The sequence below is a fragment of the Dermacentor andersoni genome, chromosome 3, assembly GCF_023375885.2.
Source record: "Dermacentor andersoni chromosome 3, qqDerAnde1_hic_scaffold, whole genome shotgun sequence".
In the NCBI taxonomy this organism is placed as follows: Eukaryota; Metazoa; Arthropoda; class Arachnida; order Ixodida; family Ixodidae; genus Dermacentor; species Dermacentor andersoni.
The window spans coordinates 91,277,122-91,421,300 of NC_092816.1; the positions used below are offsets into that span (position 1 = coordinate 91,277,122).

General features: G+C 44.6%; 1 protein-coding gene, 2 long non-coding RNA genes and 1 pseudogene across 5 annotated transcripts; 1 reads left to right on the top strand and 3 right to left on the bottom strand.

Moving 5' to 3' along the window:
* Positions 1 to 6,794: 6,794 nt before the first annotated feature.
* On the bottom strand, positions 6,795 to 43,069 carry LOC126542388 (3-alpha-hydroxysteroid sulfotransferase-like). 2 transcript variants are annotated; one of them, XM_072287255.1, is made up of 2 exons: positions 42,851 to 43,069; positions 6,795 to 8,045 (listed from the first exon to the last, which is right to left on the bottom strand). In XM_072287255.1, the coding sequence occupies exons 1-2, from the start codon at positions 42,866 to 42,868 to the stop codon at positions 7,050 to 7,052; spliced, it is 1,014 nt and encodes a 337-aa protein (XP_072143356.1). In that variant the 5' UTR covers positions 42,869 to 43,069; the 3' UTR covers positions 6,795 to 7,049. The 2 variants fall into 2 exon arrangements, with proteins under 2 accessions (XP_072143356.1, XP_072143355.1); XM_072287254.1 differs by lacking the exon at positions 42,851 to 43,069 and adding an exon at positions 41,785 to 41,914.
* Positions 12,875 to 18,249, top strand: LOC129383685 (uncharacterized). Its single transcript, XR_008611563.2, has 3 exons — positions 12,875 to 13,324; positions 14,087 to 14,200; positions 16,564 to 18,249. It is a non-coding gene; the product is annotated as an uncharacterized lncRNA (long non-coding RNA).
* Positions 25,684 to 36,850, bottom strand: LOC126527693 (uncharacterized). Of its 2 annotated transcripts, XR_008611565.2 has the most exons (4): positions 34,238 to 36,850; positions 33,390 to 33,478; positions 30,808 to 30,993; positions 25,684 to 25,791 (listed from the first exon to the last, which is right to left on the bottom strand). It is a non-coding gene; the product is annotated as an uncharacterized lncRNA (long non-coding RNA). The 2 variants fall into 2 exon arrangements; XR_007598810.3 differs by having other exon boundaries at positions 33,390 to 36,842.
* An 8,187-nt stretch (positions 43,070 to 51,256) lies between the features above and the next one.
* Positions 51,257 to 52,228, bottom strand: LOC126527700 (uncharacterized; annotated as a pseudogene).
* Positions 52,229 to 144,179: the final 91,951 nt, after the last annotated feature.

A 144,179-nucleotide genomic window follows, 5' to 3' on the forward strand; every position in this document is an offset into this window, starting at 1 on the left:
CTAATAAACTGCAATGTTTCCCGCTTGCAGTTCTAAAGGAAAAATAAATAGTTTTGGACGCATATTTAAAGGCGTTTTAACTGATATTTGCTGTTTCATTCATAACAACGTTATTTTAGTGTTTCGTTCATAACAACGAGTGGGCCCCCAGCATCCAAGCTGGAGGCCCACTCCAGCGTCCAAGACGTATGAAATTATTTCATCTACTAATACACATCACATCAGCTTGACCACATTGTATGTGAGGTCTAAATCTACAATGAATAATTTCAAGCAGCCTCTATATTTACAATCTCAACCGCCCTCCCGCTTTTCTAAATTATTTAACGACCCTTTCTTCCGTTTTCCCCCTGGTTTCGCGTGTCATTACTGTGGCATCCGAGCAGACTGAGGAGTTTACAGCACACAATTTAGCCGACAATTACGGCAAGCGAGCGCAACTTTGTTGTAGCTTATAAAACAATAAACCACAACTTAATACCTGTACCGTGTAATTTTGACCTATTGGTCCACGTGTAAAGCGCTCGGACATCATTGTAAAATAGCACATGACATTAAATCGCTCTTGATTTTCTCATTTCAATTGCCTATATTTGGGGCGGAGTTCAATGTGAAGACTTCGTAGAGGTGCAACAAGTCTGCCATACGTTTGTATGATGGGCACAATGCAATCAGGCTTCAGAAGATGGGCATTAAAGTTGGTAGTTTCGCCTGAAGGGTGAAACATCGACGGCGATATTAAAGGTAAGCGTTTCGGGGCTCCAAAAGAGGGGACAGCTGCGTCCGCACAGAAAGCCGTGGTCTGTTCGCGTCTTACAGGGGAACACGGGCGGCACGGACATGTCTCTGATAATGACGGGCCTGACCCCAGCCCTGTTGGTCGCGTTGTCCTAGATTAAAGACATCCCTTCGCGTGGAGCGAACGGCTGCCGATCTGGTCAATCTCTGCTGTGAATACCGAAGGTCTCGCTCCGACCGCTCCAGAAGTACCTTGTTTACCGAATCCGTGGACACGTCACGTTCTTGGAGAGTTCATGCAACAAGAAAAGGAGCCATGATACCCGGGATCGTGTATACGATCTACTACTTTTTTTTAAATGCTTGATTCGGGTAACGTGAAATGCGCGATATGGGAAGATGTAGGCAAATCTATCCGAAGCAAGGAAGAGGCCGTTTGAAATTGAGAGACTCCACATTCTGAGTAAAGTAGTCCAATACTGAAGGTATGGACAAAAAAGATGGACAGAAAATTGAGGTGTTTTTTGGTCTATCTGGGGCGCCTTCTTCCTTGAAATACCTACAGGTTCCAATGAGTGAGTGTGAATTATTTTTGACGACTACACAGAAGAGTTATAAAGTAAGAGTGAAACGTGCAGAAAGTAAATGGCGTGAATGTAGCGCAAAGCAACGTCATGGGAAAGAATATGTGTGTGCTTAGCGCGATGATATGCATGCCTAGGCGGTCACTACCAACTGAACATGATTGCTTGAATAGAGTATACATGGAGAACTCACGCATTCGTGAGCATTCGCGCCATGAACCTAGACCAATTCGCACCAAATCACTGTCACCATTCCTTCCAGAGAGCACAATTCTGGAATGAATGATTCTATTATACCTTATGCTACTTTTTACATATTTTAGACATTTAGAGTAATTTAATGCTTCCTCATGGTTTTTGATGCAACCCCCTCACTCGGGAGTACATGCCTAGCTTGGGGTTCATCATCGCCATCGTCAAAGTAAGACGTGGATCGGTGGCAACAGGGAGAAGCCATTTTTTACTCTCGATCACTGCTAGTGACTGGTATCTCGGTCAATGCCACGGACGAAGTTGCGCCATTAGCGAATGTCCAAGCAACGGACTTTGCTTCGTCGTCATTGCTTTAATTTGAGATCAAACCTTCTCGAGGCATTTACTGCCAGAGCAAATGCGGCTCGTGCGGCTACTGCGGCAATAGCTCCCTTCTTCGGCAAGCAAACTTCCTCCTGCTCTTCACAGTTCGTACCCAGGCCTAGCATTGAGTGAAATCTGCAAAGGTATACGACGATGGCAGTTCAAGTCGGGAACAAGCATGGACGGAGACCCTAGGCGATGGCATTGCACCGACCAGACTCGCCATGAAGAAGGGGATGGACAAGCCTGCCGAGCCGGAAGCGTGCCCGCCCTAGACACACGGGCGAAGAGGCAGCCGGCTACTACCGACGATGGGGCTAGACATTCGCAAGAGGCGCACACTGCCATGCGGTTACGTGCGAGATCCAGTAAGGGCTCGGTCTCAAGAAAAACGAGGACCAGATCGGCGAATGCGGAACCGGCTTACGCGTTCACTCCCGCTACTTCTGCGAAGTCGAGAAATTATCAGACGCACAGCCAGCCGACAATGATATTGACGTGCCGTCACCCATGTAATGGGCTCCCACACCATCTTGCCCAGTTTTAGCTCGAACAAGAGATAGGAACCTCCACTCCGAGAACTGCCCACTCTGATTTTGCTATTACTCCGAAGCGTCGACATCACTCGTGGAATCTCCTCATGAAACGGCACTGGACATGCCAGGAAGGAGCCCTGGTAGATCGCGGCACCCGTCCTGTAACGGTCGTGGTGATCGAAGACATTCAGGCAACCGCCGTAGAAGGTCCACCACAGCTTCGGAAACTAGCCGAGGCAGGAAGCTGGGTGGAAACGAAGGCCGCCGCCCTTTCGAGGACATGTCCTCTACCACGAGAGTGAGCATCAAGCGTGGCGGGCAACGGCACCGCCCCGTCCGTGGCAATCTGTCGTCAAGCCGCAGAGGAAAGTGTGCCAAGGCAAGGAAGGCGGCAAGCAGCTCCTGGTCGACATTTCAGCAAAGCATGGAGACGGGTGCTGCCAGTGCTATGAATGATACATTATACATTGCTAACTGATTAAAAGTGACAAAATACAGGTTTTAACTTTATTGTACAGCATAAAGCTCTTTTCGTTCGAGCGATGCAACTGTTATGGTAATGTTCTTTGCGACAATCTTCACACCTTGTACAGATCACAATATAAATTTTGTTGACATCACTTCACATGTTCGTTGCTCCAGCCAAACCCACTCCGAGTCTCTGGAGGTCACGTATGTGCCATAGACAGCGTGACACCATGACGGCGACGCCGTCGACAGCACGAATTCGCCTCATGAATGCGTATAATTTTTGTCAAAAAGAAAGGATCTTCTATATGCTGGCAACCGTAGTACAGCATTTCTTGACTCTTAGCCATGAAGCGGAACAACAACGCTTGATGCCCGATAGCAGCTACAGGAGTGTAAGGAACATCGCACCCATTCGCGGGAAGCGCAACAGCGACGCTTTGATTCCAGGCAGTGAGGAGCTTGAGGGGCATAAATGTGTAAAGCACGACGAATTTGGACATAGAATGACTTACAACACGTTTCGAGTCAAAACACAGTTTCTCACAATTGTGCCAAATAAACATCAACCTCCACAGAAACAGACTGGAGAACCTGACAGGCAGAAGTTCCTTGAGTGCATCAGCTGCAGTAATGGCATGAAGCCCGTGTGAACGCGTCCTATGTCCCCAGCTAAACTGCAATTGCCGATTCCGAATGTTGACGTCGCCGGCAACGCGTAACGTAAAAAAGATTACGGCAGAATTCACCTCCCGATGATTTCGGATGCTAAATTCATTACCATTCGAGCAAGGTGACGAAACCCGGCATTTCTGAGGTCACATTCTGTTAAACTATGTAGTGGTAACTCAGAGACTGCTACTTTATCGGCAATTTTCAACATACTTTTGTACTGTCCTTCTTTGCTATGGCACTCGCTTGCCAAGGTCACCCGTTAGATCGTGGCAAGAGGACTACATTACGACGACGCCGTGGAAACACTGCAATGACGAAAAATAAATGACGCCAAACGAAAGACAAAGGCGGTATAACAGCAGCTGCATGACGGCAATGGGATGACGTGTCTGAAGTGAAGACAATTGTACAAAGATAACATAAGGATGGCAGACTGACGACATTGGTATTATGGCGAAAACGTTTAACGACGATGGCCAGCCACGAGGGCATGACGAGAGCAACATGTCAAAGTCAGATTGAGAGCCAGTGAACAACTCCAGTGGAATCACGAGGACGGTATGCCAACGAATTAATGTCGACGATGACATGACAACCGTATGAGGACTACGGGATAAGGCTAGTGTATGGTGATCATGGCGTGACGATGGCGTATCAGGAAGCCTGTATGACGGCGATGGCGTGATGACGGCAGCATGGCGAGAGTCGAGTGACGAAGCAGGAGTCACAATGACGGCTGGATCACGACGACATAGCGACGACGGTATGACAATGGATGCATGGTAGTGATAAAACAGGTCGTAGTGAGGGACTCCGGAAATTTTCACCACCTGTGTTCTTTAGCGTGTGCCTAAATCTAACTACACGGGTGCTTTCGCATTGCGCTTCTATCGAAATGCGCTCGCCGTGGGCGGGACTCGATCCTGCGACCTCATGCTTAGCAGCCGAACAACATAGCAAATACTTTAGGCATTAAGCAGCCACAGCAGGTATTTTAATCTTGGCCGGCTCATGTACACTACAGAAGATACGATAAACATTAGGTTGTTGTTACTGAGGAACGGCGGTGTCCCCGTTTAAAAACGAAGAGAAGATGCGAAAGGCTAAGCCAGAGAATGCAGAGCGGAGATGCGAATCGCTCATTTCATTAGCCGCTTTCAACAAATGGTTCCGTGTTAAAAAACTGGTGACGACGCCTTCCAAAAAAAAAAAAAAAAGAACGTTACGCAATCACCCATGCATTGCACGGAATCGGTTGTTGCTCTGCCTATCGATGGGACTGAAATGCGACCTGCGGCGTATGACGTAGGGTGTACGCTCGCCTCAGCTATCTGCATGTTCACTGTACAACCTGGCGTATTTGAGCATTAAAGGCTTTCGACAGGGCATCCAAGCTCGTTTTCAGTGCGTATCGCTTCGTGGTAATACGCGTTGTTATGAAAGCGGCATATTGGCGATGCGCTCCATTTCGTAGGCAAGTTTGTTGATCATCTGCGGCAAACACTTGGCGCATAAGGAGACAATGTCGTCCCAGACAACCGCGAAGTCGGACACATATGTCTACTATAATTTTCCGACGAGGCCGATATCGCCCTGTGACCAACAGAGGGCCAGTGCCGTCAGCAGCTTCACAGAGGGAGTGGCATGGTGGCAACGCTGGCATGACGACGACGACGAACGCACGAGCAGTGGCTCGAGCGCGTTGGCGCGGTTACGCCGAGGGACGATGACGCTGAACACAGGCGTTACAGGAATGGGCGCCCAAGAGTTGCAGCCTAAAATTGGTAGAGCATAAAAAATAAAATTCATGTCTTAACCTCCAAAACCAGGCCTGATTATGAGGCACACCGTAGTAAGGGTCTCCAGGATAAGCTTGTCCACGTAGGGATGTTTAACGTGCAGCCGATGCACGGTGCACGGGCGTTCTTGCATTTCGCCCCCCCCCCCCCCCCTATAAATGCGGTAACCGCGGCCGGAATTTGATCCTGCGACCTCGTCTTTAGCAGAGCAACGTCAAATCCAGCAACCATGGTGGGCGCTTCATCATTGCAGCCCAACATACGTGTCTTTCTTACACTTCGTAATGCTCGAATAGGTTAGTAGACTTGATGCGTTAACTACCGCGTACAGAAAATGCAGTTGTGGACTTGAGTGATTTTATTACTAACCTAGTATAAACGCTCGCATTGCCAGATCTCTGGTATTATTGCCGTGGGGTTCAGGGCTCAACTCCTCAAGAATGCACGTTGCCATGGCGGTCAAGCGTAATGTTAGATACATCCAAATTCTTAGCAAAGTGTTGCTCAATACGGCCATGACACAAAAAGGAAAATTCTACAGGTCTCGCACACTGTGAGAATTCGCGTTGCTCGAAGAATTTTGTAGATAGCAGGCTATTCAGCATCGTTTCGGTTTGCCATGCCATTAATCTGATATGGCATGCGTGCATGTCATGCTTTCAATCATGTCAAGCCCCTTTCACGACATTACATGTTATTCATGCCATGGTGTGCACGTAGTGCATTGTATATCCTTATACATAGTGCACTCAGTGCAGTGATTAGGAGAGGAAATGCTTGAGCTGAACAGAAGGCAATCGCTTGAATGGACGAACTTGTGTCCTAATATGGCAGTGGTGACAGCAACAGGAGCAGTTGTCGGTCGGCGGGTCAGACTGCTGGTGCTCGCAGCCATGCTCTGTTTACACATGGCAGTGAAAATGTTTGTTACCAGGGTGTCTAGCTAGAAAAGCTGACAAGCCGATAACTTAATTCTCTTGACATCTCACGAGACGCATAGCTATGCGCATGCAACGAATTTATCCAGTGCCACGAACGATAAGGTCGTGCGTGCGCGGTTTTCCATAAAGAAGTAGCAAACGAACGACATCACGTAGCAGGTGTTCAATTAAGGAAAAGGCCATGACGGCATATGACCAGCAACACATACCTGGTGGAACAAGCTAGTAGACAACTTGGGTAATTGAATCGGTGTTAGAGTTTAGATAAATAGAATCAAAGCTTCTGAACTAAAAAGAAACACTGGTTCCCAGTAAAATAACACGGCATGGTAACTCGTAATTTTTTTCGATAAGATATGTCAACTCTCACTCAATACGCACGTTGGAACTCTTCATTGCTGCTAAGACCTGGATAATTCATATGTCGCGACTTCTCGGCTGCGTACCTTTGGTATCTTATCTGAACTTACTGAGCGATTATATTGGTGATGTTTTGTTTTATTAGGAATACCACGATATTGTACAGCATTTCGCTAAAATTTAAAATCGTTTAAACGAGGCCTTCTCTCTATAATGGCCTACTCAGGATTTAGCCGCAAGGCGGTTACTTCGAACGCAATAAAATGAAAGAAAAAGATAAAAAAGCTGATGAGGACTTATTTTTTTCCGAAAGAAAACCGGAACTATGAATGCCGCAACATCAGCAGGTTTCTTCGGCCAGCTCTACAACTTTCAGGTTGTGCTTTTCGAGAATGCAATGGCCTCTTCGCGAATGTCTTTCCAAAGATCAATGAATGCTGCGTTGTCACCTTCCTCTTCTATCTTCTTCTCCAAACGAGCCAGTAGCTCTGACGTGAAGTGCTCTTTCCAGCCACCCACCTTGGCTGTTCTCACCATGGCGTATTTGCTCTTGTCTCCTTCGTACCCGTGAGAGCATGACAGCGTGTTCCTCTCGAACATTTCCTTGAATGCCGGGTTATCGGTTGTGCCGAAATCTAGTATTATTATTTTGCGCATAAATTCAGGCTTCGACCACTCCAATATTTTTGCCAGAAGCTCGGCGTCTTCCTTCAAGGCTCGGTAGTAGCGCTCCCCCAGGAACCGCGCCAAGCTCAGTACCAGCCCTCTGGTGTCCCTCTTGAGGTCCTCGTAAGTGATGAACAGCACGTTCGGTTCGTTTCTCAGGTTGTAGCCCGACGAGACGTGATCGAAGTAGCTTCCGTAGCCCAGGTCGGTCTCCAGAAAGGCGTCCACGAACTCCTCGAAGGTGGCACCTTGAAACTGCCAGACGCTGACCTCGTTCATCATGTGGTAGAAGGAGACGCAGATGTCCCACGGGTTTCGGGCGATGTAAATGTACTTGGCCTCCTTGCTCATGGTCTCCTTGTTCAGAGGAAGATGCGAGTAGAACAGTCTCATTGGGAGACTGGGTTTCCAATCGTCGTGCTTCATGTACTCTAATGCATGAGTGTGACTGGTGAACTCTTCATACGACTCCACCAGTTTCCCTCCCTTTAGGATGAGTTGGACGAGGAATTGTACCCAGTGAGTTCCGCTTTTGGGATACGTGCTCGTTATGACGTCATTCAGCATGGGTCTGAACAGGTGGAACTCGCGGAAGATGTCCGGATCCAGCCAAGCACATCTTGGCACCCCGTCGACCACTCTGTGGAAAGGCCTGCGTGGTGCTTTGCCTTCTGGCCGCGTGTGCGTGGAGAATTCATCAGTCTGAAAGAGATGAGTTAATAGTATTAATGAAAGGAACATCAAAAAGCATGCTTAGGTAATCCAAGAACATTACCTGAAAATTGATATGGAATCCCACTAAGAGTTATACTCATGTGCTTATGGCTTCTAAATGTTGCCCACTGCTACATTTTTTACATCAGGAGAGCATTCATTAAGCAGACCTTCTTGAGCTAACTTATTCTCTTACGATGCGTGTCATCGTGGCTACGTAGCTCTTGTGATTGCCGTGCAGTTAAGTATCGAATCCCCTGATTCCTGCATAACACAAGGGTATTCCTTAGCGGCACCAAATTGTTTAAACATTGCCTATGGCAGATAGTACAATTTTAACCGTTTGTCTGAATTTGCGACGATCCGCCCGGGTTCCTTAACGAGGGAGGACTCCAGGCACCCTACGTGGTGCCCCCGCAGCACCCTCCGCAGCGTGGTGGCGATGAACGATGACGACCGACCACCGAGAAGCTGTGCTCGTCGGTTTTTATTTTGTGCGGTGACCAATGTTGCCCACACAGCCAGGCAGAACACAGAGCCTGGTGGGCCAACCAGGAATATGCCCAACTGGGCGTCACCTGCTTGTTACACCCCTTACCCCCAGTTTGTTCGTTAAATACAAGAAAACGTGGAAGCTCAAAGCATAAGGCTCTCCCGCCGTCCCAGCCAAGTCAAGGGTGCCTGTTATCCAGGCGAGTAACGGTGCAGTGGCCTCTACGGTCGAGTACTCCGCCTGGGCGCCGCTGTTGACGGACCGGGTGTTGTAACAACAGGGGCTGCCTGAAGCTGCCTGGATCCGTCCGGAGAATGCGCAGTGGCCGGCGTTGAGAGATGCTGGACTTTACACCGGCCCAACAGATGCTGCACCACGAGCAACGCTTGTCGTCTCCGAGGAGGGCGTTGCTTCGGTGGAAACGACTGGTGTTGCCGCTTTCCTCCTGCGAGCTGGACTTCTGAAGCCGCAATTGAGGGTGACAGCCAGGTCCAAGGCCAGGCTAGTATGGTCGGAGTGTCTGTGCCACGTGGCCCTGTCTGGTATGCGGACGAGCAGCCATGAGAAGCTGGCAGGGTGGGCCAAGACGGAAGTTCCTGGCGAAGACTGGAGCCCCCGAATATGGCAAAGGGCCGGGACGGCACCCTCAGGCAGCAGCCAGCTTCTACCCCTTATGAAAATGGATTTAGAGTTCCTTTAGAACTCCTAATGAGTTCCTATGGAGTCAAAAGGGACTCTATAGGAACTCGCGATCTATAGAGTCGTCTGCATAGAATCTCTATAAGAAGTCTATAGAAACCTGTCTATAGAAACAAGTCATTTCACACACAATAGATGTGCAATAGAGGGTGTATTGACGTTCTATGTACTGAATTCTATAAAGTAATTTTTATAGAATGTCTTTAAAACTTCTAACGCGACCTGTCTATAGAATGGCTCTCCATTCGTTCTCTATAAATGTTCTATAGAGAGTGTATTGATATCATATGTACTAAATTCTATAAAATAATGTCTCTAGAAAGTTTTTAACACTTCTAATGCGGCTTGTCTATAGACTGACTCTCCATTCATGCTCTATAAGCGGTCTATAGAGGGTTTATTGTCATCATATGTACAATATTCTATAAAATAATGTCTGTAGAAAGTTTTTAACACTTCTAATGCGGCTTGTCTATAGACTGACTCTCCATTCACCCTCCATAAATGTTCTATAGAGGGCGTATTGACATCTTATGTACCAAATTCTACAGAAAATTTTTATAGAACGTTTTCAGAAACGTTCTATAGAGGTCGTATTGACATCTTATGTGCCAAATCCTATAGAAAAATGTTTATAGAACCTTTTCAGAAATTCTAATGAGGCCTGTCTATAGAATGGCTCTACATCCACCATAAAAGTTCTATAGAGGTCGTATTGACATGTTATGTACCAAATTCTATAGAGAAATTTATAGAACGTTTTCAGAACTTCTAATGCGGCCTGTCTCTAGACTGGCTCTCCACTCCCGTTCTAAAAATATGCCATCATATGACATATGTACTGAGTTCTATAAAGGAACGTTTATAGGACACTAAAGAAGCTAAAGTGCGGCCTGTCTAAGAACGGTTCTATATTTTCACTCTATAAACAGTACCCAGTATGCAGTGCATCGCCGGATTATGGGTCCAGTGCCGCGCGCTGGTCAGGCGCGGCGTAGTGAGAGGCGCTGGTTACAGGTGCGAAAAACAGCTCTAGCGCGTTAAATACGCGGTGCCTGGACACCGTATTTATTTTTTGAATACAGAAAGCAACAGGGAACGTTTTAGTGCAATAAAAAATGAAGAAAAAACCGTAAAAATAATAATGCTCTGACCAGGATTCGATCGCCGTACCTGCAAATCTCCAGCCCGGCTCATTACCGCTACGCCACGCCAGCAGACAGATATGAGCGGATAATTTAGCATACCAAAATCGAGAAGCAGTTTTAGTTTCGCAGAGAGAAGTCTTGCATAGACGTGGTATATGCGCTGTCGCCCAGCATCTAAAACTCACGCCTGTACCACAAAGAAAAATTTGCTCTCCGTATTCAATAGCGTGCTCGGAAGTTCCACAACATCGACTTTCAATTGCGATTGGTATTTTAACTTCGAAAAAAGTCCTAAATGAACCACCAACCTCGGACGCTGCATGAATGGGCTGTTACTGCCGCTTTCGATAGCCGTTTCTCGTTCTTCACTCGAGGGATATGCTACGTTTTCTTAGTTCAGAGATGCCTTTCAATCTACACGTCCGTCTAGTCATATATATTCGTCAGAGAAGCGCGGGCTAGTGCTGGGAACCTTCGGCGACAGCTAGCACATATATATATACCTGCCTTTATGACGCGTCACATCGGTGCTCCTCACTTCTTGTGCTGGCACTGTAGACATGAAAAAATTACTTATTTAAAAGCACCGATGCGAAATCTGAAATATAGAGTGATTTATCCTTGTTAGACTTCTTTATTCTTGAGTTTAGACGCGCCGATAGCGTGCAGACGGACTCGGCGGATACGATATGCCTAAGCTTCGATGGGGACCGATCTCGGCGCGGGTAGCTGGCGAAAGCTAAAATGTGTGTATTTGGGCCTCAGAACTCTCTTTAGTACAATAGGGAAAATGGAAGCGCATGAATCGCCTCAGCTTTGTTATCGGTGCGATAATATCAAGCAGCGGTAGGTTTCGAACTCGGGGTCCGTTCGAGCGCGTACGTCGACTTCTGGATTTCATGTCCACTCCACAACACTGCGACAATGGCGATAACTCCCAGTCACACGTTACGTGTGAACTACTAAAAAAGCGGCGTCCTCTGCGTTTGCTTGGTTTCGTTCAATAATTTAGCTATCCGCCCTGTCAAAAGGGAAAATGCAAAAAACGAAACTGATCTTCAGTGTCAGATGTGCAGGAATAAACAAGGCAGCTCACGCACCTTTATTCCATGCTGCGACACGACATAGTTCTATGACCCCAAGATATAGCGTTATTTAGGACAAGAGACTAGTATCAAGTGATGAAATTGTATAAAGCATTTAATATTCAGCAGCGCTCGTCCTTGCGTACTGGAGCCAGCGCGGCACAAACACAACCAGCGCAGTTTCCAATGTGAAGCAGCGCCTGTACGGCACAAACCAGTGCGCCCCAGCGTCATGGCAGTGGAACCACCGTCTCTTCCAGTGTGACCCAGCTCTTACCCAGCGTTCTCACTGGTCTCCAGTGAGTCCCAGCGAGCGCCAGAGTACCCAGTGCGATCCAGTGCCAAAAAAAAAAAAAAAAAAAAAAACGCGCTGGTTTCACACTGGGAGGCACTGGAAGACGCTGGTTCTTGCAATCGGCATTTCAGAGGTTTTTTACTATCAAGCAAGAGCATCGTTAAAAAGACACTCATTGACGAAGGCGAACATCACACTAATCGAAATTAGGAAAATCAAACAAATATAAAGGAAGCGCGCATTGTGGTTTCTATCGCATATGCAGGTAAATCACAAAGATGTATACCAAGAAGCAAAACTGCGCGTTAGCAGCCGCGTCATATCTATTTGCTGACATGCAGTGACTGCAGCACTTGGGGCGGGAACACATCGAACGCCGCCGCACATTTCTGGCACACAATACTCAAATGCAACAAATGCACGCTGCAGAAACGCAGTTTTTTTTTTTCTAGGAATCTTCATGGGTCTCACAATGCACAGAGAAGGCACGGACCACATGAGCGCGATCCGCGCACAATAAGCACATCGCCACGAAAGCAAGATACGGAACACATAAGCGTAACCTGTGCCTCACGGGAAAAATTAAAAATCATCGTATATTTCTTGCTGTGCGACGGACACAAGCGCACGGAAACATCACACACTGCACATGTGTACCTCCGAGGTTGTGTCGACAATATCTGGGCTACATTTAAACGACAGCAGGAAGTTACTTCAATGAGAAACGAAGTGGGGGCGCAGGTAGTGCAGGTAACGGCTGCGCATAAAGTCAGTAAAGGCTTTAAGGCCAGTGACCGAGGTGCCGAGGTTGAAATCGTTAAAATCACACCCCAACGATAGCTTACTCAGACTAAATTGTTCAGATCTTGAAGGCCATGCTTTTTGCTGACTGCATGCGGCATAAGTGATTCAAAAGCAAGAATACTGCATGTAATCTATTTCTGCCCTAAACTATAGCACACAATATGAGCATGTCAATGTTTCTTCTTGTCTCGCAACATATGTATGTAGTTCGGCCCAAAATGGCACAAGATCTGCTGTAGTGGATGTTATTGTAGGAATCACGGAGGCCACAACAGCCGCACTATTATACAGGCGGCGCTGGCGGCGCCGGTATTTTCGTATTCTACGCGACCGGCAGAATACGAAGGTACGGCGTGTTGTTATTTCTCCGTCTTCAACGGTTGTTGTGCGAGCTGCTTCGATGTGTTTGTTTGATCGTGTGCTATTAGGTTTACAGTAATGAAATGAGACGTAGTTCGCGAGCACGAAAGTGCCAGAAGATGGCTTGAGTCTCGCTGTAAACACGTCGTATGCGTGGCGCGCCAGCTAAATGTGGACCAACGATTTTCATGCCGTGGAGTGCGTTCCCTTTGTCTCCGCTGGTTGTCGTGGAAAGTTTGGTGGACGGCGCAAAGGAGTAATGTGTATTATTAGCGTGCCTCAGCTCGTCCACTACCCAGCGGCTTGTATGCTGCAAGTAACATCGCAGACGCATCACTGGAAACTTGGAGAGCGCCTTTCGACCTCGCCGTACTGTTGAAACGGTAAGCAATCGTGCTCGCCAACTACACGTGCGTTCATGCGTGTTGTGTGTGCTTCCCGTGTGTGTATAGAGTGCCTTGCGAATGTAGCAAGTGGAACACCCACGACAACAGTGAACCCTGTGGTGATACTTGCTACGCACTGGTTGTAAGAATTGTGTACGCAACTCTATTGCCACAGTGCGGAATTGATAATCCTCATAAGCGTTTGCTTCCGCTGAGAAAAGTTTCGGAAATCGTGTTCACCTTGTGCAGCTGTGCGTGAGCTCCCGCTTGTCTGCTAAAGTTGCATAGTCACGGCCCGTCTACCTCTTCATCGATTCTTTTTTCAATGACGTTTCCTCTCTTATAAATGCTTCGACGTTGTGCACAATCTCTTCTTACGAGTTTTTTGGTTAACGAACAGTTCTAGGGAAAAAAAATGTCAGCCAATCACAGCTTGCTACTAGTACAGCTTTATTTCCAAGACAAGATGTGTTGACATAACTGACTTAACTAAACATGACAGGGGAAAGTTGCCTATACTAAGTAATGGAAAAAAAACATTAAGATTAGATTGTAATCTGCTGCTGCGGCGCGTCCAAAATTTTATTTGATGTAGAGGTCCCTATTATCATGACATTCCATGATTTCAAGTATTTGCTCTCTTTCCAAATTAGTGCAGACATTGTTTTCATGACTCTTTTAGGTGCTCATTGCATGTTTTCACGATATCACAGCTTTATTGTGCCACTGCTATACGCTAACATAGAACTCATTTTGTAGTGGCGACGCCGTGACCCACAACATAAACTACAAGATCGAGGAGCCCCCAGAAATGCAGACCCTGTGGATGTATGGCTGCAGCAGCATGGCGTGTGATCTGGATGGTTATGTCAGGTGTGTATGAAATGTACGTGTTCCACAAAGTGAGCTTGGTGTCATTCATGGTGAAGTTTATCAACACATTACTTAATGCAGCTTACTAAAGAGACTAAATATTTATGCAACTTCATTGAACTCGCTACCTATTTGTCTGCATAGCCATTATGGCCACATTACTGTGTTCTGTATAAAACTATAACTAACCTTTCCTGATGTTTAGTATTTCTTTTCCGTAAGTTGCTTACCTGCAAGTTATATAATTTTTGCATTGTACGTAGTATATTTGACTTCTTATTGTGGTTTTATTCTTTGAAAACTATTTCCTATGCTGTACCCCTTATTTGCATAATCTTTTCTGCTTATGCTACAATCTCGTGCAGTTTTCTGTGCATGTAGGAATTCGAAGTGTAGTGGGCTAAGTATGTCACAGTTCTAAGCACGTAGTGTGCACACCATTGTTTATCATTGATATCTTTACAGTTACTTCTCTGTTCGCATAGTAACAGCCACTGCAAAATACATATTTGATGAGCTTTAAATTTTTGAAAATTAATATGAAGGTCAGTATTTACTATGCTGCATTTACTTCAGTAGTACATAGGCACAGACTGATATGGATCCCTTGTGACCTACACAGGATGCCTTTTTTTGTTTTTTGCATTAAAAATGGGGGCTCACCCACATGTCTTACTATATATGTGGTATGCCTCATCGATTTCACTCGTCAATTTTTACAGTGGATGAAAACAGATGAACGATTGTAATCCAACATGAAGCCCCGTTGTAGAAATCTACGGCCAAGTTGGACGACCATACTGGTCTTTTGAATGAAATATGGTGATCTCTTATACACATAAGATACCAGCCAGTTTGCCCTATGTACGCTTGACCACATGTGAAAGGGATACGGTACACTGCCTGTGACACACACGACAAATTTGGTGGTATCTTTCACTGAGCAAGCCTCCCTTGCCTGCTTGCCTTTCTCAATTCTCTTGCACACTGCTGTGCATATAGGCACACTGACAAGAAAGGCTTGCTTAGGTACCACTAAATTTGTCTTGTGTCTGTCAGGGGTAGTGTAGTCTATTCTTGTGATCGTGTATATTTGGTCAAATGTACATGCAGCAGATTGGCCGGTGCCTCAACACGTGCCTAAGACAGCACCATAATTCACTCCCCGGACCAGTATGTTCACCCCACTTCACCATGCACCGATGGGACTGGGGCTGCGCGCCAGATTTAGACTGTTCATCTGTTTTGTTCAGCTACGGCAACCAATTGACCTACAAAATCGCTGAGGAATGCCACATAGGAAGACTGGGTCACAATCTGTTTACTGAATTGTCCGAAACTTTCGTAGTAACAAATTTGTTTGTTGCAACTAGATTTAGGCACATTATTTTTTGTCAAATCTTCTGCTTGACCTATAGAGCAGTTATGCAATCAATTTTCAAAGTTACATAATCAATATAATTTTTGTTTTCTGTTTTTCACATGCTATGTTGCAAGAAGGACCCTTTTTAATTAAAACTGAATTAACTTTTCAATTGCAATTGGGAAGTCTTATCATTGCGTTTAGGATACATATCAGTGTACATACCCGTACTAGATTAGAAACTATTTGTTTCAATAACTCAAAAAGCACGAACATACTGTGTCCATTGTATCTGACAGTGACACTGTGACTGTGTTCCAAATAGCACAAATTGGCAGTTATCCATCATAATTTGCGAAAACAACTTAAAACATTGTTGGTCCCCATACAATGGATACTCACATGCATCATCATGATTGCCCAAGCTCCATGTAAGAAATTTATTATTGGCATATTAAGCATAGTACATACCAACTATGGCTAACAACGGATGGAATATTTTGTCTACCTCTCAACAATAGAAGCCATTAGGTCATTCCCTTCTTTTCAAAAAATTTGTTTCCTATGCATAGTGTGACGTCTGTATAGGACTCTTAGCTCATGGGTGTTCCTGCTTGCTTATGTTATAAATGGGAATGTGTTGTCATTGCAAGATGAGATTAATGTGTGACTAGGCTGTTGTCGTTTGGAGATACTTTTTGTCATCAGCAATTATATTCTAGTGCCAGGCACATTGGCCCAGTGCTGATGTCACAAAATCTTGGGAAAGTAAAAATATTCTCAAAAGTGATTCTCAAAAGAACCCCCGCTGTTTGGCTGAGTGGTAGGGAGGTGGGGCGTTCTGCCACTTTTCTGTTATAATTTTTTCTGAAATACTAAAATGAAACTTAGCATAATGCTACAACTATATAGATATTTGTGGCATGTTTGTGCCTGCTAATACGTTATGGCTGAATGTTCATTACACCTTTTGAAAATTAATTTCAATTGTACTTTCCAGGCTCCACCGTTGCCGATTACTAGACGGACCAAATGAAGCCAAAAACTAGCCTTTCCTGGCTCTTTTCCTGGGAAGTGAATTAGCAGGTGATCATGTAAGAATGAACTTGCAACATGTGAGCAGTGGCCAAAGCTTCATACAGGTCATGCTGGTGGTGGAATGATAAGACAAACCGCAATATTTATTTGTTTACTTATTCACTTAATATTTATTCATATCTCATGAATACTGTGCAGTTTTCCAGCAAGGAATCAGGTAAAATAAAGAAATATCATTGCATCAAAGTAAACATGTTATCTGAAAAAGCATAATTCACGTAGCACAGTACCATGATGAAACATTTGTAGACAACTAGTCTGCTTTTGATACGAATTCATGAAAACTGCTAATTTTGAAGGAACAGAGCAGTAGGGTTAACAAATCTTACTCATAACTAAAAAAATGAGATACCATATGCTGCTCTAATATACAATCACTAATTTATGAGTAGATGCGCAAAACTCTCAAACATTGCAACAATTTCATGTAAGCTGCAAATTCATATATAAAATTTGATGACTTTAGACATCGCAGATGGAGTCTGCAGAACTGTGATATCTCTTTCTGGCACAGAGACGTGGATTACTAAGCTTCGTCTTGTTATTTTTCTTAAACCTACCAAATAGTTCTTCCTGCAACAAGTAGAATTCTCAAATGCCACAAACTTACTTCAAATTAGTGCTGTGGTTGTCTCAAAAGTATTTATGTATTTTGGATGTATTTGAGTAGGAAAATTTACAGAATTAACGAACTTGTGCTAGTTCTTTTTTTTTTAATTTACAGTTGCAAACTGAGTAAGTTCTTTTCCTTCAAGTTTTGCTATTTTCAGCAAATTTTAATAAGTGATGGTGTTAATGTAAAAACTATGAGTTAAACATTTTTAAATGTATCAACCTCATCAAATTTGGTTCCATAGCTGCCGAGAAAAACGATTTTACTGTTCATGTGCATTAAATAGGAGCTCCCGAGCTAAATCTCTTCTTTAGTCATTGCGTGTGTCGGTCTGGTTTGTATTTCTCACCCTAATTTTAGAATATTGGCTCTGATGTCAAAATTGTTTCCCTTACAACGAAATACAAGCTTTTAAACTTTGTACGATATATGGTGTACTGCTCTATAAAAACCACTGTTAGCCACATTTTTGCAGGGCCTGCCAGTGCTAATTTTACACATACACAGACTAAAATGCTGTGTGGTTTCGGTATATGGTGTACTTATCTGTGAAAGCCAGCCACTATTTGCCACATTTTTGCAGGGACTGACAGTGTTATTTTTGCACTGAAACAGACTAAAATGCTGTGTCGTTTCGTCAGGCTGACACAACATTGCAGTGCACATTCATATCAGTCTATTCTCAGGCTTTAGTATCCAACCATTTAATGTGCACTGCTGGAACAGGCACTCATTTAGTAGTTTTAATGGTATGGTTTCTTGTCCTAGTCAAGCCTGTTATTGCCAGGCGTCAACTGTAATCAAGTCTGCCACTGACTTTTTTACTTCATATTTCATGTGTTCGCACCACCAGCTTGACCTGAGAAGCATGTTAGCAGCTACAGTTTGTGTGTTGCAAGTTCTAGTCTGAAGCGTGTATGTCACATATATGAAGCATGTATCTAGTCTGAAGTGCAATAAACATTTCAAACTGAATACTTTGTGGTTGTAGCACCAATTATTTTGCCACTGCATTTACTGTAGTCCTTATTGCCTACAGTAGCACTTTGGTAAATTGCTAGTACCTTACACACATCGGCCTAGCTTTTATAGGCATTTGCTTGTAGGAACTCGAAAGTAACTGCATAGAAATATTCTATAGAAATTTGCCTTTAGCATCTCTAAAGCGACTCGATAGAAATATTCTATAGAAATGTGTCTTTAGCATATCTAAAGAAACTCGATAGAAATATTCTATAAAAATTTGTCTTTAGCATCTCTAAAGGAACTCGATAGAAGTATTCTATAAAAATTTGTCTTTAGCATCTCTAAAGAAACTCTATAGAAATATTCTATAGAAATTTGTCTTTAGCATCTCTAAAGGAACTCAATAGAAGTATTCTATAGAAATTTGTCTTTAGCATCTGTAAAGAAACTCGATAGAAATATTCTATAGAAATTTGTCTTTAGCATGTCTAAAGCAACTCGATAGAAGCATTCTATAGAAATGTGTCTTTAGAGTTCCTATAAGAATGCGGTGGCCAAATAACTTTTGGAACTCTATAGGAAAATTCTATAGGCAATCAAAATAAACACAATAGAGTTCTATAGAGAAAATTCAAAAGACTTCCTAAAAAAACGCATTAAAAATTTTTGTAAGGGCTGCTTCAGCTGCTTCAGGAGCGCTGTGTATCGAAGCTCCAGTTGCAAGATGTCCAAAGGTGTTTTGACCATCCGACCCAGCAGGGGTTTACATAGGGCAGAGTCAGTGACATCGTGGGTCGCCGTCCGGTATTGAAACAGCACCCGGGCAACCTGCGTCCGGAAATCCCCAGACTGACTCTTCCTGAGCTTGTCTTTGATGGTCTGCACCACACACTCGGCTGCACCGTTTGAAGCAAGGTAGTACGGCGGAGCCGTCATCCAGCGGATTCTGTTCGTCATCCAGGACAGGGACTCTTTGCTGGCGAAACAACGACCATTGTACGATATGATCATTATAATCATCATCATCAGCCTGGTTACGCCCACTGCAGGGCCAAGGCCTCTCCCATACTTCTCCAACTACCCCGGTCATGTACTAATTGTGGCCATGTTGTCCCTGCAAACTTCTTAATTTCATCCGCCCACCTAACTTTCTGCCGCCCCCTACTACGCTTCCCTTCCCTTCGAATCCATTCCGGAACTCTTAATGACCATCAGTTATCTTCCCTCCTCATTACGTGTCCTGCCCATGCCAATTTCTTTTTCTTGATTTCAACTAAGATATCATTCACTCGCGTTTGTTCCCTCAACCAATCTGCTCTTTTCTTATCCCTTAACGTTACACCTATCATTATTTTTTCCATAGCTCGTTGCGTCGTCCTCAATTTAAGTAGAACCCTTCTCGTAAGCCTCCAGGTTTCTGCCCCGTACGTGAGTACTGGTAAGACACAGCTGTTATAAACTTTTTTCTTGAGGGATAATGGCAACCTGATGTTCCTGATCTGAGAATGCCTGCCAAACGCACCCCAGCCCATTCTTATTCTTCTGATTATTTCAGTGTCATGATCGGGATCCGCAGTCACTACCTGTCCTAAGTAGATGTATTTCCTTACCACTTCCAGCGCCTCACTACCTATCGTAAACTGCTGTTCTGTTCCGAGATTGTTAAACATTACTTTAGTTTTCTGCAGATTAATTTTTAGACCCACCCTTCGGCTTTGCCTCTCCAGGTCAGTGAGCATGCATTGGAGTTGGTCCCCTGAGTTACTAAGCAAGGCAACATCATCAGCGAATCGCAAGTTACTAAGGTATTCTCAATTAACTTTTGTCCCTAATTCTTCCCAATCCAGGTCTCTGAATACCTCCTGTAAACACGCTGTGAATAGCATTGGAGATATCGTATCTCGCTGCCTGACGCCTTTCTTTATTGGGATTTTGTTGCTTTCTTTATGGAGGACTACGGTGGCTGTGAAGCCGCTATAGATATTTTTCAGTATTTTTACATACGGCTCGTCTACAGCCTGATTCCGTAATGCCTCCATGACTGCTGAAGTTTCGACTGAATCAAACGCTTTCTCGTAATCAATGAAAGCTATATATAAAGGTTGGTTATATTCCGCACATTTTTCTATGACCTGAATGATAGTGTGAATATGGTCTATTGTTGAGTAGCCTTTACGGAATCCTGCCTGGTCCTTTGGGCCAGGATATGATGACGTCCGACAAACTCTGGGCGGCGAAGACCTGTCGCAGCGCCGCGATAGTCGCGCCTGCTGAAGAAGTGGTGGCAGGTATAACTTCCATTCACTTCGAAAAGGCATCCACCGCCACCAGGAAGTAATGTCCTTTGAAGGGCTCCCCAAAATCCACCTGCAGGTGGGACCAGGGTCTCGGTGGCAACGGCGAAGGGATGATTTCCACATGGCGTGAGGACCGCTGATGCTCCGGGCAGACTTGGCAGCCCTGCACCATGTGGGTGATGTCTAGGTGCAGGCCAGGCAACCAAACGTGGGACCGATCCACAACCTTAGTTTTGTTCAACGTTATGATGACCCGCGAGCAGCAACTATAGGACCCTGGACCGGAGACTTTGTGGGATCACCACCATGGAACGCCACAGTAGGCAGCCCTGCTGCAGGCTCAGCTCGGCGGCCTTATGTCTAAAGGCCCGCTGAACCTATTTCTCCCTGCGGGTCACCGCCTTGACCACCTGATAGAGGAATGGGTCTTGGGTGGTCGCCGGCGATCTGCAGATCTGGAGAGTACCTCCGGGTACGCGTACTCCAGCACGTACACTTCAGGAGGTTCTGAAACTGCAGCAGGTACCTCGGACAGGGACAGGTAGCTCAGGCCGTCAGCAGGTCCCAGGCTGGCTGGTTTCCCGGGCGGTCAACCAGCGAGTAACTGTAGGCTACCAGCCTCAAGGCCCAGCGTACCACTCGAAATGATGTCTGCACGGAAACTGCCTTATGAGGCCCCAGCAACCCAACAGCGGCTTGTGTTCCGTGACCACCTCGAACTTTCAACCCCACAGGTAATGGTGGAAGCGTTCGACCCCGAACATGAGGGCTAGGCCTTCGTTGTCCTGCTGGCTGTAGCGTTGCTCTGCAGCGTGAAGCCGACTAGAAGCAAATGACACAGGGCGTTCATGGCCATCCTTGTTCCGGTGTGCCAGGACGGCTACCACACCATACGGCGAAGAATCTACGGTCAGAAGGACGGGCTTGTCCGGATAAATTAGCAGCACAGGAGCCTTGGTGATTAGCTCCTTGCAGCGCTGGATGGGCCGGTCCTGCTCCTTCTTCCCGACCTATTGCTGGCCATATTGAAGCCGAAGATGGAGCGATTGTAGGTGGTCCGACAGGTTCGGCAGGAAACTCCTTTAGAAGTTGATGAGCAAGAAGTAGCTCTGAAGTTCCTTCTTGTTCTGGGCCTTAGGCACTTTGAGCACAGCAACAACTTCGCGGGGGGCCGGGACAACGCTGACCTGGGAAATGACATGTCCCCGGTTCTCAACACTGAGGCCCAGGAAAACGCACTTTTCAAACTTGAGATCGGTGTCCTGCAGTCGTGCCAGGACGTTGTGCAGGTTCGGCAGGTGGTTCCCGTTATCGCTACCATTAACCAGGATGTCGCCCCAATACACCAACACGCTCCTCATGCCGCTGAAGAAGCTGTTCGTCTCCCTCTGAAAAATGGCCGTCTCTGAGGCCACGCCAAACGGTAAGCGCGTTCACTGGAAGAGAGCTGAAGATGTCGATATTGTGACATACTTCCTGGAGGCATCCTGAAGCACCAGCTGCTGGTTAGCGTCTGTAGGTTCGGGCTTCGTGAGCTTTGGTCCAACAAACAACGCTGACCAGAGATCTTCAATCCGGGGCAGCAAGATACTTCTCGACGGTAGCGACGGGGTTTATGGTAACCCTTCAAATTCCCGCACATTTTGACACTACTGTCTGGCTTGAGGACTGGCAGAATGGGAGCTGTCCATTGAGACGTCTTGGGGGGCACCAGGATGCCCTCTCGCTGTAACCGTTGCCGCTTCTGGGTGACCCCGTCCTTCAGAGCGAACGGCAATCGTTGAGATTTGAAAAAAAGAACGACGCCGGGCTCTCTTAGGTAGATAGATGCCAGACGTCGTTCCGGCAACTGTGCCTACCCTAGCTGGAACAAGGACTTTAACTTGGTCAGGTGACTGGGCGTGTCTTTCTACACATGCGGGCTGGCTTCCTTGTATTCCGGCAGACGAACGCCCAGTGCATGAATCGAGCTTCAGCGCAGCAGCATCGGCGACGACCCCTGTGAAGTAAAGGGGAAGTATTGCCTCCCTGTCGCCAAAGCGAACGCTGACCTGGGCTTGCCCATGGACCTGGGTGTAGCCGCGCCGCATCACGCCGGAAACCTCGACAGACACCCGGGGAAGGTAGGCTTCAACAGTTTTCCGGCCATGACTGACACACTGGCTCCTGTGTCCAGCTCCATGGAAAGGGGTGCGCGCAGACTTCAATGGTCAGCATGTACGGCAGTACAGACGACAGAACAAGGTCTGTGTGCCACACGTCCAAAATCGGTGGTTCCTCGGCAACGACATGGAGCCTGGCCGCAGATGAACTTAAGCTTGCTGCCGCACGTCTCCGCCGCGTACCTTTGCGACGGCTAGCCTGGTCACCGGCTTGTGAGGAACTTCGACTTGAACCAGGCCACTGTCCGCTGTTCGTCCGCCACCCTCAGCATGCCCGTGCCAGGTGCTCAGTTTTCGGGCACGTGAAGCATTGTGCTTGAGAGAACGGCCAGTGTGAGGAGGAGTGAGGACCACCGCAGCGACTGGAAGTACTGCCCTTTGTCAGCAGCTTGTTGACCGCCGCTTCCTCCAGTGTCCTTAGCGACAGCTTTGATCGACAGTCTTGCCTTAAAGGCGTCGTCCAGCGAGAGGTCGGGGAGCTCCAGTAACATCTGCATGCCGGGGTTAGTGATGCCGCGGACGAAACGGTCCCAGAACATCGAGTCCAGCTTGTAACCGAAGACGCAGGCACTCGCTAAGCCTCAACGAACTGCGCAAGAGTCTCTCGTTCCCGGCGGCTCCACTTTTTGAAGCCGAAACGCTCCATTTATGTGGACGGTGCGGGGCTGAAATGCAAGCGCAGTATGGTAAGCACCTCACTCAGCGTCTTAGCGTGCGGTGCGGTTGGCTTGAGAAGGTCGAGCAAGAGACTGAAGACGCGGGTCCCGAAGCTGGCAAGGAAATATCGCACTATTTAGCTTCGGGTGTGTCGTTTCCCCGAAAGAACATGTGGACTTTCTCCTCGTAGACTGGCCCGGCGGACCCATCTCCCTTGAACGGCTCGAGGCTTCCGTGCAGAGGCATGGCGGCAGCAACGGGGGGCGGTGTTTCGACGCTCGTGACGGTGTGGGATGATGCGTGGGTACTTGTCGCCAGTGTCACGTTCCGCCCAATTTCGTGAACGAGGGAGGACTCGAGGCACCCTGCATTAGACAGACTCTCGGAAGCGTCATGGTGATGAACGATGACTGATCGCCAAGCAACTGTACTCATCGGTGTTTATTTGGTACTGTGACCAATGTTGCCCACCGAGCCTGGCGGGCCAGCGAGGATTATGCCCGAGGGAGGTCGCATCTTTGTTACAGAATTACTAGACGAGGCGGCCATTAGTTCTACAAAAAGTCAGAATGATCAATTGAATAAGTAACCTAATTACGCTAATTAACTTCTAATTGTCTATTTACGCCAGTTTACGAACAGACGCTGAGTTTGTACGGCTTATCCACATGGAATAAGTTCTACGGACAGCACCATTTCTGAGATAATAATTTTAAAAGTGTCCGTCGAAATGTATTGGTGTTCCAGTTCCTTTAGTCTTCAATGCATAAAACAGCGGTTTCTCAAAAACGAACTGATCAATAATGGACTAATCGCAGCACTACATTTGAGGGGCTCCTGTGTCATCAGTCAGCGACGCACCCGGCCTCCCCGAAAGTTCATTGTCATGCAAGTCTTCGCAGCCTTTGCAAACTCGCAACACCACCACCTCACACTTCTCAAGGCGGCACACCTTTCCCCTTATGTGGGCTGCATTTCGCTGTGGATCTCAATGGCCGTTCATCCTTTGCTTCATATAAAACGAATTACACTTCGTTGCTCGTGCGCTTTGGACGTGCGAAGCCCAACGGTGATCTACTACTACTGACAGCAGCGCCGTGCCGCGGGGCTACCAGCAAATAAGGCCGGGCCGGTACAAGAAAGGTCCACTGCTGGGAATGAATATGCTGATTTCGCATTTACAGCCGTAACTTGTGTAAAAAGATAGGGGAAGATACTTTGTGATTAACCCTCGCAAATAAGGATTGTTGACGCTGGTGAAACAGGCGTGTTAATGTTCCTATTGATTTCAGTGTTTCAAGTATACCGCGAGACTTTGCTTTGATATAGAGGATAAAAAGAATACAAGGAAATCTAACATGTGTAAGTCCACCTTCGACATTGCCTGTGTTCCTTTGTCGCTAACCTGTACTCTGTGACCAAAGGTAAAGCGTGCAAACACGGACACAAGAGAACCAGAAAACACAAACGCCGGCTATCAACTGAAGGGCGCGCTGTGGCGGAAAAGAAAGTGGACACACAGCTTATCTGCAACTGTTTATATGCATGCACAGAAAGGTTTTCTGACTACTTTCTCTTCTTTTGCGTCCGCGTCTGCACGCCTTACCTTCTGTCACGATGAATGGCTGTCAACTACACTGTAAAAATTTCTCCTCGTTTTACAGCAAATCTGCTCGTAATGTGTGACAGAACGCTGTTCCGCAAAATAAAGAATGGTCATTTACGTAGAATGGACAGCCGTAAAAAAGAGACCGTAATACGAAATACGAGTGCTTTCGTATCTAAAACAGAAGACTCTGTACGCTGAATCTGTACTAAAACCATTAAAGTAGAGGTGCTTCTCGTATTCGGAAAACGGAACACAGTGTATGCTGAATCTGTACTATATCCGTTAAAGTACAGGTCCTTCCCGTGTTTCGTCTTGCAGAGCATATGCATTGTTTGAAGAATGTATCATCAGGGACAAGACTGCCCAGGACGCGCGAGCGTCGACCAAATTTTATTGGTGTGCTATCTGCTGCGATCAGCCACGCTAACATCTGCGTTCGGAATGTGCATACGTGGCCCACTGTTTCCAGCGGTCTTGAACGCAGAGATGCAGTTTGGTCGACACTCGCACTTCCAGGGTCGTTTTGTTCACGATAGTACATATCCTTGAACGCAAACGTCATGAAGGCAGCTCAGAGCCAAAGCAGCAGGTCACAATTGAGAAAGTTGTTATGCCAACAGACTGACATAGCTGAAAAAAGCCATGTAACCTTGCACTTTGTGATATGAATGCATTGCGCAGCATATATACAAAAAAGCGCAAAATTTCAGTCCTCATGTTGTATAGATCATAGAAGCAACTTTATTTTCTTCAATCACTTGGCTTCCACTCTTTCCTGGTGAAAGTTGCTCTTGAACCCCAGCACCTTGCAAGAATAACCTTGCCGCTGTTAGGAGAAACAAACAATATTCGTGAATTTCCATCCTAAAGGAAGTGGCAAAAAAGTATAATCACAGAACACAACAAAGCAGTAACTTCTGTGTTAGAAAAACACGTATGTAGACCAGGATTGTTGGAACAAGGAATGTTGCTGTAGCCAACATTTCAACAAATGTGTTTGTCAACAGGGTGGCAAATGTTTTCCTTGGCAGCGTTTTTCGTGCATAGCTCGCTGGCCCTTACACTCATTGCGGGAGGAGAAGCTGGTGCACATAATTGGTCAAGAGAAGCCAAAGTGATAAAGAGATGAAGGCAGGAAGGGTGTGCTTAGCAGTGGTGATCGTTGTGCAGCGGATAGGGGCACTGCTGCCAGTTTTTGCAAAAAGTAGGGATAGCCAAAACAGAAAACGATGTAAACATGTAAGAAATCATTAATCAAGTTATCTTAGTCTTCCCAGAAGTCAAAATAGGAATTAAGATAAGCGGTTTGCACATTTGGAGAAAAGCAACGAGGAATTAGGGAAAATAAATTTTGTGTCAAGATGCGTCTAGTTAAGACCTGCGTAAATGATAAATGAAGGCACATTATGAGTACACATTTTAATAATACTAGACCAAATATTAGATAATAAAGACATCAAATTTGAACTGGGTATGACCATAAGACAGTAAAGAACAGCCTGTGAAAAAAATGGGATGAGCAATATAATAACGAGGTGCAAGATTGCGAAAAATTGAGCGCTGTTTATATTCATGCTGCTCTTGACGGCTCCAAGTTTCTGTCTTGCTGTGGAACCTTTGTCTTAGTTACACAAGGAAATTGGTCATTTTTTAAACGAGTTTCAGTTCAAATGCTGTTCAAAGCTTTAGCGCTAATATAATGGAAGGAAATGTTATGAACTGTTACCCTGGGTGGGCATTCACTAAGCAATAATAGCCACAGGTGTAAGCTCAAAATTTTGTGGTTAAATGGACCTTAGCTCCTGGCAAACCATTAGCTGGTCATTTTTTCAACACTGATGTCTACACATTACACATGTTGGCAGTAGTGCTAACAAACTACGTTATACTTGTTGCCACAATCAAAGTGAAGTTTGGTAACAATGAGTGAAAGAAACAGCGTTCCGCATTACCGACTCAAGGCATCAGGAAAAGTTCTTAAAATTATTGTACCTCCCCACCGTGACATACAATTATACATCACACTGACTCTTACGGTGTCTATCATGCTTCTATAACACTAGGCATCAATGAGGAGAATTAGGGTATCAGAGGGCACAATTCTTTTTCTTATAACATCAAATTCGCTTAACATTAATGCTACATTCCAACTGACAAAGAAACAGCCGGTTTCTGAGGTGGCGACCAATGCATACGAAAGGTCATGACATTTTTGCCGCAGAACGTTGCCGATAAGGTATTAAGTGCACAAGTGCACTCTTTCATGCAAAATGACAAACCTGCAGTCAAAGCTTGTGCAGACGTGCCAACCTTAGAGTTTGAAAAACGTCAAATGGGAAGGCAAGGACTGCTAAATTTGTTGAAGATTACTAAAAATTATTTGATTATTCATTATGTTTACGGTTCGTTAAAGATTCGCAGACTGTACTCTACAGGTGCTGCAAGCAGCCAGCCTGCTTTTACAGTGGTAGCAACAATTATCTTTCGCGCAGACAAGAAGAAATGCTTTTGAAGTTTATGCAAGAGAATGTCCTACAAATTACACCCCACCTCAGATTCTAATCAGGTAGAGGAGGAGGAGGAAAACATTATTTTCTTGTGGAGGATGCATACTCCAGAGTCGAAGAAGCTACAGTACCCTAAGCATTGCTGTTGCCAATGCATCTGCACTAGCAGTTACAATTGCTTTTCCACAAGCTGTAGTTAGTGCAAGCTGCTGCCACTTTACTGGTAGGGCAAGTTAAAACTGTCTTATGAATTTATTTGATATAACACAATTGGAATGCAATATTCTCCAAATAAGTGAAGTGCTATGTGCCATCCCATACAATGAAACACCTTTGAAGAACGTGAATTGCCATCTTGGCCGTGACAAGGTGTAGAGTGTGTTCTTTGTAAACTAGTGCACCTGTATAGCCCAAAGCTGTGAAGACTGCATTTAGTATGGGTTGTTAAGGTTCCTAATTTAAACTGCACACTATAGAAATCTCCATGCAGTCTTGAAAAATGCAAAACCCCCCGTTGTGTTGTTAATTGGTAATGACACGTAGGGCCATAGCATGTACACTATGATCTTCATTCCCAAACAATCAAAGCAAATGGGACCACCCTAAGTGTTATATGTTTTCTGTCTCACATTTTCTGTCAAAAACTGTTAGTCTGGTATGCTGCGGTTGGCAGACAAACTGATTTCTGTTGCAATATAATGTATTAAGTACTGTGATCTCAGTTTTTTCCCTGCTGTTGAAGCTTCATCAGATCTTACAGTAAAAAAAAATGAGGAATAAGTACAACATCTACGCAACCCTCATTACGCGTTTAGTAGTCTGAATTATAAAGGGTCACAAATTTAGATAGGAAGTCAGAGTTTATTCCTCTGAAGGAATGGCATCGTGTGAATGATTCTTGCATTTGGTGCTATATCTATTTTTATTTGTTTCAGTTTGAATGCGTATGCATTGTCAGCGATATCGCTTGACATGTTTTAGATTGACTGTTTTCCCAACTTAGGCAAATTCCTATTCGCAAATAATCTTGTCGATGATACCAAGAACTTGCTTAGCAGGAGTATATCTTTAATATTTGCAAGATACGAGGCTCTTGAATGCATGTCTAAGCCGGGGTGCATGCCGCCATCTAATGTCATAAGCAAGTTTCAGGAAATCATCTACAAGGTTTCATATGATGAACGTAAATTCGCTTGTACGGAAGAAAGAGGGAACTTAAACAGGTGAACTATGCAGCATAAGAATGATGTCAGCTAAAAGCAAGCATCAAGAAGTACTGTATCAGGAAGCACTGGCGCTCGACACACATAGACTATCAAACAAGAATTTTTGGGAAGATTTAAAATTATGGTAGTGGAATGAAATGTGTCTTCCATCTTAATCTATAACTACATCTTAACCTATATAATCTGAATCTATACTATATCTTAACTCTTTGATTATTTATTTTACTACCAATAACTTCACCAGAAACGTTCATAATCATTACCCTATCTACGCCAATTCATCCTGTCCAATATTCAAACCTTCATAAGCTGCTTTTTTCACTGCTAATACTCCGCGGGAAATGGGTTTCCATATGAAGACCATACCATCTACTTATTTCCCGTTTTTGATAAATGATCAGGGAAGAATTACACTTAAACTGCATTGAGCCTGAGCAAGTTCAATGTTTGAAGCTGTGGAATAGTTTTCCCTTTCCCATCTTTGACCCACCTGGTTAGCTAAGTAGGTAGGAAAGTTGCAGGAGAAAGATGGTGCCACCGAATTATACTTATGCCCCAGGAGACCGTTTCACAATCACTGGAGGAACTGCTTTTGGTCTTGGCTTCTGCAGTCAACTGCTGCGGCCTCGGCATATTTCTTGGCGGCCATGGCCATGTCTAAGAAACCTTGTCGGCACAGGTTGCATAAGAAAGGATAATTTTCTGAGCTAAACCTTTTTCTGAACAGAACCCATTTAAGTTGTATTCCTAGCTTTGCGACACAAAACTGCCGTGTGACCAGCTACTCAACGCACTTTAATTGGATTCCCTGGCTTCTTTCTTGGAAAGACTATTATGTAGCACAGAATGAGCAACAGAAAGCTGTATCAGGAGGCTTTCATGTTGACCTACAATGTTCTCATTGACACTTTTGATCTAAATATTTGAGAAGTTTAATGGCTAATTAGGAGTAATTATATAATTAGGCAGAATGCAAAAAATAACCTGAGTGCCTCCAAGCGACGGCAAACAACATTACCTCGTACTCTCTAGTTACATGACATTTAAATATTTCTAAATATTGGTGCATGATAGTTGGGACACCCTGTAGATCAAAACCAACATTACAATTTTCATAATCATGTCGTGCGTGTTACTGGTGGCTATGGCTGCTTCAAAATGATCCTTTCAGTAAGGTGTGATGGGTTTTGAAGTCAAATGTTTTGTAGCAAGGGCAAGCAACCTAGAAAATCAAGCAAAATGTCAAGTTGTATTCACTCTTCCGATGTTTAAGAAGCGCTAGAAAAATAAAACGGGACACAACAGCTAAAGAACAGTGCAAAATTCGAGAATCTCAAATGAAGAAGAAAACAATTTTTGAAAATGCAGCAGAAAGTCACCAGCTCATGTGGAGTACGCCCTTGCTATATACTCCAAGTGAAGAAGTTGCTACCCCATTGCTTGGGCACCATATGAAAGTAACAATAAACAACCTTCAGCAGAATATTAACACCACTAAATGAGTTGGGCACCACTGAATGAGAAAGGTGTTGCCTCGAATATTCTCGAATTGAAATCCTCAGCAACTTGTTCTGGCGTTTAATGTGTTGAGCTCATTCTGTACTCTCAAAAGTTGGCTCTCTGATGGCAAGCTCGCAGCCACAATTTCTCTAAACGCAACATCAGCTTAAGTCTCAAGAAAGGCCTGGCCGGCAGATGAAGTGGATAATGCATTGTAAACATCATGAACACTTTTACATGTTAACCAGTGGGGTCACTCACGCAGCAATGAAATTATGTGATGCAGACACATGATATACTGAAGCTAGTTTCGTTAAGTGTTTCACCCTTCCAAGGCTTCTTCTCCAGTTGTAAAAGCTGTATCCACTACACAGATAAACGACAAAAAGTAACTTCAACATGCTAACAATACGTTTGCCATTTGCAAGAAACCAGCAGCCTTTTTGGCTCCTAGCTTGGCTCGTTCAAATCTACCATGCCACAGTACTTGCTTTGCCCAGCACCAGCCACTTTAATATGCAATGTTTTGCCTTTATGCACTGCTTGAGATGCAATGTTTTTAAATGCAGTACAACAGGCAGGTATTTTAAGGGGAGAAATGCCACAGACCCGTGCAGATGAAGTGCTGCTGCAAAGTTGTGAAGCGCTAACTTCTGGGAGAAGGTTGGCTTCAGTTGAGGGGGTTCGATGTGTTATTCTCTCCCTGTAGTAAAGATCAGTGGTGTGGACCCTTTTATACTGGCTTTGCTTTCTGGTCGGAACCTTAGCAACAGCTCACACCTTCCTTTTTTGAACCTGCAACATGTGCAGAGAAAGTCACATCATTCTGCTTTGAGGCCATGGCTTTATTTTTCTAAGCGAACCACCTACACATTCTATCAAATCATTGAAAAAATACAGTTGGCACATTTTTGCTACTGTATATAGACAAGCTACTTGCTAGACGTGCGAAGCATGTTACCAGCTCTGACAGAATGCGACAATCGAAGCATACACTGGAAAGCTACACTACAATTTAAACTTAAGTAAAACTGCATGAGCATACAGTATGGTTAGTGTACCAGCCCTGTGTCAAGTAAAAGTTAATTTTCAATTGTTTATGGTGTATTCCTACTTTTGCTGAGCCATCAAACTGCATGATCAATGCTCCAAGTGTACACATTCTTGGCTTTTGGTTACCTATGTGATTCGTTTTCTACTTACACAAAAAGTAATGGCACTGCAATAAGAAAAATTATTAGAAAAGAAATGCCGTGATAATCTTCCACATTTTCTGAGGACAGGAGCAATGACCAATAGCACGTGGCTGAAGCTATATAAATTTTCAGTTTTAAAACACCTTAATTGTTTAGCTAGTAATGAAGAGGTACGCTGTGCACCTCTGAACTGCCAATTCAATCTTTGTACTTGAGACTGCACTGAGACTGCTGCCTTGTACAGTTCGGCAGTTCGGCTTTGGTTTTATGCTATACAGAATTGTTTATGTACTAGTAGCTTACTTTGCGATAAAATTGGACTTGGAGCACTGCTCATATGCGCATAAATAATGCAACTGAAAATATAACAAGAGGAGCATTATGGGTCTCTTAGAAAAAGAACATATATATTGCGATTATAATGTCATGTGATGTCACAATGAAACAGAAAACAACGTATAGAAGTTGATGGCGCTTCCATGCCACGAAGGTTATTGGACAGGCAGTGCTTCAGAAGTGCCCGCGACACAGTCAAGCAAGGCGAAGCCGTGTTTCTTAGTGTGTGTTTGAACACAGCTCCAGAAGCAGGAGCGATTCCGTGTATTGCTTCTCAGTGGTTTAGCTCACCGCAGTTTGAAGTGCCAGAAAATATATAGAGAAAACTGCATTATAGTCTTCTGCGAACAAGAACATATTGGGAAGTACATTCAGAGACCAGAAACTATCGAAAAAAATCTTCCATATATTCATGCAAATTGGTGAGCTGCATGACGTGTTTCAAATGATAAATTTTCATGATGCACCACTGTGCAGGGCTTTGGAGACAAAGTCAAATACATTTAGTGCGGATATCACACTATCATGGTACGAAATAATGATAATCTCCAACAATATAAAAGGTGTTGCCTAAACGTAACGACAGAATTTGACATTATTCAATCAGAGGCCTGAAAATTTTAGCATGCGGTGGCACCACTTGGTTAAACAATAGCGATGTAATGTCTGTGCATACAAAGATTACCCATGCATTCCTGCCATTGTTCAAAAGAAATCAATTTTCCCACAAGATCACAACTAAAGCACAAATTGTTTACAGTTATCCTAACAGAAACAAACCTCATTTGAACTTCAGTGTATACGACCTCTCTTGATGCCAGCCTCTTACAATGCTAAAGCTTGCTGTATGCTTTACAGAGAAATTATCGTCGTATGACTTTGTAGCGGCGCGGCGATGGAGCTGCGCACCACCCCCGCAGCCATAAACAACTCCGCGGGGCGTCGCGCGAGCCTCCCCTAAGCGGACCTTCGCGAGTGTTGGACACCAGGCACACGGACACATGATCCGACTCACTGTGCCGAACGTTGTGCGCGAGCTCCCTTTTCTTACTACTTTGTATACTGCTTTCCTTTCGCACTAGGTCCGCGCACCGCACTTCTCTATGCTCCTTTTCCCTCTTTTCTCCTCTCTCTCTCTCTCTATAAAGCCCTCGCCACTTCCGGCGCGCGCCCGCTCAATTCTCTTTGGACAGAAAAAACTAGACCTTGTTACCGAAAAGACGTGTGTCCGTCTCGTTTACCACGGCTCTACAACTTAACTCCAAAGCTATTCAGCCCTGCAGCAGTGTAGAACAGGATTACAAAGGCCCCATTTCATTCGTAACAGCTTAATTGATTTGCTTGCACAACTTATCAAGTGCAAATTAAAATTACTTTTCCCTGTTCAGCATTTTTGCCTGCTGGATCGCAATCGAATGACATTGTATATATATATATATATATATATATATATATATATATATATATATTTCAGATAACGTAATTCGGCCTATATATCAACACCTTCGCATACTGCCACAGCTGCACTCTGACAGATGTGTTGCAATAATGCAGTGGTGCTTGTCCACTAGCACTTCAATGTCACTAACAGTGATTACCTATGCAGCTAAGTAGATGGTAATGATGCAAGTAGCAAAAAGCTGAAAAAAAAACACTTACTTTGAGAGCAACAACACTGCAATAACTTTACAGAGATGGACCCATTGCAGGCAGCAGACCTCTTCTCAGCTCCAGCAGGACAACAGCAACTAGTTTTTCAATAAAAGAAAATGATTAATTAGTAATGATAAGTTACCTAGTTCCTGCTAAGTAACAATACAATCTGATTTCCATGAATATATACTCTCTGCTTTAGTAATACAACTGAATTATTCTCAATATACAGTCTATGATGATTGCATTCGCTTCTCTTGTAGGTCCACATTTTTCTGCAACTGATACATTTACAGCTTGCTTACTGAGACGAATGCCTTGACTGCCCCGACATCATTCGGAGCAAAACGTCTTGCTGCACCACAAGCACTTGTACCAACGAAACACAGCAGAGCAGCCAGAGCACAGAACTCTTTTTGTCGCTACAATAAAAACATGCATGCAAGCAAGAAAGTTACGATCACACGTAGTGAACCACTGGTATTATTTTGAACGTTCAGTTCTGTATTCAAACAGAAGTTTTTGCCGTATCGGATAAAGTGTGCTCTCAAGCTGCTACAAGCGTCAATAGAAATGGGCAACTGAATGCGGTTTTATTCTACACTTTCAACGCAATTGAGGAAAACGGTATACGTGTCACACCGAAAATTGCGATCGCCATCGAGCCGATTGCGCTACCATTGAAATCGATCTGAAAAGACAGGTGATCCTTTTCCTGATTCGTGCGTCATTTTCGCCCCGAAGACGCCGCTCACTGGCCTTTTGAAACAATAGTTCTGTTTGCGACGCCAGCTTACCACGCATTATTTTAACACGTAAGTTAAGCAAACACAATAAAATTAAAATGGACTTACCTCATCAGCAAATTACGAGCGTGCGTAGTCTCTTGAACATCTATTGAGAGCAGGCTACCGGGTGTCCAAGTGCATACGTACACACGAACACAGGGCAACTTCTTCGATGCCACAGCGTGCAGAGTTTTGTAGATGAAGTGAAACACATTCAATGCAAATATCCCCTCGTTGTGGCGGCACATAACGAGTACACAAGCGTACACCACACAGCGAAAAAGTCAGAACTTTGCCAATTCGACCATGCCGAGATTCAAGCAGCCTAATAATGCATCGCTTCTGTTCTTCACTCCCGACGCGTTAATCTATCTTCCGTACGGCCTTGCTCCACTAACTTGAATATAAATCAAACCATACTGTAATCTAACCATTTTTACAACATGAAAGGGTAAAAGCCGGCTGACTACACATGTGCAGCTTTGTCTACCACTCCTTAGATCGGAAGCGCAGCGCACGCTGCCCCCTGGGGCCGCATTCTGTGAGCACGCAGAACAAAACAGAATCAGTTTGCTTTTCGCACTTGTGCTCTAGTTGCTGGAACAGTAAAATAATTGTTTGACAAATAACTGAATATTACAAGAGAAGAACGCTTTCTCTCCCACAAGGTAGTGCATTTTATACAAAGAGATAGCGAATACAAGAAGAAGAAAGGCAGGGAGGTTAGCACGCCTCAGTGTTGCAATGAAGTACGTAGTAGTGCACTGCGATGAGTCAATAACCTCTAGTATGGCGCTAATTTGGGCTGGTTGGTGCATGTAATGAACGGGTAAATAATGAGTCTTGTCATAACATTTACATATGAATAAAGCACATGGAAGAAATGGTATTAGACGCTAGCTTAAAAAGAAATAAATCTCGAATCGTGAGACCTACTCGGCACTGGTCGTTCTTTTTTTCCTTCTTTTCTTTTTGAGAGTACACACAGTACTGGCACGGTACTAGGTCCTTCATCTTCAGCCAGCTTCCCGTAGTTTGCACATGTGTCGGTTTGTGCATGCTCGCGATCTTTATTCTGCCATACGAGAACGTGCGCGTACACCGGTGTTGTTTCAAGATGAAGCGCCAAATGTCAACGCAAGAATTGACAACGCATGAACAGCGAAGATTATGTGCAATCGCTAGATGTCAATGAACACACAGTTTAGAATTAAAAAAAACAAGAACAGCGCGACACAGCACGAGCGAGTAAATATGAGCACGTGACAGAGCGCTGACCAGCAACCAAATGCTTTATTTTCAGAAGCAGCATATAAATACATCATTGAACGCAACATGAAGGGCATAACTATGCTGCTGCTGCAAATAAAGCGTTTGGTTGCTAGTCAGCCCTCTGCACTGCGCTCTTTACGCGCTCGTCCAACGTAGCCCTTTTATGTCGCACTAACCAGCCTCTTTGAACACACTGCTAATGAATAGACAGTGACTTGCAGATATGAGATATTTCGAAAATATCGTGATAATTAATTAAACCAACTACAATATAGTCCAGCAAAGCCCTTTTACGATTGAGTTAATTGCTTCCCGCATTCGAAAATTTTATCTGGCCACTGTACTTGCATCTATAGGCCGCCACTTCCCATCGGGGCCATTTGTTGCTAAATGTAAACGCAGTTATGGTAATTGTACCGCGCCCTGCGTTTCAGTACTGGTTTATAGTGTGCACAACTTTTGGCGTAGAGCACCAATGTCATTCCCAGTGCACCAGCACCTCAGTGCCGCAAGCTTGTTTATATTGGCACTTATGGCCACGGCTATTCGTTCACTTAAACATATATACTGTACAAACTGCAAATCACTTAATTTGAGACCACTGTAAACACACGCATATATTTGCGCATAGATCAGCGTTATACAAGGCCCGTATGGGCGGCAAACTGCAACCGGAACGGAGGGCGCGTATAAATATTAATACCATCTGTTATTGCAGCTTTTGGTAGAAGGCTGGCTCACACATTTTGTACGTATTTTCATAATGTGTACAGCTCGCGTGTTCAATAAAATATTGTTAGATTAAACTTTGTGAGTACAATCACTCATTCCGACAGCGTGTATAGTTTTCCTCGCAAAAGTACAGATGTTCGCATAACAAAAATACGGAATTCTGTCTATTTCGTGCAAAACAGCGTAGCCACCGTATTACTACAGTGAAATGTTCGCAAAATTTGACACAGTGAGCACCCTGTTTATATTCACGGAATATTTGCGGTATTTTTGAAATACGGCATGCTTTCCGCATTTTTACCTGCACTTCCTCTGTAGAATGACGGAAATCCTCCGCATAGTGATGGAATTATTTACAGTGCAGTATAACTTCATTTGATTCTGTTCTCTGTTAGACGCTACGGAGTACAGCACGTCTAGCCGTGATGTTCCATAGACGAGCCTTCGTCGCCAGAACTATTAAATTTAGAACAATTCAAGCTGTTCTTAAACTAAAAGGTAAGTGAAGGAGGCGTCGCACTCAGAGGTGATGCCAGCTATACCTTCTCTTCTAGTAATGCCAGCAAAAAAGAAGACGAAATGAAAATTTGTGCAGTAGGAAATAAAACATCTAAACCTGTAATATTCCGAGTAAAGTACCTACAGACGAAGGACGAAGTGACTAAGGGAAGCAGCGGCACTAGACTTTACCCACTGTCCAGTGGCGTAGCCAGAAATTTCGTTCGGGGGGGGGGGGGGGGGGCTCAAGTTGCAACTCGGCCTCCTCCTTAAGAGGAAGCTTTAGCTCCGGTGCTGCGATCTAAATACATGTAGAAGAAGAATTTGTTTTTCTCGGCAACCGCTGCACCAAATTTGAAGATCTTTGTTGCATTTAAAAGAAAAACCTAGATTCTATTCGCTGCTGGTTTCTAATTCTTCATTTACGTTGTCAATTCATTATTAAAAATTGGCCAAAATCGCACATTTGCAGAAAACGAAACTATCACGTTTAGAACTATGTAACTCATAACACCATAGACGAGCTTATTGAAGCGCAGCGTATTAGCCAATACGAACGACTCGCCAATTCCACCACGGCAAGACACATTCTAGGCACCCTAGGAATAACCTACACCACCCAATTCGGACCAAAAGTACCCATCCCTCCAAACATTCGTGCTCAACTAGTTATCCCACCCATACCTCACAATATGCACCCTGAGCACAATCCGGAGCGACGTGCAGAACGAGCTAAACGACTACAAAAGCGCTGCGACCAAGCCGCTGACGTAACCTACGTGGACGCAGCAGAATACCCCAACCAAAACGCCATGGCGGTCGTCGCAGTCGCGGGTTCGCTGTACCGCCTCGCCGCGGCCGCATCAATATTCACCACACAACCCGAAGTAGGAGAAGAAACGGCCATCGCTTTGGCCTACGCGGCTACCAGTGCAGACTGCATCATAAGCGATTCAAAAACGGCCATTCGTAACTACACAAGAGGACTGATAGCACCCCAAGCACAGAAGATTCTCTTTGGCACTCCTCCCTCAAGGCAACGCCGCGTGCAGATCATCTGGGCTTCTGGTCACTCGGGTCTGGCTGGAAACGAAGCCGCCCACGATGCCACCCGAGCTCTCGCACACCGGGCGCATCATCCTTCTCCTGCGTCTTCCGATCCCGACCAGCCCTCTGTTCTGCATCGTGGTCACGTGCGGGACCGAATGGTCACGTTGAGAGAAATTCTCCTGCACTACCGCAGGGAGCGGTTACGCTACCCCCCAGCACACAAAACACTGAATAAGTCACAATCTACCACTTGGCGACTCCTTCAGACACGAACTTTTCCGAACCCCGTGCTTTACAACCGCATGTACCCCGATGCATACTCTCCACTCTGCAAAGCGTGCGAGGCCCGCGCTGACCTCGATCATATTATCTGGCAATGCCCCAAAGCCTCACCCACCAACACCTCCCGCACTAACACACGCATAACTACGGCCGAGCAGTGGGAGACATTGCTGCTCAGCTTGGACCCAGAGGAGCAGCTCTGGGCCGTCCGGATGGCCGAAGACGCCGCCAGAAAGCAAGGACTGGCCGCCGTCTGAGGAAGGGGGGGATTGGGGGTTAGTCTCCCGACCCCCGCCACCCCTGAACCCCATCAAGGACATAACAAAGTTTTATCTCTCTCTCAACAATGAAAAATGATATATTTCTGTGAGTTTCATCTGATAGTACATCTACAGCGGATAAAATTGATATGTTACACATTAATCTCAAAAAATTTAGTATCATAAAAATACGGCTTTTGCAGTACCCTTGTACACAGTAACCAATTCACGTAAGATACAAGCTGACATACTAAACTTCTCCGCTTTGCTGTTTACAGAACCGCAATATCAGTCCTTGATGCAGAGCTATTAGATTGTAAACGTTGTGCTTTTGTTTTTTTCGAACTTTCGAATTTTACTCAATATTTTAAACAATATTCAGGCCCTCAATCGAAATTCCGCTTCCAACAGACACTAGAATTTAACTTTCTCGCTTAAATGCAACAAATTTCATTCATAGCGATCCAGGAGTTATCTCAGAAAAGCGTTTCTGCTTTTTACATGTATTTGAATAGGCAGCGTAGGAGTTGGGCCCGAGCTAAAGCTTCCTTTTAAACAATTTGTCGAGGGATTAAATACATGAACAATAATTGCATTGCCATTGACAAAGATGCTGCAAACGAATTATTGAACGCTACGCACTGTGAAAACAAGCAAGATATGTATTTTTTAATAACAGAACATACTCGTATGTGCCAAAAATTTTGCCCAAAATGACTGATATCAATGCTCCCACGTTTTCTGCCTATTTAATAAGTAAAGAATACATCACGCGAACTTTAGAATTACACCAGTTCGAAACTAGCCAAGCAGTGAATATCGTTGATATAAAACATGTAAAGGCCATGAAATGAACAAGTTGAGGACAAATATGTTAACGTCATTTTTTTATATCTTTGTCATTCAAGAACCGTGTTTACATTCTTGTACATATGCAATGGCCAGTGAAAAATCTCAATGATGCTGTCATTTGTTCCAATGTATTACGCAGTAGCAGCTGCCACCGGTCATGTATCGTGAGTAATTGCACCGAAATTATAGTCGCAACAGAGAGCACGTATACAAAGCAGTTCTGCAAAATGTACTAGGGCGAGTCAAATGAAAGTGAGCCAATGCGAATATATGACAAACGAGGTACTTTATTTAAAAGTAGTCTCCATGAGCATATAGACGTTTGTCCCATAGACTAACGAGTCGCGTGATTCCCGTCTTATCAAACTCCTTGGGTTGCTGCTTCAAAAAGTCTGTAGCTGACTCTTTCACGCCATTGTCCTACACGAATCTGGTTCCCTTGAGCTGTTTTTTCGGTTGCCCCAAAATGTGGATGTCGCCAGGCGACAGGTCTGAGCTGCATGGCGGATGTTACAGCGTTTCGCACTTGAACTTTACCCACTTTTGTATTAACCACATCAGCGAGGTGGGAATATGCATTGTCGTAGAGCAAGATGACACCATTACTCAATTTTCCACGTCATTTGTTCTTGATTGCGACACGCAGCCATGCCGGCGTTTCACAATATCGGAAACAATTGATAGTCTCTCAAGATTCAGCAAATTCTATCAGTAATGGCCCCTGACGACCGAAAAAAAAAAAAGTCAACACCTTCGCGGCGGGAATGACGGCCTTTGCTTTCTTTGGGCGTGGTGCATTCGAATGTTTCCACTGTAAGTTTTGCCGTCGTGTGTCAGGCTCGTAGCAGTGGCACCATGGTTCGTCCCCGATCACAATGCAGAAAAGAAGTTGTCACCCTCATTGTGATACCAGATCAGATAAGTCAAGGCAGTGCCGAAATTCTCCGTCTTCTGGTAGTGGTTCAAAACCTTGGGGATACGTTGCGCACACAAGAGCCGATAACCGAAATTTTCATGAATTATGGCGTGAACCGAACCGTGATTGATGTTCACACGCTCTGCAAGTTCATCGATGCTTACCCTCGGTTGTCTGATCAGCTCATCTACCTTTGGGATTTTGTTGGTGGTGATTGCACAATGGCTTTGGCCCGGTCTTGGATCGTCTTTGCAACTTTCACGTCCTTCTTTGAACCCTTTGCTCCTACACTTCACAGTGGACAATGAAATGCAATGTTCAACGTACACGGCAGCCATACGGCGACTAATTTCTTTTTGGGAAATACCTTCAGCTGTCAAAAACTGCACGGCAACACGCTGTTCAACTTTTGGAGTGTCATTTATGTCTCGCAACCATGCTCAACCCAGTGTATGAGAGCATTAGAGAACCTTTATCCTCACACCTGCGTGTCACTTTTGTAAATGAGAGTTGCCTCTCTGCTTCGTGCATGCCTCGCAGATAATGAACCGAACGATTATTGCGCGGAGTGGGTAGGCTCACTTTCAGTTGATTTGCCCTCGTACATTAGAAATGCGAAGATACAATGGGATATACAAATGCGAAGATACAGCTTGATGAAGGGCAAAAACGCGTCAGTGCAAACAAAGTTCAATGCACGTATACACAAAACCTCGCAACAAGATATTTAAATATACGTATGAGTATCCAATAAATCTATGTATCAAAGAAAAAGTCACTGTATTTAGTGCGTCAAACAAGGCAAATAAACATGTTGCGCAATCACAGATTCACAGAATCCTATATCTCGCCCCCATTCCATCCGCTCCCCCCGATGTATCGCGTGCGATGCGCTTGCTCCCCGCTTTTCTCCTTTGCGCACACAAGACTGTGTCACCATCGTCGGCTCACCGATTCACCTCCCCCCCCCCCACCCCCGCTCCCATCCCTTACGCTTTCACTCGTACATACTGCATGCGGCGCTCGGTCACGATGTTATCGCCCTTGGTCTTTATATGAAACATGAAGGCGACGGCAGGAATGTGCCTGGCGTGTCCATATAGTTGGTATCAGAACAATATAATAAGAGTATCTGGCAACTGAAGCGCCCCTGGCCCATTACCTTCCGCAAAAGAAGAAGTAACAAAATCGAACTTTCACCATACGACAATTCGCTGCGCCGCAACAATGCATTGTTTCCCTCTTGCGGGGCGGGGGCGCCGAAATGAAGAAACGCAACGGAAAGTATGTTGGCTGCAATCAAATGCCTACTTTGGGCACCTAATGTGGCTACCGAAGGAATATCGAAGGAAATGTGAGACGCTTCGTCCACCGAGAACCATACGCATACTGCTCGGCATCCTACATCGGCGAGACAAGACTTAACGGAGAGGCTGCGCTCAAGCGAACGCGGTGCGATCCATCGAGTCCCCAAAGTGATGGCGGGGAGCGACCATGGTTTCTTTTTCTAGTCTGCTAGCCACTAAGCGCCCAAAACTCTGCCAGGTGAAAATCCACTCGGCCATAGCAAACCGAACGCGCACCGAAGTGCGAAGCGCGGTGGTCGGGGCAACATGAGAAAAACGTATGCGCTCTGGCTGGCTCTGGCAGCTCGCGGGTAGGGTAACGAGGACAAAAAAAAAAAAAATTGAAGAGGCTCAATGTGTTCGCGCAAATAAAAGTCAAAGCAGAAAAAATAATAACGTAGTTACCTTGGCTGGTTTAGTGTCTTGACATGATTGCTTTGGCGTAGGCGAAAAAAAAAAAAATGTTGGGACTTTTTTATGTGACATGACGGCACAAATGATCCACCACAACGCTTCGTCTCATCGGACCTCCCTGCATGTTTTGTCAACTTGTCTGATACTGTGTTTATAATGTTTATAACAGCATTAAACCCACAAAGTTCCGCAATTGACAATCTAAAGCACAACTTTGGAAATGTCAATGCACCATGCACACCAAAAGTTTGTTAGATTTACACCTATAAAGTTTTGGAATTGCTGCGTTGCATGCGCTCCGTAGATTCCGCAGCCTCTGCGAGGTGCCGCGGCGAGCCCGTTCGCCATCAAAACGCCCTTGAAACTTTGAGCTCGGGTGGGGCTGATTGCGCCGACTTCCGGTACAATGGCGTTGCCGCGAAATCCAGCCCGACTTCGCAATTTTCGCGGAGAAATGTCTTTTCGAACGTGAAAAAGACATTCTAGACAAAATCGAGAATGATTTTCGACGCAGGGGGTTGCTTTGGTTGGCGGTGTATGGACAGCACTAAAAAATTTCGGGGGGGGGGGGGGGGGGCTGAAGCCCCATAAGCCCTCCCCCTGGCTACGCCCCTGCCACTGTCGTCACTTTATATCACTTCGTATTGTAAATGACTAAATTTCATTGTTTTGTGCGAATGTTTGAATTCCTTTATGCATCGAGGTCTTTTTACCGATTGTGTCTTGTCATAAACTGCACCATATGCCGCCCTCATGTTATGCCTCTTCGTAGGACTGTGATGCCTTTCTAAATCAACTAAAATAAAGATTGAACGTGCGCTAGCTTTTTCCTTTTTTAGTACTCCTTAGTTGCAACGTGGATTATTCTCCTGCTGGTTTGTCAAGATTTCGGTTCTTAAAAAGAAATTTAAATGTTTTCTTTATGCATGCTTCGTAGAAACTACAAATCCATACGTTGCCTAAAATAAAAGGTACAAATTAAACCTGGCGGGGATTCAAAACCCCATGACGTGCACGTACGTTGCTCCAAATTGCGCACCCAGCCTCAAGTACTTACCCCTTCATTTCCGGCCATCGCCAAGGCAGTCAACAGAGTCCAGTCCACTCAGTGTAAAGTACCACAGCGCGCAAATTCCCTATATATAGGTGCGCTATCACAAATATTATGCAAGCTTCACGAGTAAAGCGACGGAGGTGAGCTTATCGAACAATGTTCTCCGCAGGGTTCCGAACGCCTTTGACGCGACTGCCGCCTCGCCCACCGTGCGAGGTTTTAGGTTTTAGTGTCTAGACGATAACGTGGAAGCACGTGATGTTTATTCAAGTGGCGAGTGAACGCGCAACAAAACGTGACTCATTTATCGCGTTGACGCGCTCACGCATGCGCAGACGGTGCGGCATGGCTCGTACGCGTCGAAACGCGGCGTGATCATAGCGTGATTTCGGGGAACAGTTCCGCTCTGTTATCGAGCGCTTCGGTTGACTCGCGTCGGCTCGCCTAGCTACGCAGCTACGGCGCGAAACGTTCAACTCTCGGTGAAGCAGATTTATATCATGCAAGAACGTGGTTCTTCTTTCCTTTTTACGCTGCTCTAACAGCTATAAAAATATTGCAATTACGTTTATATAAATTGAAGCATTTTGAAACACTGTCGATAAAAAAGTACGAAGCGGTGCCTACCAAGGCGTCTGTGAGTGAACCCAGTGAGCGCGCGCAGTCGCGCGTCTTTGTGGATGCAAACCGCCATTACTCGCGAGGCGCGGCAGGCGCTAGGCGTGCGGACGCGAGCTTACGCGCGTTTGCAAGCGTACGTGTGGTCTCGGCTAGAAACACTACAACGATGTATGTTTTCCGACAAATGAATTCGGACATTTATAAGTGATAACGATTAAATCGTGTGTCAGTTTGCCGGCACCGATATCAACACTACCTTTGCCTGTACGGAGCCTGCCTCCCGAGATTCATGACATGTCACGAAGCGGAAGCGCACAATGCTTGCCTGCGTGTGAGCGTCGTCGTCTGCTATTGGAGGTCGCAATGTGTTGGATCCGGCGGAAGTGCCCTTGAACCAGAAGTAGGGTGGCTAGAATTACCCTACCAGAAGGGCCGAGCGCATAATCCGGGACCCAGCGACCTGCCACCATCTTCCCCGAGCTGCCAAAACGCGTTTGCGTGCATGTAGCGTATGTGAGTTACGGGGTGTTACGTGTGCAAGTATGTCTGTGCCCGCAATATCGAAGTACAAAACAACATCGGGGAGTGACTGCGTCATATATGGATGTGCAAATAACTAGCTAAAAAGAAGCAGATTGGAGTGCACCGTTTGCGACGAACACGATGTAGGTGGAGAGCTGTGTCGCTCTGGCATATTCAGCCGGCACCACTTTCCGTCAGCCACAACAAACGCCCAGCTTCGGCACAGATGCATTAGTGCGGTGCACAGGAAGAATTACGTGCCAAGCGTGAATGCTCGAGTATGTATTTCTTTTAACAGCTCGGTGCGACAGGCTCGCTGCCGCGCTACACTTGCGAGGACACTGGCACCCGGTAACTGCAGTATGGGCTTATGCAGGTGTGCTCGGACCATATTTCATCGGCAAGCGGCCAACTGAGCAGAAACATGTGCAAATGCTTCGTCTTGGCTACGCTACCTTTCCAAAATTTTTATAGAAAGTCTATAGACAGAATATAAACATTTGTCTATGAAGTCTATAGACATTTCTTTAGACTAGTCTATAGACAGTCTATGGACATATGGCCATACACTTTTTAGACTAGTCTATAAAAAGTCTGAGTCTAAAGACTGTCTATATACTGTCTATAGATTAGCGAAAATTCTTTTGTAGACAAGTGTCTGCAGCATGTCTATAGACAAGTGTATAGGCTTATAGATAGAACTTTTGTGGACTGAAGTCTATAGAAAGTCTATAGACAAATGTCTAAAGACTATGTATAGGCTATGCCTATAGACCATTCTATAGACTTATGGCCATACACTTTTGTAGACTAGCTATAGAAAGTCTGAGTCTATAGACTGTCTATAGATTAATTAAAATTCACGTTTGTAGACAAATGTCCAGAGAATGTTTATAGACAAAAGTGTATAGGGTTATTCAGTTCTATTTTTGTAGACTGAAGTCTATAGAATATATGTAGACTATCTGTAGAATTTATCTAGACATTTTACACACTTCAGTCTACAAAAGTAGAACTATATATACAGTTCTGCTTTTGTAGATTGAAGTCTATGGAATGTCTATACACAAACGTCTATCATAGTCTATAGACATTCTATACACTTCAGTCTACAAAAACAGAACTTTATAATACGATACACTTTTTTCTATGACATTCTGCAGGTATTTGTCAACAAACATGAATTTTCATTAATCTATAGACAGTCTATAGATGCAGACATTTTATAGACAAGTCTACAAAGAGTGTATAAGGCCATAACTTTATAGCTATCGGCTACCTACAAGTTAGTTTACATTTTTGTTTACATGTGGTAGCAAAAAATTTTGAATATATTTATGCATGTGCACCTGCTGCTTTTCATCTGCACTTATGCATTAACGTTTGTAGATTAGTAATGCTCCTGAACCAGCTCTACTTTGATATATGTTGCATAAACAGAAAGAATTTAGCTCTGAATCATGCAGTGCAAGAAATAAAACAAATGCACCGCCAATGAATTAACTGTTTTTATTGCACGATATACTGGATGAATTCTTTAAAATGCATGTCTTATGCTAATATGGAGACAGACTATATATTTACACTACTTCCCCTTGGCAAGCATGGTCGCCAGGCTGGCCTTGACCTTTGTGTCATTAGTTCCAAAGGTACTGCAGGTGTATGCTGCAAATCAGCAATATGAGGCAAAAATAACAAGTGTGTATTCTTTGTATGTTCATGAAGCAGCTTAATATATTTGCTCAAACCATCTAAGTCAATACTTAATACGGTTTAACTATGACTAAGGGCTGCTTGTCAGTACAAATCAGTACCTTTATACAATGTTTTATTTTATGGCATGGTAAACAAATAAACCGTCAGAACTGCTGCTCGTGCCAGCAACAGTATGTTCCCTTTCATGACAAGTTCATATATGATGCATTAATGCACTAATCCAAAATGATATCTATATTTATTGCTGAAACGTTACCAAGTTGGACTGTCTTTACATTTTTTTAGCTGGTAGTTAAGTATGCCCGTGCAGAGGTATATGCTGAGAAGACGTGACTGGAGTATTTACAGTATCATGCCAAAGATTGTAACTTATATTGCTTAATACACATTTAAATGTCTTTTTCATACTCTTAAATGAATGGGTCATTGGCCATAACTTCAATAGAAGGCAGATGGATTGAGTGTATTGATATGGTCACTTAGTTTCTTACGGGTAATGAGGCCTCTTGGGCATGCTAACAGGTTTCCAAGTTAGGTATACCACATGAGCACCCGAAATACCACACGAGCAGATTGTGTCATGGCACGACAGATATGCACCTCCTAGGAAACAGAACTGATAGTATAGTTCGAATGAATTCTATCACAGTAAATTATTTAAGGTGCTTTCAAAGATGAAAACTTTTCTAGGGTTTCGGGGTTCAGAAATTTTAGTTAAAGCAAAAAAGAAAAAAAAAAACAAATTGAGTAAGAAATGCCTTGTCAGTATGCTCGACATTCTTTTTTTTTTCAATAAATGGAACCAATCTCCCTCAACTTTTTATGAAGTGAAACATTTTAAGAATATATTTAACAAAAAGATTTTCTGGAAACGTTGTATGACATATAACAAGACAACATACCTATGTGGGCATTTTAAAATTTCCCGATCTCTTTCCAGGCATTCCCTGGCTGTTTTCATGAAAATTTTCTGGCAATCTATGACACCTGCAACTTAAGTGCCCTAAAAAAAATCTGGTTTAATGCTTGCCAAGTACTGCCAGTCCATAATATTTAGATAAAACCAATAACACGTCAGTCACTTGACATGCAATATTAGATTCAACCGACTTGAATCCCTTGTTTAATAAAGCTGAGAAGGGCTTGGGCAAGTTCGTAATTTTTGATGGCCACACGAGTGCAGCACGGAAGGCAAAGACACAGAGTCACACACGTAAAGCAAATGCAACAATGTGAGGGAAAACTATCCTATGAGTTATCTTTACGGTTCAAAAGTAGTTTTCTATATAGTTTGCTCTCATCGCTTATGCCTCTATATATATATACGTACCACTGTAAACGGAAATGAGCCGAAATGGGCATTTTAAGGGATGTGACCTCCCTTGAGACTACGTGCCTGAAAACCGTGCGCCCTTACAGTGGTGCAGAAATGTTCAGCGTCCTCCATTTCACTCCCTCGCAAAATGGGGATGAAAGAAGGAGAAAGAACCTCAATTCTACATCCTTTTTAAGAGGGAGTTTAGAAGATAGAGGCCTCCCTTTAGTGTAAACGGAGTTCTCTGTTTCTTATTGTATGCGTTATTTTATTTTATTATACACATCTGTGAGAAGGAGACGAGAAAGGAGAGATATATTGTCCAAGTGGTTCTTTTTCTTTCTTTTTATTTCTGCAAATTTATACATTCCCAGAGTGAAAGCCAGCTTATTTAGGGCTATATAATCGACGATTTGTTCGCGTCGTCGACCACAATGTCCTGTCGCGCTTCCAGAACCCCCGGTCGGCACCTGACGACCTGACTTCGGAAGCGGGACCATGCAAAACTTCGACGGCTTCGGCCGCAGTATGTCCTCGCTTCTGTTCGTTTTCCCATCAACTAAAAGTGAAACTGAAGGCAAAGCCCGCGAAGCGCCACTGTCGTCGGCGCCGGTGACGGCACCTGTATTGCTCTTTAGTTCTGCGTGTGTGTCTGTGTGCGTTCTTACGAGATAATTACGGTGGCCGTCGGAGAGTGTTTCGTGTAATGTGGAACCTCACAAGAAAACTACCTGTCCCACTTCGCAGCACCGCGGTGATCGGCCACCGCGTAGCCATCGCCTTGTGATCTGTGTACTACAATACACTTTTGTGGTTCGCGCGGCCGTGCTCGGGCATTCCCTTGTAGAGCCGTGGTAAACGAGACGGACACACGTCTTTTCGGTAACAAGGTCTAGTTTATTCTGTCAAAAGAGAGAATTGAGCGGGCGCGCGCAGCGCGCCGGAAGTGGCGAGGGCTTTATAGAGAGAGAGAGGAGAAAAGAGGGAAAAGGAGCCTAGAGAAGTGCGGTGCGCGGACCTAGTGCGAAAGGAAAGCAGTAAACAAAGTAATAAGAAAAGGGAGCTCGCGCACGACGTTCGGCACAGTGAGTCGGATCATGTGTCCGTGTGCCTGGTGTCCAACACTCGCGAAGGCCCACTTACGGGAGGCCCGCGGGACGCCCCGCGGAGTTGTTTATGGCTGCGGGGGTGGTGCGCAGCTCCATCGCCGCGCCGCTACAGATTGCTCCCCTCAGAGGAAGCTGAAGCGACGAACGATGCTCACAATGCACAAGTGGCAGCCCAGTGAACGCGACGAAGAGGTGACGAACCGCGCACTTGCAAGGCGGAGTCCGCATGCCCCGGGAAGGCAAGATAATTAAGCGCGGGTGCCTCGCTGAATGCTGGCTTGAGTCGCTCAAGCGCGATCGTATCTCGTGCCCCATTTACGTCGACGACGAAGTTAGCAGGAAAACGTTCTAAAACGGGGAATGACCCGAGGTAGTGGGGCTGCAGCGAGCCGCGCACAGGGCCGTAACGCTCAAAAACATGTGTGGCTGTCTGCAAGTCCGAAGTGATGTACACTGCACGGGGTTTGTTAAAACGCGTAGGCTGCGGACGGAAGTTTCGGAACACATGGTGAAGCTGGTCGACGTACTCGCTTGCTGTTAGAGAGGAAGTGAGGGTGTTTTCTTCGAAGAAGTCGGCTGGCAGGCGAAGCGAGGTGCCGTAAACAAGCTCCGCAGTAGCGCAGGAGAGGTCCTCTTTGAAGGCAGATCGAATTCCGAGAAGCGTGAGCAGAAGTCTGTCAACCCACTTGTTTGAGCAGCCGTGCGCTGTGAGTGCTGCCTTGAGATGGCGATGAAATCTCTCGACGAGGCCATTTGTTTGAGGGTGGTAGGAGACAGTTCGCAAGCGTGCTGTTCCGAGAAGTTGAAGTAGCTCCGTGAAAAGGGACGATTCGAATTGCCGGCCTCGATCAGTGACAACTTTCGTTGGACAGCCAAATCGGGATACCCAAATGGAAACAAAAGCTGCGGCGACAGTAGCTGCAGACATGTCGGGGATAGGTGTCGCTTCGGGCCAGCGGGTAAAGCGGTCGACACATGTCAGAAGATTGCGATAGCCTGCATGGGGGTAGCGGGCCGACAATGTCGACGTGCACAACGGAGAAACGTTCATCGGGTTGCAGGAAAGGCTTTGTGGGGCGGACAGGGTACCGCTGAACTTTCGCGCGCTGACAAGGTGCGCACGAGCGGACCCAGTCCCTGATATTTGCGTTCATGCCCGGCCAGACGAAACGTGATGAGACAAGCTTTTGAGATGCGCGAATGCCTGGGTGTGCAAGAGTGTGATATGAGTCAAATATTTGCTTGCGGAAAGAGGTGGATAGGTAAGGCCGAGGTGTGCCCGTGGAGGTGTCGCAAACAATTGGCACATCTTCAAAGGTAACTGATTCAAGCTGAAGAGATGTTGACGCGTCACGTAGGTCACGGAGCTCAGAATCAATAGCTTGTTCTGTAGCCAATTATCGGAGGTTGAAAGGAAATGATGTTGAGATAGAGCTCTTGGAGCGACTGCGTGTGATAGCATCCACGCGACTGAGAGCGTCAGCTGGTGAGTTGTCAACGCCGCTGACGTGGCGTATGTCAGTTGAAAACTCTGAGATGAAGGCGAGCTGGCGCACCTCACGTGGAGTGTATAATGATTCAGAGCGGCCGATTGAGTAGGTGAGAGGCTTGTGGTCAGTGAAGATTGTGAACGAGCGGCCTTCAAGTAGGTGTCGGAAATGCCTCACGGCGAGAAATATGGCGAGCAACTCACGGCCGAAAACACTGTAGCGTGTTTGTGCGGGGGTCATGCGTTTTGAGAAAAAGGCAAGGGGCTGCCACCCACCGTTTACTTTTTGTTGCAGTACCGCTCCGACCGCAGAGCTGGAGGCATCCGTCATGAGCGACAACGGATAGCTGGGGTTGGGATGAGCTAGCAGTGTTGCATCGGCCAAAGCGCGCTTGATAGAATTGAAAGCTTCATCTGTTGTGCTGTCCCAGGGTAGTGAAGTTGACGATTGTTTGCCGCAGAGCAAACGCTCGAGGGGTTCCAGCAGCATAGCACAGTTTCTAATGAATCGGCGGTAAAAGTTTACCAGGCCTAGAAACTGGCGCAGCTTAGTGATTGAAGCTGGCTTGGGGAACTCCATGATGGCTTGAACTTTGTGAGGAAGAGGGCGGATGCCGTTGTTATCCAAGCGATGGCCGAGAAAATCGAGTGATGGTACTCCGAACTCGCTCTTGGCAGTGTTGACGACCATTTGCTGATAGGCGCTCAAAAAGCTGATGGAGATGTTGGAGGTGCTCTTCGTGGGATGAGCTTGCCACAAGCAAGTCGTCAACGTAGGCGAAAACGAACGGCAGACCACGTGTGACTGTGTCGATGAACCGCTGTGATGTCTGTGCAGCATTTCGGAGACCGAATGGCATTCTCAAAAATTCAAAGAGGCCAAATGGGGTGGTAATTGCTGTTTTTGGAATGTCTTCTTGTGCGACAGGAATTTGGTGAAAGGCTCGCACCAGGTCAATTTTGGAAAATATTGTAGTGCCATCCAGTGCCGACGTGAAATCTTGGATGTTAGGCAGTGGGTACCGATCCGGAATGGTTTTTGCATTCAGGGATCGGTAGTCCCCACACGGCCTCCAGTCACCTGATTTCTTGGGGACCAGATGGAGCGGAGACGCCCAACTGCTGGACGATGGTCGTATGATTCCAAGTTCCAACATGTGTTCGAACTCTGCTCGGGCAATTTTGAGTTTGTCCGGGGCGAGTCGTCGTGGGCGAGCAAATACAGGTGGACCATGCAATTAGGATATGATGACGTACATCATGTTGTACGGGCTTTGTCCAGTCGGGTGGTCGTGTGAGGTTGGGGAACTTTTGAAGGAGGCAAGCAAAAGGATCACCAGCAATTGTTGTGGTTGGGGCGACTATAGGCGAGTCACAGGAAACGACGCCATGAACAGACAGCAACGTAGCAGTGTCCAGCAGGCGTTGGCGTTTCACATCGACCAGCAGTCCATGGTGGTCCAGGAAATCAGCGCTAATAAGAGCACGGCGAACGTCAGCGACGAGGAAAACCCAACGGAACACGCGGCGCAGGCCAAGGTTCAGGGTGAGGGACCGCGACTTGTAAACAGGTATCCTGCTACCGTTGACAGCTTGAAGATAGGAGGTCGGCGGTGTAGTTCGGTCGGAACGTTGCGCGGGAATAATGCTGACCTCCGCCCCGGTGTCCACAAGGTATTGCTGGCCTGTGGTTCTGTCCATGACATGAAACAGGCAACTTTTGCTTTGGCCCGACCGGTTGTCGCCATTAAAGGTCGGCCGGCTGGTTTCCCTGCCATGCACAAGGACGGAGGCAGTGGCGCGCCTCCTGCCCGAAGCGGCGGTGATAAAAGCATACCCGTGGTGGCGTTTGAGACCGGGAGCGTTCTTCACTTGTACGCCGTGATCTACTCGAGCTGCGGTACCTTCCGTGACGGGGTGAAGTGCGATGACGCTCCGCAGCACAAACTAATTGTTCAAGGCGATTGCAGAGCACGTCGATGGGTGAAGCGGCGGAGGATGATGTTTGCGGCACTGAACTCACAGTGGTTCTTGATGGTGTTACGTTGCACACCGCTGGCGTCACCACCTCCATGACTTTGTCCGCCAGGCTGGCCAGGCTGTTGAGGTCCATTACCGTGGCTGTAGCGAGTATCATCTGAACGTTTACTGGAAGGCGCTGCATGAACAGTTCCCGAAGGAGGCGGTCATCGTTTACTGTTGTGTTGCCGCTCATGAGCTGTCGCATACGGCGAAGGAGCTGGCTTGGCCGACGGTCTCCCAAGTCCTCTACGGAGAGCAACTGCTGCATGCGGGCTCGCTGCGATGTTGTTGTGCGCTCGAGAAGTGCAGCCTTAAGATCGCTGTATGGATCGAGTGGCGGAAGCCGGTCCAGAAAGCAGGTCGGCAACTTCTTCTGCAGCAGTAGGCGACAGTGCCGAAACAACTAGGTGGTACTTGCGTTGTTCCGCGCGAACGCCAGAGAGAATAAATTGCGATTCCGCCTGAAGAAACCAAAGTGCAGGGTTGCGGTCCCAGTATGGTGGGAGTCGGGTGGAAACCGCCGAGACGTCTTGTTGCTCGGTTGTGCCCGTAAGTTCAGTGTCTGGTTGCATCTCGTTGCTGTGCATGGCTCCACAATAACTTCGGCAGTGCCGCGAAGAAAACTATGGGTCACCACTTTGTAGAGCCGTGGTAAACGAGACGGACACACGTCTTTTCGGTAACAAGGTCTAGTTTATTCTGTCAAAAGAGAGAATTGAGCGGGCGCGCGCAGCGTGCCGGAAGTGGCGAGGGCTTTAGATAGAGAGAGGAGAAAAGAGCTAGGGAAAACCGGAGCATAGAGAAGTGCGGTGCGCGGACCTAGTGCGAAAGGAAAGCAGTAAACAAAGTAATAAGAAAAGGGAGCTCGCGCACGACGTTCGGCACAGTGAGTCGGATCATGTGTCCGTGTGCCTGGTGTCCAACACTCGCGAAGGTCCGCTTACGGGAGGCCCGCGGGACGCCCTGCGGAGTTGTTTATGGCTGCGGGGGTGGTGCGCAGCTCCATCGCCGCGCCGCTACACCCTACTGCGCCACGATATGAAAGCGGCTAGTGAAACATCACCCACAGTCCTCGCAAAATCGGAGCGCGTACGGTGTCGACTGCTTTGGAAACGGCGCGTTTCGGATTACCGCTTGCCCAGTTGCGTCATGTTTCACGCGGCCTTATATATTCAGCTGCGGTGGTGAGTACGGCGCGGACCCATTGCGTAATGCACATAATGCTCACACCTTTTCTGTTGCGGACGTGTTGAGACCCGTCGGTCCGCTCAAGAAAACTCAAGGAGCTAGTGCCGCACAAAAAAGAGACATTTTTTCTTTTTTCAGTTTCTCGCGTTTTACGTGCCGGAACCATGTGCACGATCTGATTACGAGGCACGCCGCATGCATTTGTGGATTTCGGATTAATATTGACCTCCTGGGGTTCCTTACAGTGCAGAGTTCTTTAATGCACGGCAAGCGGGCGTTCTTGCACGCCACCGCATCGAAGTGCGGCCGCCGTGGCCAGGATTTGATCCTGTGACCTCGTGCTTAATACTAAGCACAATGCCAAGGACACTTATAGCAACCACGGCGGGTCAAAGAGTGTTGTATTTTCGTCATAAGTTGTGTTTGATAACCATTCCCTAAGTGTCGATATAGGTTGTGACAGCGATTTGTGTCACAGCAACATTATATCTAAGGCGGCAAATTACTGTTATGCAGCATGAACAATGCGAACAGCTAGCTGTTTCTGTGTTAAATGGAGACATGTAGTGTGTGCACACAATTATGTTCATTTTATCAGTTTTGTGAAATAAGCTTAAAACTGCATGAATTTTCACTGGGAAATCCGTACCAGCACTTTATTGTACCGAATTGTCTATGCACAAAAGTTTGTGCATTAGAAATAAATTTCAGGCAGTTACAGCATACAATTTCTTTTTCTGTATGCACACACCAACTGCGTTTTCATAGTCATGTATTGCACGTTTGACCAGTGCTGAAAAGGATAAATGGAATAAATTCAAAGAAGCCTGCGAATTTGTCTGCTTGGTCAGGCCTTGATGTATTTTAGTAACATATGTTCTTGTGCAGATGTCGTGTGAATGCATACTTGGACTTTAGTTACGTTTCACTGCATTAAAAGAAAGCACCTAGCCAATCTCAATTCTTTTTCTTGTTTCTTGCCCTTGGTGTCCACATACCTGTATGTATTCTGAGTTTTTGTACCAAGACAACGGCAGGGCATCACACATGCTAGAAACATTAAAACAAAGAACAAGGAATGTGGCACAAATGATCCACAGAGTCACAAAACAACAAAGAGGCTTCAAAGAAGCGAAGGCAGTCAGACTTGTGCAAGCATTCATTATTAGCTGGGTGACCTATAGCCTCCCCTTTCAAAAACTAAATAAGGCTGAAATGTCTAAAGTGAGCTCCATCATCAGGGCAGTTAGGATTCCCAAAAGCACAAGCGCCAAAAATCTGGAGGCTCTTGGTATTCACAACACATATGATGAACATGCCACAGCAGTGGTCACGCCTCAGACAAAACGTTTGAATTTGATAAAACAAGGAAAGGCCCTATTGCAAAAGGTGGGATATCCCCTGAGAGCGCAGTATGGCTGGGAAAAAACAGTTTCACTACCCAGACAAACAAGAGAGAAAATTCTAGTTTCACCAATCCCAAAGAATATGAGCACGGAACACCACCAAAGCAGAAAAGTGCAATCAAAGGCTTTACAAAATAAATATGAAAGAAATCCTGACATATACTACACAGATGCGTGTAGAGTGGCAACAGACAAATTCACAATAGTGGCCTTCAATCGGTTCACATTGATAACAACCTCCATTCGGAACCTTTCAACCTGTACTGTGGATGCAGCAGCCATAGCACTGGCCTTTCGAGATGCAGAAGCAAAAGAAACAATCTGTATTGGCCATGATGTACTCTAAGGCAGCATGCTGTTTCTTAATGATAGGTACCGTCCCACGCAAAATTCACAGAATTGTACCAGGTGGTAATTTCGTGCCCAGCGCATTCTGGACTCGAGGGAAATGAGAGGGCAGACCGAACTGCTCGGGCAATAAGCATCCGAGCACTAGTCGGTCATTTCAAGGAACCCCCATTGACCTACACCACACCTTCGAAAACCAGGAAAAAGACAAAAATACAGCCGCCCGCACCCCAACCTTATGGGAGAACAGGCCAGGGATCAGCGCTGTGTACAGACTAACACATACATACACCTACAAATACTCAGTAAGATACACCCTGCATTCTATGAAAGTACATGTTCTTGGTGCGGGGAGCTGCCAACTCTTGCCCACGTAACATGAATGTATAAACTACAGCTTCCAAATTCCAATTCGCCCCTTACGGCGCAAGTGCCAAGTAACAGACACTGGGATGTTTGGCTTGCTAGTGAAGATGCAGAGAGCCAGAGAGCTCTTCTCGATCAAGCCCAGCAAACCACAGAGACCAGTGGAGCCCTGAACTGAGGGATGCACCGACCGCCCAAACCACTAAGAGAAATAAAGTTTATACTACTAGTATTTGCCCTTAGTGCTATCAGCCATCAAGTTTACGTGCAATTACAAATGAGCCACATGTCACTTGATTCACTCAGTTTCTATCCAGAAAATGCACTCTTTGTTGGAGGGCATGCGTGGTTGATTGTGTATGTGCAACATTTTGTTACCACGGAGGGGCATGTAATATGGAAACCGACGTAAACGTTAGTACACTCTGCAGCAACTTGTTCTGAATTGAACTTTTAAAAATAAAGAGCAATTTCAGTAAATGACAACATGTGTTTTTTTTTTTATCTCGCTGAGTAGTGTGCTACCGTCTGGGTTTTATTTTTTATACCACGTGGTAGAGGTGTGTGGCTGTCATTGTATTGCTTTCAAGCTTCTGCAATAAGTGTGCTTCTGGCACCTGGGACAAATTCTCAAAGCAAATATATTTCAGATAATTGTGAATTCTAGTCAAACATGACACACATATTGCTGTATTTGTCTTGGAAAATTTATTCAGGAAAGCAGCTTTTATAGCTTCAGTAAATTATTCATTGTGGCCAATTCAGCTGACCCTTTTCAAGACTAACCATTAATTTTACAGCAGTGGCTTTCTGTAATTGTAGTATTCAGTGTGTATACTGCTTCTTTTCAGGTATGTTAACATCATACAAGTCTGCATTCCTAAGAACTTAAACAGCCAGAGGCCACATTGCAAAGACGGGGATCTGAGTATCAAGAAAAGAAAATCAATAACGAAGGTAGCAAGAAGTACTCACTAGCAAATGTTTATTGTCAGAGGGATGCAAGAATAATTCAGCCCATGCAGGGGGTGCATGAAAGCCAGATAATAGCCGCAAAAAACAAAGCCTACTCATATTTCACAGCCATTTTAATCAAAAACGGCATTTAACTCCAGTGTACGCATAATGAAGCCTTGCTACTAATGTCAATTTACTAGCATTACCGCCCAGTACTGCTGTGCTCCTGAATGGTGGCTCACATTTGCAGGCAGCAATAGGTGCAGCGACATCCATCATTCGTGCATCACTCATTTTGGACAATACACACCTTGCTGCAAGGAAAAGGAGCCACAATATAGCTTTCTAACAATTCTTGGCAATTAGTTTGAGAGAGGCGTTTCTAACCACACCAGACTAGACCGCCATTGCCTTGCAGCATGCTTGACACCGGGAACGTAACTTCTTGCCTCCGAACCCAAAATTTCTGTTTACCTGGCATAAGACGATGTGCAGACAATGCTCACCTGGCCCCTGCCCTCCTCGCCTCCCCCTCCCCGCCCCCAACGCACGCACAAAAATATTCCTGGCTACGGCACTGGTCCTTGTTACATGAAATAGAAGTACAGATCCTTGGTCTCGATGTTCGCCAATCTGGAACATGATAAAATTGGCTAGGCAAAGTAAAGAAGACACCAATGTCAACCTTCCAGCTGATATGAAGGATTGCTTCAAAATATGGAGGTGCATGTACCGAAGTAGCCAGTGATGTTGTTTGGTCTGTACTCCAGCCACGTATTATTTATCAGGCTCAGTTTTACTGGCTCTCACCGAAGCAGAGGGACCAGATTGAGATCATTATTCAGAACGTGTTGAGGGCAATAGCTGCTCTCCCTCTGTTCGCTAAAGAACACGCCCAGGTGAACACCATGGCAGCGTTGCTAATTCAATGTGAATGAGCATATGAATTAAAGAGGTTGCATGTTGCAGTCACTTCTGATTGCTTGGGTGCAAGAACAGACTTAAGGCTATGGCACGGCCGCACACTGATGTTTCTTTGGACCAATGTATTTTGTATAGACGCTGCTATTACAGGAGATGGAAGCATAGTATGAGTCAGCCTTCTTTATAAAAATAAGGAATATGCAATGGATGTCTGCAACTCTACTTGAGCTTCATACCATACATGACAAGAGTCTGCAGAACAGGGCTGGTACACGGTAAAGTCACACATGACACCAATGAGGCAGCCTCATTTTTATCAACCATCGCCCAAATACAGACACACACCAATTCCTTGAGTGCCATTTAACAGCTGAAGCAAGACAGTAAAGCAACATAGCTTTTTCAGAAGATACACAAGCTTCACAACTACTGACTTTTAATGCTTGCTTACACTAGGTACAGGGGCACTCTTCTGGCCTTTTCCATGCCATGGCAGATAACAAACAACAACATCAAGAACATGTATCTACCCGCACCTCTTGTGCCAGGCTCCCTTACCGTCTTTCTACCCCGGAAAGTTTGCTGTGGTGCGACATATGCTTTTACGCTCAAATTCGACAGCCTTTGCTGCATCAATTTTGCCAGCACTGTCAAGGACACAGTATTCTTAACTGCAATTTATCATCAGGAAATACGTAATTTTAATCATGTGAGCACAGGCATTATGACTCACTTATTATGAATGGAAAGAAATGTCACTGCTGCCTGAACGAAGAGAGTAATCTTCTGCAGTTGTAGAGAGTCAGTGTAGCTTCATGCAATACTGTTTGACAGCAAGTTTGTACAAAGGATCATTACAGGCAGAGAATTATAGGCCTAATTGTGCTTTTCAGTTGCTCTGAATGTGACCTTAAACAAAGCATTGTGTGTAAAAAGGGCAAATGTTCTTTTAAATGGAGCATCTATCAGCAAGTAGAATTTTGCCTTTTGAGACTTTTAGCATCCGTGGTGGAGAGATTAAATTGCCAATGTATCTCTATAAGTCATGCCTCTAATGCACGTGGCGTTTAGGAAGGTAAATTTTTTTTTAACCAGGGAGGAGCATACAGAAAAAACTTTAGTGAGAAAAGGATCTGAAAGGTTGCCAGCCTGGACTCGGGCCACCCGGCCATTATGTGCGGTGAGGCATAGCCTTTCCACCGCTGCCCGGGCCCACTGGATAGCCCATAGTTGGTTGTCTAGTTCCGAGCTAGTCAGAGCGCTTAGCCATCGCTCCTCGAGAAGGCCCAGTTCTATCTTGTCCTCTACATATATTGATCTGATCTGTGTGCACTTCCATAAGATGTGTGCCATGTCTGCATGTTCGTGCTTGCAGAGCTTGCGGCTCGCATCTGGGTATTGTGCTGAATTTACTCTGTTTACATGTACTGGGTTCCGGAACGTTCTGGTTTGCAACCTTCTCCAATATGTTTCTTGAGGCCTGTCGAGTTGTTTGCGGGGTTGTGGGTATGTTTCTCTTTGTTTCGTATAGTGTGTCAGTATGTCGTGGTACCTGACCGGTCTGTCCCTGTTGTCTTGTATCGCTACTTTGTTGTCGTTGCCTCCCCGCAGCCCTTCCTCTTTCCCCGGGGGTTGCAGGGTGTTGGGCCCTCACTGCCCGAGCCGCAGTGGGTTAGTTCTCGCGCGGCTCGGTGGGCCTTCTCGTGAGCTTGGGAGAGCCATTCATGGTTACTTCTCCCATATGTGCCGGGATCCATTTGAGGTAATTGGGTCATGTCAGAGAAACACAAATGTATTGTTCCAAAATGGTACAGTGTTACTCCGCTGTTAGAAAGGTGATTCAGAAGAGCTCTCTAACTCCATTGACTAAATTGTCAGAGGTGATTGCAATGGGTGATTCGCCTGTTCCTCTGGTATTGCTGGTCTGGTGCTTACGGTCGGTGATATACACAGCATACCAGTCTTGGAGCTCAACTTTCAAGAGCCAAGAGGCATGTCATGGCCGGGTGACTAAATCATGGATTTTCTCAGACAGATGGAATTGTCACATTAAAACTGTGTACAAGCATTTCATCATCAGTACAGCTGTGAAAAGGTGGTAGTTTTATGTAGTATAGCCGCCAAAATGCCTGACCAGTGCCGTTCTTTGTTGATCCAACCATTATTCAGGCCTCCCCACTAGCTAAATTGTGGACACCACAGGTACTATCTCCTCCATGCTGGGTTACGAGTTTATTAGGCTATTTTTTTTAACAAACAATTAATTTATTCTTTATTTTTGCTGTCATTTTGGTGGCCTGTCTATGCTTTTTGTTTTCAAAGGCTATATTATTTTCATTATTATGGCCTTCAATGTTTAAAATTGTAATATCCCATATAATCAACCGTGATTACTCGTAAGAGAGAAATCAATATAGAACAAACAGTAGATGTGGGCAAATGTATGTGCATTGACTTGAACAGTCACCTGTGAAGGCTTAAAGTCAGGTTGCTCAATGGATTGATTAATCTAAGTTGGAAAGCAGCACTGAGTGTTTTCATATGCCTCTCACTCATCGAGTATACGTAAATGCATGCCTAACCAAGACACTTTCAGACTTTAGTACAATAAGTTAATATGTTGTGTAATGCTGTTCAGTTGAGACTGTGAATGGAACTGTTATTAAAATGAGCAAGCTAGAGACAACTATTGCAGCTGTTTAATGCAGTGTTTATAATTTGTGGTAAGTGCAGCATGATATTGCAAAAGAACATAAATAATGCTGATCTCAATGTTTCTATCTATGCCTTTCATTCATCTCTTAGTCTCTCTGAAATTAAGCAGCAGGGCATGACACAAGCACTGCTGCTTACGTTTATAATGGAGACATCAGTGGGTTTCAGACAGAGCCAACTGCTGTCCCTTATGCACATATGTTTTGCACATACGCAATATACACGGTACTGTACATATATGCCGCGCTCATCATTCGTTCACGCGCTAATGGGAAGTTCGTTTGTGTGCGAGAAAAATACTAAACATCATTTCATCGGCATGTCGTCGGCGAGCAATATATATCTCATGAGAGCCTCTCAACGTTGTACGTGCCAATTCGACCGAGTCATACATACATACGGTGCGATTCGGCAAACATGAACCTATCTTCAGGGCCAATATATCACATGGATTCCTTTCTCGGGGTTACCGTTATTATTACCTACCGTCCGTATAAACGACCTATCGGTGATAGCGTACGCGCAGCACCGCAAGGAAAAGCCCTAGCGAGTACGGCACCTCGATCCGGCCTGCCTGCTCTATTGCCGACGACGTCGCAGGAAAAAATACATATATTGGCTTTAAGCATAACCGTCGGAATAAAGTGATCGCAATTGCACCTACTGTGTAACACAATAAGAAAAACAAAGCGAATGCCAATTAACAGAGCTGCGATATACGGAAGCGGCCGACGTTTCACGTACCGTCAACACGCTAACCTAATTGTTGATAAAACATGATTTTACGACTAGCGCTGGCCAGACAGACAGCGTTGTCGGCCGCATATGCCAAACTCGGTCAGAGGACGCTCGGGGCGGGCAAGCAATTGCCGACATCGGGCCCCGGTCGGGCTTGGACCTAGGAGCGTCTGGCCGGGGAACATTCACTGGCGACAGCCGGGAAGTCAGCGAGTCGCTGAAAGTTCTTGCGCTAGCGAAACGCAAGCGAAATTCAAATATGTTCATTTCGACTACAAATTTACAATATCCGCCGTCTACAATCGGGCAGCGCGAAGCATTGGGCCGCGCAACTGCTACGCAGTTAATCTAAGAACCCTCGATCGGGCTAATCACAGGTCATATATCGAACCCCACGTCGTAAGAATGAGCTATTTTCCCATGCCCTTCACCTGCGGGGTTCCCTCACGCAGCGAGCATACCATCCCAAAGTCAATCTATTATTGCCCGGCCGGCATCGCGCACGGCGGACCTGAGGCGGCACACAACGACGGAAGCTTTGCCCAAGCCGGATTAGCAAACGGCAAAAAACTGCCGTATTGTAATAAGTCGTGGTTATCAGCGCGTGAAATGACAAGGAATAGCTCGATCATAACCTTCGCTTATCCATACCGGCCTTTCGCTGTGGTCGCGGATATGACACATAGCGTTACAGAAAAGTGTTCACAAACCATTAACAGCCCTGCTCGTGTATTTAATAACATTTTCTACTCATCGTACATTTGCGCTAGCTGTTACCAAAACTAAGATAAATCCTAACCAATGCGCCCATCTTGCAGTCTTGCTGACATAATATGACTGGTGAAAGTTATTCTAATGCATGCATGCACATATATCGTATTCACATATGTGCATATATTGAATGTTTACTTCAGCATGAAAAAAAGGATGCTCCATCTGTATAATTTCACATGATTACATTTTCCTTCCTTTCTTTCCTTTTTTTTTACTGTTGTGGTGCATTGAGTACAATATATACAAATAAAATATTTGTCACTTTTGCACTACTCCATCACTTAGGAACAGCAAACCAGCAATCAGGATGACAGATATATTAATTTTCTTATTATTTTTTAAATTTGTATTCAGTATGAGACAGCTCACACTTAGTTTGCTTGGTTTTTAACAAGCTCTTGGTCAACGACGACATGTATGTTTGGGACTCGGAAGTAAACTGTGCAGTGCATTTGTCTCAGCATTCTTTGGAATGACAAGCCAAACCTTCATCTTCTGGAAGTGTGGAAACTGACAGCTTATGCAACCACACACCCATAACACTTCTACAAACCTGTCATTCTTATACACAAACGGTTGAAGTATGATGTCAAAATATATGTCACTTTCATCACTCATTGATTCATGCGCGACATCTCTTCTTGTACTAACCAAGACGTGGCTAAACGATATCATCTCCAATAAAATTTTTCTTTCCACATCTCCATACAACACTTTTTGTTGTGAATGATGCAACTGCATAGAAGGTGGCATGCTCATAGCTTTAAAAAAAATAATTTCTTGCAGTTCCAACTGGCATTCGTTCATTCCTAGAGCACATTTTCATTTCACTTCAATGCTCAAGCAGAATGTTATCATAAGCGCATACTACTGCCCTCTGGATGTAAATTAAGCATTTTCAAGCGAGTTTCAAAACATTCTAAATGAAGTGCGTATGCTATTTTGGCATTCTACTCTGATCATGTATGGTAATTTTAATTTCTTCGTTATTAACTGGACAACAGAATCTGTCGCAGCTGCTCATGCTCAATAGCATGTTTTCCTTCATTCCTGTCTACACTTCACGTTACCTCAACTCATTACTCTCCCAACCTGTTCATCATGAACATTGGCCAATATTGTAGATCTCATAAGAGGTAGAAAAATTAACATTAAAATATGCAAAGCCATCAAAATCGCCCTGGGCCTACCATCTATGGCTTCGACTACGAGACTTCTCAAGATGGGCGTACACAACCCATGGCAAGAATTAGCTGAAGCTCATAAAGCCAGTCAGAATGACTTAAGCTCACGCCTACCGGGAGATCAGTGCTGCAACGGCTGAGTGGCAGTGAAACCTTTATAGCTACCACGGACTGAAAAGAAAGAATTCCTTCAAACCTCCGCGAATCCCTGTGCATAGCCCCAATTCCACGCAAAATGCACCCCGTGTACCACAAGGAAAGAAGTCAAGCCCGAGTGGATACTCTACGGCGAAGACACAGGCTAGATCCGGATGCCAGATACACCGACGCAGGCAAATACCTGCAAAGAAACGCTTACGCCCTGAGCGTCGTAGATTCTCAGGGCAGAGAGCTAGCGTCTGCCACAGTCCGTGCACAAAACCCCGAGACTGCAGAAGAGACGGCGATCGCCCTAGCAACTACCACATGCATGGACGCAGCTGTCATTTTTTCTGATTCTGAAGCAGCTGTCAGAAACTACGCTAAGGGTCATGTGTTGACAGAAGCAGTAAAGATATTGAAGCACGACAGCACTCTGATCCGCTACACCTGCGTGACCTGGGTTCCTGGGCATGACGGGCTGGAGGGGAACGAAGCAGCACACGCCGCGGCCTGAGGCCACACCTGCCGGGCCAACCCTTCCTACTCTCAAGATGCCCGGTCTGCGTCAGCAGGGGCAGAGAACGTGCCCGTCACCTACTCAGCGATCCTTCAACATCACAGGCTGGAACGCAGGGTGTACCCACCACCTCACCCAAAGCTCACCCAAGAAGAAAGTACCACACCCAGAAGACTACAGAGTAACACTTACACTCACAGAATACTCATGCACAGACTATACCCAATACGACAAGGGTACCACTGCCCAATGTGCGGCTTACCAGACACCTTGGCGCACCTGATCCTCGAGTGTCCATGGCATCTAGATACAGACGCATCGCCTTCACCGAAAGAATATAAAGCCAGACAAGAAAGCGAAGAGCTCATTGAAACGTGGGAGGCCAAGCTTGTCTCTGAGGGCCTGGAACAACGACACCTCGTCTCCAGGGCTAAGTAGGCAGCGAAGGCCAGAGGGTTCCTGGAATCAGGAGACCTCCCACCTAGAGTAGAAATGGGGTTTAAGCCGGGATACTGTTTCGAAAATAAATGTTTATTCCTCCTTCTCATCTCGATGAGCGATCCTCTAATCTGTTCCGGCATTACTGACCTGGACGGGCTGGCTGATCATGCAGTTATAGTAGGTCTACTTAACTTCTCTTTAACAAAAAAGAAAACATGGCATGGCAAAGATACATATTATGTGACAAAGAATGCCAGATGCTACTAAAATCCACACGTCAGCAGATTTACAGCTATGATTAATCATGAATAACAGTGATTATGGCATGTAATAAACCCCTATTCACAGCCTGACATAATCCTAATTCTGGTGAGGACCTAGTTCCCGAGTTTTAGTGTGTGCAGCCATTAAATGAAATGTTTTGTTGAGTGTCCACCTGCGAAGACATCACTGCATGCCCTGACTTCCCCATGCAATCTGACATGTCTGAAATTGTTATTAATGAGTCGGGCATTTTTATCTTACTAAACAGATGAATAAATTCATCTACATCAGGTCACAGCGAATTTAATAACAAGCTACTCAAGAATGTGTCACAGTGTCTCGACATACCCCCCTGGGTCCATTCCTAATACTGGTGAGTGGCTAAAGTCATCCCATTCTATAAATCCGGCGAGTGTTTCTCACCCCTTAACTACCAATGAAAATCATCAACCAGTACAATTTTCAAACTTCTGGAACACATTATTAATTCACACGTCATCGACTATTTCGAAGATCCCAGATGAACATTCAACTACCAGCACAGGTTTTCATTTACATTAAGACTTAACATGAAACCACCACATTTACTCCATCTTTGCAGCAGTTGGTCACTCTCTTGGTATCATCAAATGAAACCTAAAGCATGCTCTTGTCAACATACATGAACTTGTTTACACTACACTAATCCACACAAAGCTCGAATACGCATCGCTAATATAGTACTCTGGCAGGTATACATTGTTGACGAGATTGCATTTGTTCAAAACTGGGCTGCTCGCCTTCATATTTTCCGACTATTCATCTTACACTTGCGTGTCATCATTAAAAGCACGTACTGATTTATAAGCACTATCTCTTCACCACAAATCAGTGCGTCTTTGCCTGCTTGACAAACTTTATAATCATACTTCTCTTCGCAATCATTTCTTTCAGTCACTACCTGTTGTCTTTTCATGCCAGGATCACCACCTCAAATTCAAGTGCACACCATGTCACACGTTACAATATGCATGCTCTTTTATACCCTGCACCATCACTGAATGGAACTGCTTTCCCTCTGATATTGCCACAGAATCTGACACTAAAATTTTACGACGTGCTACGCACTGTTAATTAGTTGCCTTTTTTATTACATGCTTGTTGAGTTGTTTTTGTGAGTTACTAATACATACCTGTATTAATACCGTAGTTCATGTGGGCATGCATATTTTCAACATTTGATTGTGCTGTGTGCATAACTTTCGTTTTGCAATTCTTATGATTTCTTACATTAGAGAGTTAAAGAATAGGGGCCCCAAACGTTTTGGGGCACCAAAGAAATAGCGTCGAAGCCACTGCGCATGCGCGAGACGCAAACCGCGTTTGGGTTTTGCGTTGGGAACGCTATTTCACCGATTTAGCGGGAGCTCAAATAGCGTTCCCAAAAGCTTTGCGTCAACAAACATGGCGGCACCCATCGAAGCGACGGCTCTAACCTAGCACCAAACTGGGTTCGATTCGCGGTAATGCGTGAAGTTCGCAAGCTAGGAGAAGTGACTGCAGTTATCGCTTTCTCTCAACTAGTGTGTGTTATGAAGATTGATTCATTAGACGCCACTGATTCCGAATTCGAGTGTGAATTTTATGGCTCGTAGGCCTAACACGGCTAAGCTTGGCTGGTGAAGGCACGTAAAGTTGGTTTTGTTGCTCCAAACTAAGCACAACTAATCGTTTGCTGCTTGAAGAATAACCTCTAAATTGTAATTAAACGCGAATACACGCAAGTCAAAATTACTATTCATATCATAAGATGGTATATTTTATTTAATTATTTTTAATCGTTTTTCTTAGATGCCGTAGCGGCACTGTCAGCGCAAGACGCTATTTGCAAACGCAAAGCCCTATTCTAAAGCTCTTCACTCCTGCGTGCCCCAACGCTAACACCCGCAAAGCTCCTTGGGGCCCCAAAATATTGGGGCCCCTATTCTAAAACTCTCTATTCTATTTCTTAATAGCTAAACAATGTTAGCATACTTTTGTTCTGTACTTTGTCCTATTAATTATTGTAACTATTACTTTGTAATCTCATGTATGTTTGTACTCCTCCCTCCCCTGTTATGTGATGCGCTCAATTGAATGCCTTTAAGGGCACCATTGAGCGCTGCAACACTGCTACTCTGGTGTAGCAGTATTGTGAGGCATTTTGCCACCCCAAGTAAAGTCAAACTACTGCACTCCTCTCCACTCTAGTGCCAAATTTAGGTGTATCATATGAAGAATTTTAAGACACGTGGTAAGGCATTAGTAACTAATATGGGAAGAAAGTTGGTGCACAGGTTTGCAGGCATCACTCCATTGTTCTTTCAAAAGTCAGTCATCCATAGTGCATTTGAAATTGGATATTTTACGGAATCCAACATTGTCCTTTGCCCATCAGTGAAATGTAAATGTTAAAGTGGGGTGAGGAACGACTAGGTGTGATGTGTCCATCTAGAGCTGCGAAATCTAAGTGGCCACTTGTTTCGCCTAAAGCACAATATACCTCTGCTTGGTTGTGTTGCTGGTCAGAAATATACGTACAAAATAACAGAAGGTGCTGCTGTGCCAATATATTCACAAAAGTCTTACATGATTATATAGGTGCCATCCATTAGCATCAAAACATGGCCTGCACAACACGCACAGTATCTTCAGCGGAAATTGTAGTGTTATATCTTGCATACAGAAATGTCGAAAAGTGTAAACAAGGCACTGTGCTAAAATTTGTCTTGTGAATTCCTACTGTGCCAACTGTGCAGATTGATGACATATAGCTTGATGTGGGAGCTAGCCCAAGGCACATGTACACAAAGGAAAATGATTCACCTCTTAAATATGTGAAATGATGCCCAGGTAGGCACAATAAATTTTCAGCTCTGTATGCTTCAGTGTTATGCTAGAAGAAAACGTTTTTTTAGTGTGTTGCTGATTCACAATTATATACCAACTATGCATATAGAAGAAGAATCTGCAATCTTTTAGGCTGCGTGTTAAAATACCATGTATACAAACCCAGGGAAAGGATGGGGAAGGCTGGAGATGGAAATTTAAGACGATGAGCAAAACAAGAACAAGGTGAAAGCAGGAGCCAACGTTTCAACAAGTGGGCTTGTCTTCTTCAAGGCGACATATGCTTTCCTCGCCACAGTTACAGATATTTAGAATTAGTTTGGTTGATGCCCAGCCTGATACTGCGTGATTATACTGACACATATGCATACAATTGTTTATCCTTTTTCTGTGGATTGCATTTCACCTACTAACAACTGAAAGATATCAGTCAACGCGAGATGCAAATAGTGTTGTACTTTGCAGAAGGTATATATGTATATATATAGCACCAGTGATTACGTTACTGGCCTTTGATGAGTCATGTGACACGCTTGACACACCACGCTCGCCGCTAGGTTGTTGTTCTTTGAGTGCCACATGTTTTTTTGGGCACAGGTTTGACCAATAAAGAGTTAATGCTTTGAAGTGATGTTGCCAGTGTGTTATTGTACACTGTCACGACAATGCAACAATGCTCTGAAGTATATTTATTGATTTGACAGCAAGAATTCCATAGACATTTTCTGTGGCATGAAGGAAATAGATGCAGATCTGAATCATTATCATTACTATATATACATATTATTACTGTATTAATCATTAAAATACGTTGTTGTACTGTGTGGTAGTACAATATATAGTATACCGATCAACACAGTCAGTACTCAAAGTTAGCCAGGGCTCGAGAGAGTCCGGCTTCTCTTCCATTTCCTGAGCAAGGGCTCGGCCCTGCCTTTGCAGGTCAACTGTAACACTGTGGCACCCATTCGACAAGCACTGAAGGTGATTTAATTGCCAGTAGTGCCTTGTGAGGGGAAATTCCAACTCTCCAATTTTTGGAATAATGACTTAAATAAAAATGACAACTAGGTTTACAACTTCTGTCTGTGCAGCGTGATTGTGAATGCCTTAAATTGTTGCATAATCTAATTAACACCCCACGCTACTCATTAAAGAACAACTATCTGTCTCCTGATAAATTGAAACCTACTAGGAATAGCCACAAATGTAACCTTGCACCATTTCAACCGCATACGAACCTATTTAAGCATAGCTTCTTTCCTCATACAATTGAAAAATGGAACTTCATTACTCCCAGGTGAAACTAGGTCACTGCCTTTAAAGAAATTTTTGTATAAATTAACTTGATCCATGCTGTGTTTATTATACTGATTGTATCTTTTATTTTGAAGTTATGTTTTTTAAGGTGTTGAAGTTGATTTGTGCAGAAGAATATTTTGTTATATGCAGTGTACAAACCCACTCCTGTGATAGCCCAACTGGGCTGCAGTATGTGAAAATAAAAATAAATAAATGAATAAGTGATTAATCAGCTGATAGGGAATGAGCAAAGACAGGGCAACAGCTATATTGTTCTACTTCCGCATGACACAGCTAGCATACTGTTTCATGAGTCAGTTGAGTGTGAACCTACCTATTCGTGAATTATTGAAGATTCACCTTGGTTTCTTAGTTAACAAATTAATTTTAATTCGTTTATTTTTGCATTAAGAGTACAGTGCTATACCAAAGATGCGTGTACTTTGTACACTTATGCAGTAAGCAGGTGTGAAACCATGAAATATATTCTTGTAGTGCCCTGAGGTTCTAGGTCCTTTCGGCTCCCCTTACTACCGGTACCACTAACCGTTGCCACTAGTGGTGCGGCTGGTATGTCGATACCGCCGGAGTGCTTCATTGAGCGATATGTGTGAACGTGACACGCGCGGCTTGCCCGTAAATCCGTTTAACTTGCGCGTGCCGCTTCAACAGAAACACGCCGCTTTTATTTCTTTCTTTTTCTGGTGAAAATGGAGCACAACATCGAATAAACGAAGCTTTGCCCAACACGTTTACAAACGGACTAACACGAAAGAATCCCCAATCTGACTCATCATTGACATGTCTAATGGACCAACGATTTGGCGGCTGTCCATTGTATTTGTTAGGTTGTTAATTATGCTATTTCTCACTGGTCAACCAAGCGAGACTGTACTAGTAATCATGCAAGCCGTTCGTTTTCTTGTATTTCGTGATTTGCTCGTCCGGCTCCTTTTGCCGACGAGAAGCAGCCTAATACTCGCTCCATCCCCAGCAGCAATACTCTACAGAACGAAATATTGTCCCTCTATTCAAACCCCATTCAACCAGGTTCAGTGTCCTCAATATTGAGCCACAATATGTAAGGAATATCGTTTAAAGGGCGCAGGCCAGCTGACAATGGACATAAATCGGAGGGGACAAAGAAACTAGACTAAAACTTTGTTTGCCGTGAGTATTTTCTAAACAGCATGTGTATTATATCTTAAATAAATAAATATAAAGAAATCTAGACGGACATATGCTAGAACTTTGTTTCGTTCCGTCCATATTTAAACTCTTCTAGGTGGCGCTACAACAGCTCATCGAAATGCACGCGGCGCGAATTCGAATCCACGGCGAGATTTGAGCGCGGCAAGCTGCTGTGTGCCGGTATGCCGGGGTAGGCTAGACAGCTCAAAATTTTCTATTTGTACTTACGAGGCAGCAGTATTTGACAGAAAATAATAATACTTTGATGCTCCTCTCACGCCTACAAGCGAGGGCGGCGTGATTAACAACACAGCGTAATGCGCAACGGTGAACGCCAACGAACTCCACCACCAAACCGGACGAAGCATTTTGGTAAGCTTATATTTTATTTCTTGTTTGCAAAGTTTGTCGTAGGCAAACAATTTCTTTCTTTATTTCTAAAAGGATCGCATTTGACTTCGCTATCGTGAGTCTCACGTCGTGAACAACGGCTTCTGCGATATCCAGAACGTATTGATGTGCTCAGTGCGCATGCATGATGTAAGACGATACTACTGATATGGAATAAGCAGAACTGTGTGACCTCTATATCGTACAGGGGGGAAAAGACGCGAAGATAATATGTCAGTTAAATAAAAACGACACGTCTCGTTTTTACTCGTCCTTTTGTTTTAGTTACTGTATATTTTGTTAATGTATCGTCATATGGTTTACCAGCCATGGCCGGACTTGGTGCTCTCGTTCTCGCGTGCAAATGTCCCGGTTTGCTGAGGTGGCACTGTGAGCAGCGCCAGACAGGGCGCGATTCCCCCGGTTATTGAGCGCCTGGCCAAAAACTTATTTCTGGTATAGGAAAAATTTTCACAGCTCTTCACTGTACCCACCGTGGTTGCTTATAGTGGCTATGGTGTTGGGCTGCTAAGCGCGAGGTCGTAAGATCGAATCCCGGTCACGGCGGCCGCATTTTTATGGGGGCGGAATGCGGAAACACCCGTGTACTTTGATTTAGGTGCACGTTAAAGAACCCCAGGTGGTCAAAATTATTTCGGAGTCCCCCCACTATAGCGTGCCCCATAATCAGATCGTGGTTTTACAAGGTAAAACTCCATGATTTATTTTTTTACATATGCACCATGTGTCTTGATATGTTCTCCCTTGTTTAAGCGTGTTGGTACAAGCCTTTACCCTAGTTTTAGCTTTTAAGATTTGATCATATTCTCTCCTTGCGTAATGCATTTATATACAACAACCGTGGATAGAAGCTGCGACTGTTTGAGTCGTAGTGCCTTTCCTCTCAGTTGTAGTGATTGCATGTCATTGGAAATGTGTAAGGTTGGAAATGCTTGTTTTCATCCTTCACATTCTAGAATACAAATTTATACTAGGGTAATTAAAACTTGCAAAATGCAGTGTGAAACTTTAATACTAAACTTTATTTATTCTAAGAAAATTAATCATATTTTCAGTGTCCCTTTATAATAGCATCATCGTGCACTGTGCACACTGAACTGGTTCGAAGGCACAAACTGAGTGAATGGATTCTTGTCTTGGTTTAGCATAACTCAGTTTGAGTATGAAAGAAAAAGTACAGGTGACAGGATGAGCACTAACTTCCAACTGGTTTTATTCCATGACCCTACTGCACATTATATGTGCCGCTCATAGCACACATGGGAAAAACAATTGAAACAACAACCTTACAAGAAGCATACGGCTGCATTTCACTGAAAATATGCTGACCAACTTAGAAAGTAATGTTCCTTGTCTGATAAAGATAAGGAGGGTGTACTCACGCACATCCTAACGTATTTGGCAATGGCATTAGCCTTAATAATCTCGCGCATCAGTTGAGTGCGACTGCATCCTATGATGACACATTATTTAGAAAAACTAGTTTGCATCCACAAGTCTTGCAATGCATGGCAAGGGGCCTACTTCATTAACTTTTATGAAGGTTGTAACTATGCTCACCCAAGCAATCACTGATACCCCTTCCCGTCTGTCTAATGTAGATGCCTTGCACAACAAGGGAAACTTGTATAGCCCAGCTCAAGTGCAATCAACATGCCCGTTCATGTCTTTTTTCCAACCAGTGTGTGAAAACATGTGTAAATTACTGGCAAACATGCAATGACCAGTGCGTCACTTCACATTTATTCTGCTATACTCTGCTATCTCAACTGCAGGTTGCCAAGAATTAAAAATTACCAGAGGGTATTACTTGAATGGTGTTCATTGTACCTTGATGAGTGTTCATGGCAGCCACTGCAAATATTTCTCATTCATTGTGCACGAATATGTTTCATTACCTAAATTTTTAAATTTACCTAATCGATGAGATGTCAGCGAAAAAGTTTTGCATGATGGTTACAAATGGCCGGTAACAGCATTTAAAACAGCCTAGGATTTGTGAAGACTTCCTTTAACGAGAAAACACCCGTGAAATAAATAAAAGGTGAAAATAAACTGTCCTGACCATGACAACGCTTCAGCGCACCAAATATTGCATCAATCTTTACGCAAACTTTGCCAAATGGAGGCACTGGGAATGAGCAGCTGCAGTTTTTTCTCGACATGTCAGCAGTTTTTGGTGTGCAAGTACAGTCCCTACCAAACGCGAAGTAGCACGATCTTGGTAACCGTTCACTTTGCGAACCTTTACAAGACTGTGCCCCAGGTTTGCACATTCGTAATATATGCAGTGCGCTGATGACAATGTTTTCGTCTGAGACCACTTATATTACTGATGCGGGGCGCATTGTCACATGAATTTTTAAAGAGAAATTTGCATGTTTTGTATTTTTTTTTGTAGGAAAAAAAAAGACCACATTTGACGTAGGTCGTTGTAATGCTGTTATCGGTCATTTATTGGCATATTCCACAACCTTTTCATTCGCACCGTGTTGGATAAGTAAGGAAATGAACATTCATTACAATTACATATTAAGTGCTTGTTCACAATGGAAAAAAAAAAAAAAAACTTGAGTTGCACTAACATAAGCCTATCAACATAGAGTGGGCGATGTTCACGGAAAGCACTCATTCATTTTTTTCTTCGCCACAGTTAATTGTCACATCCAGTATGTAATTTAATGGTGGTTTCCGAGAAACCTGTACAGGCCTCCTTCGTAGCTTCATGCTAAAGTAGGGTGGGTGAAAACTTTTCCTGTCATGAATTTTACTTGCCTTGCAGGCTTCCGCAGAACTGATCTGCCGTAATCAAATAGTGCTCTGTAAAGTAAAATAAGGAACACCTTTTCTTCATATACCTGTGTTTCACTCATTGACCTTTACCAAGCTACTCATGTAAACATGTATTTACTGTTCCAAAACGGGCAATTCATGCTCCAGTGTGTCAAATTTGCTGCTCCCAGAGCTGCTCAAAAACTTCTTTGACTTCTTCCATCCCTGTATGAGTGGTCCATATAATGTTTAACGAAATTATGACTGGCATCCCAGAAACTTCAACATGTTAGCGTCCGTCTGCCAAAGTGCCTGCATCTCAACATTTTGGTTAGAACTGATCACTTTATTTGCTGCAGGACTGAAGCTGCCTTGATATCTACAATACATTGGATACTACGTGCAGGATAATGAATGGCTACCTGAACACTGCTTGAAGCGGCAAGCTCTACAGCATCACTTATGCTCCTTTCCATGGGTTGGCAAGAGGAACCATGGCACGCAACTCTATAGGCACCTGTGCTCTTCACTACCTTCGGAGATGCATTGGTATGCTGTACATATATTTGACTGTGGGTTCCAGCTGCATCTCTTGCATTGTCATTTGATGTGCAGGCAGAGAAGTTACTTATTGGGCGCACGTGTTGGTTAAAGATACAAAAAGGAAGGTGCTTCTTTGAACACCGATGACCCTGTCCTCCACTTATTTCTTTTCATTTTCTTGTTACCTGATTTTTGCTGATTATATAAAGGTCGCAGGCAATTAAACCAAGAAAAGCATTGGTGTAATTAGCTGTGGTTGAAATTGAAATGTAGAAAATATTGAAAAAAGTAATGAAAGCAGACAAAAAGACCTTGTCTCTGGTGGGAACTGAACCCAGAACCTTTGCAGTACACACGCGGTGCGCTACCAGTTGTGCTAACTTGGGTATTTATGTGTGGTATACGTGGCCCTGGGAGTGTTAGCCAGCGCCATTTAGAGCCGTGGTGGGCAGATGTGGAACATCCTTTTTTGCATGATGGTGTCGTGTAACACCTGAACTGAAGCGAGCAGGCATGAGGCTAATAAACCCATGCATGCTACCTTAAGGCATCAAGGCTATGAGGTTTCAGACCCTCGCAAGAATGAATGAGAAAGAAAACGGGTTTCATTTTTTTAATCACGACCATATAAAGCCAGCAGGCTTTTCTTTGATAAAGGTGATTATTCTGCCATTTCACAGGAATTATTTGCTCATTTGTCTGTTTTTGATTGTCTTTGTGAGAATTCTGATGTTGTACAAATGCGGTCTTTTTTTAAAACAAAAGTTACAGAACTGACGGAAAAGTACGTACCGAGTGTCCATTCAGTTGGGCTGAAAAACTAAGAAACCATGGGTGAAGCCTAGTATTCTGAGGTTAATAAGGAAAAGAAGAGTATATAATGCATTCAAAAGAACACAAAGCAGTTATCAGTTTAAGAAGCAGGTCGAAGTAACTAATGAATGTAAAACTAAAGTTCCCATTGGAAAGGGTCAGTATTCAATCGACTTAATGATAATATGAAAACAAATCCAAAGCTTTTTTGGAAATACGTAAAAGGATGCGGATCTGATTCAACGGGAGTAAATGAAATTGTTCACCATAATACGGTCCTATCCGATGATACAGCTAAGGCAGCTTGCTTTAATGACTTTTTCATTCTGCATTCTTGTCCAAAACAACCTTTGGAAAATTTCATGTGAGATCTGAGCCAATAATGCAACCTGTCGAATTCAGTGTTGGTGGTATCAAATCATTGTTACAAAGTATAGATGAAACTAATGCCCCCGGGCCACATGGTATTTCTCCCAGCATACTGAAGTGCTGTGCCTAGCCAATCGCATCCTACATCTACCTAATCTACACTAAATCTCTTTCTACTGGAGTGCTGCTGGAGGATTGGAAAATGGCACATGTAGTTACGGTTCATAAGGGTGGTCCAAAAAAATATGTAAACAATTATAGGTCTATCTTTTTAACATCCATTTCTTGTAAAATATTAGAGCATATTTTGTACAAAAAAATAATGAAACATTTATTACAACACAGATTATTAATTGATAACATGGTTTTCATAAGGCACTGTCCTGTACAACACAGCTGATTGAATTCTATCACGACTCAGTGGCTCAGGTGGATGAGAACGGGCAAACAGATTGTGCCTTCTTAGATTTTCTAAAGGCGATTGACACGGTTTGTCACTCATTGCTCCTTCAAAAACTTCATGAGGCAAATGTTAATGAAGAAGTGTGTAACTGGATTGCCAATTGCTTGTTGCAGCGTCGGCAATGCGTAATACTGAACGGGGCTACTTCTCCTTGGGTCGAGGTCACATCGGGAGTTCCTCAAGGGTCTGTTTTAGGGCCGCTATTGTTCTTAGTTTATATTAATGATATTCCTGCCTGGATATCTTCGCGATTACGCTTGTTTGCCGATGACTACGTAGTGTATAGAAAAATAAAAAATGAACAGGACTCCATCGATGTGCCGGTTGATCTTACTAACATTGTCTCATGGTGTGAGAAGGTGAAAATCTAACTAAATACAAAAAATGTGTTCATCTGTCTTTCACGAAAAAAAAGAAAATTATAGAAACCCGTTATTTTTTGAACACTGATATTATTGACCAGTAATATATGTATAAATATTTGGGTGTGACGTTTTCAAGTGATTGTTCTTGGAACGCACATGTGAGTAATGTAGTTGCAAATGCTGCCAGAGCGCTAAATTTTATTCAGCGAAATTTGAAATCTTCACCTTTTGCCCTAAAGAATACTGCTTATATTTCATTCGTTCATCCGATCTTGGAGTATGCGTGTTGTGTTTGGGACCCTTGTCAGAAAACCTTGATCGACCAAATCGAAAGAATACAAAACAGAGCGGCAAGGTTTGTTCATGGGCGATACAAGCGAGAGGAGAGCTGCACTGCAATGAAAAGTGAGCTCGGATGGGAAGCGCTCTCGTCTCGCCGAAGGAAACTGCGACTAAAATTGCTATTTAGCACATATAATAACAAAACTGCAATTAATAGAGACACTTATTTTAAGCCATTGCACCATGTATCTAAGAGAACAGATCATGACTTTAAAATTTGAGAATACCGAACTAGAATGAACCTTTATGCTATCATATTTTGCCCAAACTGTAACAGAGTGGAATCGATTATCTTGTGACCAAGTGTGCTGTGCGAATGAAGATGTGTTTTTTTTTCGAAGTTGTAACCTCCCCGCTTGCACGCCCCCAGGCAAAGCGGGGTATCTCTGAATAAAGAATAAAGGCACTGAAGCCAAGAAAAGCATAGGGGTAACTAGCTGTGGTTGAAACTGAAATGTTGAATTGGCTCTGTGGCCATCTATCAAATTTCACCGCAATGCATTATCGTAACTCAATGGGCAGCATGTTTAAAAATTATAATTCAGAAGACTGCCGGAATTTCAACAAATGATCAGTTAGCAAAAATGAGAGTGCACGCCTTTCTAATATTCTGCGTATTTATTGCACTTATTTGTAACTTTTCTGCTGTGTTATATCAGTGTTTTAAGTTGGACCAAAACCGTGCTGTAATGTAGCAAAGAGGTTACGGTCTAGTAGCGTGACTGTGCATGTTAATGAGAGGGCAAATCGTCTTGACGTTGTTAACTGAGAGTTGTTTAAACTTGGGCAGCTTTCCGAAGTCTACTTCTTTTGAAGTTACACTGGTGCATTGAGTTACACTGGTGCACTGTGTCGTGTGAGCTACTGCAACGAGATGGCGCTATGTACACGGTCATGTAAGATGCAGAACAATGCCTCGGGGAGAGTGGACCAGACCGTGTAAGCCGAGCCGGCATGTAGCTGTGCGTGTTTTGCATATGCAACCTAGTAAACAGTCCCCAGTTAACACTTCTGTTTTGTCAGTCACGTATGCTCGTCATCTGACCACGACATGGAGGCAGCGGTGGGATACTCACTCGACAACGCTGTGAGAAATGCACCACACAAGTAGAAGTCTACACCTGCAGCGCAGTGCGGTGAATACGAAACTTCGCTACCCATTGATTCGCCTATAGTGTCCACAGCCCAGCACGCAGCTCCACTCAACTCGTTCATTGTCGAACTGCTGGAAAAACTTGATTTTTGGCGACCCGAGGAGTGGAAACAGTGGTTCACGAGATGGGAGTGCTATAGAGCCATCTCCAGAGTAAAGAAGCAATACGACGAGACGCAGGTGAACACACTCATTTATGGCATGGGTTGTGAAGCCGAAGACGTCCTAGCCCTGCTCAGGCTCTGTGGTGCTGAGAAACTCGACTACAACACAGTAATGCAAGTGTTCATAAAAAATTTCCTGCCACGGATGAACGTGTTATACGAGTGTGCAAAGTTCAACAGCCAGAAGCAAGACGCGCATGAGACAGCCGATATGTTCATCATCGAACTCTTCAGACTAACTGAAGCCTCTGAGTACAGTGCCCTGAAAGAGGAACTGATTTGTGATAGACTCGTGGTCGGTCCCACAGACACGCAGGTAAGTGAGAAGCTGCAACTTAACGCCGAGCTTACTCTGGAAGCCGCTGTCAACGCTGCTCACAACATGGTGACAATCAAACAGCAGCAAAAGGACCTACGGCCACAGCTACAGTAACTTGAAGCAGTAGATACCATGCACAGCTTCTCAAAGAGCAAAGGAAAGTCAAATAATTATCGAAAATACCAGCGTGACCAAACTGCACAGACATGCAAGTGGTATGGTTCAACAGAACACCTATGGTTCACCCTCACACATTATGTGCCCAGCAAATGGCAAAACATGCAGTGCCTGCAGTAAAAAGGAACACTGCTGCCGTATGCTTTTCTGCTTCCAAAAAGCAGAACAAAAAGCACATACCAAGCTGTTTTGGAAGAGGTTTACTTGGACATTTAACTGATCAACAGGATCCTGGGCCATGGGAAATCAATGTTATGGTCAATGGCTTGCCAATGAAGTTCAAGGTAGACACTGGCACAAATGTAACTGCCATGCCAACAAGCCTCTACGACAAACAAGTCATGGGCAACCTGAAGCAAGAAAATGAACAGCTGCTCGGACCCGGCAGGACCAAAATAGCAACGGTTAGACTCTTTACTGCGACCCTGTGCTGAAATGGCTGGTTGTGTCAAGAAGAGATTTATGTAATGGACTAGCTGCATGACGCACTTTTTGACATCCCGTAATCAAATCCTTCAGTGTCCTCCAAGTCCCCTAGAAGTAGCAGAGTCAGCAGGCAAGGTCAGTGACCCAGCCAACATTTTGTGCCGCTACCTCTACCTGGCTACAGACCTGAACCTTGTCAAGACCGATTACAAAATATCACTACTCCTTGATGCCAAGCAGTGTGCTATTATGTACTCGAGGCGAGTACCTCTGCTCATGTTGCCAAGAGTCCAATGTGAGTTGAAGAGAATGGAGAGCCTGGGTGTCGTCATAAAGGTAGAAGAGACCACAGAGTGGCGTGCACCTATGGTAGTTGCGAAAAATAAAGGAGGCGAGCTGCAAATCTGCAGTGACTTTAGAAGGTTGAAATAGAACATTCTGTGAGAACGAGTCTTAGTGCCCACCTTCGATGGTTGCCTGGCCAAACTCACCGGAGCTGCCTGGTTTAGCAAACTTGACGCAAGGGCCGGTTATTGGTTACTGGTTACCTGTGTCCTAGAGGTACAACACTTTCCTGACGCCAATTGGCCATTTAAGTTCCTCCGATTGCCCTTCGGAATTTCCACAGCAACTTAATTTTTCCACAGGGAAATGCCAAGACTACTAGAAGGCCTGGACGGCCAAGCATGTCTGCAAGACTACATAATAGTGTTTGGCCGCACGAAGGCAGAACATGGTGCCTGATTGCACAAAGTGCTTCAGTGCCTGCAAGAAGCTGGCATCACCCTAAACGCAGGAGAGTGTGTACTACACCAGCAGTAAAAAAAATCGGGCCCCTTTGTTAACCCCCTTGTTCATTACATAATGAGGGTCTCGAATCTGGCAACATTGGTGCCTTCAGGTAGCATGTGTGGGTTTATTGACCAGTTGCCTTCACCCAAAAAGATCACATACTTGTGACGTCTGCGGCAGAAAGGATGTTCCACATCCATCGCCAAGGTTTGTGAGTGGTGGTGCTGGCTAACACTCCTAGGGTTAGCTGTAGTAGTAACACATAAATTCCCCAGAAAGTGGATGAGAAGACGGCGCTGCTGTAGCTCAATTGGTAGAGCATCGCATGCGTAGACATGAGATCGTTCCCCACCTGCGGCAAGCTGTTTTTTCATCCACTTTCAATTCCATTAATTTATAATTTGTTTCAATTAGTAAGTATAAATAATTACCCCTGTGTTGTCCTTGGTGTCTTCGTTGGCTTCTTATGATATGATTACTAAAAATCAGGCCCCTTGGTTAACCCCCTTTCTTTTCCTTCACCAGCAGTCGGTGGAATTCCTTGGACACATTGTATTGGCAAACGGTATCAGTGCTGACCCTGAAAAGGTCAATGTGCTGTGTCAGGTAGCAGAGCCAACAGACGTAAGATGTAGAAGTGAGGTCCTTCTTGGGATGGCCTGCCACCTGGTCAATTTCTCCCAGGGCTCTCACAGCTCACAAAACCATTACGTGATCTGCTTCACAGTGGTGCTGAATCCATCAAAAAACCATTGACGACGGTACCAGTGCTCACCCAGTACAACCGTCAGTCTTCTCATTGTGTCTGCATATGCATCATCATACAGTCTTGGGGCAGTCCTACAAGGGACAGAAGGTCGTAGGCTTGTAGTTGACTGTGCCTCAAGGTCCCTCTCTGACATAGACATAATATGCTTGTATAGAGAAAGAAGCACTGACAGTTACATGAGCCTGCAAGCATTTCCACTGCTACCTGGTAGGTCTGCAGTTTCATGTAGAAAGAGACCATAAGCCGCTAGTGCCGCTGCTGTCATCAAACTGCCTGGGTGAACTGAGTCCACATCTGCAACGGGTCCGAATGAGACTGCTGCATTATCCCATTTCCCACATCTTTGGCAAGGAAATATGCCCCGCTGACATGCTCTCAAGGAAACTGCAGAAAGAAGCAGACAGTAGCAGCCCAGGGACCTTCAGCGAGACCGTCATAGAACATGAAATTCTTACGATAGAACTGCCGCCTGCCTCCCAAGACTTGTTAGAGAGGATAAAGGCCACGCAAATGAATGATCCCGTTTTAGCAAGGGTCAGGGACTACTGTACGTCGTGGCCCAAACAAGTTGCTTCCCCCAGAAGTGCAGAGGTATGCAGAATTTGCCCACGAACTGACACTGGTGGATGGAATTTTACTCAAAGGCAGTTACATTATCATCCCACTGAATATGCAAAGTGATGTGCTTGAGCGCTTGCATACTGTTTGTCAGGGTGTTGGAAGATGTAAGGCTTGAGCCACTCAGTCAGTCTGTTGGCCAGATATTAACCAACACATCCAGAGTTATGTGTCAAAATGTCCTGTCTGTCAATAGCACTGTAAACGAGACACAGCCTGTGATGCACACCCCACTTTCAGAACACCCATGGGAAGTGATTGGAATTGATCTCTTCTGTGAGAATGGAGAGAATTACCTCGTAGTGGTGGACTATTACTCGCGCTTCTTTGAACACATGAAGTTGAGGCATACTACCACACAGAACATAACTCAAGCACTGAGCCAGATCTTCGCTCACTTTGAGACACCAGCTATTATATGACAGGACAACGGTCCTCAGTTCGCTTTGGCACAATTCAGCATGTATGTCAAGCAATGGGAATCATGTGATGTAACCAGTAGCACCTACTTACACCAGAGCAACGGCGCTGCAGAAAGAACTGTACTGATGGATAAACAGTTGCTCAAGAAGTCATCCAACATTCACAATGCTCTGCTTGCTCATCATGACCTCCAGGCAAAGAAGGGCTCACACTTGCTGAACTCATAGGAAGGTGCCTCGGAACCGATGTGCCGGTGGCACCAAGAATGCTGAAGCCACTAGGGAACACCGGGACATTCAAGAAAAGAAATGAAGCATGTACGGTCAAGCAGCGCAGGTAATATGACTGGCAACACAGGACTTTGGTAAAAGACCCTATTAAACCACAGACTGCCATCCGTATCCCGTTCGGTGCTGCAACAGGGACAGTAGTTGGGCCAGCTCACACTTAGCATTCATATGTGGTGAGCACAGCTAGTGGTCTCACTCGATGCACAAGTAAGCATTTACAGCCGTTGCAACCTGGAGCATTCACAAGAAGTGGGTGTAAGAGTTTGAAGAGGACGTGAGAAGTAAGAGCTCCAAGTCGGCTCTACTTATGACTGGGGCTACAAAGAAAGGGAGGTGTGTGCGCCACTGCAACGAGATGGCGCTACGTACACCATCTTGTGAGATGCGGAACGATGCCTCTGGGAGAGCGGCCCAGACCATGCGGGCCAAAGCTGGCATGTAGCCTTGCATGTGTTGCATATGTAACCTATTATACAGTTGTCAGTTAAATAAAAGTGTTGTATGCTCATCACTTAATCGCGACACATAGGAGTGAAGATAGACAAATAACGGAAAGTGCATTGTCCAAAATTTCTGGACATGCTTGTGCCACCTCATCCTTCAATACATATGAGAACAGAAATTTTTTTGTGTAAAAATCGATGCGAATAAAATGAGCCAAAATCCATATTAGCCAGTTTGTTGTGTAGAGTAGTGGATGTCAAATAAGGAAAAGAAGACAGACTGTAAATGGAAGGGATTGACAAAGTGAGGTTTTGAGTTGTGGTAGAAGGGGAGAGGAAAGGGGCTACTGGTGTTGGGTTCTTTCAGGAGTTGAGATAAAAACCAGAAACACAAAAGAATTTACATGCAGTGGTAGGCACTGCCAATACAGTGTGCCATGTTTTCTAAGAAAGCAGGACCTATTCATACAATCTCTCTCGAAGTTCATAAAAGAGGGGGAGGGATGAAGGATTGCAAAGAAGGGAACAGGGTCAAACAAATTGAGGTGTAGCAACCTGTGTAAACCGAAAGCAAGAAACATTCATACACATACTTGTGAGAAATAGGAAAAAAAATAAAATGAATAATTAGTCACTCCCACTCTTTGATATTAAAAGAGCTTCTGATATCAGTTGTGAATTCGTGTTTCTACTTCTGCCAAGAATATATTTCAAGCTGTGGATGACAAGTGCATGTGTTACAATGCTCACTTACATTGGTCTTCCTTTGTTTTTATATTCTGCAAATGTTCTCTTGCCCTTTCATCAGTGCAGCGTCCAATTTGGCTTGTGTAGAGCTTACCACAAGTAAGAGGTTATTTGGTAAACCATTCCAATGGCACAATTCACGAACGGTGTTGCATGCCTTTTGTTAAAAGCAGCTGTATTTTTACACTCAAGCATGGGAACAAAGCCTAGATGGCTTCTTCGGAGCCAGCGGCACAAATGGGGCCCCATATTTGTCATCAAACTTCTTCAGTTAGTGCAACTGCTGTGCTCATGAGGCAGTGCCTCTGGCTGCTTCAAACTGCGCACTTTTAACTTGCTGCTTTCAGCTCCTGAAGTTTTCGCAGTAGGGATCCTGAGATTCTGATGATGAGTGAGGGAGGCCAGCTGCTATGAACCTGCCAACCTGAGCACAAAAGCTATTGCGCATTGTGTGAATACACATTCTTAGAGCCTATTCAAGGCACATTGGGGCAATAGTGGGTTTAACGTGGGTGTAGGCTGGTTCATACAGTAGCTAACCACTCTTTACTCTTGGTTTGTAACTTCGGGAAACATGCTATAGGGTGACCATCAAATGTTTACGTAAGATATGCAGCACATTGTCAATGGGTTAATGAAGTTGAGTCTGACGAAGTCTTGTCCGGTTAGGAAGAGTCAAGGGAAAAAACAGCACTGACACTGACCAAGGTGAAAAATTATTTAAAAACACGTGGGAGCCTTGCTTACAATGCTTTCGCCATGCGTGTCTCATGTGTAACGGTTAGTCCTTTTCCATGCCCGTTAAAAATATTTCAAATGTAATCTACTGTATTCTCATGTGTCATATTAGAGTTAGGTTGTAAAAGAATTAAGATATCGATGTATCTGAAAACACTTAGAACCATGGCCTTGTCAAATATGTAGTGATGTAATGTCACAAAGCACAGGAGCATTGTGATTATCACATCTCAATACTCCTACTGCAAAAGCTAAATGCCAAATGCAGTGAAATTTCACTTTGGCTAAATTGGTAATAAATGAGTAGTAAATACTACTGTAGTGATTTTGGCAAAGCTGCGGGGCTCGTAACTGTCTAATTTTCTTTTTGGTAATCTTTTAATAGTGTATTAGCAGATGGAGCATGAACCTGGTGGTTAGTGGCTATGACGAGAGTCCACATCGCCTCCAGGTTTTTTATCACACTGCAGGCAGCTGCAGGTGGTCCCTTATCTCGTAGGCCACACTAAGGAGCCCTGCAATCTGAGTCATGCCTCACTGCCAGTTACTGGTAATCGTGGCATTCATTTCAGTCCTGCTATCAAGAATGCTAAAAGGCTGTTTTGTATTTACACTGTTTGAATCATTTTTTTACGCAGCCCTAACTTTTGTTCTAGTTGGGCTTTAAGGGCTGTAAAACAGCAAAAGCCGGCAGTGCACACACTTAAAAGCAGCTGAAGCAGCCGGAAGTACTGCCTCATGAGCACCACGTGACGCACTCACTGCGGAAGGTTGCTGACAAGCATGGGCTCTGAGTTGGGCTGTTTGATGTTGCGCTGCCAAGCCTAAGGGTGGATGATCAAATTGTAGGTGTGGTAGCTGCATTTTGATAGTGTTACGTTTCGCCTACGACGCGCGGTATAGCCGGTGCGGATGCAACGGACGCCGGGGCTTCGTTCAAAGCGGCGGACATTTTGGCCCGTTCAGCGCTGCTGCAACGCCTCCCGCCAAGCGCATCCAGGCATGTTTCAATGCCACGTGTCTTCGTGTGTGCGTGTGTGTGTGCATGCATGTTGGTGCCCACGCTTGTCAAAGCGCGGCAGCCGGGGAGAGGAGCTCCCCAACTGTGAAGCGAGGAGGTCTGACCGGCGCCGGCCCGGCGGATGCGTCACTTCTTGTCTCAACGTGTCCGTGCGCCGCTGTCACGTGCGCCTCATCCCGAGCTGTTCCTTCTTGCCCTCAACTCCGAGAGTATAAAAGCAGCTGCCGCCAGACGCCAAGGGAGGCTTTGGATTCTTGCGTCGAGTAATGTGCTCTCCCGTCTCTCCACTTCGGTCGACCTGACCGGCCACTCTTTTGCGATGATATAATAAACAAGTTGTTCTGTTAGCAATCGACTCATCCTTTGCCAGGACCTTCGGATGCTTCCAGCTGTGCCCCAGGCCGCCAGGCCAACGCTACCCTTGGGGCTTGCGACCCAGATTGCAACAATAGGTGTTAAATGCAAAAATGCATGTGTGCTGTACATTGTATGCACAGTAGAGTAACCAAGGGAATCAAAATTAATCCAGATTCCCTCGTACTTCATGTCTCATAATCATATTGTGGTTATTGGCTCATAAAACTACAGAATTTGGTTCAATTTATTAGTTGGTGCTCTTTGATTTTCCAGTTCTCTAATTTTCTTGCTTAGAGAAGCTCTGTTCTTGCTACAAATGATGAATTTGTTATTACGAAAGGCTAACCTTCAATCTAACTTAACTCATTATTTTCCTTTAGTGTCCCTTTACCGTGCATTAAAAGCATGGAACACTAATACTTTTGCATTAATTTTTATTTGACTCGTGCTCAACAGCTAGATGGCAAAGAAGCTGAGCTACTACTGTGGGCTTCAAGTGGATAGGTTGCTGTATAAAAGCTTGTCTTTTCTTTTAGAGATAAAAACACCTGAGCCTAGTTTTCTGTCTTTAGATAGACTACTGAGAAAGGCAAACATCACTTGCATGATGGATAAGTGTTTAGTTCATTGTGCTCAGTTTTTGCCCCCGCCCCAAAAAAGGAAAGTGAACATAATTTTATATTGTAGTTGCAGAACTTGAAACTAGGAAGCGAAATGCACTTAACCATTTCCCTACTGAGGATGAGCAAGGCTTGTCATTGAAATTTGTGCCTGTACAACTGAGGCTGCGCTGTGTCCGTCAGAAGTAAAACCACAAAGTTCTGCTTCGCTGTCCATAGGTTTGGCTCCACTACACACTTCTTTTTAATGCATGATAGATGATACCACAGGGCAGTATGTTTCTGTACTGGCAGCCAACTTTTCAAAATGATGTCATCATCTTGTAGAAGCTCTGATTGAGAACTACCAGAGTCAACCTCTCAAAACAAAGAATGCTGATCAAACCTAGTTCAAAACCTAGTTCACCGATGCATAACTGATTTTGTGCCAAGAAAACGGAAAATAGTGCGCAGCAGCAATCCATGGATGACAAAGGACATTGCGCGTCTGGGGCGTAAGCTGAAAAAAGCAAGACGTCGGCATACAAAACGTCTTTCACAGACCACAGCCGATAAGATTTCCGCACTGCGCCAGTCGTTACGGGACTCTATCAGTAAGGCTAAACACTATTTCTATACCGTGCGTATGAAAAACTTCCTTCTCTTATCCCCAAGTAAGTTCTGGCGATATCTCGCGCCGCGCAAGAAATCGGTTCTTGGCCTCTCTACAGATAGCGCGACTACGCACGACAAATTAGAAATTGCACAAGCGCTCAACCAGTACTTCAGTTCAGTATTTACACATGACGACGGTTTCGCACCACAGTCCTATTCCATGGTTGATTTACCTCCAATCACTGACATTTGTGTAACTGAGGAAGGCGTGTTAGCTCTTCTGCTCAACATAGACACCAAGAAGTCGCCAGGTATCGATGAAATACCCAACACCTTTCTAGTCCGTTATGCTGAGTGGTGTGCAAGGTACTTAACCTTAGTTTTTAAGAAATCGCTAAAACGCTCAGAGTAGCCATCAGATTGGAAATTCGCAAAAATTACTCCGATTGCTAAAGAACAAAACCCGTCAACACCTTCTTCCTACAGGCCGATTTCTCTTCTGTGTACTTCCGTAAAGCTGCTAGAACACATCATCTGTAAACACATAACCGATTTTCTCGAGGAGAATCACGTTATCAATAACCGACAGCATGGGTTCAGTCGCGGTCTTTCCTCTATTACTCAACTGATTGCAACTGTCCACGACCTGGCAGCAGCATTAGATAGGCGAAGTCACGTCGATATAATTTTTCTTGATTTCGAGAAGGCGTTCGACCGCGTATCACATCATAAATTATTGTTAAAATTAAAACCCATATTAAAACACGATTGCCTTTTCTCGTGGATTGAAGCCTATCTTTCGCACAGGCGTCAAAGTGTAGTTGTCGATGGTGTCCTTTCTGATGCGGTCCCAGTGGATTCCGGTATTCCGCAGGGCTCTGTCCTAGGTCCCCTTTTCTTTCTAGTGTTCATTAACGACATTGCTGAAAACATACATGTTAAACTGCGACTGTTCGCTGATGATTGTATAATTTATCAAGAAATTTCTAGTCCTGACGATCAACTTCTTTTAAGCGATTCCCTATCTACAATTGAAAACTGGTGCTCGACGTGGCAAATGACTGTGAATTTGAAAAAGACCGTAGCAATGACTGTCACACGTAAAAAGAATCCCTTAAGTTTTACATATCGCATAGCCAACAAACCTCTTTTAGTCGTAAATACCTTTAAATACTTAGGAATTCACATAACCTCTGATCTTCGATGGAATGCACATATCTCGTATATCGAAAAAAAAGCCCTAAGACAACTGCATTACTTGAGGAGAACACTAGCTCAATCTACTCAAGAAATAAAGCTTTTAGCCTATAAAACCTATGTACGACCGCTATTAGAATATGCTGCGGCAGTATGGGATCCCTGGACTGAGAGTAACAAAGTGAAACTAGAAAATGTCCAACGCAAGGCAGTCAGGTTTATATTTAATTGTTACAGGTGGAATATCAGCCCAACAGCCCTGATGAACACTGCAGGACTCGAACAATTGGACCTCCGACGTCACCGCGAACGACTAAAATTATTTTACTTATATTATCATAATAAAATAAAACTAGAGGAAGGCATTCTAGTTGAGCCCCTTACCCACCGCCCTACGCGTTCCTATCATTCCAAAAAAGTCAGCGCAATCTTGTGCAAAACAAATGTTTTCAAATACTCATTTTTTCCCCACACCATTGTTCAATGGAATGATCTGCCTGGAAACGTGGCCAGTTCTGAAACGGTGAACTTGTTTTTACAAGCCCTGAATGAACAATAGGGCACACATGCAATTTGTTTTGAGTCGAGTGTTTTGTTTTTTGATTCAACTGTGTTTTGCACTCCAGCCGAGTCTCGTTGTTTGCTTCTTTTGTTGCAATGTACGTTTTCTTTGTTCCTGTTATCTCTGTACCCCACTCCTGCCTAAGGCTTGTAATACAGGCCGGCAGTATTTGCTAAATAAATAAATAAAATAAATAAATAAAATGCAAATCCCTAGCTACTCACGTCATGGCTTAGAAATAGAAATTAAATTCAAGGGTTTTGTATGCCATAACTACAATTTGATCTTAATACATGCCGTAATGAGGGACTTCAGATTAATTTTAACCATCTGGGGTTCCTTAACATGTACCCAATGCACGGTACACAGGTATTTTTGCATTTCACCCCCATTAAAATGTGGTAGCTGTGGCTGGGATTCAAGCCCTTAAGCTTAGTAGTGCCGCACCATAGCCACTATGCCCCCACAGCGGGTATGTTATGGCTGGTCACTTGCCAGTTCTCCATGTGCGTTCTGCTAACTGCTAAAAGTGAAAAGCCCACAAGGATACACTTCGTGTGCTAAAAACATTCCTCAGGTGATCGAAAGAGATGCACTTGAAGGGAAACCACGACATGGTGTAAATACTGCTGCATGGCACTGTGCAATATTCATTGCTTTGGTCTTCAGAACGGTCAAAGCCAGGTTACACGGGCATTCATCTCATCAGTTATAGTAATTGCTGTTTTGGAGCAAAGAACGCATCTTTTCAGCTAAGCTATTTCCTTCGCTTCTAGTAACCCACCTGAACCAGAAGTGTGCTATATGCGACAAAGATAAAATATATAAAAGATACAATGAACTTTATGTATGTCCCTGTTATAGCTCACATTGTATTACCAGCATTGCTTGGGTTAATAAAATTACAGTGGACAACATATATTGTATCAGAGCTTCTGCTTAAGCTACTAAGTCAGACATACTAGTAGACATATAGCACGAAGAAATGGGCACATAGAAACACGTTCAAAGTGCTCGCACCAAGTACCACCCGATTTTATTCTTGGAGGAAGTGCAATTATAACCACATTCAATCTTTTTGGGCTAGTGATGAGTCTGACTGGTCCAGTGACTTCATTTTACCTACTCAGTGCCATATACAAGCGGCAATGTTTTCATCAGTTTGGTGTGAGTGATGTCAGTTTCTGAGTAAAATGATATCTGAGGGTGCAGTGAGCAGAAATTGTGCAGAAGTTGGTTTCCCTGGGTTTTAAAAATGACCGTGCAAAGTGAGGTGGCTGCAGTGACAAAGGTTGCCTGTCCAGTGCAAGAATCCCATATCATATCAAAATGTCATGTATTTGTTCATCTGAAGTAAAGAATTGAAGCTGGAAAGCTAACAACTCATGTTTGGAGCTTCAACTTAATACTATGATAGGGAGGAATATTTGGGCCCCTGGCAACCTGTTCATAAAAAAAATTTTTTGCTTACTACTCTGCGGTTTACTTATAGTGCCGCACCTGCAATAACATATAAGAAGCCAACAAACACTTGCACCAAGAACAACATAGGGGAACTTACGTCAGGTTAAATGAAATAACGAAACAATAAACTAATGTAAATGAAAGTGGATGAAAAAACAACTTGCCACAGGTGGGGAATGATCCCACAACCTTCGCATTTCGCGTGCGATGCTTTACCAATTGAGCTACCGCGGTGCCGTTTCCCTGTCCACTTTCTTACGTATTTGTTTCCTTGTAGAACCCTGGGAGTGTTAGCCAGTGCCACCACTCACAGACCTTCGCGGTGGACGTGGAACATTCTTTCTGCCGCAGGCGTCATGAGAACGTGATCTTTTTTGGGTGAAGGCAACCGGTCATATCATAAGAAGCCAACATACAGTCATATCATAAGAAGCCAACAAACACTGACACCAAGGACCAAGGACACCAATGATAAATTAATCGAAATGAAAGTAGATGAAAAACAACTTGCCGCAGGTGGGGAACGATCCCACAAGTTCTGGAAAGTTGTTTTTTCATCCACTTTCATTTCCACTAATTTATCCTTTCGTTATTTCATTTATTAAGCTCAAGTAATTTCCCCTATGTTGTCCTTGGTGTCAGCGTTTGTTGGCTTATGATATGACTAATAAAAAATTGGGCTCCGCGGTTAACCCCCTTCTCATTTATTACATAATGACGGTCCCAAATCAGGCAAAATTGATGCCTTCAGGTAGCATGTGTGTTTATTGACTGGTTGCTTTCACCCAAAACGATCATTCTCGTGACGCCTGCGGCAGAAAGGGTGTTTCACGTCCGCCGCCAAGGTCTGTGAGTCGTGGCGCTGAATAACACTCCCAGGGTTCTACAAGGAAACATAAATACCCAAGAAAGTGCACGAGTAAACAGCGCCGCGGTAGCTCTATTGCTAGAGAATCGCACGCGCAATGCGAAGGTTGTGGGATCGTTCCCCACCTGCGGCAAGTTGTTTTTTCATCCACTTTCATTTACATTAATTTATGGTTTTGTTATTTCATTTATTAAGCTCAAGTAATTTCACCTATGTTGTCCTTGGTGTTAGTGCTTGTTGCCTTCTTATGATATGACTAATAAAAATCGGGGCCCTCGGTTAACCCCCTTTCTTCCTGGAAAAACATGTTTCATGGAGGATAAGAAAAGTACGCTTGACTTCCAAAAAATATGCTTCATGTAGACTGTTTCTGCATCCTTGTCTGTTTGCAACCTAAAAACATGAAAATCAGCTAGTGAGACAGCAGAAAGTTGTAAATTAACTGCTGATATTGCAGTAATGAAAACTATTCAGAAAGAATAGCTCATAAAGATAGTTTGGAAATTTCGGTGGTTTTCTGAAAATAAAATTGGCATGGAAAAGGTTAATCTTGTATGAGGCACTAAGAATGGTAGCGAAACAAATTACCATATTTATTCGAATCTAGGCCGATAGTTTTTTTTTTAAATAATCATATTCCTAACTGTAGGGTCGGCTTAGATTCGAGGATTAAAAAAGAACGCGCTAGTTTTTAATTGAAACTGCTAAATATGGTGCATAGCTAGTGCCATCTAGAAAAGTCAGTATCGCAGCCGCTACTAGCCGTGCCAGTAGCCAACCGTGCACAAGCGAGGTTGCCATTTTGACCTGTGTCGTGTCGGCCGTATCGGTGTGCAGCGTGGTGTTATTGCTATGGCACCAAACAGGTGACACTACAGTGCCGCTTTCAAGCGAAAAGTTGATAGCCGCAGAGGCATCGTCGAACCTTCAAGCCGGACAGGGCTTTGGCGTCGATGAGAAAAACGTTCGTCGTTGGAGGGGACAACGACAGCAGCTCTGTGTGCGCCGCAACGAGGATGGCATTTAGTGGACCAAAGAAATGCCATCACCACGAAGTGGAGACAGTTTTGGCCAACTTTGTTCGGACGCAGAGAGCAGCTGCCCTTCCAGTGACTACAGAAGTGCTCCATGCAAAAGCTAGGGAGCTTTCGAGGGAGCGAGGCCTAATGCCAAAGGATTTCAAAGCCAGCCGGAGCTGGCTTCAGAAATTTATGAACCGTTTTGGCTTCAGTCTCCGATGTTGCACTTCAATCACCCAGAAGCTGCCAAGCGATTTCGAAGAAAAGCTGATAGCTTTTCAGCGCTATGTGCTGCAAAAGAGAGTAGCGGCAGGCTACAACCTTGGGCAAATCGGCAACGTCGACCAGACGGCTGTGTATTCTTATATGCCAGTGGCATACACCGTGAATGAAAAGGGTGCCAAGGAGGTGAAGGCACTCTCTGTAGGCTACGACAAGCAGTGGGCAACTGTGATGCTGTGCTGCACAGCTGATGGACATAAACTCCCTCCTTATATGATATTTAAAAGGAAGACCGTGCCTGCTCGAGAAGCTTTCCCAAGAAATGTCATTGTGCAGGTAAATGAGAACGGATGGATGACGGGTACGATTGTGGAAGCGTGGGTTAAGATTGTGTGCCGATGGCGTCCAGGAGCCCTTTTGACAAAACTCGCTCCTTGTCGTCAACTCTACCGTGGGCACTTGACCGACAACGTGAAGGCTGCACTCGCCCAGCGAACACGGACCTCGCTGTCATACCGGGCAGCATGACGGGCCAATTGCAGCCACTTGATGTCTGCATCAACAAACTTTTCAAGGATCGTCTGCAGAAATATTACATGGACTGGTTGACTGAAGAAGAGCACATGCTAATGACAACAGCCGCATCAAACGTGCATCACTATCGCAGCTGGCGAGCTGGGTAGCTCAGCCTGGGACAACATCCCAGGTACATTGATCGTGCACGCCTTTAAAAAGTGCAGCATATGTAATGTGCTTGACGGTACCGAAGATAGTGCACTGTTTGAAGGTGACAGGGACAAGGAACACAGCGATGAGTCTAGCAGTGACGACGACATTGAATGAGCTCTGCACGTTCAGATTCAATAAATGCTGTTTGCATTTTGTGAACACTGACCTCGCTTTTTTTGTTCGGCCTACATTTGAGGAGGTAATATATACAGTCTAGCCCGGTTATAACGAAGTCTGCGGAAATCGGAAATCACTTCGCTATATCCGCTATTTCGTTATATGCGGACTGTTAAAAAAAATGCTAACATGGGCATACCGATTTATTCCCGCTGAAAGAAGTGGTCCAGCGTCCCCTGAACACGTTTCGCGAGTGCGGACTTCAGGATTGCGGCTTCCATACCATCCAACTTCGAACCAAATATCTGGTCGAACTCCGGACTCCCGAGGTACATCCGTAGCGTGTCAACAGCTGCGATGGCCGCTGCGGAGGTGACCGGCGTAGGGGCGCAACTAGCATCGTCGCATTCACTGTCGGAGGCGCTGTCCGCCAAGGTCTCTTCCATGACACTCCCGGCAACTTCTTCAGTCGTGAAGTCCTCGGTGGCAACAAGGTCTTCGTCGGCGAAAACGAAGTTCATGTGGTTTAGACCCGCAGGCACAAGGTTCAAGTCGCTAGCGGAATCCCAAAGCTGCATGCTGCATCGATGCTACCATGCGATGCAGTGAAGCAACCTTTCGCTCCGCGGGAGAGCAGGCGACGCCATGAAAGGACGCCGTCAGCCGAATTTTGCTCTTATTTTCGCGGAAAAAATCACCTCAACGACGCAAAAATGTGTTGATTGACAGATTATTTTTCGGTTTGTATTAAATCTCTTCGTTATATCCGCTGACGCGCTCTTATTTACTTCGTTAAAACCGGACCCAAAATGTATTGAAAATGCAACGATGGGAATGGGAAATTGAAATACCTTCGTTATAACCGCTATTTCGCTATAAGTGGCTTCGTTATAACCGGGCTAGACTATATTTTTTTGGCTTCGGACTTTAGGGGGTCGGCTAGAATCGGGGTCAGCCTAGATTCGAGTAAATATGGTATTCACCTAACGCAATGTGTGTAATGAATCGAGGGTAAACGCTCTATAAAGAATTACATGTTTTTCATGAGAGATGGTGATTATTTTCTGACACATGTCGATCTTTGTTTGCTAATGTGGAAAACCTCAATCACATCCCTCTCAGCTCTGTCAGGGCTCTTTGCAACTAACCTCATGTGCTGGGAGATAGGGAAACACCCATGGCTCAGATGTGCAGCCAGATGGCTAGTGTAGTTATTCTTCATGCAAGTTCTTGGTTCACCCACTCCCTCATTGAAACACTGATAATCGCTATGGTTACTAATACTCGTTTCCATCCAGGAGCAAAATCAGCTGGTAGTTGGTGCTGGTCCTGTTGATAGGTCTTTCTCCTTGTTTTTTCACGCTGTCATACTTCTAAGAATAAATAATCTTGCATACTATTGCTGAAAGCTGGGAGAGTTGGTTATTGGCATTAGGAAACAGTTACTACACTATAAGATGAAGCACATGAAATGCACAGGATGAGCACTGCACATGAACTTGTTTTAGTACATGAGTGCGATTATATGCATGCATGAAAGGCTCACATTTGCAGCAAAATTTGACTATACGTGACATATAAGATACATCACTCATTCTATTTTGCGTGTACCATACATCTTTTTCAAGTAATCAATTTTTCTATTTGAGATTTCAATAGGTGTGCTATTGCATTTATCGGTTTGTCTGGGAAGGCCCTTATATCAGTGTGCACTTTTAGCCTTACATTTTCTGAGGATTTTGTGCTGTTGCATTTTGCCATGTATTGACATCTTTTACAATGTTTTGCAAGTTTTTCAGACCTTGCTAACCTGCGCAGAATGCTCAGCCTGTCTTTGGGGCACCTTTGAGTGCCTTTAATGCCTTCAGCAGCAAGTTTTACATAGGATAGACCAGGATCTGTGGTAATGGCAGGCTGCAGGAGCATCGTGCACAGATGTAGGTGGTAACAGCATCTGGATATCTCACAGAACATTGCAAAAGATGCCAAACTGTGCCTAAATTTGACTGGACACATGCACATGGCAAATATAAGGCAGGGAAGTGCAGATTTGCATACTAGGCCTTTTCCATCCAAGAAACCAATAACTGCATTAACAAACCTTCTACAGGGATCTTGAATAAAGAAATTGGTTACTTGAAAAATATCATGTATGACATGGGTGCATCATGAATCACATAGTTTATATGTCATGCATTGTGAAATTTCCTGCGAATGTGTCGTTTTTATATATGTAGTCATTGTTTAGTGAGGTCATTTCATTTCCAGCACCCATTCTCTGCATATCATGTTGGTATTTTGTTTTGTCTTAGAACTGTAATTATGTTTCATAAAACCTTACATTGCTAAAATTAGACTTTGGGCCAGTTTGGTCTTTTCATCCACGTTCTTGTTTTTGTCATTTCCCTTACCATGTAAGCGTTTTTCTGGAGCACTTGCAGTATTTCGTCATGCTCTTGCGTTTACAAGCCAGATGTCTCTCTGAACAGCCCATACCACTTGAAGCATGCAAATCTTATGCATCCTCAATAGAACTCCATAGTGAACATATTGCTAAAGATATTTTTCAGGGGATGAAGCACTTCTGTAACTGCCGAGTTTTGCAGCAATAAAGACGCAGAATGATTGCATCTGTGTAATCTATACATAACTTTTTCTTTGTATCATCTTTTATCTAACTGTCTGTCACCATGGTAACATTGCATATTGTCTTCTTTCTTAACATTCATGCATTCCAAATAGCTCCTATAATGTTTTTGTGCTCACATTTTCTGCAATATCCTTCACCGGAAGGACAACTAGCAGTTCACATGATTTACCACTTTTACAGGCAACAAATTAACCATAATAGTAGTGTCATGCCCATTGCTTAAAAGCTCCTAAACAATTTTGCACACCTGAAAGTTCCTTGAATTCATGCAAGCAGGTGCTGTTTATGAGATGGCTGAATGCTCATGTGATTGGTTTTTTAGGCTAATGTGAAAGAACCCCAGTACCTGTGTTGCTTTATGATGTTGACCTGTATTTATTATTATGTTGGTGAACTGTGTGTGCACTCTGAAGATATGCTTATTACTGCTGGTGTTTTGTATAATCTGTGTATAATAAAACAATGCGTTATATTATCAAGAACACATTCATTTTATTAGTTTTTGTAATGTGTTGTCATGATTTCCTTTCATTGTCAGTGCTGCTAGGCATCCTAATACCTAATTAAAGAGCTTCTGCAGATATAAAGAGTTGATTCAAAATTTCAGAAACTTTTAATCACTGCAGCTATGGGTTCTCTTAATGATAAGCTCTTTCTTCACTACAAAATAGGGGTTCTCAAATTGGTTATTCGTACCTATAAACCACCCTAGCTGGATGAAAGTACTTTTCAGAAATTTCTCGAAGGTCTGTTATATTTAATCAAGTCAGAATGAGAAGATACTCTTGCTGAAACATTCTGGAAAGCCTTGTGGTCATTCATAGAAACACTTGTTTGTAGCTTTGTCAGTGCCGTGATGTTTCAATTTTAGTCTACAAGATAACGATGCTCACACAATGTGAAATTTTCAGGAAGTATTCTGCGTGTGTGTTCTGCAACTTAAAAGGAAGTCCGAACACTGACCAAAATGGTTTAAAATAGTTATTCGCATTTTGGCTCCCCCTGGGAGTCTTGTTCACAAGGCTCCCGTGGGGGAGCCAAAACGTAAATAACTATCTTAAGCCATTTTGGTTGGTGTCCAGAACTCTTCCTTTTAGTATGCATCATCCCGACCAGACGGGCTTTTGTCATACTCTCGACTTCATCCAGTCTGCAACTGTACAATGCGCTCGTGTTGTCCGCTTCTCTACTCGTGTGTCCTGTCTGCACCCCTCACCTTTTTTGCATAACGAATCCTTAGCAACTAGCTCAGCATTCTGTCGTTCTAATGTACAATGGGCTGTAATTTTTCCTAAAATCTGAGGTGGCCAAGATACACTTGGCGTGGTAGCATTGAATGGCCCAGCACTGTTGAATAATTCGTGATGCTATGTTTAGATATTCATGTGGTGTCAGTTTGCAATACAATAGTACATAATCTATTTACGTTTGGTTTTTCAGGATGCTCCCTATCATGCACTGCCATCTCAACAGTACCATGGCTTTTTGTGTGGATTCCTTCCCTTTTGAAGGCCACCACTGCTTGCACAGCATCACAGCCTGCCTGCCTTGATCGTGCGGAAGAAGAAAATACAACATGCCTATTTTTTTAAATGCGTGCATGGCTCCACGCAACTCCACCTGCCGTCGGGGTGTTAGGGCTTTTTGCAGAGAAAATGTTTGTAATGATGCCTTGTGTGTGCCCTGGTGGCTAAATGTTGGCCTCTTTGCCTGTGTAAAAATTTCACACTTATGGATACTGTTAAGGGTTCCTGTATTATTGTTATTACTTACAGGTTCCTGTTAAGGATTCCTGTATTAGAAATTTTTGTTTCATTATAAAACTAAAAAGTACAGTTGAATTGCTGCTTTGTGCGATATGCAATATTCAGCTGAAGGTGATCAGCAGAGGTCGAACAAGTGTTTTTTTGAGAAGGGGACTTCTTCGTTAGGGTAACAACTGTTTTCCTTGGCAGTTTTATATAGTTCACTTTTCTCCACTTCATGGACATCCAGCAAAATTTTGACTGAGTGCATAGGGAGGGTGAGGCAAGTTTAAATGCTCAACATGGGAATTTAGTTGGGATAGCGAGGTGTGTAGAAGTAGGGGAGTTTGGCAGGTTGCTGACACCGATTGTTTGTGTCTATGTCGGTTATATAATGCGAGGCGTCTTTTGAGGCCAGAAATTTTGAAAAAACTCCTTATAGTTGTGGAAATTCAGTACGTGCCCCTGGGGCTACCATAGGTATGTGTCACTGTGGCCATTGGTTATAAGCACTTGGGGCCACTGGGTAGATTCAGCTTTTCAATGAACTTTTTTGACACAAACTTGTGTATGTACACTGGTGTGTGCCGCTGCATATGTGCCACTCTTTAATGAACCTCTTTGATGCTGACTTAGGTCATGGGGCATCACAACAAGAACCTACGTAGTGACATCTGTGTATGCATGTGTGAGCCGAAATTGTCTGCTTGGATTTTCTTTCCCTGACAACGACTAGTCTCCTAGTTGAATTTACTTCAGCCTGAGATATCGCCTGTTTGACTACTGTTATCACATGCCCATTTTGCTGTGAACTTATGTTCTCTAGCTGGCAAGCTTGAATTTCAGGTACTGCACAGTGCTAAGGAAATTGATTCAGAGTGGGTGGTACTACCTCGGCCTTTTCTTTGCATCTGCGTGTTACATGAGAGAATAAGTTGTACGTAGATGCCGATTAGAAATAGCATAGGTATTGAAAGGTACTCTCATAATGTTCTAGGTCATTGGTGCTGTCTTGCCTCCTTGCATCATTCTTTGTAGCATGCTCGTTTACGTGCAAAACAAATGTGGCCTGTTCTAATGCATGCAAGAACTCCCCAATAACTCATGTTTTGAGCCACTCAATTTCAGTCTTGGCTGCCCCCCCCCCCCACTTATGGATTTTCAACTACTGAAGCTTGCAAAATGCTTGAATTTCATGTCAAACTGGTTTCCTTGTATCTATCCAATTTATTGAATTATTTCACTTTCGTTATGCTAATAGTCATTGACTGTACTGTCATGCTGGCACATTTGATTCTGGAACCGCAATAAATTTCCAGACATTTTATTGCTTTGTCATAATTTTTGCACCTCGTTAGACACAATCTACTAAACACACACACAAAAAGACGGCCGTGGCTTAGCTTGGTTAAGCCTGGTGATTGCGAAGCAATAGTGTGTTATTCTCGGATCAGCTGGTAGTATGGCTGGTGGTAGTCTTGGGTTATGCTAGTGTTACGGCTTACAGTGAATCATCTAAGCACCAGCACGTCTAGGTGCATCTCGGACTTGAGCACGCCGTTGGCGAACGCCCGTATCGAGCTGAAGGACGAGAGGCCCAAGTAGCGCATGACGACGTTCTCGATGCTGGACACCCGCCGAACGTCGGCGGCTGCGAGGAGGCCGCTGCTGATGTCGCGACACGCGAGGATGACTCGGGCGCCGCGCCGCGCCCCTGGTGAGAGGAGCGGGAGTTAGGCCGCCGTCGGCGGCTACCGCCTCGCCTCGCGACGGCGTGAGATGGGGCCCCGTTTTTACACAGCTGGTGTGACGTCACTCTAGGTCACGTGGTGTGACGTCACGCAGCGAGGTCACGCTAAAGGTCAATGGTGCCTACCACCGCCTCGCCACGGAACGGGCTGAAATGCGACCTAAAGTAGTATTGCTTCGCAATAAAACTCCCTTCAACCTCGTAAAATTCCCGAAAGGTGCATAATAAACTCCCAGACCTGCCTGTGAAAGCTCTAATAAAGAGCTAAAACGCACTCCCAAAACATCTGTTTAAAACTCCCTTAATAAAACAGCTCCCTAAAGCTGTAAAAATTCACTCCCTAAAATTCTCTTATATATTCCCATAAAAAGCAATAATTGAACTCTCAAAGTTAACCATAAGTGCTCCCTTAAGCAAAGCTCCCAAAATATGGGAACAGTCGCTCCCATGTTTACACCTAAGCACTCCTACAAGGAGGCAAAATAATTTCCCAAAGGTCTCCTTCAACACTCCCTTAAGAAGCCAAACGTTTCCGAAAATATGTACGTAAGAACTCCCATCGCTTCTCCTATAAATTCCCATAAGCAGCAAAATAAAATACCCATGTCAACTTGTAAAAGCTCCCAAAGCCCCTCATAAAAACTTACAGTGCTGGTGTTCAAAAGAGGAATAAGAAACTCCCAACGTTCCCCATAAAGACACCTGCAACCGCTCAGGGGTTGGTGTTCAAAGGAGAATTAAAAAACTCCCATAATTCCCCATAAAACCACCAAACACGGGTGTGAAAAAAAACTCCGTTCGAACGGAGGATATTGTCCTCCCTTAAGGGCTTGAGTTATGCAACGAGGCCAAAACTCCCTAAAAGGGTCAAACCTGTTTACAGTTACCTTTGTTTACGTCTGACAGAAGACTACATGGCAATATAAATCAGTACCATTTATAATGTTTCGTTATATTACAGTATCATAAGCAGTTAGACAACCGTAATGGTCGCCGGTGCCAGCAACGGTACGTTTCGTTTCAAGACAGGTCCATGTGGCACAGAGGGTATTTATAAAAATAAAGGAAATTCGAGAATACCAAACTATACCTATAATAATAATTGTTGAAACATAGATACCCGGCTCGACTGTGCACATTTTTCAGGTGTTAATGCAATATGCCCGTGCCGAACGAACCTGCTCAGCATAGTGACTGCAGTTTTGAAAAATCACGTTAAGAATTGCAATTTATTTCTGCTTAGAACAGTCTGCAATGTCTCTTTTTCTCATACTTCGAGATGAATACATTTGCCACACTTTCAGTAGAATGCACATGAATGGGGGCGTATGATTAGGTTACTTATCAACTAAAACACGCTACGATCTCTTAGGTGTGTTGATAAGGGTAGAACAAATGCAATGTCCACTAAATTATTTGAATAATCTGTGCGTTATTTACTAAGAAAAGACCACCAAATGGATAATCTGGCTCTTATTTCTTTTGTACAGCGCATGTAGTATACAGTGTGCCCAAGAGGACGGCACTACATGCAACAGCAATGAAAAACGGAACACGTATTACGCACGACAAGGGCTTCATACCATGCACGACTGGCACAATGAGAATCTTTGCCAGCAGCTGCTAGTAATTAACATCACGCAAACTGCATAACGCCGAAGCATCGAAAGGCGCTTAACGCTTTTCATATAGCCCGAAAGATAACTTCTACTGCTAAACTGTCTATAAAAGAGAAAAAAAAAAAAAATCTTGCAACTACCGTCAAACACAATGCCTTCAGTTTGAAACGTATAAAGGTGCTTCCCGGAGCGGCTAAGTTATTGTTCGCTAATTTTTTTTCGGCTAAGTTGCGAAGCTGCAAGTGACTGAGCTTATCGCAGGTTTCATGCTCCAAATGCGCTCGTGGTTGCATATAAATAGATTGTCTGACTCTAGATATTTCTTCAAGTCTCGTGTTTTGCTTGCGGTAACTTCCCAAAATTATTTAGATTGGTTGCCAGGAACCTTAAAAATACTGCTACTTTTAATCTATACGAAAGTAGCAGCGCACACACTGCTGATGCATGCCCCGCAAACACGGCCTTTCATCCGAGTACGCTAGCAGTTATTCAACTATACGTGCCTGTTTGAGAATTCTTCATGCTAACACAATTTAGAGATATACACGTAAAGTGTGTCACCAGAAATTCACTACACATGAGGCGCTCCATTAATCGCGGCCGGATCGAGCTCCACGAAATGAGATCTACCACACTGGCTACCCAACACACACAATCCGCTTAGTGGCAGCTCAGTATTAAGTTAAAACATGGTGTACTTACTTTTTTACGCACCTAAACGATAACGCTAAAATCAAGTCCGAGCGATCGCTCGCCGTAAAACATTCCGTATAGTGGAAGCGAGAACAAGAGCGCGTTATCAAATCATGTCAACGATAAACCGACACTTTACGCGAGTCGCATGTGCTACATGCAGCCGGTTCGCGTTACGAAATGCGCTCACATAATCATGAGCTATCGACGCAAAACATCTTTGCTAAAGCTTACCGTTCAGTGTAGTGGACGTGCGATGCCACACAGACACGCATACACAGACACCAACGTTCAGGCAGACGCCGCACACAGCTACAAGCGTTTACGTGCCTTGCGCACTCGTTGAGAATTCAAATTGACGTGGACAGACGGCGCACCGCCGCGCATGCGCAAGAGCTCCGCGCATGCGCAGGAGCTCCGCGCGCCAGGGCGTGCGCGCTCCGAGGGGTGTGAGCGCCTTTTCCTTCTTTCTTTTTTTGTCTCTTTCTCCCTCTCTCTGCGCGCCATGCTCGCCGGAACGGGTTGCTTTTCTTTTTCATTTTTCATCTTTTTTCATGGACGAAGGAAATGCGCTGGCAGGTTGTACTACAAACGCTGTGGGCTATCGTATGAGACTTGAATGCACACATGGATGAATGCGCTGTTTGTAAAAGCCATTACAGGGCCCTTCAGACGCTTCAGACGAATTATCGCCAGCGACGATGAGTAATACAGTGCATTTGTAGCATATCTTCCAGCGTACCGCCAAATGTGATGCCTGCACCTATGTTAGTGCTAATTTTCTGTTCCGATGATAGGTCAAAGCAATCAGTACATCATTGAGGTACTCATATGCGTGGCTGCGCTGGCATACCGCCGGCGAAATACTGGGTGGGCTCAGAGAATTTGGCACATATTTTAAGTGAATGAGAAACTTTGATGAATTTATAGTGCAGGATATCAGTCAACAAAAAACCGCCCGATGTTAGTGATGCAGCCGAGATATGAAGACAATGTGAAAAGTATCTGAGAATCGGACGACACACATCGTGCACACCATATGCGTGACATCGGTTCATCGTACACTCAGAAAGCCCGCGTTGTCAGCCATAAACATTACGAATCTCTACGCAGTTAGCTTGATGCCTGTTTGGAATCCACTCGTAGCTAACGTTGGCGTTCATAACATCTATTATCATAATTTGATCGGCGTTTTGCTTTATTTATTCTACTGCCGCAAAAGTGATGCTATGACAAGTGTGAAGACTGTCTTGGGATTGCCGTAAGCGACTACGTAGATCATATCATGTGGTCAACAAATGCGGAGGTATACACTATGTGTATACTAAAGTCTACAAATAGGCTCTACACAAATCTCAGCTGTATACAACTTCAGTGGCTTATATCAAACGCAGCTCCTTTATCAACCGGTACCTGCAGGCGCTTGGTTACAGCGTACACGGGTTGGGCCCAGATTAACGATGTTTGTCTATTGTCAATCTATAGACGCCTTGTAAACCTGAAGCAATAAAAACTTTACAGTGTCGGCTGTGTTATACTTCAACTCACGCCTTACCACAATCGGATACAGGCTGTTCGCACAAGTTAACATGACCTTTGGTGACGTCCCACCCTATGGCCTTCACCGGCGGTGATATAGAAACCGTGGAAAATAATTCGAACTGCAAAGAAGTATACGGGCTGCTTCACTTAATTGAGCCAGGTTTTAAGATATGCAAATGCTACGTAGCTGGAGAGAACCAAGGTGATGTTTTGTTATCGCTTGGAGACACTCAGATTATTTTTCCATTCCACTGATTAAGTAATTAGTGTTACTTAATTTCTCAATTATTTTACCTAGATGAAAATTCGAATAATAAAATTTTAAATAAATATTGCAAACTCCCGATACAGTTGTCTGTTCAATGCTTGCTCCATGGAAGTGTTTTTCCGAGCGTGAAGAAGCCCGCGATTACACACAACGTGACTAATACACAACGTGCAGTAATATATATATATATATATATTGTTACGTGTGTAAAGACGCAGACGGAAGAGACTATTTACACTAATGTACACTGGACTGGAGCCAGAGCGCCAGGCCGACATTCACTCGCGCCAAGGGCACAGACCCACTTCGTCGTCGTTCTCGCGGCGGCTCGTCTCTTGAGTATCGTAATATCGTAATACTACCCCCCGGCGGCAAAATCGCCGTCACGGTGCTGTTAAATATCCAAGGCACGTGGAGAGTAGTAGGGCTTGAGTCAGGCAACCTGGACAATGTCACTGGTTGTCACAGCGGAAGACGTAGTGGGCCTGGCTAGAGCAATTTCATACGTGACATCAATCACTTGGCGGAGCACGCGATATGGGCCTGTATAACAGGAAAGCAGTTTCCCACAAAGACCAACTTAACGCGATGGTGACCAAAGCAACACGAGGGTGCCGGGCACAAAATGGACATCACGGTGACGGAAGTCGTAGCGTTGCTTCTGTTTGGCTTGAGACACTTGTAGACGAACGCGCGCAAGTTGACGAGCATGGTCAGTACGGGCGATTGCATCACGGGCATAAGCGCTAGTTGAAGCTGTAGTGGACGGAAGCAGTGTCTAGTAGTAGCCTCGGTTCTCGTCCATACAAGAGGTAAAATGGGGAAAATCCAGCAGTTTCGAGACGGGAAGGGTTATAGGCAAAGGTAATGTAAGGTAGAGCCAGGTCCCAGTCACGGTGGTCGTCTGAAACGTATTTCGATAGCATGTCGGTAAGGGCGCGGTTCAAGTGCTCAGTGAGGCCGTTCGTTTGAGGGTGGTAGGAGGTGGTAAATTTATGCTGTATGGAGCAGGCTCGCATGATCTTGTCAACGACTGGCCAAAAACGTACGGCCATGGTTTGTTAGCAATTGACGCGGAGCACCATGCATCAAAATGATATCATGTAGAAGGAAGTCCGCAACATCAGTTGCGCAACTGGTCGGAAGTGCGCGGGTTACGGCGTAGCGGGTCGCGTAATCAGTCGCGACTGCAAACCACTTGTTTCCTGATGTAGATTCAGGAAATGGGCCGAGAAGGTCTAAGCCAATACGATGGAAGGGCTCGGCAGGGATGTCGAGCGGCTGCAGGTAACCAGAGGGGAGCTGGGAAGGCTTCTTGCGTCGTTGGCAAAGTTCACAAGCGGCGACGTAACGTCGTACGGAACGGGCAAGGCCCGGCCAGAAAAAACGGCGACGTACACGGTCATAGGTTCGAGATACGCCGAGGTGTCCTGCCGTTGGTGCGTCGTGGAGCTCTTCTAGAACGGTGGAGTGGAGGTGTTTAGGTATTACAAGTAGGAACTCAGAGCCGTCCGGATGAAGATTACGACGGTACACAGTACCGTCGCGGAGGACGAAGAGGCGTAGACTGTCATCGGCTGGAGTGTTCAAAACTGTCGATGAGTGCGCTGATGTAGACGTCACGACATTGCTCTTCGGCGAAATGAAGCAGCTATGATACAGAGAATACGCAAGCAGAACTGGTAATATTGGAGGAGTCAGGGTCGTCAACAGGATAACGCGACAAGCTGTCAGCGTCTTGGTGCAGGCGGCCAGACTTGTAGACCACGGAATATGAAAAGTCTTGTAGCCTCAAAGCCCATCGACCAAGCCGGCCTGTAGGATCTTTTAGCGATGAGAGCCAGCAGAGAGCATGATGGTCAGTGACTACAGAAAAAGGGCGACCGTAAAGGGAAGGATGGAACCTCGCAACCGCCCAAACAGCAAGGCATTCTCGTACCGTAATGGAACAGTTGCGCTCCGATGGTGCTAAGAGACGGCTCGCATAAGCAATAACGCGATCCTGGCCACGCTGACGCTGGGCTAAGACGGCACCTACGCCATGACCGCTGACATCTGTAGGCAATTCTGTAGGGGCATCAGGGTCAAAGTGGGCGAGAATGGGTTGTGAGGTTAGGAGAGTGACTAGACGAGAGAAGGCGGCGGCTTCTGAAGTGCCCCACGAGAATTGTATAGAAAATCTATAGGCACATAATAGAGAAAAATAAATAGAGGCTGTATAGAGTTTCGTTTATATGTAGTGTATAGAGAGGAAGTAGAAAAAAAGAAACGAACACCCTATCAACTTTTTCTATTGACTGTTTATAGACTGCGAATATACAAAAAGAAATAGAAATCTTATCGACTTTTGTCTATAGAAAGCCTATAGACAAATAATGGAGAAAAATAAATAGAGGCAGTATCGACTCCTGTCTATAGGTATTCATAGAGGGAAGTAGACAAAAAAGAAACAAACACTTTATCAGCTTTTTTCTATAGACCGTCTATAACTGCAAATAGACAAAAAAATAGAAATCTTATCGACTTTCGTCTATAGAAAGTCTACAAACAAACAGCAGACAAAAATAGAGACTGTATCGACTGCTGTCTATGGATGTCTGTTGTGGGAAGTAGACAAAAAAGAAACGAACACCATATCGACTTTCTTCGATAGAGTCTATAGACTGCGAATAGACAAAAAGAAATAGAAAATTTATCGACTTTTGTCTATAGAGAGTCTATAGATTTTGTATCAACAAAAGTGCAAATCTGTAGAAAGGCGACGTCGTCTATAAAAAGTGTATCGACTTTCTACAGACACTCTAAAGTCATTTGTGTAAAGGTAAGAAGGTAAACGCAACTTGCTGTTTGCACCAGTTTGCCGTGCACATGTCAGCGGCGCGGGCCTACGCTGTATCGTTGAAATCGCGGCACGGCGATACTCGCTTGATAGAAATTTCATTTGTGGCGTCAGGGAAGATACAACGGCAGCATGTTCTTGAAACGGAAATAAAACCCACGCAGTGTCTGTTTAGAGTTGTAGTGATACTTCATGACGATATTTTTTCACTGGAAATTTTGTACTCTGCGCTGGTTGGTACAGAACGCAGTTAGCCTAGAAACGTGTGAGGTTGCCCGAGCTACGCTTACTTTCCATACTTTGCGAAGAATGCCGCGCACACATGTTGCTTCTGCATTGCTCGAAGGGTGCAGCCAAGTTTTGCTGTGTACTTGAAGTTTGGGTGTTCCGTTAGCGAGGTATTTTGATTTTTAATTCTTCTTTTTTCAACTATCGTCAAGAGAATTAACACTGCATTTCTTTATGAACAGAGGCATGAACAAAACGAGAAAGTTCAAATAGACAGAAGCAAATGGAAAGGGTGACAATAACAATTGTAAGTGCAACATTATTTCAAAAATAAAACAATAAAATAGTGAACATAGACAAGTTACCGAAAACATTACACGACAGGAGGGCATGACAAAATTCTGCGAAACTCTAAATAGGTGTGCCCCTTGAAAGAAACGCCAACATGCTAATCTTCGAAGGGAGCAGATTCTACTGCAGTACAGGGTCGGCAAAGTGCAAGCTGATATTTCATTACAGCACAAAATTGGCTCAACATTGTAACCATGATAGATTCAGCTTATGTGAAGAGGCAGTTTGCATGTTCCGATGGCAATGTCTAGAGTGTTTTTCCTATTTTGCAAATTGTGTTTATATTCAGCATTTGCTTCAAAGAGAAAGCTGCCTTAGTGTTACGAGTTTAAGATGCACTCTGTCGGTTTGTTGTGGATCTCTCTGAGCAAATTAGCTAATGTAATCAGGCTGTGAAATGAACAAACTATCTTAGAACCGAAAAGCGCTAAATTGTACAGTGGGACAAGGGACAGAGGAAAGAAGCATGGCCACCATTGGGCGGAGCGCTGGAAGCAGGTTATATCGCACCGTCCTCATAGGTGTTGTGTACTCTGTTTATTTAAGCAGTACGTGGTTCCCTTTGGTGCGCTTAATCGTGTTGTACGACAGCAGGCTTGAATTCGCGGGCACGCGAGGCTGGTTGCGAAAACGCGAGGCTGGTTGCGAAAACCTTTAGGATTCAGCGCATTCCTTTTGATAAAATTTGAGGCTCGAGCGTGAAAACTCAGCTTAGGAAAGCAACTCCCTGCATTTGGTGGTTACTCACTAGCCTGCAACTGACCCGTGCAACGTTTAACACCCGAACCCTCTCGAGTGAGGTAGCTTAGCAGGCCTCTTTGAGGAATTATCAGACAAATTTGGGATATCATCAGCCTTAGTGTGATTAGAAGAGGTGGTGAGGCTTATACATTGCTCAATAACGTACATGTCTTCTGATATAGAGGTCTCCTAGATAAGAAACAATACGGGGTAAGATTCCTAATCCATAAGGACATAGCGGGCAACATTGTCGAATTCTACAGCATTAAATGAGAGGGTAGCTGTAGTCGTAATCAAACTTAATAAGAGGTATAGATTAAACGTAGTACAAGCCTACGCTCCAACATCAACTCACGATGATGACGAAGAAGAACAGTTTTATGAAGATGTTGAATTAGCGTTGAGAAAAGTGGAAACTCAATATACTGTAGTACTGGGCGAGTTCAATGCAAAAGTGGGGAAAAAGCATGAAAGAGCGTAGGTTAGGGCGTGTTGGTATTCCATAACTGAGATTTTTTAGCGCACGAAAACGGACGAAAGACAGTGGCGAAACGAGGACACAGCGCTAACTTCCAACATTGGTTTTATTCCACAAAGCGGTAGACATATATATATATAGGTAACACCCACAACCGTACGCATGCGCATATGTACTGATTTTTAGTCAAATGAGACAGCAACGAGACATGTGTAATGGAAAGTTAAGATGATATCAAAGATGAAAGAACGACCATGCATAGCCAAAAATTTTTTTTTGTAATTGCAAGTCTAAAAGATTAAAATGTAATCTCCATCAGGCCACCCTCTGTGTCACGTTTAAAAAATCGAATTCTTTACTTGAAAGATCTATTGAAGGCGCGCTAACACACGCGCTCCCTAATCTAGCAATGTTTGCCGCTTCAATAATCTCACGTGTGTATTCTAATTGACATCAAGAGGAAGAAATGGAGCTCGGCAGGTCATGTAATGCGCCGGTTAGATAACCGCTGGACCATTAGGGCTACAGAATGGGTACCAAGAGAAGGAAAGCGCAATCGAGGACGAAAAAAAATAAAATAGGTGGAGCGATGAAATCAGGGAATTCGCGGGCGCTAGTTGGAAGCTTGACCGGCAGATCAGATTTTCGGTGCCCGACTGCCGTGTTAGGCGCTATCGCTGTGCTTTGAGTGTGACTTGCTTTTGTGGGCACATGTCAGTCCGATAAAACGCAAGGTGCGTCATTCACAGTTTTTCTACTTTCTTCACCGTCACCACTACGGGACAGTATATATACAGGGCGTCCCAGCTAACTTGGACCAAGATCTTAAATATACCCAAGAGTTCTAGAGAAATCGTGCTGACTGCATAGTGGCCGTGGTCGTATGTACGTACGGCCAGTATTTCTTCATCACGAAATATTACTTCATTAATCACTTTTAATTAGTGAACTTTCTTTATTATTGCTTGAATCACAAACATATCAATTACAAAGTTGTGGGGCACCTCAAATAGCTTCCGAATCAGGCGTTTGTTTAGTGCTCAGCTTAGCCTCGTTCGTATTTTTCTAGAAAAAAACAAAAGCGCGCGAAACATCTAAAATACGAAATAGATAGGCGCTCGCGCGCCGCCACTCAAGCGCTCCCAAGCGAATAGCCACCGATACACAGCTCTACTAGCGGCGGCAGCTAGCTACAGGGCTTCACGCTACGTGTTGTTCGCGGCATCAAAACACGCCGCTGACGCATTGATAAGCGTTGCGGAGCCTTGTACGATGCGGCGATAAGAGAACGCAGCTGTGTATCTTGCAGTGGTTGCTTGTAGGCGCTTGAGCAGCGGCGTGCGAGTGCGCATCTATTTCGTATTTCGCGTATTTCGCGGGCTTTTGTTGTTTCTTGGAAAAAACAACCATTGCCACTTCAGCACGAAATATATGCTTGATTGGGAGGTTATTTAGGTGCCCTACAACTTCGTAATTGATATGTTTGCGATTCAACTAGTTATTAAAAAGTTCACTAATTAAAAGTAATTACTTAAGTGATACTTCATGATGAAAAAATGCTGGCCGTAACTACATAAGAAAACTGCTACTAGGCAGTCGGTACGATTTCTCTAGAGCTCTTGGGTATTTTTAAAATCTTGGTCCAAGTTAGCTGGGCCACTCTCTCTCTCTCTCTCTATATATATATATATATATATATATATATATATATAGTTTGCGACTCGTCGTCACTATTGGCATGTACGTTCGAATTTTGAAAATGTGCGCCACTGTGGATTGTTTTTTGCCTCTGGAACCCTTTCAGAAATTATGAAGCATTGCTGTTTTGTGAAATCGCAGTAGTAAACGCAATTATTCCATAGCCCTTCACTACAGCGTCCCTCATAATCCATTGCACTCTGCAGTTTCAGTGTGTGCAAACCCCACAATTGATTATCTTTAATTGTTTTACTCGCGTTTTATGTAATACCTACGTGTTGCCTTATTCAAATATTCCAACTCGATTATGAAACTGTCAAGAGACAACTGTACATTATTAGAATCATGCCGTGATTTATTGTTTCATTACACAGGAAAGAAACGTGACTACTGGATCCACTGCGTGGGCCGAAATACCTTTCTGTGCGATGGGCGACAGGCCAGTTCTTAGCCGATAAAAAATAAATATGCTCCGAGAGTTGTGAATCACTATGTTTTCTCAAAATACTCATCATGAAAGTGTATGTTACTTGTGCATTCTTCGTAAAGTTAAAAACAGCAAACACCTTTGAACACGAAGCCTTTTTAGTTGACTTCACACGCGATTGGCTTATCTAGAATCTTGCTATCGTCTAAGCATTTCAAGAAAAAAAAGAGGTGGTGGGGTCAGTGACTTAGACATGACGTGCAAATGTGAAAACAAAAATAACTTACAAATCGTATGAAATGATACATCTCGATGTTGAGAACATGCAGCAATAATCAGCGGCTACAGACGTAATTAGAAAAGGAGTATAATTAACTCGTAAACTAAGGGGAATATGGGTGCCTGTGTTGATCTCACCTTCTGCAGTGCCACCCCCAAGTGCCATCTGACTTGACTGCCGCGTCCTCCGCTAGATGGCGGGAAGTGCCCTAGTTCGACAAAGGATGCTGTGGGAATAGAATAAGTACGAGGTGTTCCGGGTTAGGTTAAAGGATATAATGACTCCAATGCGGTTGTTTTCTTGAAGTCAGGGGTACAACCAGGACTCCATGGCAGCCAGCGGTCATTGGTACGGCTCGCCTTGGGTGCTCTCGGGAAGACTACAAATGAAGCTGTGCTGGGTGATGTGGGCTGGACACACTTTGAAGGGAGAGATGCTCAGCGTAAAACTGATTTTGAATAACGACTGAGGAATATGAAAACATGTAAATGGGTTGCGAGAGTGTTTAATTATTTGTACAGGAAACCCATTGACTCACACCGGAGGGAAATAACTAGGACGCTTGCCAGCAAGTATGCGTCCGGTATAGTAAGCAACATGGAAACAAAGAACGTAAACGGAAAGTCAGAAAGGCTGAGACAATTTCATGGGTGGCAGCAATGGAAAAGAGACCTGGTATGAGTAACTACTCAAAAAGAAGCAACGAAATCAGGAAAGAAACAATTTATGATAACTCAAAGGGAACCTCTTCCCTTTTCGAAGAGAGATTAGGATGACTTATAAAGTTAAAAGCAAGGTACACTAAGAAAGAATCAGCATGCTCTTGCTGCGATAAAGCAAGAGAAACTATGGAAAATGTTTTGTTAGAATGTGAAGATATCTACCCAGCTGTCGGTTTAGGCTCCGCTGACATGCTTGAAGCCCCTGGGTTCAGGAGTAACAGGGAAGAAAGTAAACATGTCCGCAAATAGAGATTAGTAAGAGGCGATCGGAGGTTTGGTGGAAGAAAAGTAGGGAGACCACAAACAAAGGAGGTGTGCAAAGACAAAGCTCCCAACAGTGGCTCACAAAATATTGTGCGGCGAATTCTTTTCGTGTTTTTTTTAATATAGGTAGGGCAATAAAGAAGATAAGAACAAGAACTTGGTGGCGCAGCGCACCGCCCCTTTTCAAAGAGTACGCTCACCGTATCCATCCATTCGTCCATACATACGACACGGCGGAGAACTGAGTCGGAGAAACACGAAAAGCGGAGAGGCACTGCGGCGCGAGTGCGTCCCCCGAGTCTTAATTCGCGGGCGTGTACTGAATAAGCCGTAAGATCTCCGTACCAATGAGCCATATGCTTAGCAGTATGGCGAAACATAAAAAAGAAAAAGAAGAAAGAAACGAGATGAGGGGCACATTTGGGAGTGTCAAACGCCAAAAAAACAAAAGATCAACCTAGTGTTGACGCTAAACAACGCAAGCTCGACGCAGTTGAGCTTGAAATGCGATATGAATAAGATACAATATGAGTGAATAATAAACATGAAGAAGGGGCAGAAAGGGACTGAATATATATATATATATATATATATATATATATATTCCTCATTTAAACATCCAGTCATTTGCATCAACATGTGCGCCGATCTTGCTTTCTTGAGCGTCGACGCTTCGTTTGACCTTTATTTTTGTTGATTTCTTCCAGCTGTTGGAACCTCGCTCACATATTCGTCGATGTCTTCTTCGGGGCTTGGAAACCTCTTACTTCGCATGCAGTGTTTCACAGCAGGAAAACAAAATTGCACATTGCAATGTCAGGGCAGTTAGGTGGACAAATCATAATTTCTACAGGGGCCGAATCCACAAAGCTCCTCGTCCGTACGTGCTCTTTAGAATTTGCTGGCTGCCTCCATTAATATTATGCCCAGCATTAGGATTGGCTGGAATTTTCCCCTACGAATAAAACTTTAGCGCTAAGAGCTTTTTCTTACTGCAGGCCCAGGTACAGGAGGTGATGTCGGGTGCTTGCGCAGGCTCAAAGGGATGGCGCAACATGTTCGCCCTCTGTTCTACCATTGGCTGCCATCCTTGCAGCTTGCTGGAAAGTTCGGGTCGGGTAGGAGTAGGGAGTGGGGTATCCTGTTGTGCATACCTCAGCTGCATAGCTCAACGGTAACAGTCTTTTACTCCACAAGTGGTATACAGTGGTGACATGACCGCTTATTAAGAAGAAACATGCCCTCCATTCAATTGCTGAGACTTCGTGGTTTCATCGTTTATCCCTTTGTTCTGACGCATGCTCCAGACGTTCCCACTGCGAGGCACATCCTCACACCTCGCCTCACATGCTCCACAAGGCGGCTCCAAACAAGGATGCCCCATAGAAGCATAAGAAGAGCACCCCAGATCAACGCGCCTTTATACGTACCCCCGCGGAAATGTAGGAAGTCGGGTTTTCCTCTAACGACCTGGATGGGACCAGTACAGTCTCGCCCCTCGGGCTAAAGAGGCAACCTAAGCCATAGCGTTCCTGGAATAATGAATGCTCCCAGCTTGACGTAACAGTCTGCTTACCCAGATTACCGCTTCAGGAAATGAAAGTTTATTTCTCTCTCTCTCTCTCTGATGAGGGTCGGGGAGGGGGATCTTTATTTATGGAGCTATTGGCCGTCGGTTGATTGGATTCGCTAATCATATGCGCTAGCTGACTTTTGAACGGAATATGGTCTGACCAGCAGTTTAGGCGTAAGAACGTTTTGCGAATGAGGGCCTTGCAGAAGCGAATATAGGGGCAGAAAAGGATTCGTATCCACAAATAAATGTAACAGCTTTTTTGTGAATGCCGGCCTTGCAATGTGAATAATCGCGCTGATAAGGCTTCGTATTGACGAATTAGTTCTTACGCTACAAGTATTCCTAATAGTATACGTGACAACGAATCGTCATTTTGGAGATTGCAGTGAAGGCAGCAGGCCAATGGGAAACAGCTCTTACGATAGAATACTCTGTAAATTTAGCTTCCAAATTCAAAAGGTTCTTTCCCTTTTGCATTCGCATCAGGATATCATTTCAGGCCAGTCCAATTCATGTAGCGCTGCCTCGATGTACTTCGGTCGAGTACAGTGGGCGTGCATATGTGCGCAACCACAGAGCCGCCCACCTTTGTTTTCGAATGGCAGCCATTGTCTTTCTGCAAGCGTAAGAACAAGGACATAGCAAGGGTGGTGGACGGGACAATACAGCTGACCCAAGGCTCGTGTAGCTTACTTAGATGCTCTTGTTGCTTCTATCTTTTTATATCTATTTGAATTTCTTTTTGCGCGCTTATGGCCGGAGCCTTAACCTTCTTCACGGCATTTATAGAACTGCCCTGTACTTTATTTCTTAGCGTGCTATCATTTGGAATGCCTGAAACAAAGAAACAAAAAAGAATAAATGTAAAGAAAATGGTATAGCGCTGGCGCCGATCATTTATGAAATGACGGAGGCAGAGATAACGCGGAACGTCCCCAGGCTTTCTTTTCTGGCGACCACCGCTCGCTTTGTCTCAATTACACGAAGTTTTACTTTTTCCTCCTGCTGCGGTGGTGGCCGTTCTTGAGATGGTCAGTCGAGACGTCCTCTTCTTTTTCGTCTTCTTTTTTCTTTACGGCCGTTGCGAGTCGTTCGCATACTTTATGCGTACGTCATGTGTGTACTTATAGTACTCTACCCTTTTTCCTTTCCTTCTCTAAGCTGCCTTATATAACTCACTGAGCTGGTCGAAGGAAGGTCGAACGAGCAAGAAAATCCTGCGCTCGTTTTCTGCCCATCCTTCGTATCCTAACATTATCTCTCTTCTCCCACCGCCTTTGTCTCGCGTGAATCCCGCCGCATTACTCGGTCATGTTGCTCCCACCACCGAGTACATGTTCGTAGAGCCCATGTGCTTCAGAAAAGACTTTTTTTTTTCATTCTTGCCTACTCCCCCTTTTTTCGCCCCTGGGTTCTTCCTTCCTTCCCACTGCCGTCCCTGCCTTTTCCCACCTCCCTTTTTCCTGTCCAGCCTCGTGCCAGTACATTGTGCGCGCATTCTTTGTCCAAGTGCGCGCTTTTCCCGCTGGTCGCCTAGTTCGTTACCTTTGACTCAGACCCCCCTCCCCCCCCCCCCCCCCTCCGCCCGTAAGCCCTAACGCATACAATACGGGCGCCTGGTTGTTACTCGAAGAATGAAAGGTTTCCTTAGTGCACTTCGTGCCCACCACTCCTTTGTTCTGGGGTTCGCTTCAAACTTTCGTTACGTCGCCATACCTATTGTCGAAAGGAGGCCCGAGTGCGAGCGCGTGGGATTGGTATAGATGGCGCTCACGTTCCTTGTCGATGCCCGTCCCTCGTCCACGAAGCAGAGGGTGGGTGGACGAGAGGAAAGGGGTGGTCAGAATTATTTCGGGAGCTCTGAGAGGATCCCACTTGCCTTCTTACATGTGGCCAGAAGACGGCAGCGATGAAGTGTGCGTGCGATGACACTGGCGCTTATGGCACGAGCGCGCCTCACGGAACGAACGCCTCGCCTATGCTTGCTCTTTTACCCTTAAACTCCCGTCTGCTATTTTATCTTCCACCTCCTATTCATTGTTTTACCGGTTTCTTGAGTTTAATAAACCGTAGACAGCAATCCACAACTGTAACGACACACCTACCGCTTGGGAAAGGTCGGAGCAACGCAGGCGACCTTTTGAATAGCGAGTCTGTTTCGAAAGATTGGTGGAATTTTTTCAAGGGCTGCTGTCTGTATTGTCAAGAGATCGTAAAGGCAAATGTTGACACTAGAGTGCATTTGAAGGTGTGCAAAACATCACACTTATGGACCAAAGCGCGTTCGTAAGCGAGAAAATTCAGGAAATGTATAGGAAGGACTGACGCCACCACTGATATGGCGGCGAAGGTCGACCAGACGCTTGTTTGGTTTGCTAACCTACACCGGGGGAAGGAGTACAAGAGATGATAAACAAATAACTAAATAAAAAGGAAAGAAGAGGAAATTACACACTAGCAGTGGGAACAGATTCGGCTTCCCATCACGCCTATAATATTGGTCACTGAAGCCGGTGGTGGTGGCGGGGTGAAACTTTATTTCAGAAAAGGGTCCTGAAGGACATGCCACTGTTTGTCAAGGTGTAGAGGGCCCCTCCCATGTCGGGATGGGGAGCCCTAGGTTCTCCGCCGCTTCGCGGGCCTTCTGGACAACCAGAGTTGGTCTTGTAGCTCGCTGCTCCTAAGAGCCTCGTCCCAATTGTTCTTGTCCTCCAGGTAGGAGGCCTGCGTCGCGAATCCACATAATATGCGTCCGCAGTTCACATGTCCACCACACAGTGCACAATTGAATGATCCATTGTAGTCCGGGTTGACTCGGCTGACACGCCAAGGAGTGGGGTACGAATTTGTGTGTAGCAAGCAGAAAGTGACTGACTGCGCCCTGTTGAGTCCCTTGTTTGGAAGGGAGAATTCTCTAGGTCCCAAATAAAAGTGCTTCGAGAGCTCGTTATATGTCTGAAGTTGAAGTTTAAAGGCCTTAGGAGGAGACGAGGAGGTTTGCAGGGGAGCGCGGCTGGCAAGTCCTCGCGCGGCCCTATGAGCGGTTTCGTTAAGGTTTCGATGTCCTCCCACGAAAGCGCCCATATGGGCTTGGAACCAAACTGAAACCGGCAAATTTCAAAAATTGTAGTAATGCCCGCGTCACATAAAGTATACTGGCTCCCACGTTGTGAAATTGTTGTTAGCGAGCCACGAAAAGCATATTACATCGCGTTTCAAAATTGAGATATGCAGTCTACTCAACCTGATTACATTTTATATGGAACAACTTAACTGGTGCTAATCCTTCCACCACGTCCCCGGTGATTCTCGAAGTGCAGCGCTCGTTATGCAGGGGCATTAGGACCATCGACATCGCAATGACTTTCGAGATGGCCGGCTATTTGAATTGTGGAAGCATTGTGTGGTACTGTCATTCGCGATTTTCTACGAAACAATGATTCATATGTTGACGTGAAAACCGTCTCGGATATTCCACATGTACAATACATAAGTTCAGAAAACATGTGCTTACTTGTAGTGCCCTTTTTACATAGAGAGCATTAGCCGTAGCGCATGGACAAGCTGCGCGTTTTGCAAACAGACCTCTCCAGCTGGTGCCCTTAAGCTGGATGCCGGCGCATAACAGCGAATAGCATAGGGCGCCTTAACGTGCACCGTGCAGATATAGTGGTGACATCTAATGGCGCTGTGTGCAAAGGACGATGCGTTGAAACGTTAGCTGAACACGTTATGGGGAAAAAAGAACAGTATTCGAAAGTTTGTGACAATGCGGCAACCCTAAATAATAAATTGGACACCGTTCTATCGAACGCATAGGGCCGAAAGCAGCAGCGGTCAATTACGGACTGAATTTCGCTAGAAAAACAGTAGCGCTAAAATGTATATGTTGCGGGTAAAACCTAATAGTAAAACCTCTTTGCTTTTAGTTAGGAAGAAACAGCTTGCGTTATAGTAGAAGCTTTCTAAATCGATAAGTTCACTAGCAATCGCGGGTTCAAGTCACCTATTTTGCCTCATCCACAATGAAACCTCGCGTATTTACAGTCGACATGTAACATACAGTCGCATGTACTTTCATTGATAACTTGGTCAGCTGTCGTCAGTCTATCTGTGATCTTATTTTGGAGCATGCGCTCTGATATATTCTCCGGCGTTATAGATTCTTCGCAGTTGGGAACAAAAGTAATGTTGCTAGAGTTTGTGCGATGGCCTTTCTACGTATGACGTCAAAATAAGATCTTGTTTTCGTAGCCACGTTACCCAACAAACTTTACAAGATTTCAGCTTTTGTTTTTATGTGTCTATGTTCTTATTATACTTCTGCCACCGTCGCCGCAAATTATTTATATACCCATTTGAAAGTACGGTGTTAAATGGTTGATATAGTTGAGTCACACAATTACCCATTCTTTCTATCAAGCGCCAGAACGGCAAGTACCTAAGCAAATAGCTGCTTTACTCTGAACATGTAGCAAGAAAAGGCATTTTCTAGTTCCAGGCGCCCTTTCAAGGAGGGTCGAAGATTTTTATCAGAATTACACTAGGCCCGGCCTTTCGAATTCGAGGCAGTTTGCGAGGCGTTGGTGCTATTGTTGCGGCAGCATTTTCTTACGTATTTTAGAACATGCGAAAATAAGCTGCTCGTTCTTTCGGCAACACGTCCCCGCAAATAAAAATAAATAAATAAACAAGCTAGAAAACGTCACAGCAGTGAATACCGCGCCTTTCATAATAAAATATTCTGAAGAATCATGGTCGCACTGAGCTGGAGGCATTGGGACAACCACGAGAGATGTCCCCTTTTGTCTACAAACAACTCAGCGGAATTGAAATTATTAGACTGAAAAACGCTTACAAGATTATACTATTGAGATAAAACGATCAGGCGGCCCCACAAGAAGACTGTCTTGAAGATTCGGGCTTCTATTGGATTACTTCAATTGGGTGCCCAATATATTTGGACTAGGCTGGCTAGAAAGAAATGTGTGGCTACGTAGGTCGGTGATAGCCCTGTTGCCTGGGAATAGGCCTGTTATCACAGAAGGGCCGCTTTGTCGTTCATTCGAAAGGAAGACTGGAGGAGCTTTCATGTTTGTTGAGGATTTACCATAACCGCGCCATTTGTCACTTTTTGACTGTCGGCACAACGATGATGAATTACACGATTTAGAATACGTTCATTGTTTCATTGTGTAGCAGTGCAACAAAAAGACACGGTGTCGTCTCCTCTCGTCCGTCTCTCTTCGACGTGTTGCTACACAATAAAGGACTGGCTCTGAAATTGAACGGATAAGCAGTTTATTGTGCCATGTATATGATATCAAATTTAGATATCCTATGGAACATCGAGTTCGTTCGCACTGTATATTCTTCGTACATTGGCGAAGTAATATACGACTGCACTGATACTTTCTTTGTCGCTCACAAAAAGGCTTGATGCAAGGATGTTCGCCAATACCTTACATTTCTTTATTCTAAGGAGGGTTGCTTGTAATCTACTTTCATCTAACGGAGGCATCCATCATTAGATAATTTGAAAGTAGTATTGTTTGGCTTATTTTCTTCGCGGTGCGTGACAACGCCAGCCCCGTCCCTGACTCCCTCCCTCCCCCTCCTCTCCCGCCGCTTTTCGCGCGACGGAAGACGGTGCCTTTGCTCCACGCTTTCTTCCTTCGCGCGCACCAAATTGAGCCGCGATCATCGGCTTCCCTCGCGCGCTTTCACTCGCTCATTCATCATACGACGCGCGACGAGGGTGTTACCGCCCTTGCACTTCATACGGAACACCACGACGATGGGGAAAATGCGCCTGGAGTGCCCATATAATTTCTATCGCAATAAAACAATTGTGGCGAAACACAGGTGAAAAGCGGAGCCTTGGCTAAGATAGTTGGTGAGCCATGCTTGAGCCAATCAACGCTGAGCAAACACACGTGGCACTCACACTGTTGTATGTAGTTCTTGGTCAGTGTTTGTATTGCGGAACTGTTCTCCTTGTATAGGCGTATAATGCACAATGTTGAAGAAAATTCAAGTGCGCATTTGAAGTAAGCGAGAAATCCTGATTACTTGTCGAACATTACGAATTAAATTTTTTTATCCCCTTGTGTCAGTGCAAGGGGTTGAGTATGTCATGATGGGCGACGCGTAAGGTTCCCTCCCTCATCTTTGTTCATGTTGAGTGAAGCACTCACGGTTCTTAGAGAGTTAATAATTGCATGTCTTTAGAAAAAAATGTTATAATTCCCACTCGTTTATAGTTACACTCGTTGTGGAGTGTTGCGTTTAAGCACGCAGACCCCTACCGCTCCGTAGTGTACGCGGTTTTCTTTGTGCTCGTCTCTCTTTCTCTCTCTCTACCTCTATGTCCCCTTCCTCTCTTTTCTCTTTTTATCCCCTACTCATTCCCCCCATGCAGGGTAGCCAACCGGAACTACCTCTGATTAACCTCTCTGCCTAGCTAGGCATAATTTCTCTCTATAAGTACGTACACCACACCTATATAAACGCAGCCATTTAACGTGCCTATTTTTCTTCGACGCCTCAGCGTCACGTGCTACATCGTTATTTTGTAGTCGTTCACTCTGTCCGTTTGCTGCGGCAGTTTTCCCTCTCGCTCTGTTTCCCTGGCGTATCAAAAGACAAGAAGAAGAATACAAACCGGAAGCAACGACACGTCACGTAAATCATGGATAACCTGCAGCTGCTCAGAGAACACGACACATTTTCAACGCATCATTACACAATCTAAGCGCGAAACAGCAGATATGTTCTATCAGTACGCAAGGCCATGCCGGGCTTGCATTGCATTGTCAGTAACAATTCTTCTGTCCACACTTATCGCATGCTCTCTTTTATAAATGCTGAGAGGCCTTCCTTTTTACGCGAACGCTTGTCATTTTCTAGCAAAGTGGCGAAAAGGTAGACGTAGGAAAGCCAGCAACTACGGCCATCTCTCTGTCCTCACGTTGAGCCATTTCATCGGCCTCCATCGCCACGTTTGTGAAAACGTGTGAAAACGACCGCTTTTTGCAAGCGCTGGTAGTGCCACATAAAACTACCGCTTCGGCCGGGCGCTGCGGGTTATTTCACTTCACACAATAGGCATGCATTGCCCACGCTTTCGTGATCTAGCACCTCCATGTAAGGTGAAGTATGCCCGAGCCTGGCAACTTGGCGTCCGGAGCCTCATGTTCTGCGCTCCAATCAGGGTCGGCAATTTGACCTTTTACAAATCGACACGCACTTTCCTCAGCCTACGAACGCTGTTCCAAGCTTATAGCGATATATTGACGTCGATTGGCACGGCGTGCCCTTTGCTTTCAGCTATCTCGACAGGGTCCTTGACGCCACATCTTCTCCAACATAGTATTTACATCAACGCGCCTCAGTTTCTACGAACGTCATTGAAGATTGAATCGCATGGGTACGTGGAAACTCGGCGGCAGAGATTTGGAATTTTTGGCATCTGGGACCTCCTTTTCTTTACGAGAAAACGCGGAGACTTTCGATGAAATGCCACCCAGTCATTTCGCGAAATACGTCACGGACTTCTGTGACAGAAGCGCTGTTTCCTCGGGCTCCTCAAGTACTATAATTTTATTCGATAAAATTTTTATATTGTGAAAGGTTCACATGCGAGAAATACGTCGACTTGATAAATGACCAGGAAGGTCCAAGGATATCTTCATCTTAGAAATGCTAGCAATGCCAGAGTAATTGGACAGCGTGAAGCGTACGAGTGGGTTCCGGGTAGACTCCAGGATCAGTGCACGGAACCATGTGCAAGGGTACCAATAAAAAGATGCATATTTAAGCTTTGACCATAATAGGCACTTTTGTAATAATAACTTTAGCGGTGCAGGCGACGGAGAGAAGTTACGAGGCCGAAATTCGAAGGTGCATTACTTTGGGCGGAGCTATCATTCAGCCTCGCGAATGCCGTTTTAGTTCCAGAGGCTCAACCGCAACCTTTCTCAGCGTGTCTGATTCTGTAATTGGCAAGCTTCTCACCACGAAGCGACAACTTCGTGCCACCATTCTGGAGTTTCACCTGGAGCACAATGCGTCACAAGTGCCAGGATTTCTCTTTCGGCTTGTGCAATCAATGTTGTTTGAACGGTTAGCAGAAACAACTTGACCTCCGATAAAAAAATGTCTAAATATGATTCGTTGATTCTCTTTAAACGGAGCCAATATATTTTTATTATTCAAACACTAAACACCGATGTTCATCTCTTGAGTGTTGAATTATTGTCGTCTGCTCAATAGATGCATGCATGGCAAGACACACATAATATAGGAAACCCATATGATGGAACCGCAGGAAACACATAATTGACTTTTAACTGCTCGATTTAAAAATCAGCCTTGCGTCCAATATATATATATATATATATATATATATATATATATATATATATATATATATATATGCTTGGTCATGCGCACTGCACTTTTGTGGCATACTGAAACGTTGGTAGTGTTGTCATTTCTGTTCAGGTGTACACAGCGAAAACAATGTCAATAAAACACATTCCTACAATACGTTTTCTTGGTGCACGTTTTCACGACATAGAAAATTGTCAATCTATATTGCAAAAGCGATTCGCTTGATCATTCTTGATGACCCCAAAACTCATTCTCACACTAAATGGTAACTTGCAACCAAGCATCAAAGGATCCATTTAGTAGAAGCTCATGTCTCACCTGCGATGGTGTTAAAATTTGCCGGAAAGTTGTGAAGGACACGTTTACGTCAAGTATATAGTTAGTAGTCCACACTGACGCAGGGCATTTTACTGATTGTTAAGCTGAAATGCTGCTTAGAGTTTTCGGGGTCATATACGAAATTTAATTGCATTTGACTAAAGCTCATAACGCATACAATTCAACGTAGAAATTCTGAATTAGGCTCTCACGAGCCGTAAGTTGTCCTTAGTTCAATTTCGATTTCGATTTCCTTCAAAAATATACACATTTTCCATTTAACACCCTTGATTACTCCGCATATGATATTAAGGGACAGTTATCACATATTCGGATGGTCGCTGTGATTCTCCGAATCCGAGCGGACCGATTCCGGAGTCACTCCGGTCACACAGACCCAGAATGACTACGGAATCGGTTCGAGATATTGGCACGAGATATCTGGAGACAATGAAATAGCCGGCTGCTTTCGGGAGCCCTGAGAGGGAAGGAAGTGATGGATCAGGGGAACTTTCTGTTACTCGGCCAGCGCCGTTGGCATCGTCGGCTGAGTTCAGATGTCCAACATGGACGAGGATAGTGTTCGCCGTCAAGGCAGCTAGAGTTCGTATTTGCCAGCACAATGGCGGAAACGGGTGCAGGTCACGTGCGATCGACCAGACTTCTAGGCTGCTCTGATTCTGACCCTGACCCTGGGAGCCCCCTCTCGAAGGTGTGATTTGGTGTAGGAAGAAAAGAAAGGACTATCCGAAGGTAGCTGGAGCGCCCGTTTTGGATCACCTAGGCAAGCTAAGCCTTTTGGGAGTGGTTTAGCGCAATCAAAAAGGACCACCACATGATAAAATTAGTTAATAGTTGGCATCGGTGTTAGCTAAATCCGATTTCTAATAAATAATCCAAGCGCCTCGGTTTCACTGATATTTAATTCTTCCTATCGGATACACTGTATGCTCCCACGCTGTTGCATTATTACAAAGTTGGGGATAAGCCAATCTATATTTTGAGAGAAAAGCTGGTAAACGATCTTCATTCAAGTAGTAGAAACGTTTTAGTGTTTTTCCACAGCCGGAATATACTCTTTAAAAAATAAACGAAGTGCTGCAATAAACATTTACTGCATAATTTTTCATGCATACTTATCTTTAGTTTTTACGGAACCGGACTGCTTTGCCGGGCAGCTTGAACACCTGCTCAGGCTATTACATATCTCCGGAAAGTAACCGCATACGCTTTTGAAGCGACTCCATTTGAAGACTGAAAATCAGCGGCATATCTGGTATTTCAGATCACGTTTATTCGTTATACTTTGCAACGAAGTTAGAAATTCATCTCCTATAGTGTGCCCATTTTCGTTGCTTAATTAAAGAGTCCCACAAGTCTTGCTTAAACAGATTTGCCGATCACTTCCGGTATATAGTCTAACAGTTTATCTACCAGTGATACGTGGTGCAAAATACTATTTAAACGCGCAATTTGTTTGCCTTTTAAATTCTTTTTATGGGTATACCCACAGGCACTCAAGTCATGCTGCACATACGAATATGCCCTTCCCTAGTAAACTACTAAACCATTCTAGTCAAACAGCCACTTTCTGCTTTCACGTGCTTAGACCTTATTTCGTGCGAAGCATGCAGACTTACACGCATTGTCTCTGTTTTTTTGACTGATGACTGCAGAAACACCCACACACAAATGCACCCGCTAGATGACAGGTTTAGATAAAAAATCGCTTTGTTTACCAGCTACAACAATCTCTGCTGAAGATCAACGGTAGACGGACGTATGCTTTGCGTTACGACAGCACCGTAGTAACGCTGGCGGGAAGGCGAAGTGAAATTGCAGATAACTTTCACAGCAAATTATTGGGGAGGGGCTGCAGGGGGCACATTCATCACCCCGGTGCCATCGTAGTTCTCTTTGCTCGTCTACTTGTTCCATTCCAACATTAGCCAGAAATGTCACCCCCAACTCAACCATCGGCATTTTTCAGCTATAGTGAGATGCTGCTTCAAAAGTTGCATTTGCCATGACATTCTGGCCAACGTAGGTTTAATGTGCATAAAGAAAAGAGGAATGCGGTAGGCACCTATTTCTGGCCTGTACGACTTTGCCTTTTGGAGCCAAAAGTGGCTGCTTTCAAGAATCCCCTATTTGGTCTTCTCTCAATGAGTATCATGTGCCGGTAAGTGCATCAGCTCTGAGGCACTAAATATGCAGTCTTTCACTATAATCTTGAAATCGCTTTTGCGGTGCCGGTCAGCCATTTTCTTTACTCTGAAAGTTACGTTGGTCTTCGTTAAGCGTCCGTCTGGCCAACACTTCATGCTGAGCCTTACGTCTATTATGTGGCTATACATCTTTTAGTCATCACCGGGTTTGATGTGATGTCGCTGCGACAAAGCGCAGTTGGGAGCTTGAGCTGCTGGCCACGGCATGCTCTGCTGAGCAGCTTTACGAGTTTGATGACATATACAGGCATATTTCGCGGACGACAACATGCAATAATGTAATGGACGACAGTGACATTGTGGGCGTGTCGAAGAAGCTGTTTTTAGACAATGCGATGCACACAGTGAGAGGCTGCGGTCAGATGAAATGAGTCCCGAGTCGGAGAAATTCTTGAAGTCTGCTGATTTCTTGTGCTTTTTTTTTCATTAGAAGAAATGAAAATGAAGCCTTGCTGAGTGCCCCGCAGAGGGCGTTCGCAAAAACCTACAGGAAAAAAAGATGCATAGCTAGAGAGCCATTCGAAGAGTAAAGACGGGTTGCTAACTCTTGTGGCACATTGTGTTTGCATACCTGAATCGTCTTGCGAGTGCAATTTTCTCTGCGCTGTTTCTGATGTTAGTTCTATTTGTTCTGGCTCCATTCATATCGTGTAGGCTTCTGAGGATAGTAGATTACCTAAAATTGATGCAGAAACACCCTAGTGGGACTCTCCCGATCATGCTGCACCATGAATTTTCGACGTATCGGAACGGTTCTAGTCGTATGATGGCGACGATCACTTACTTAATTAACTTTGTCCAACTTTAGTATTTGGCTTAAATAATTATAACCTAATTATTGTGTCATGGCGCTGCCTACCTAATTAGCAAACTATTTGCAAGGTTTATTTAATCTTAAGTACTGTTATTCAATAATGACTAAGCTAAATAATGTAATGCATATTAATTGTCATTAGCCACACTACCTTTAATTGACATCAGTCAGTCTTTATTATGCTTAAGTAACGTTATCGGAATAATTCTTATGAGGATCTTAGTAACCTTAATTACTCTTTGTACCACTTCAGTACTCACCATGTATAGTTATAATCACGAATCTCAGTAGATATACAGAATCGCAAGACATTCTCGTATACCCCCATAAGATCCCAGGTGGTGTACCTTGGAGTGCACTGTGTCACGCGTTACGGACAGGTGGACGAACGGAAGGAGATACTTCAGAGACAATTAGCCATTGAATGCGTACGCATTAAAATTGGGTAAAATAGCATGGGCGCTATAACGTAAAACTATTCCAAACTTTTCTATTCCAATTCTGCTATCAGCCCTCCACGATTGGTGAAAAACGTTTTTCGACCACCCCCACTTCACCTGTCTGTCACGCGACGTCACGAAAACCGCGATAGTTCCCCATCTGATATGATGTGTACACACTGATTATGCATGATTTGACAGAAAAAAGAAAAGCAGTTATTTCTGATTCGACCCCTTTTCGCCATTAGCCCTCGGCTATTGGTAAAAAGTTTTCGGGCTGCACCCACTTCACTTGCCTGTCACGCGACGTCACAAAACCGCACAAACTCACCGCGTCAAAGTGACGTGTACGCGATTAAGTTGCAATAATATGCCGAACAAAACTGAATTTTCTTCGGAATAGCCGCAGGCTGCCCCGTTCCGAAAGTAATAAAAGATGGCTGCCGCCGATCACTGAGACGCTGGCTACTCGCACCTGCCGCAGAGCATGGGTGTATTTGCGTATAATAAAACTTCTTGCGTGGCCGTGTAACGTTTTCGAGCCCTTTCGGCACGTTTACCACCTCATTCTGCCAACTCTTCTTTGCTGAGGGTCAGTTTTAGTGTCATTCTTAAGCTTCCGTTGCATGCCGCCGTGATTTTCGACCAGCCACCACAAGCTAAGTAAGGGAAAGCCGACCAATCGCAGACGCCGGCACCACCCTCTTCATCCGGTTATCGATTTTCAGTGCACTGGCTCTGCCCCAGTGAATCTCTCTCCACTTGAGCGTTCTCCTCGCCTCTTGTCAGCCAATTAGATACGACAAGCCGCTCAGTGTAGGCAATGTTATTCGTTTTTCAAGCAAACAAAAGTGACCTCCTACGAACGAGGAGAGCTTTTTATTGGTGTGTTCAGACAACCCTGCGGGTGACCGCCCGGTGCTTGCGTCGGTGATTACGCAAATTTGACGTCAGGAGATTGGAATAGAAACATATTGGAATAGTTTTACGTTATAGGGCCCCATGACTCCTTGCCTGCCTAACATGCTTGATATCGCATTTGTGTATGGAAACGTTTGAGTGGCATAACGTTCATAACAGCTCCCTGTGCCATGGGTTTCTACTTTGTAGACACTTCTTAGGTGTTATTCCAGGTATGCACGGTGTATACCTGCTCCATTTAGTGCAGCTATCCGTAGAAAAAGGGTTGGTAAATACGATGTTTGCATCTCCCTTTCAGAAGCATTCCATGATCCCACACTTTGTCAAGGGCACTATTCATGTTCTTGCTTTAAATGGCTACAAAAGAAAAACTGACGCGTGAGTCAGTCTCCTTAAAGTGCTTGCTGGCACCATTGAAAGGTAGGGATAAGCTTGCCAATTATTGCTTAGTTGTATGGCTATATTTTTGACTTAAATGTTAGAAGCTTCGGTGATTGCGTTGTAGAATTTCTGTTTGAGTAGCAGCACCGGAAGGATTTTGTTTTATTCAAGATACCAGGAATGATGCCAAACAGCAACGTAGCTAAATAAATAATTCATGGGGTTTGACGTGCCAGAACCATGATCTGATCATGAGGAACACCGCAATGGGAGATGGCGGAATAATTCTGACCAACTGGGATTCTTTAACGTGCACCTACTTCTAAGTAAACGGGTGTTCTTGCTTTTCACCCGAATCGAAATACTGCGGCGGTGGCCTGCCTACCGCAATGCGCCTTCGCATTAAAATGTACAAATACAAAAGTATGCGCGTGATTGGTTACGGCGTGGGCCCAGTCGTCACAGCTTCGGCTGTCGGTCATTTGAGCATGAAAATAATGCAAAGGAAAGCCGCCGATGAGCGAGAGAATTTTTCACCTCCACAGTAGTCGGCGGAAGACAGAGCGGGGAGTCAGGGGTCGGTGACCGCGGAAGTAAACCACTTCGCGAAAGAGGTTCACTTTCACAGGGCCACGGTACAATCTCAGCCCTTACGACAGAGAACATTTCACTTTTGTTCAAACAGCCATTCTTGCAAATGTGCAAGTGAGAATCCCAGCGCTTGCTGCTGTTCGTTAAGTTGTTTACCTGTGGAAGACTTCGGCTGACGGTAGTTCACCTCATTAGAAGCACGCACAAGCAGTATTACTTACTGGCTTTGACATCAAATCGAGCGTATTATTTCATATTGGCCGAGAGTTTAAAATCACGCTCTACCAAGCTAAATGCAGCCTCTGCGACGGCGCGCCGTGAGGCTGCCTGATCAGTGCTATTATTTCCGCTAATGCTTATGTGCAGAGAGCCACAGATAAAATGTACCACGTCTGTGTGTTCTTGAGCCCATTTCCATTGCCAGTGAGCTTACAAACACGGGTGATGCACTAGACCTAACGCCCGGTAAAGGGCAGGCCATCGGCTCCAACTCAGTGCAAACGGCTGGCGAAGGCTGAACTTGGTGCATTTGAATATCAGCACCTTTCATAGTTCCCTGTGAGTACAACCTAAACAAACCATGAGGAACCGGTTATTGCTGCAGCTGCATATTTTGCGATATTTTGCCCGGGTGGTGGTTTGCCTGAAGTTCAGGGTCTTCAATTATTTTTGTACTTTAACACCGGTTGAAGAAGGACCGTCACTGTACAGCGGCATTCCTCGTTCCATTTCATATCGACACTACCGCTCCGAATGCACTTCTTAAGTACTGAGACAAAAGGAGAATTGAGTGAAGCACTCACCAACATGAGTTGCTACAGGCACATCAATTTCAATAAAGAGAAGACATGCAAAGTGCTCCTGTATTTGTGTGAGAACAAGACGTTATTTCCTTAGCGAGCCCGATATCTCTTGTACAAAAGCCAAGTCAGGCATATTTTACAGTATTGTTGCTCTTTATGAGTCCCACACATGGGCGATGACGTGGACTAAATAGAGAGTCCCGAATTCCCGAGTCCAGCAGCATGGTATATCATCAGTAAATATACAATAAATATTAGTAATTACCGTTCAAAAGCGAACATTAGGATTTGAGCTCCTAGAGAAAACCAGAAATACTTGAAGCCTGGCTTTTATTGCGTTAGCAATCATTTGGACACTCCAAGCGCATTTGGACACTCCAAGCTCCATACGCACTCCAAGCGTATAAAGTTCAATGGCGTTAAAATCGTCGCTGCGCGCCGCATGTTGTATGTGCGAGCGAAAGCTTGCGAGGGTGAGAATGTAATCGCAGCTCAATCTCGCGCACGAAAGGAAGGAAGCGCGCCGTTTAGCGCCACGCGCAAGGCTCTTGGGGAGGGAAGGATGGGGAACGCGTTTCCCCCCGCGCTGCCCGTGCTCGCATGCGCGTCCGCCCGGGCCACTGTAACTTGAAGGCCAACTGCAACATGTACGGAGTGCGCCACGCGCTATGTTTTGGCTGATTCGTTCGCGCTGATGCGAGCGGCAGCACTGAGGTCAATTCGCTCGCTGCTGCTTCCACGCTTAACATCCTCCATAGTTCCGCGGTCATCGTGTGAGATGTATTTATGTTTGCTTGTGCGCGCGAGTCACCATGCTTGGTAATTCAGTTAGTATGCTTACATTTACAACATTATATGGGCGATAAAACTAGTATCCTTCCTTCGTATAGCTGTCCACTAAATTGCTAACGCAATCGATGCTTCGCGTTTAAGTCAAAACCGCGAATTTGTTTTCATAACACACTTCATACAGAAACCGAAGTTGTAGGCAATAACTACGGTTCCTAGCCGCCTTATATATCCGGACGAACAGATAACGAGCTACAGGACAGGGAATACAATTGCGGAACAATCCTTTTCAAAGGCATTGTTTTCCCCAAGGCGGTTTCTGAGCGGAATCCACTGCCTGCAGTTGTTAGCATAGCTGATGCCGAAGTTTTTGCAACAACTATTTAAAGTAACGTTCTCATATATCTTGCTTCGGCTGCGACTGACGTTTTTTTTTGTAATATGTGTACAAATCACTATTTATTTGAATCGTTTCCTTGTATTGTTTGCATGATACCATTTTCTTCCCACCAAAGGACACAGGCGCCCCCTTGATTTTTTACGTCGGAAATGCGCATTACTATTCTGCATGTATCACATTAGTTCGCGCTTTGTATTTTTGTTCTCTCGAGAAAGTATTTATTACGTAGTGTTCTAGTTTGTTTCACTTTGCTGCGTGTAACCCCCCTACTGTAATGCATAAATGAAGTTGTGGTTAACAATGTAAATCTATAAATAACAATAAATAAGTGAAATTCGTCTGAAGGGCAACGTCCACAAATGTGAACACGTTCTTTTGCTTCGAAAGCGCGTTGCTATTTCTCTATGCAAAAATAAAATGAAAGAGTACATTCAGTGTGTGTATAGTCAGTTGACATAACACAATTTTAGGCAGAGTAAAAAGGAAATTCGTACAAACGAACGTAATTTTTGTTTTGTCTAGTGCATGAACCTAACGCAGCGGCTCACGCATCTTTATTAGAATATAAAAACAGAACAGATGTTTCGCACCTTAAAGTATACCGGGATTTAACGCAAGTAATAATACCTCCCACCAAATGTAGGAAGTACTTCATTTTATTTATGTCGGCAATCTTCTTAAAACATTGCTGTAAATCGTGAAATTTAGGAAAGTTGAAGCATCAAGATTAGAGCTCCGTAACTCATAATAAGCAATCATATTAATTTTGCAAACGGCATATACTGGGCCATAAAAAGCGGACAAAATTGGTATACTACCTACCCCTCTGAGATATACGCCTAATTTCTGAATTGGGCATTCCCATAATGTCCGCAAATAGTGTTTTAAACTCCTAAATGAAATTTGCGCTCTTCAGATGCCCTCAGAGATGCAGTTTAGAGAACTCCGATATCTGTTTTGGACGCAGAATTGAGGACGTGTAAACTTCGTGCTTCAATTAAAAAAAAAAGAAAACAGAGAGAGTCGCCTGAACGTGAAAAGGACCGCTTTTTGCGAGCGTTGGTTGTACCATCTAACACTAGTGCGACGGCCAGGGGCTGCGTGTTATTTCATAGAATAACATGCATTTCACCGAATAGGCATGCATCGTCCACGTTTTTCTGATCGAGTACCTTCGTGTTGTGTTAAGTACGTCATCCAAACCTGGCAACTTGGAGTTAGGTGCCTGACGTTCTGCACTGTAATCAGGGTCGCCAATTTGACCTTTTACGAATCTACATGCGCGCTTCTCAGCCTAGGAACGCAGCGCGAAGCCTGCAGCGCTTTAATGAACTCCATTGGCGCGGCGCGCCCTTTGCTTTCGACGTTGTGGACAGTGCCTTGACGCCACTTCTTCTGCAAGGAAGTATTCGCGACATCAGCGCGACTCAGTTGCTACGAACGTCATTGAACATTGAATCTCACGGATAAGTGGAGATAATAACGCCCTTTTCTCTCCGAGAAAACTCGCAGAGTTTTTATGAAATGCCACATAGTCATTTCGCGAAATACGTCATGGACTTCTGTGACAGAAGCGCTGTTTCCTGGGGCTCCTCAAGTACTATACTTATATCTGATATCATTTGATTTATTCCCACTAAGCCTTATTAGGCTGTACAGGAAGAAGTTGTTATAAACGAAGATTATTCAAAGGAACACAAGTGCCTGACGAATGCTGATTTAAACGTGTAATGGTCAGCAATTGAGGCGATAGAGACTGACAGGTGGTTCCAGCCGTCGTTTGTCCGTGGCACTAAAGACCCGGAATACTGTTTATTTGGCCGCATTAGTATAAAGACCTTGAATCACTGATCGAAGGGAGGTGAGATGAAAATGGAAGGACGGAAAACATAATCTCATAGATAATTTGTTAGGTATATATTGCTGAAGGTTCACATGCGAGAGATACGTCGAATTGATAAATGACCAGGAAGATCCAAGGATATCTTCACCTTAGCGACGCTAGCAATACGAGATTGCCTGGACAGAATGAAGCGCACGGTTTGGTTCTGGATTGACTTCAGGATCAGGGCAAGAGGTTAAGTAGAAGGGTCCCCCAGTGAGAAGATATATATATTTATATATATATATATATATATATATATATATATATATATATATATATATATATATTTAAACTTTGACCACACTACGCACTTGTGTAATAATAGCTTTAGCGGCGGAGGCGACAGAGAGAAGTTACGAGGCAGGAATTCGAAGGTACATTACTTTATGCGTCGCTATCCGTCAGCCTCTCGAATGCCGTTTTGGTTCCAGAGGGTCAAACACAACTTTTCTCAGCGTGTCTCTTTCTGTAGTTGGCAACTTTCGCACCACGAAGCGAAAACTTCCGGCCGCCATTCTGGAGTTTCACCCGAAGCACCATGCGTCACAAGTGCCAAGGTTTCTCTGTCGGCTTGTACAATCAAAGTTGTTTGAATAGTCAGCAGAAACCACTCGGCTGCCTATAATAATGTCTAAATATGATTCGTTGATTCTCTTTAAACGGAGCCAATATACTTTTGTTATTCAAGCATTAAACATCAATGTTTATCTGTGGAGTGCTGAATTATTTTCGTCTGCTCAATACATCAATATGCTCATAATAATAGGGCAGGCAAGATACACATAAAATAGAAAACCCATATGATCGAACGGCAGAAAACGCATAATTCATTTTGAACTGGTCGATTTAAAGATCAGCCTTGCTTGTCGCGCAATATATATATATATATATATATATATATATATATATATATATATATATATATATATATATATATATATATATATATGTATATATATATATATATATACACACACACTTAGTCATGCGCACTACACTTTTGCGGCATACTAAAATGACGTCTGCTTCTCAGTCAGGTGTCAGAATGACAAGTGCACAGTTTTCCTGAGATATCATCACCATGCCGGACAATTCTGCCCAACTGATTGAAATCTAGGGCGAGAATGGCACAACTAATAATTTTGCGGTGGTACGTGTACCTTTTACAGGGAGCATCCAGGTGTTTATTAGGTCCTTTTTTTAAGTATTAGTCTGGCCATTAGTCTCGTTTTTCTTTTAATCTAGCAGAAACGTATTTGCCTGACCTGTATCATGGCTCATAAGAAAGCGGGATTCGGTTAACATAATTTGTCCTACCAATGAACAAATTTCCCTTTGTATACCATGGCGGAAATTGGCGGCTTTCAGTGCATAGATTAGGAAGTTGCAAAAACAGGGTAGCCTAATGACCTTAGGAAATAGGGCCTAAACAGTCAGCCGCTGTGCTATGTTCTCCAATGTTTACATAATACTGATTGAATGCACGGAATTACCGCAATGTTTTGTTTCATATTTGGTGTTCGCGTGATCCCGAATCAGAAAACTGTATTCTGATGCTTCCTACTTCTGGCTCAGTGATTTCAGTTGCTAGTGCGGTCATTTGTGTTGAGGTGAACACAGCGAAAACGATATTTTTAAAACACATTCCTAAAATACATGTTCTTGATGCACATTTTGACGACCTCGGAAAGACCTCTTGACCTTTTGACCGGAACGACCTTTGACGAACTTTCTTGCTCATTGTTTATGACCCCGACAATCATTTTCACACTACATGGTAACTTGCAACAAACCATGAAAGCATCAATTGAGTAGAAGTTCATGTTTCACCTGCGTGTTAAAACTTGCGGTAATGTGAATGGTGAAGGCCATCTTTACGTCAAGTCAGTAGTTAGTAGTCCACACTGACGAAGGGCATTTTACTGATCATTAAGCTAAAAAGCTTTTTAGAATGTTAAGTGTCATATGGGGGGGGGGGGTGAAATTTAATTGCATTTGACTAAAGCTCGGAACGCATACAATTCGACATAAACATGCTGAATTGGACTCTTGCAGGCCGTAAGTTAGCCTTTCTTCAATTTGCGCTTCGAGTTCTTTTATCAATGGCGCAAAGTTGACATTTCACACTCTCGATTATTCTACATATGTAATTAAGGACAGTTATGACAGATTCGGAGAGTCGCTGTGATTCTCTGAATTCGAGCGTACCGATTCCGGAGTCACTCCGGTTACACAGACCCAGAATGACTCCGGAATCGTTCCGGGATATTGCTACGAGATATCTAGAGCCAACGAAATAGCCGGCTGCTTTCGGGAGCCCTGAGAGGAAAGGAAGTGATAGATCAGAGGAGGTTTATGTTGCGCGGCCAGCGCCGTTGGCACTGTCGGCTTGGTTCAGTTGTCATATACATGGACAAGGATGGTATTGGCCGTGAAGGCAGCTAGAGTTCGCATTCACCAGAACAACGGAGGAAATGGGTGCAGGTCACGTGCGACTGACCAGATTTCTTAGCTGCTGTGACCCTCACCCTGGGAGCCCCTTCTCGACGGTCTGATTTGGTGTCGGGCGATCAAAAAAAAAAAAAAAAAACATCCCAAGGTAGCTGGAGCGCCCATTTTGGATTACCTGAAAGAGGACAGCATTTTGGGAACGGTTTAGCGCACTCGAAAACGACCACCAGATGATATCGTTAATTAGCAGTTGGTATCTATGTTAGCGAAATACGATTCCTGATAAAAAATCCAAGCCTCTAGGTTCCCCCGACATTTATTTCCTCTTATTGAATATGCTATATCACAGGCTGTTTGGATTAGTGCGAAGTTCCGGAATAAGCAAATTTGCATTTTAAGAGAAAAGCTGGGAACCAGCCTTCAGCCATGTAGCAGAAACGTTTTAGTGTTTCTCCACTTCAGCATTTAATCTTCAAACAATACATGAGGTGCTGTAAGAAACGTTTCCTGCGTTATTTTTCATGTATACTTGTCTTCAGCTTTCATGGAAGCGGACTGCTTTTCCGCGCTGCTTGAACATTGCTTGGGTTAATACATATCTCTGGAAAGTAACCGCATACCCTTTTGAAGCGATTCGAGTTGTAGACTGAAAATCAACAGCATATCTGGTATTTACGATCACGTTTATTCGTAATACTTTGCAACGAAGTCAGAAATTCTTCTCCTTGTGGGGCCCATTTTTGCTGCTTACTTCAAGTATCCCTAAAGTCTGGTTTGTACAGATTTGTCCGATTACTTCCGGTATATAGTCTAAGAATTTATCTGCAAGTGATACGTTATGCAAAATACCATTTAAACGCGCAATTTATTTATCTTTTTAAAGCCCTGTCGTGGGTTCACGAACCTTCACTCAAGTCATGATGCTGCACATACGAATGGGCCCTTCCCCATTAACTGAACCGTTCTTGTGAAACATGTAGCCGCTTTGTCCCTCCATGCGCTTAGACGTTAATACCAGCGAAACAGGCCGAGGAACAGGAATTCTTTTTTTGCAGTGATGACGGCAGAGACACCTACACACAAATGCTCTAGCTAGGTGACATGTTTTGATACACCATCCCTTTGTGTACCAGCCTCGACAATCTCAGCTTAAGATCGAGGGTGGATGGACGCATGCTTTGCGTTACCATAGCACCGTAGTGTCATTGGCTTAAACACCAGAAGAAGTTGGAGATTCCTTCCGTAGCAAATTATGGGGAAGATGCTGCAGCTGGCACGTTCATCACCCCCGAGTAAATGTCCTTCTCTTCGCTCATATAGTTGCTCCGTTCCAACTTTAGCCATAAATGTCAGGCTCACCCCAGCCATCGGCATTCTTCAGCTATAGTGGGATGCTGCTTCAAAAGTTGCCTTTGTCATGACGTTGTGGCTGACGTAGGTTTAATGTATATAAAGAAACGAAAAAGGCGGTAGGCACGCATTTTTGGCCTGTACGACTTTGCACATTCGAGCCAAAAATGACTGCTTTCAAGAATCTGGCATTGGTCCTTCTTTTGATAACTATGCTGTGCGGGTAAGTGCATCAGCCCTGAGGCACTACAATCTTGAAATCGCGTTTGCGGTGCCCGTCAGCCATTTTCTTTACCCTGGAAATTACGTTGGCCCTCGTTAAGCGTCCGTCTGGCCACCACACTTTATGCATCTATTACATCTATTATGCGCGGATGAAAGCAAAATATGGCCAATCATCAATGGATTTGATGTCATGTCGCTGTGGCAATGCGCAGTTGGGAGCACCTGACCTGGTGACCACGGTATGGGCTGCTCAGCAGCTTTGCGAGTTTGATGACATATACAGGCATATTTCGCGGGCGACAAGAGGCACTAATGAAATGGACGAGCGTGACATTGCGGGCATTGGAAAGAAGTTGTTTTGCAGATGATGGCGATAAACGCAGTGAGAGGCTGCAGTCAGAGGAAATTAGTTCTGAATAGGAAGAATTGTTGAAGTCCGCTGTCTTTTCTTGCGTTTTTTTTTTGCGCTAGAAGAAATGAAAAGTAAGCCTTGCTCAGTGCCCCGCATCGGGCTTGCGCAAAAACCTACAGAAAAAAAAAGATGGCGAGCCAGAGAGCCCTTCGAAGAGTGAAGACGGGATGCTCACTCTTGTGGCACATTGGGTTCGCAAACCTGAATCGTCTTACGAGTGCCACCACTGTCCTTATTTTCTCTGGGTTGTTTATAATGTCACTTCTATTCGTTCTGGCTCCAGTCATATCACATAGGCTTCCGAGGAGAGCACGTTAACTTAAATATCTGCAGGAACACCCTTGTGCGACTTGACAGATGTTGTAGGCATTTTTTCCACCGATCATATTGTACCATGCGTTTCCGACGTATGGGAATGCTTCTGGTCGTATGATGGCAACGACCGTTTACTAATTAGTTTTGCCTAGTTATTTATTTCGCTCAAAGAATTAATACTTTATTATTGTGTTGGGCGCTGTGTAACTAAAGGAGGAATTATATACAAAGTTAATTTATCCTTAGGTATGCTTAATCAACATCGGTTCGTCTAATATAATGTATTGCAAATTGTTCTTATTAGCCATACAATTTTTAATTACCATCAGTCACTCTTTATTACGCTTAGTTTATCGTAATAATTCTGATAACGCTTTTATTAACTTTAATAGCTCTTTATAATACTTCAGTACTCACTATGTATAGTTATAATTACGAATCTCATTAAGCATACAGAATCACAAGACATTCTCACACACTCCCACAGGAGCCCAGGCATACCTTGGGCATCGTGTCACGCATTACAGACAGGTTGACGAACGGGCGGACAAGCTTCAGAGGGAAGTAGTGCGAGAATGTTTGCGCATTAAAAATTGGTTCCACAGACGTATATTCACAAGAAGTACACCGCAGTCACTCTGTATAAGATAGCATGACTCCTTGCAGCCTAACATGCTTGATATCGCATTTGTGTATGCAGACGTTCGAGCAGCATTACGTTCTGAACAACTTCAGGTGCCATGGCTTTCCACTTGCCATACACTTCTTAAATCTTATTTCAGGTATACACAGTGTATACCTGCTCGATTTAGTGCAGCTATGTGCACGAAAAATTGTTGGTTATTATGACATTTCTAACTCCCTCTCAGAAGCATTCCACTTTCCCACACCTTGTCAACAGCATTATTTAGGTTCTTGCTTTAGAGGGCCATACAAAAGATAAGTGACCCGTGAGCCAGTCACCTCAAGGCGCTTGGGGCACCCTTGGAAAGGTAGTGATAAGCTTGACAATTGTTGCTTCGTTGTATGATTATATCTATGGCCTAAAGGTTTGAAGCTGTGTTAATTGCGATGTAGGATTCTGGTTTGAGTCGCAGCACCGGAAAAATTTTGTATTATTCATGATACCGCGAATAACGCCATACAGCAAGATAGCTAATTAAATAGTTGATGGGGTTTTACGTGCCATAACAATGATGTGATTATGAGGCGTACCACAATGGGGCACTCCCATGGGGTTCTCTAACGCGCACCTAATTCTAACGGGTGTTCTTGCATTTCACCCCCATCGAAATGCGGCCGCGGTGGCCTACCTACCGCAATGTGGCTTCGCATTAAAGTGTGCAAATAGAAAAGGGTGCGCGCGATTGGTTTCGGTGTGGGTCCAGAATTCACAGCTGCGGCGTAGGTCATTTAAGCATGAAAATAACGCGAACTAGTTAACTCGAAGGAAAGCTTCAGATGAGGCAAGAGAATTTCTCCCCTCTGCAGTAGTCGCCGGAAGACAGAGCTGAGAATCAGGGGTCGGTGACCGCGAAAGTCGAACACTTCGCGAAAATGGTTGACTTTCACAGGGCCACGGTACACTCTCCGCCCTTACGACAGAGAACGTTTCACTTTTGTACAAACAGCAATTCTTGCAAATGTGCAAGTGAGACCCCAATGGTCGCTGCTGTTCGTTAAGTTGTTTACCTGTGGCAGACTCTAGCTGACGGTAGTTCTCCTCATTAGAAGCACACACAAGCAGTATTACACACTGGCTTTGAAATCAAATCGAGCGTATTCTTTCATATTGGCGGATAGTTTAAGACCGCGCTCTACCAAGCTAAATGCAGCCCCTGCGACGGCGCGCCGCCCCCATTAGGCTGCCTGATCAGCGCCATTATTTCCGCTAATTCTTATGTCCAGAGAGCCACAGACAAAATAAACCATGTCTGAGTGTCCTTGAGCCCATTTCCACTGCCAGCGAGTTTACGAACTCCGGCGATGTTCTACACCTAACCCCCGGTAAAGGGCAGGCCGTCGGCTCCAGCTCAGTGCAAACAGCTGGCGATGGCTGAAGTTGGTGTATTTGAATATCAGCACCTTTCAGTGCTCACTATTAGTACAACCTAAACAACCCATAAAGAACCAGTTATTGCAGCAGCTTCATTTTAGTGATATTTTGGCCGGGCGGTGGATTGCCTGAAGTTCAGGATCTTTAATTATTGTTGCCCTGTAACAATGGATGAAGAAGGACCGTCCCTGTACAGCCACATTCCTCGTTCCATTTCATATCGACGCTACCGCTACGAATGCACTTCCTAAGTCCTGAGACATAAGAAGAATTGAGTGAAGCACTCTGGAACATAAGTGAATACAGGCACGTAGATTTCATTAAAGAGAATACAAGCAAAGTGTTTCTGTATCTGCGTGAAAACATGCAGTTATTCCCTCAGAAAGCCCGAGATCTCTTGTACAAAAGCTAAGTAAGGCCCGTTTTACAGTATACTTGCTCTTTATGAGTCCCACACATGGGCGATGACCTGGACTAATTTGAGAGTCCCGAAAATAGCAACATGGTATGTAGTCGGTAAATATACAATAAATATTAGTAATTACCGTTGAAAAGCAAACATTACGATGGGAGCTCCTGGAGAAAACAAGAAATACTTTAAGCCTGGCTTTTATCGTCATAGCAATTATTGGGACACTCCAAGCGCATTTCTGCCATCACCGTCAGGTTCCGTATAAAGTCCAAGGCGATAAAATCGTCGTCGCGCGCCGTATGCTGTATGTGCGAGAGAAAGCTTGCGAGGATGAGCAAGTAATCGAGGCTCAATCTCGCGCACGAATGGGAGGAAAGCGGGGAGGAAGCGCGCCACCTTGCGTCACGCGCAAGGCTCAGGGGGAGGGTAGGGATGGGGGACGCCTTCTCCTCCGCGCGGCCCGTGCTCCGACGCGCGCCCGCCCGAGTCACTGTATCTCGAAAGCCACCTGCGACATGTACAGAGTCCGCGGCACGCTATGTTTTCGCGGATTCGTTCGTGCTGATGCGAGCGCCAGCACTGAGGTCTATTCGCTCGCAGCTGCTACCGCACTTACTAACTACATGGTTCCGCGGTATTCATGTTTGCTTATGCGCACGACATACCATGATTGGTAATTCAGTTAGTATGTCTATAGTTACAACATTATACGGCCGGTAAAGCTAGTATCCTTACTTCGCATAGCCGTCTACTAAGTCGCTAACGCAATCGATGCTTCGCCTTTAAGGCCAACCCGCGATTCTTTATTGATAACACAGTTCATACCGAAACCGAAGTAGTAGGCAATAAATACGGTTCCTAGCCGCCTTATATATCCGGACGAACAGATAACGAGCTACAGGACAGAGAATACAATTGCGGAACACTCCTTTTCAAAGGCATTGTTTTCCCCAAGACGGTTTCTGAGCGGAATCCACTGCCTGCAGTTGTTAGCATAGTTGATGCCGAAGTTTCTGCAGCTGCTATTTAAAGTTGTCTTATATCTTGCTTCGGCGGCGACTGACGTTGTTTTTTTTTTTGGTAATATGTGTACCAATAACCATATATTTGAATCGCCTCCTCGTATTATTTTGCATGATGCCAGTTTCGCTCCACCAAAGGACTTAAGCGCCTCCTTGATATTTTACGCCGTAAATGCGCATTACTATTCTACATGTATTATACTTGCTCGTCTTTTGCGTTTTTTTCTCTCCACCATGTATTTATGACGTAGTGATCTAGTTTGTTTCACTTTGCTGCATGTAACCCCCTATTGTAATGCCTAAATGGAGATGTGGTAACAATGTAAATTAACAAATAAAAATTATTATTTGAAACTAGTCTGAAGGGCAACGTCCACAAACGCGAACACATTCTTTTGCTTCGAAAGTGCGTTGATATTTCTCCATGCAAAAATAAAATGAAAGATTACATTCAGTTTGTGTATAGTCAGTGGAGAGTGATTTTTGTTTTCTCCATTGCATACACATAATGCAGCGGCTCACGCATCTCTATTACAAGCTGAAGAACAGAACAGATATTTTCCACCTTAAAGTATACCGTGATTTAAGACAAGTATTCAGTCAGTCGCCCATCAGTTAATCCTCATTACCGACTGTAGGAAGTATTTTATTTTATTTATCTCGGCAATGTTTATAAAACAGCGCAGTAAATCGTGAAATTTAAGAAGGTTGAAGCATCATGTTTAAAGCTCCGTACCTCATGATAACGAATCATCTAAATTTTGTAAGCTGCATATATTGAGACATATAAAGCGGACAAAATATATATACTACACACCCTTCTGAGATATATCCATAAGTTGCGAGTTGGGCCTTTCCAAAATGTCCGCAAATAGTGTTTTAAACTCCTAAATAAGATTTGCGCTCTTCAGTTGCTGTTTTCGATGCAGAATTGGGGATGTGTGGTATTTCCTAGAATATGTGGATGTTTCCTAGAAGCATCTGTCACTAGAATTTAAATTTCTCCATCAGATGCCACAAATTTCTTTGAAATCGGTCAAGTGGTGTTCTTATGAGGGAATTTCTACGCATTACATGTATTTGTATTGGGCAATTGGTGTTGGTTATGAGCTACAATTTTTTTCTTCAAGCACGAGCGCAACGTGTCATCTGTATACTATACTCAGCTTCGGTCATAAATGCGGAGCTATGAGCCACCAATGTATCCTTCAAACCCGTACCAGTATTTACGGCCTGCAACGTGAGATATTCTTACAAATGAATTATTATCGCATAAATGTGTCGGGAAGGGCTCATAGAGTATATCTCTGGTACTTCACAATTGAGTGTATGAAAGTTCGCCATGATGATCACGCATGCTGTGCTCTTGCATATAGAGACGCTATAGATGGCGGTGGAAGTCGTCCTGGAGGAAATCAAACCGTTACAGTAACTCCCGGAGCAAGATCACTAGACCCAACAGAAAAGGGCGGATCTGAAACTTGCGGACAACCGGTGAGGACCTGTTCTGACTTTATATGTGAAACTGACGACCCCAACCCGACCACATGTACAGGCCGTGTTACGAAGAAGCCATTAAGAAAGATACAACAGCATGGGGGGTGTCCAGGCAACATAAGTCACGTTGTCTATACACTTTATATGCTGCTTCTTGTGCATTACACGTAAGAGAGGGAGAGAGAGAAAGCAAGGACAGGAAAGGCAGGGAGGTCAACCACAAGAGCATCCGGTTTGCTACCCTACACTGGGGGTGGGGGAAAGGGGAATAGAAAGAGAAAAAAAGGAGAGAGTGAGCACTGAGTGCGTGTGGGCGGGGCACTATGCACAGGGACACTATAAACGGTCTCTTAAACCGGTGCACCTCAAGTATTGCCCTAATGCACGATTCGCTTTTCGTGCCAGTGACGGGTGTGGCCACAGTCCGAGTAGCTTTGACTCGGTGAATGGTCTTAAGTCCAGTCGGTGCAAAGTTACACGTAAAAGTTTCAGCAAAATTACGACCAAGAAATTAGAACACCGAAAATATTTTTAATGCGTTAGCATTCATATGGTATTTAGGATACCTTCCGAGGGCTATGTATGTATGTATGTATGTATGTATGTATGTATGTATGTATGTATGTATGTATGTATGTATGTATGTATGTACGTATGTATGCACGTAACCATTTTCGCGCCTACCTGGGTTCATGGGTAGTCCACGGGCGAATGGGTAGTGCACCGTCGCACCAACTTGGGGAACTGAGTGTGTGGTAATGTGTACATATGTGCCGCTCTTCAGAACCTCTTTTACGTCGACATGAGCCGCTGTAGACGCGGGACTGGGTAGGTACCGCTGTTGGAAGAAGCTCTTTGACGCCGACTTGCGGCGCTGGGCATGGAGCAAGAATTATTCAGGAGGCGAAACAGCGCTCGTTCGGGCGTCCCAATAAAGTGCCGGCGTCGTGCACGGCGCCGACGCGCCCTCTGTCGTGAGCACGCTCGCCGAGAAGGCAGAACGCGCACGGCGTGCCCTCCGAAGAGGCAATATATGAGACGATATCGCGACTGTTTGCGTCGTGTCCGTGGTAGAACATGCATACGCAATTTCCACCACAGCACCACAGATGACGCGGTGGGCGTGTTGCCATCATTTCCTCCTTGCCCGACTGTGACTTATCGGGCCGCCCGCACGCGCTGTCACAGCCTAGCAGATTCTTCTTCTCAAATACATGTTTCTTCCGTCGCACTGGGTATGTGCCACTCGTTCTGTACTGGTGCTCAAGTAACCTCTTTGATGCCAATTTGAGTCACTGAGTATGTGCCAGTTGGTGTGTGCCGCTATGAAATGAACGTCTCTGATGTCAACTTGAGTAAGTTGGCCTGCGCCACTGGAATTGTGCCGGTTTGCAATGACACACACAAAAAAACGGTGTCTTCAATTTCTCTTACGCAGAGCGGAATCGAACCCACGTCACAAGGGTTACTCAAGTGCAGCAACCCGTCGCTTTATCCGGCTGCGGCGCAAATGCCCTTGCATGCTACACTACACGTCTTACAGATAACTCGTTTCGACAGTGGCAATACGTTGCGTCGCCTATTAATTCAACACTAAACGCGTTATCGTCGACAGATGTCATGAGATGGGATCTGGCGAATTTTTAAGAGATCTGTCTTACGTCAACATGTGCTATTTTCGTACTTGGATCCTCTGTTTTTGCCACAATGTGCCTCAGCTTATGTGATCCCGAGTCATATTTTACTAGTACCACAGTGCGTAATTATTGTCCTTGTATAACGAAAAGACAGCTTATAACTACGGGGCTTAACGTTCTGTAGCCTAATGGACACGACTTATTGGATTTTCCTGAAATTAATTAAGTTGAAGGTTTCTTCGCATATGTCCCCCCATTTTTGAATTACTCCTGCTGGCTGCTACAGCTGCTGCTGCTGTCAGTGACGCTGATGATCCAATGTATGCAGAGCATTATGAGTGCGCCAGCAAAGTAACATATCTTGCGGCAACCTTTGTTAACCGGTAGATACCTGCGCACGTGCGTACTGCCCGAAATGAATCGGATGGTAGACCGGTTTGGACTTGTGTTCACATAAGACTGCGACTTCCCGAGAATTTCGTGTAAGCTGACGACGCTCGTCTGCTGATCCGTCCCTACCTTCTAGTGCCGCATCGCGACCAGCGCGTTTCAAATGATTCCTTTCATCACCGTCTTCGTCGTCAAGGCTTGCCCCGTCGCGCTATAGAACCTTCTTATCGTACTCAAGCTAAGGGTTGGCTGTGTTCTGGTTTGGGTACGTTTGCAGTGACAGGGCAGTGTGGGTAGTCGGCCGCGTGCTTCTCTTCGTTAGTGTGAGAAAGCACGGGATAACGAAGTGTCCTGTTTTATTTGCGCAATGCCTGTGGCTACTGGGAGAATGTCGTCTGGTTCACCTGTGGTTTTATGCCCTCGATGAATTCCCGTATCGAAGTGATTCTGCGTCTCCAAGTGAGTAGGCCCGAGCGCCTTCCTTTATTAATTAAAAGACAACCACCTTGCTGCTCGTTTGCAGCGTATGTTTGTGAGAGACGAGTGTTCACAACGAATAAACTTGAAGCCCAAAGGAGAAAAGAGAAAAGCAACTAATCCTCTCTCAAGTATTGCTTAATCTTGCTTACAAATATCCCACTTTTTACTTAGCAAAGATGCCTTTGGCTACCGCGACAGGTTTTGTATTTGTGGCTTTGATGTGTCTGACAGCTAGTGGACACATCTGTTTGTAGATTCGCATTGACTTGAAGGCATCGCTATGCATGACATGAAATAACAATGAAAAAAAAATGACAAGCTTGTCTCTGGACAAACAATGATTTAGTGAAAGAGTGTCTATGGGCATTACCTGTATTTTCTGGCTGTATTTATGGCTGTCCTTCGCGATTAGATTTGCCTCGTTTAACATACTTGGTAACAAAACTGACTTTGTCTAGTATTTGCTTTCTTGTAGTCCTATGTGCTGTTCCAACACATATTTCAAGCGCTCGCACAGTTTCTCCTAATATTTTTTTGCTTCATTTGCTAATGCCTGCATATACGCCAAACATCCTAGCATTCCTCTGCATTACCATTTAAAATGTATCTTCTGGAGATAAACTATAGATGGATAAATGCAAAGTTAACATTCACGAATGAGATTGCCCTAGCTGCATAGCTGTTCTAATCGTCTAAAACGATCAAAAATTGCACGCGTGGCCAGCCGCGGTCGTTTAATAGTAAGCGCTGCGATGCGGAGGTCGAGGGCGCTGATTAGACTCCGGCCGTCGAAGCCACACTTAAACGGGGGCACAATGAAAAAGCGCTTGTGTACTTTGTTGCACGTTGAAGAACTTTAGGTTGTCAAAATTAGTTCGGAGTCCCCCACTGAGGACGCGCCTCAAGACCAGGGTGTGGGTCTTGCATGTAAAGCCCCAGAATATAAATAACACGCACGACTACGTATCCCTTACTGATACATAGTCTAAACCCGCGTCACTGCCTGTCCGTTCCGCAGCGTATGTGCCTTTGTTAGGTATTGTTGCGAAATTGGGGGCGCCGAGCAGCCACGAAGGTTCCATCGCTGGTGGCGTGCTAGGTGCCGGAAGAAAGAAAGGTCTAGAACGATGTCAGAGGGACGAAGAAATGAAACTTTATGTACAAATTCGCACATTTTGAGGTTCACAAGTACAAAGGCTCATTGATCATCGGAGCACACACATGACGGAGTGTTTACATGCCTCAACGCCCCTACACACAGCACCAAATTTTAAGCAGGTGATTTTTCCTAGATCGTTACAGGATTAAATTTTATATCCTTGTCGCGGCCAATCGGAATGGTGGAACTAGTCGCAACAACCCACCCATGGTGCCGCAACATCCCCCCGGACTCTACTCCTGATGTCCCACTTTCGAACCCACCTATGACGCAATGAAGACGCAATCGCAAGTGAAACACAGATCGACGCTGTCCACACGGAAGTCGTCGACGTTGACTCTTTGCAGCAGTTAGTGGACTTTCCACATCGGCCACCTTGTAGCGACTTGAGGAATGTCGCTTTGACGATTGCTACCCCTTCCAAAGAATGCGGCGGTGGCTGTTACTTCGAAGGGAGCTTCCTTGTTTGCCCGTCAATAGGCAGCGCTGGGGACCTTGACGTCCAAGCAGGCGCTGATGAAGCGATAGCATCGCGGGACGCACATGAAGGTTCTTGCTGTCTAGATAGGCAACATGGCCGATGACAGAGTGAAACTTGGGGTCCGAGAACTAGTTTCGTTGCTCAGCTCTGGGTCGTCAAACACACAAACAAGCGTCATATAAGTGTTGTCAATTGAGGTGACGCTGGCTTCGTCGCCAGCTCTTTGGCGGCTCTTTGGCGGCGGAAAGATGATGAACTGAGGATGGTATTCTGAAGTTGCATGCTCGCCGATGTAGTACTCTTTGTCCAGAAGGAAAGCGAGGCATATATAACAGTAACTGGCTGCTCGCGTCGCTAAGTGAGCTTTACCGCTGCTTTGGTGTTGTTGATCTGAGGATACTCGCGTCGTGACCGTGGCTATCTTCGTAATTTGCAATTGCCGCACAAGAAGACCAGCTGTCAACAAGTGAGAGTACGCAGAACCAGGCCTGCACCATTTACCAAACCTGATAACAGGGCAACGCAAACGCACAGTGCTGTCGGAAAAAAGTCGGTGCCGGTGGATAGCCCGAAAACCAGGAAACGCCTTTTTCTGACCTTCATCACGACTCCTTTCTGTTGCCTCTGACCACGAACCAGAACCAGTGCGCCCAATTTTCTGCTTGTCTAAACACATTACGTTGTTAAACTAAAACGCGTACACACGCACACACACGCACATGCACGCACACGCACGCATGTATGCATACATACACACAAACACACACGCGCGCACACCTCAAAGCATAATAAGACAACAATGTTTTCACTGCCGCATGCGAAGTAACTCGTTTTCATTATTATGCGCTGAGGACGCCGTTAAGACCTTTCAGGCAGGTGCCTAGCTGAAGTGTCTGTCACTCAAAATAATTACTGCCCAACAGTGACCGGAAGGCCTTAGTTTTCTTATAAAGTACGTAGATCGGACGCTCTATCAGGTAATCATACTCATATGCACGTATCTCGGGTCTGGACAGCAGCTCGTGGTCTGACGCCTCATCCCCACCGGTGCAAAGTTTGTACACGTACATGCCATCGCACATATCGACTTTTGTTTCATAGCGAGCGTGCCTTGGCCCAACGAGACCCTCTTTGTACGAAAGGCGAAATTCAGGGCTTCTTATCTTCGTCATCGAACGCATGCTAGGACCATAGGCGCGCGGCGTCAAGGCATTGGAGTGAACGGCGATTGCAGCGCAATGCGAGTGAAGCGCCCAGCAATGATGGACCATAACAACAGACGACGCATGCGGTCTCACGTGCAAACTATGTATTCTTGGAACACCGCCTGTAAAGATTCAGTGCGAAGCTAAATTTCCCATCGCTTTCAATGGTTTGATCTTCAGGCAAATGTGCCCATTTTTTTCTGTTGCCATTTTCAATCATCCCTCCTCTAGCTGTAGGCCAGAAAACCAAGCGTAACTTGGTAAATCTTTATTGCCTTTACATCTCTCTCTCCTACAGGTATTGGTAGATGTGTATTAAAACATAGTAATAATAGTTAAAGAAGCCTGGCATACTTGTGTGTCATGTTGGCAATTTGAGT

What these genes read in the sequence shown, in the direction of transcription:
- LOC126542388 (XM_072287254.1), bottom strand. Translation starts at nt 41,865, where the DNA reads ATGTCACATAAAAAAGTCCCAACATTTTTTTTTTTTTCGCCTACGCCA. An exon ending in AAGACACTAAACCAGCCAAG is followed by an intron (nt 8,046 to 41,784) that starts GTAACTACGTTA and finishes CATCTCTTTCAG; the next exon opens with ACTGATGAATTCTCCACGCA.